Source organism: Stegastes partitus, unplaced genomic scaffold (assembly GCF_000690725.1).
Source record: "Stegastes partitus isolate 25-593 unplaced genomic scaffold, Stegastes_partitus-1.0.2 Scaffold64, whole genome shotgun sequence".
Lineage (NCBI taxonomy): Eukaryota > Metazoa > Chordata > Actinopteri > Pomacentridae > Stegastes > Stegastes partitus.
The window spans coordinates 909,122-1,053,300 of NW_007577795.1; the positions used below are offsets into that span (position 1 = coordinate 909,122).

Here is a 144,179-nt window from a genome sequence, read left to right on the forward strand (position 1 = left end):
AACCTTCAAAAAACCTGATTTTGTAAGTCATTAATATTAAACAATACATCTCAAGACTCTTAGCTTTGTGAGTTGCACTATGTAGAGGAACTATTCAGTGTTTACTTCCTTTTTTAGCAATATTTTTAGGTATATTTTACAATCTATTGTCAAGGTACATAAAAAAAGGCTGCCTGAGGACACTGACACCGACCTCCATCGTCGAACAGCCACCACACATCAATGGTGCCTTTAGGCTGTTTCTTCTTGAACTGAGTGCTGGCCTCCACCAAATTCTCATTCATCTTGGCAACCGCCGCGGGTGGAGGGCTACACACTGACACTGTGAGGGAGAAAAAGATATGAGAAATGAGGACACAACAGTAGAAGGGAATGTAATTCATTGACAGAGCGCGGAGAGTTAAGTTAGATGGGAAAAGTCACGCGAACCAACATTAGGAGCTGACTCCACATCAGCAGGAACAGCCATCTCTCAGGTCTAATGTTCCAATGAGTGGGACGCAGATTGTATACTAACGACCGGCGCTGCCTTGCCAAGATGCAGCTCAGTGCCGAGTGTGTGTTTGTGTGCGTGATACAGAGACAGAGACAGATAGAGTGAGGCTGTAAGCACCCTCTGCTGTCTGGGTTAAAGGAATGCTCTAAAGAGTTGCTCTTCAAACTGGAACGAAAGGGACCATATTATTGGATTACACCGTCAGAGACCTCTTTAGTGGGAGTGGTTGATTCAATTATATCTCAATGTGATTGTAGAGAAAATTCCTTAAAAAAAAAAAAGATGTGAGTCATTGCTTTCATTTGTTAAATGTGTGTTATTTTATCCTTTGACTCAGTGGAAATAAGAGTGCACGTGGAGGGGAGGGAGATAGATATGTACTTTTTCAGCATATTTAATATTCACACTCATCCATTAATGCAGCCTTGGCTTTGAACAGCTCAGTTGGAAGCATTTCTGTAATTTCAGAGAAAGACAAATCATTTCTAGATGGATACCTCTGGTTGCAAGCACTTGAGAGGATTTCCTGGACTTCCTAAACAGTCGTTTTCCTTTTCCTCCATTTGACATCATCTCTTTCTCCAGTTGTCTCTGCTCCTTCGCTGCCTTCAGCATCTCGTCTGTAAGACAGAAAGAGATTTCCACGCTGTCAATATGTCATACATGACTCAGAAGCACAGCAATAAACCGGTAGTTATTTTAGCACCTTATCTGTCAACTACCTGATACTCTGTAATCTACAGAACAAAGTACTCTGGCTTATCATTGCTATGTTTTTATAATCGGTTACTGTGTTTGTTTATGACAGCACTTTCAGACAAATGCTATTATTAATCTCTTGGTGGTTTAAAACTGTCAAACTGATTTGAAATCACTTCAGTTCAAATACAAACAGCTGTCTCTGTATTTTAACATTTCTGAGTCACATTTACTTTTTTTTCATTTATCGCCATGAATCTTTCTTTTTATATTAGGTCGTATTAATGTCTGCTGCTTGATTCATTTCACGTTGCAAGATACTTTTTTGCTTATAAGCATCACCGTTCCTGCAGATTAAATCACACAACCTGAAGAAACTTTCATACCGACCTTCTGCTTCAACAATGTGCGACACATCCAGTCCTTCGTCGATCCTCAGGATCATTGTTCCATACTCGTAGTCAAATGCATCGCTGTCAAACAGAGAGTCAGGACAGTTTGTTCAACACACAGATTTCCTATCCAGATTTAATTACTGAGTGTGCTATTACTACATGTATGTATGTGTGTGTGTTTATTTGTGACTTACTGCAGTATTCCCACATAGCTCTGCACTGCTTCTGTTCCTGCAGTCTTCCAGTGTTTCTTAAACCCTATCATTAAGGTGTTGGGCTTCATACGGCCAAGACCAGAAGCCTGTAACGAAATGCACAACACATATAGCATGAGGACATATCTTCAAATCAGCTGTTAACTGAAGCAACACAGGCCCCATGCTACCCTGAAGGAGTAAAACGTAGTGTCTTCATTAGCTGCAGAAGAAGGGAGAAAAAAACAACTCTCCAGAAAGTTTCAAAATGTCCCAGACAAGAAGGCTGTGAAGCTGTTTTACTGCCAGAAGTTATGACCAGATCACTCAGCAGATCTCATTTTGTGAGCAGAGGCTCATCCGATGCAGTGTTAATCAATTATAGCTTTTAATCTGTCTCCTTGTTTGAAGTAAGCAATCCTGACAATGAACACAGGCCTTATCTCGGGAGTGCGATAGTCAGAGCCATAATACTGTTTTCCTGCTCCTCATTAACTCTCTCCTCCTCTACCTCCTGTCCTGGCCAGATCCTTAACACAGGTCTAGGCCAGAGTCATAACACGGCAATAGATACTCAGTGCTGTGAGGAAGAAATGGGTCAATAAAAGCCGCTTCTTCAAATCTGCCGATCAAAACTTGCAGGTTACACATTAATTGAATGGCTTATTCTGGGTTAGTTGCTTTTTTTTGCCTCTTCTCAGAGAAATGAGCTGTAAATCACAACCATACTGACCTGCAGCAGACTATCAGTTCCTTCCCTGAAGTTGTTACAGGTCACAGCAGCATAAAATGCCTTGCGGTTGGCCTTCCTAAGATATAGCTGGTTCCTCTCCATTCCAGCGTTCATCTCTTCAAGACACTCTGCTCGTGGGCCCTAAAGAAATCAAAGCACACAGCACCATGTAAACATTTGTTTGAAGAGGAAAGAGCTCCGTCATGCACCTTTTTTATATTCAGAAGACACACCTGACCCTAAACTTTAGTCTCAGTTGTCCAGACACTTGGCATTTTCCCTCATCCCTGCTTGATATTCTATTAAATATCCAGTGCATGTGAAGTGTGCACTCTGCAAAATTAAATTTGCTCGATGTGCAAATCTTGATTTGAATACAAGGTTGATATTTAAATGAATTTAAAAAAAAAGAAAAGAAAAACACAAGAAAATGTGCCGAGTTTTGCATTAGTAGATAATGAGATTACAATACAACCTACCACAAACACTTCACAGGTGATGCAGAGTCCGTAGTTCTTAGTGAAGGAGTGAGCCAGGTCCAGGAGAGCGGGCCTGGTTCGTGGTGGACCCGTCAGCGCTAAGATCTGAGGCCTGAGGAAGAAACAAGAACGTGCTACAGTTATCACTTATTGTGTGTATTGTTATATGTATTTTGTTTGATTTCAATGTTTCAGATGTTTTACATATTCTTCTATCAATCAGTTTTCTTTTGCCCACAGTGATACAAGCAGACATTTACCTGAAGTTCTTCACGTGATCCTCGACACCAGACAGAGACAGAGTGTTGCTGACCGCACTCACAAACGTCACCGCCTGTGTGGACGAACCCCAGTTCACATCTGGAGATAAAACAAGAGTCGTAACAGGTTAGTTCTACCCTGCGGGCGAAAAGCGAAAAGCACTTCCCAGCAAGCAAACAAGCTCACCTGGTTTCTTCACTGTCACATAAATGTAGAGGAGGATTTCAATGCCATATGTGAGCAGAGCAGCCCACCAGTTGATGACAAACATAACAACGCAGCAGAGCACCGCTCCCAACAGGGATAGCCACATGTTGTAGAATTTGTATGCTGGTCTCCAGCCTGGGAAAAGAAAGACAGAAGAACAACCACATTAAGTAAATGCAGACTTCTTCAAAAGTGATGCGAAACAGAATGCACAGAAAACAAAATCCATGATATGCCCTGTTGAGTCCTAAAATCTAATAATCTCATCCAGCTCAGTTTGTCCTCAGAAATAAGGTGCTATTTGTGCTAGTACTTTGTTTTGATATATTTACACAGTCACATATTTTTTATATTTTGATGTATTTATTTAACCTTTGTTTAACCAGGATTAAAATCTCTTTTTCAAGTGAGACCTTGACAAGAAGGAATTTACAAATACTATGAAACCGAATCTGACGCAGATAAAAGCAAAAACTGTGATATCATTGGATGGAAACATGATACCTGAGAATGTTTACTTTATAAGCTAGTTGATAGAAACCTACCTGGAGAATTGGCATAAGATGCATGGAAGCAGGAGAAATTGATGAGAGCATAAGACGCCAGGAAGAAGTTGGAGATGATGGGAGCGATGGCGTTGAGATCACCTACGAAGACAAAAAAAAACCCCATCTCAGTCAAATTACATTATTTCACAATTCAGTCTGCTGTTTTTGAGGCTTCATGAACAACACTTGGCCGTTCGTGTGGATATGTGAGACGCAAATGAGATGATTTGACGAGAGCAGCTCAGAAGACCGATTTTTACCTGGGTCATTTTGCACAGACACCACTCATTTCAGTGAAACATTCATGACACTTTCAGTATTTTTTTGGTCAGTTAGGGCTCCTATAGGCTTGAGCTGCTGGAGGGACTTTTTCAGATTCTTTCTCTTACGCTCCTCTTTTGTAATCTCCATGCAAGTATGTGCTGCTGTTGCATTTCATTAACTTTGTGTCTTCTCTCCCTAATAAATGGTGTTTTTGCTTTTCTATCGTCTGGAGGTATCTCTGGTTCTGAAGCGGCATGTTTCTTATCTGCAACCTGCCCAGTTTTTATTCCATACAAACTGTTTTGCACAATTTTCTTTCTTTACTCTGCTTATGATACAGCTTAAACTCAGAGTTTATGCACGCCTACCCACCTGCAATATGAGCAAGTATCATCACTGGTGCAGTTGTCTGCCTCCTTGCTCTGCTTATCCTTACCACACTAACCTTATGAGCACACTGTGTACCAACTAAGCTGTTCTATAATTAATACTTTGAATGCTGGCTGTCTTCATTTTATCCACTCTCAGTCTTATATGCGCCATCTTTATGCATCATGTAATCTTGTTTGTTTCATGTATATCTGCTGCATGCAAGCTAATAAGCTTTATCCCTATGCGTGAATGAATTTATAGGCTTGCTTCTTATTCTGTCTTCTGTCCACCAGCCCCCTCTTTTTTCTATCTCTCTCTCTCTCTCTCTCTCGACACAGCCTCAAGCAGATGAGTCCTCCCTTATGAGATGGGCTCTGCTCAAGGCTTTTTCCTGCTTAAAGGGAGGTTTTTCTTTGCCACTGTCACCTTAGTGCTTGCTCTGGGGGATTCAGACTCGGGTTCTGTAAAGCATCTTGAGACAATTTTTTATTGCTATTGGCGCTATTTCAATAAAACTGAATTGAATTGATGTTCAGTACAGACTGTTCCTGTACAAAGAAAGATGGTCTGCTGATGTCTGGCACAGACCTAAATTAAGAACATATTGTCTGATGAAAAACACCTACAGTGTGCAAAACAGGATTTATCTAGAAGTCGCTAGTACAGTGCAGTTACGTTCAGGAAATAAAAGAAACTTGATTATTGATGGGATTTTAAGAAACCTGAGCTGTGCTTTAGAGAGGAAACCTTTTGTGTGGGTTATGATGTGCATAGTGCAGACAAAATGTTCTTTGGTTTGCAATGTATGCTTATGTGCATGGGACAATGCCTGTCTAACAGTAAACAGTATATTAGCCTGGTTGCTCATTTGAAGCTTAAAATACACTTTAAGATAAAGTGTGAGATGTTAAAACATGTTGAAAGGATGTTAAGATGACGATGAACTGACCGATGAGAATGAAGGCCACAGAAATAATGAATGTGAGGACGTAACCACGGATTGGCTCGTTGTTCCTGCCGTATCCTTTGGCAAAGAAGTGCAGTATCTTGTAGATATTGTCTTGGCACAGTGCCTGAGAATAGACAGAGCTTCAGTTAGAAATGATTTCCAAAAGTTAGTAAAGAACAAACGTGACTTCCTCTAAAACTGCATTCAGAAAAGAAGTAGTGAGACGCTGACCTGGAAGACTTTAGGTGCACTGACAAGGGAAGCCAGAGCTGATGAAAGTGTGGCTGAGAATGTTCCAGCAATGATGAGGGGACCGAACCCTGACACCATGGTCATCACCTGAATCAGAGGCGACGATAGGAGAGCATTAAGAAGGAGGGGAATAAAAGGCTTCTTCTTATATGCAAATTATTTCGAAAGGCTGTTTACCTGGAAGTTGTTCATCAAGCCAAAGTTGCATTTTTCTCTTTCACAAATGGAGAAATCATATCCAAGTTCACAGGCAACTGCTGTTGAACCATTGCAATGCACCATTCCAGGATTGAGGATGGCATCTGTTATATTTCCAGTGGCATCACGGACAACGGTAGCAGCTGACCAATGAAAGGGAAGAGCAAATGCATTGATTTGGATTTTTTTAAATGTATTGTTTGCATGTGTTATCAGGACAAATGTATCTTGTGGGACACAGAGTCTAAATTAGGTGTACTAACTGTAGCTGTAATTGTGTTTTTAGTTACTTACTCCTTGTTTAATCTGATTTAACCCCATTTAAATGCAATACTCATTGCATTTCATGAATTATTGTACTTACAGACACAAAGGGCCACTCCCAGGTAGGTGATACCTGTGATCAGGATGGCCAACAAGGTACCTTTAGGTATGGCCTTTTGGGCATCCTGTAAAATAACACAAATCTGTGTTAGACAATTTCATAACAGAGGCAATGAAGAAAAACGACAAAAAAAAAAAGACAATCAAAACTGCAAGTGAATACTTATATTAAAGCTTTTCTAATGCAATCCCAATGATTCACACACAGTAAAAAGAGCAAAGCTAATGATTCCTGTCACCTCTGTGTGGGGGAAAAAAAAATAAAAACAAAAAAGTTACCCGCAAGTCTCCAGAGATGTTTGCTCCAGCCAGGATCCCCGTTGCCGCAGGGAAAAAGATGGAAAACACGGAGAAAAATGTTTCTTTATCCCTAAAAGCTGGCTTAAAATTGTCTAAGAAGATTTTCGCTGTGGAAAAGAGAGACAGGAAGGGAATGCTTTGTGAGTGAATAAAATCTTTTTTATTTTTTTGTAATGAAGTTGTGCATTGGTTTGGAGAGGGTGACTTACAGTTATAATTGAAAAAGCCTTGGGATTTCTTGCTCGTGGTTGCAGGGATGAATGTTCCCACGATTACGTTCACAATGGCCACCAACAAGATAACCAGCAGAACAATCTGTGCCTGTGTGGACAGATAAATAAAATTGATTAAAGGTATGGTAGGACGCTTTACCACAGAGCGAACAATTACTGGGGAACAACCAGCATCTCTCACCTTTGCCTCCCATTCCATTCCAGCAACTGATATGCCCAAGAGCAACACAACTGTGATGACTCCAACGATTCTGATGTCATTTAGTACATCCACCATGAGCACATCATACTCCTGAGAGGAGAGAAAAAAGAGGAGAAAAAGAAGATGTACGGGTGAGTGTACAGTCACATGTTTTTGAATGAGACGTTTCACCAGTTCCTTCGACAACCACCTAACTATTACAACATCACACACCTTGAGCAAGTCCACCACTGTCTCAGCAAATCCCACCACATACATGGCCACAGCCACCGCATTGGCAAAGGCGAAAATCAGACCAATCGACCCTCCAAACTCTGGTCCCAAACTGCGAGATATCAAGTAGTAGGCCCCTCCTGAAATGGCGACATGAAGCAGACACATACATGCAGTAGTGGATGATTAATCACCACATCACCGGCTGATTGATTTAACGTCAGAGCAGTTTGAGCAGGCTGTAAAAATGAGAAAAGGCTTCAAGAGGTGACATTCAGGTGAAGCTTCGAGCCTCTTTATCTGCACACATTGTCCTCCTGCCTGTTTCGTTCTGAAAGATTTTGTGTCAAAATGAGCGTGCGTTATCTCAGGTAATATAAATTTATAAATAATGTTTTAACCGTCGCTGTTGGCTGCTGTGGGTGTTGTGAGTTATGAATGAAAGGCCTGCATGAAAGGTTAGTCAATAGCTGAATTCAATTATCTCGCCTCTCTACTTTTCTGACTATGAAGTCGTCTCGTGTGCATTGACTCACCTCCTCTGACCACACCATTAGTGCAGATGGCAGACATGGAGAGACCAGTGATGGTGGTGACCACACAGCTGAGAGCAATGACCACAATTCCCAGACCTGAAATGCACAAATGTAACCGGTTAAAACAAATATCTCAACTACAACTATTCCAGCATTATATCGAGGTGGTCAGTCACAAAACACTTGCTCTTCCTCCCCACAGTTTCCTTTAAACACACTGAGAGTTAAAGCTCAATAGGAACCTGGGGGCTAAAAGTTACAGTCATCTGCTGTACCTGCTCCGCCTGCTGCCGGCAGCTTTCTCTGCCTCTCAAAACCATTTAGTTACGCTGCCTGAACAAAAGCTGCCTCTGATCGATAGGTTCTTAGGCAATGAACACACTCATGAAGCCATTCACCATTTCCCCTCCCTCTCTCGTGCACACACAGAGTTCTGCTCATATAAGTTTGGCTCACAGAAAAGGCCTTCAGCAAGTGTAGATCATTACAGGAGCTCAGAGAGGCTAGTTAAATTGCATCTGCCCCAATTCAGTCATTCCCAGCTAATGAGTGGGGGACTATGTAATCCTTTAATTGTCTCTAGTCATTGCAATTACTGCTAACAGCACCCTAATTTGTCCCGAGAACTTGTGGGATCTGTCTTCAGTTGACGAAGACAACTTTGTTAACCTGAAAATAAACCTGCTTCGACCGGGCGGGAGAGTCATGTTTGGGCCTGACTCACTTAAGTTAAGTCAAGTTTATTTAAGTCACATACATCTAGTGAGCTTTACATTGGCAGCAGTTCCCAATCTACTCTGAGCTGTGTAATAGGAAAACTCCCACCGCAAACGTGAGCACGTGTAGATCAATAGAAGATAGGCATAGGTAGAAAATAGCAATTATGCAGCATACAGTAAGAAATGCTGAAGAAATGTGCGCTTAGGGACTTTGAATCAGTGTGTCCTTGTCTCACTCACCCCAGCCTGCCTGACCGAAAACCCAGGACAGACGGATGAACAACATGACACCCCAGATGTTCAGCATGCATCTCACCTGTGCAAGGGAAGAACAATTTAAGTTCAAAGTCAACACTGTGGGTCGTAATTTATTGTTCCGTCAAGTGGCACAGTAATGTTAATGAGCACACTTAAATATATGTAATAGACAACTTCGATTTCAGCACTAGATGACATATTGGGGTAATTTTAAAATAGCTCTTGAGAAAATGCAAATGTCCCCCCAGACTCTGGCCCTGCTGTGTTAATCGAGACACATGGAGCCTCTGACACACTGTCAGGTCACAGTTTTGTAGAGCGACCCGGCTTATATAAAGCAAAGGGAGGGGGGGGTGCTTGCCGTGACAGAACATAACTCACCAAGACGCCCCTTATCCAGCCAAACTTTACTGCTCCTTTGCTGCTGTCGGGGGGAAGTCCAGACTCCAGATCATCAGAGGGGGTCCCGTCACTCCCCTCGTCGTCCTGCACAGTGTCTGGCACTGAGATCGCTCCATTCTGTCAGAAGAATTTGGAGGCAAAAATAAGGAAAAGGAAACGTGTGAATTTGTTTTAATACATATCTTTGATTTTAGCACACTGGGTGTTAAGATACATTTTTCAGTTGGAAGAAATGTTTTTGAGAAGTCTCTCGCGCAAAGCTTTTTCTGGTCTCTGCAGATAGCCGTACATATTCACAATATATTTTGGAATATGTCTTAAACAGGAATCCCCCATAATTGGTTTCATTTTCTTTTTCAAGATCTGTCATTTTTTAAAAGCAGTTCAGAAATGCGAATCTAGTGCAGCCTTTAAACCGAAGTGACCTCTAATCCCGACTGGTTTGCAATACATCGCAATAAAAAGCAGTAAAAACTCTAAAGTGTGTCAAGTGTGTTGACTGCTGCTGAGGTAATTTTTTAGAGCCCTGTTTAGTTTCTTAAGTTTGTGAGGAAGTTTGAATGAAAGAACGATTTCTCATTTCACTTTGTTTTGAGTCTTTGATCTTAATGAGTGAAGTGTGCAATTACAGAGTCACTGACTTGAATTTGGGACTCAGGGAGTAAAGCAAGTGTAAGTTACTTTCTATAAAAGGTGAGACGAAAGCCAAACATACATATTGTAAGAGACAACTGAGGGCAGAACATGTATTATAAGAAAAGACAGATAGACAGCAAGAGAACATAAGCGACAGAGGTCTTTATCATTCATATTTACAATATAACTCACAGACATTCATGCACTCACCTTCTGAAAGACATCATGGAGCTCCTGCAGCGACGGTCGCACAGCTCGGTGACCGCTCACGCTGCCTGCATTGCGGTAGAAGTCAATGTTGGGCACTCGATCTAAAGTGTCATGACCAAAGGCACTGACCACCGAGGGCCGGACCGTCCTGTGATCCCCGTCAGAGAAGTTTGTCTCCTCGTAGAGAGGAGGTTCATCCAGGGTGCTATCATAACCGGGGTTAACGTGCTCCCCTCCGTTAGGCTTGTACCTCTCCATCAGGTATGCTGAAGGAGATTCTCAGATTTAAACAGTCAAGGATAAAGCAGCAGTGTAGGTCTTAAGTCTTCCGACATCCAATAGTTGTTTTTGAAAGAGCAGATCACTGCATCAACTGGCGTGGTTATCCTCGTTTATAGATGTATAAACTAGGCTAAAGATTAGACTTGAAGAGATCTCTACTTCTGCTGCCCTGAGCTTCTCTTGCATGAGCTTGGTTTGTCTTGACTGACCTACCTTTATACCCTGCATCCCAGGGTCATGCACTGGCTGCCAGCTATTGGTTAACTCCCTGGTTCAACCCTCAGAAAAAGTGAACGAGGGGTGTCAGATATGTCCTTGCTCCATCCTAGGGGACACAAAGGCATTGCTTAACGATTAACCAAGTCATAAAAGCCAAACGAGAGATAAAGGCGCTCATTGCCTGAGTTCTGAAGAATTGATTACTAATATTATTGTCTGAAGTGCAGGGCAACAGCACATGTTGTTCTGTGGTTGCAGTTTATGAGGCTGTGAATAGTATTTCCTCAGACCGATGGAGCCTTTGGATGAATCACCAAGAAACATCCACATGGAGGTTCCCACTAGAAGAAAGCCTGCATAATCAAATCGGAAAAGTTTCAAGGTTTCGTAGTCTTTATGACAGGTGTGACTATGAGAGAAAATGATAAGGGTAATATGGTTTGATAAAAACAATATTAGCTATACACACAGATAGGGTAGGAAAGGATATAACTAATATAAAAATAGTTTTATGAGTGAGTAAGCGCAATCTGACAGCAACTACTGTAAGATATTGGGCTTTAAAAAGTTATAACACTGATTAAATAAATGTTGTCTCTAATGATTCTCCACAAATTGTTAAGAGGGGAAAATTAGCGGGTTGGCTCGCGTGGAAGAAATGGCCATATTCATGAGGAAAATGAGAGTTAATATAAGACCATGAATTACGGGAACACGCCGGGGGCACTTGACTGGAGCCACATGACTTCTAAAGTGCCTTTAAAAGATCTCTTAACAGGTAAACTTCCTTATTACTGATACACCACAGTGATTTATGCGCACGGTGAAAGGCAGGCTAATGACTGGAAATCTGACCTTGGCTGTATTGCAAGCTGAGAAAAATACTCCAGCACGTGTTTTTATGGGCAGATTGAAAGCAGGCAATCAATTTCACAACGCTTATCAGATTGGAAACACAGTGGTCCTGTTGTGATTTTCTACATGAATGACACTGACTGAGTCATAGTGAAGAAACTGAATTTTTCCATGTGAAATGCAGTGCCTGCTGCAGTACAGCTTTCCTTTTCCCCTTCTTGCCTCACCTCTGTTTGTTAATCTGACTGTAACAGGTCATTTTTACATTTAAACTTCAATTTTGTGAGGCGTGGTTGTGGTCAGATGTAGAATGTATTTTGCTGTTTAGCAGACAGAGGTCTTGTTCTATGCAACGCTGCAGCTTTCGACAACACTTTATTTGAGGACAGCTTCATAATCATGGCGATCTCTTTAATGAATGTTGTCAATAATTTTTGGTGCCAAGTTGTTTGAGATGTCTTTAGTAGGAGGACTTGCCAGTAAACAATTCAACATAAATTGTCCATGTCTTTGTCATGACAACTTGACATTGATTGGGCGTTGAGGGTTAAGGGTTATATAACTAATGTTTAATGACTAGTCTAAATCGTACAGCTAGAGTTGAGGCCATGGAAAATATTCGCCATACAAATCTGATAGACTCATGACAGCCAGTTATGACCAAGTTCATGTGGCAGTTAAATGTGATGTAAGGTAAACACATAAAGCTAAATAATTTCTTTAAGTTTGAAAATTATGCTGTGCCATGTCTTACATTATGCAAGTTAGTGTCCTGTTATCACATCCAACAAACAGAGTTAACTTTGCATGAAAAATGACATAACTGACTAAATGACACTGAATGCACCAGTCAGAAACGTTTCGTAAAGACCAATCCTTCATGTTCATGACAGATGCCATGCCATAGTTATGACCGTGTTATGTCAGTCTTATTCACACCCCTTGGAGTAAAGCGTTACCCAGACTTCGTATTGCAGTTAGTGATTATCAGACCCTGCTGACTCTCCCGCAGTCTGGACTTGAAATTAAGGTGATTTTCTTTAATATCAAGGCTGCTTCATGTTATTCCGCTCTGCATTAGTAAGTTCACAGTGCTCCTCAGAGAACTGTAGAGCCTGCACGGTGATCCGGTGGCAGCAGGTGCACATGCACCAATTTGTAAAGAGACCAGGGGAATCTGCACTCCAGTTAACGTCCAAAGGGCTTAAAAGAAGCTGAAAAATCCCTTTGCAGCATTTATCAAGCCGAGCTCTGCCCACTGCAACGTGAAGAAGTCATTAAATGCAGGGGTGCAGATAGCAGCTGACAGGATTCTTGATACTACATCTTAAAAGGCTGCAATAAACAGAAGGGTGGGTAAACCCTATAGTTCAGTCAGCATAGACCTGCTAAGTATGTATGTCAATCAGGAGCAAAACAAAATACCTTCAGTCAAACACAGCCTATTCTGCATGCTTTGTTATCGCGAAGTGAAAGAGGTTAACATAAAACAAAAACAAAAACAAAAAAAAACAGACATCTAAGAAGGACCTTTGGGTGCAGCATTATATAGATCAAAACAAGTGAGCCTAAAATTAGAAAAAGAGGGAATAAGTGTAAAGCTGACAGATCCATGCTGTAGATATTTGTGTACAGATCCTCATGATCTGCTAACTGTCCCAAAGCCCAAAACTAAAGCAACCTTTCGACCCTCAGAGTCGCTGCTGTGGCCTGTCAGAGGCATCTCTCTGCAAATTCAGATATTGAGATAATTGAGATTTTTTTATTTTATTTTATTTTTTTAACTTTCTTCATTGCTTGCAGAATAAAATGTCTTATTATGGTGTGATTTGAATTGTTCAATTTTAATTAGAAGATTTTCTTTTAACTGAAAAACGTAATATTTCTTATTTTATCATAATTTTAAAGTAACATTTACCTGCAAATAAGCAAGAAACAGAATATCCTAGAAGTGAACATATTAGTTCATAGTTAAGTGCAGTTTTGAACAAATAAATAATAAAAGTAAATTATTAAACCTAATAGTTTTCTAATCATTGATAGCCGTTAAAACATTCATGTGTATCATGACAGGTAATCCATAAAGACCTCTACATGTGCTCAAAAGGGTTCATTCCAAGTCAGAAATCAAACAATGCTGTTGATCAGGTTTCAGATTTGACATAAAGGCTCTGATGTGAGATTTTAAGTTGGCTCCAGCTCCAAAATAATATTAATAATAACAAAACATACTGGCTATGATTTTCAACAGTTCACTAACGTGACTGCCTAAAACCCTTTCAGGAAAACTTCTGTACCAAGAGTGGAATCACTGTACCACAGCACGAGCTTCGGTAATAAAAATTGTACCTCTTGGTCTTATCACAACAAATCAAGGACATGGCTTGTGAAGTCCGAAGACCAGAAGTAATAAAACTAATGATTGATAATCAGTGAAACTAAGGTTCATGTCATCAACCCTGTACTATGTAACAAGGATTCTGCAAGCACTCCGGTTTCTATTTTATTATAAATATAGCAGCCAAACCACACTGTGTGCCCAGTCAGGTAAAGGAATATAGTTGTAATTATCCTGATTATTATTGATATATATTTGCTATATGTAAAAAAAACAAAAAAACAAATTAGATCAAAAATTCTTCCTTTTGCATAATGAAGGGAAAGAGATTTGTGGTATTTTAAAATAAACTTCAGACAGAATATGACCTGGCTGCACAGTGACATATAAAAATACAATGCAAAGCAGATGCATTTGTTAAAATTTGACGGGTAAGCCTTATTACTTGTCGGGTTTCTTCTAAGTGGGCTTGTAGGGTGAAGAGGAAGAAAAAAGGACTGTGTTTTTTTCCACTAAAAATAGATTTCAGATAAGGATGTCACACAGGTGACATAGATAATGGTGCAATAATGATTGCATTCCTGCTGAGGGAGGTCTGCATGGCGGTCCCCCGCTTGTGAACCGGCCACAGGAGGTATGGCTGGTAACCTCTGCAGCTCGAGAGCTGTCTTATCACCACAAGACTGTAGTGTATCACTTTCTGCTGCTGTATTCGCCCCCTGGCTCTCTCTCTCTCTCTAAACCATGCATATACATTGACTTGCATATCATAAAATGCTGTGAGAGAATCTGCTACTGCCAGTCTTATAAAAACAAATCAGACTGCCTATTTTTTCTCCAGTGTTTCTCTAATGCACTCTCTTGCTCTCTCCTCGTCTGTTGCCGCAGCGATGTCGGACGACTACGGCCAGAGTTTTTAGAAGCAAATACGACAAAAAGGCTTGAAATTCTCATCAAGGGGTTATTCTGAGCCATTTCCTTTAACATGCTAATATGCAAAATTGATTTCTGCTGCTCCATCAATTTCACATAAGAGAGCCAAAAAATGCAAAGACTTGATCAGCAATATTTTAAAGTGACGAAATTCTATTTATTTCACATCATTGAATCAAATGAAATCAAGGCGAAATCTCTACCACCGGCTGAGCAAGCAACAGGTCTGTCATCATGATATGACACGCACGCACACACATACGCACACACACACACACCCACACAAACAGGTGCTCTAATGTTTCTAGATGAAGGCACATAAACCCATTGAAGGTCACAGTAAGGCAGATTCACAGCACTAAGGAGAAACCGTAGACCGTTAAAAATTAGCAAAGGAACACTCCAGACTTTGAGCAGTCTGCCGTATTACAGAGTCTCTGTTAAGGACTGTCCTGTCTTCCTCTGTCTGGAAGGAAGAGAGCAGGTGAGAAAGGTTGAGGATGGCTGAGAATAGAGGAAAAAGATGTTCACGTGCAGTGCTGGCACACATCGCACCCCTGTTTTCCATGTGACCTTTTCCTTTGCAGACAGGTAGTGAGAGTTTCTCCTTGTCGTGAAGAAACTCGCAGCGCTGAGAGTGAGAGAGTCCTTCCTAGTTCTTAATCCTCATTCCCCACAAAAGTTCTTTGGCTTGATCTCATCAGCCAACCTTTAGACAGAAAGCTTGTCAGAGGGAACAGTTGACAATTCATAAAGCAACATTATCATATGCCTTTTCAGACATACTGTCAGAAGTAAACAGTTGTGTGTTTTTTTTTTCTCTTTCACTCAGACATGTAATTGTGGCAACATACAGTATACCGTCAATCAATAACAGCAGCAGTACAAACTCTGAGAGTTGATTTTGCATCATGTAGAAACAGTAACACCATAATGTAAATCACAGTTTGTTCAGTTGCCTTTCATCTCATGACCTCGGAAAACAAGACACCGCAGAAAGGACCAATCTGTGCACACAGCAGCAGCAGCAGCACCCCTTTGGATCACTAACGGATTGGATTTGATTAGTCCACAAAGCACTAGTTTGACATAATACCCTGTATCCACCCAAATACATTCTTGTGCAGAGCGGTTCTGCTTTGCAGAGGTGCAACCACTCTGTATCCCGTTCTAAGTTCACATAAGGATTCGTGTCCCTGAGTCTTCAAACTATATCTGAACAGTCCGACTGCACGCTAATTTCCCACCCTGTTCCACAAACGCTCACCTCTTACCACCTCTAAGCATCTACAGACATTCAACTTGTAGGCATGGGTTAAAGGGAGCTTCAGCCAAGTTCTGTGTAAATCGATGAGCTGAAATACACACCCCCTGGCAGAAGGGCAGAGAATATGACACAGCATCTGCCTCACACTCGGTCACACACACACACACACACGCACACACAGACACAACAAACATGTAGTCACAGACAGTAGAGAGACTCTGACTCTGAACTAACAATGCACACACATTGAACAGCATACACAGCTTCAGTGTCTTAGTCGGTGCGTCACAGAAAGATGTCTTATTGGTGTGTCAGGTGCAGTGGTTGTGCAGGGCTGTGGCTTCTGTGTGTGTGTGTGTGTGTGTGTGTGATTGTTTGCGAGTGCATTTGTGTCTGTGTGTATGTGTTTCTATAGACATTTCTGTTTGTGAGGACATCCGTGGATGTGTGTGTCCCTGTGTTAAGTCAGGGCGTACTCAAACGTCCCTTTCTCCAGTCCCTCAATGCCATCGGCCCAGTTGGAGGAGGGCATGCTGCTGTAGGGGTCCAGCAGGATCCTGAAACACCTCACTATTAGCAGCCCCAAGAACACCAGTAGCATCCCCACAAAAGCAAATGCTGTCTTCTGCTCCAGAGTCAGAGAGTGCGCCATCATGTCGTTTCCGCTCATGGCAGCAAGGGAGTGGTTGTAGTGGACGCTACTCATGGTAAACCAACATCTAGGTGCCTCATCTCTCCTCTGATAGGGTCAGGCGTTTAGAAGCCTGCATGTTACCTGGACAGAGGTTAAACGATGGCTTCAGATTAGTGCTGTCTGGTCTGTTGTGCAGAGAGAATCCATTTTTTTTATGAACCTGTTTAAGTATTATCACAATTAATGCATACACTGCGTAGGCTGAGAGGAAGAAGAGAGCAGATATGGTGGAAGAAATAAAGAAATTCCACATTTAAATGTTGAAGCTGAATAAAACATGAAAGGTTACAGGTATCTATATATAGCCTCTTTTTAATGTGGTATCAAACAGATGTCCGGAGACTTCGATCTCTCTCTCTCTCTCTCTCTCTCTCTCTCTCGTTCTCTCTCTCTCACTTTGCCCCTCTGGGAATTTTTGCAGGAAAATTTGCAAACATGAACAGAGGAGTGAGAAAGAATGCTGGAAAAGGGGTCCAGGTAATCGAGCCAATGCCATGGCTACATTCCTCTAAGTCAGGTTAGAATTACAGTGTGTCGCAGTGCATAGTCAGCTCTTAAACATAATCAAAGCGGTGAGGGCTCAATGAGAGCGTCACATCTCATGAAGATGGGATGTTACGTATGTTTGGCTTAGAAGAAAGGGATCTCTACCTGTTGCGTGTGAGCAGATGTCTGCCAGACAGTGTAATTCCGTTAGGCGGTAAGAAAGCGACGGTAATGGACCAAACATTATCGCAAAATTGATGGGTTTGGTCACACAAGTGGAAGTCTGCTTCTGTCATTCTTTTCCTCCCAAATCTTTCACATGAACACAATCAGCAGCAGGTGGCTCGAGTGAGGGGATGGGAGGGGAGGGAGGGGAGGATTTGGAGGAGAGAGGGAGGATGCATACAGGCAGGGACAGGGCAAATTAACACAGAGAATTGGGAAAGACAGGCGAGGAGAAAGGAAGTGGAATGATGAGGAGGACACTGCACAAGTATGCATGGTGAGGAGAGAGAGAGGGAGGGAGTGAGGTAGGGTGAACGAGAGAGACTGCATTGACAGATTCTCTAGTGAGGATGTCTAAGGAAGAAAAAGCAGGCGTCTCACCATCATTATCGTGCCATCCTTACAGACCTGTTGCTGCCGTTTCTCGCGAACAACTCCCCCTTCTCGGATCCTTCAGACATATATCCATTAATCCATCCATTGCTGGCACACTGGGTGTGCTAGGCTAACTGCCCATCTAAGCAAAAAAAAAAAAAAAAACAAGGAAAAAAACAGCTGGAGGTAAAGAGAGAAACAGAGAAGCAGGGCGAAAGGCTGGATCAGGCTGTTATATGTGTCTCTTCTGAGAGATACAGCTCCTGTCCTCATGCTCCTTTACTTGCTGCCTCCTGCTCATTATCATTCTGTTTCTCTATCTCCCCCTCCAGAAGCACGCACGCTTGCTCCTGCTGCATGGCAACCACTTGTTAGTCTCACTCAGCTGCTCTGATGCCTCAGTCATTCACAACATTCACCCCCCCTCCTCCTCCTCCTCCAGCAACACCAGGATGGATGCAGCAGCATAAACAAGCAAATCTGCGTCTTCTCTGTCTTCTCTCCTCACTCTTCCCCCCCTTATTTGGCTTTTCTCAAAATGACTCCCCCAAAATCTTACAGGAATATCACGGCTTAGCCAGCAGGAGAAATGCTGCCTCTTACTGTTCCCAGCCAGTAAATGCTGCTGCAAAGGTATTTTCGGTACAGCACAGCATTATCCTCCAAGCCGGGTCTGATGATGTGTCTTTAATTGGTGCTGTTTTGCTGTGGCAAAATTGAATTAGCCCCTCTGCTTAAAGGCTAACAAATGCGAGGCTGCCAGGACATGCTGAGAGGAGATAAGACTGGCATTTAAACAGGTTTTACAGTATTGAATGAAAAGCAGGACATGGAAACAATCAGCAGGTCATCTGATAGCCCACTGTAAGAGAATGCAGCAGTGAAGTGTCTGGCCATCTGTTTCGATGTTATGCAGTGCAAATTCATATCAGCAATGTAGTTTTTGTCACAGTGGTGCAGTGACTCGGATCTGAGGATAAGGCATGCCATGAGGGAGATGGTCATCACTGGTGTGCGATGTGCAATATTTCATGGTGCCATTTTTTTTTGGTTTGTATTCAGTTGTAAACAGCAGAATAATTCCCCGAGAGAATATTCACTTCCAAGTTTATGCCTCTGCAGTGTCTTCTGAGTGGTGCTTTTCTCGGGTCAGAAGCAGTTTCTAGTCCTGCTGTGTTGCTGATTCTTGAGGTAAACATGTGGCACTGCTTATGAATCATTTTTATTTCACACTTACTTTAGTCTCTCCATATGAGATACAGAGATGTCACTGTCATAACAATGAAGACTTTAGACATTTTGCCTCAGTGCTCTCATTAAATGAAAAGGTTAAAATGCAAGACTCTTGGCTCACATTGCAGCAGTACGTTGTCATTCGTGATGAAGTTACAGACAGTAACTGAATTGCATGTCGGATATTTTAATCCATGCTGTGAATTTGCTTGGAGATAATTTCATTCATGATAAAATAAAGGGAAGCTCAATGACATCAAAGGACATTTCCTTTATCATATCTGTCAATTTACCTGTCAAGATTCTTGGATGTGCTTTGGACTCTTATGGCTCTGGGCAGGAGAGAAACTGTTGAGACACCAACCTGTAAAGCATATTAGAATATTATCCAGTGTTCATAGGACATACTAAAAAAGACTGATTGACTTTTATCTCAGCTGGACTACAGATCAGACCCAAAGCTGATAGTGAGAACTATAAAACAATGATTCTATGAACTGCTCCAACAGGATCCCCCTGTAATGCCCATGAACTCCACACTGCACTCTTGTGTAATAATATAATCTTACAAGAAAGCACAAAGACAGATGCAGCGAAATTGCAAAGATTTTAAATACTTTACGAGGCCTCCCCATTAACCTAACTGCAGCAATTACTAATTCTCCTGAGGCCCACAACTTAATTAAATATACATGCTCCATTGAAAATTTAATTTTCATTAAGAAAGAATGGTCTCATGTTTTGATGTATAAACATAGTAACGTAGAATGTGGTTCTCAAAGACATATTTTCAAGGAAGCCAGTAGAATGATCACTTTATAAGTAACTACTGACTGAGAGAAATCAGATCCGAGAGCAGTTTCTACAAAAAAAAAATAAAAAATGTGGCAATAGTTTGCATTTTTTCACCATTACTTTAATCCAAGAGATGCATTCCAGGTTAATTTTACACTAGAAGCTTCAACATTAACCAAAATGATGCACACTAATTTAGGCTGACATTTTATGAAGTTGTTTTCTGTCTTTGTGTATATCGTGCAGCTTTCATTTGCAGGATGTATGCCGTGAGAACAGTTAGTCATCAAGGAAATGTACTATCAGTTTATTGACCTGATTTTTCATTTACAGAGTAATGCATGTACAGTACTGCATGTTAAAGGTTAACCTCTCTGCTCTGTCACAGGTCAACCTGATGTGTGACTGTAATCAAACGGTTTTGCAACCTGTCCCTCATCGTACCGCATTTGATTGCTCCTGAATAAGGAAGATTCTGATGCACATTAAAAAAAAAAAAAAAAAAACTGTATTAGCACTATGTAGTGTACATTTTTCTGGCTTGTCTGTTCATGATTTCCACAGACTACATGAAATACATGAACGATGGAATAGTGAAACAGACAACGTTTGATTGTGAGGTTGAGATTATCATTAATATCCTTTAAAGCCTCACATTTTGGAGTTGTTTATTTCCTGAGAAGGCTTGCTTTGAATTGTTGATCATGTGTAAATATTTAGTCATCCACACGCTGCTTTTCTATTGGTGTACAACAGTTTGTGGCATTAAAAAGTCAGATTTAAAAGTGTTTCTTTGGTGGTGGCACCTTCTCAGACTTGCCAAACAGATTCTCTGCAAATGTTACAGCAGATGGTGTAAAGAAATTGAAATTATTCCTCGAGTAGAGTAAAAGTGCATCAGTCAATAGTTGCAGGAATGATGAATTGGCTTGGCAGTGTAGTATAATCAATAAGACGGGACACTTATAGTCTGACACTGTGAGCGTGCTGCCTGGAATATTATAGGTTATAGGTATTACTGGTACTGCTGTATGAATTACACTGCCTGAAATTAGAAAACAAACAATGTAAGCTGTTGCACTATATCATTAGCATAGCACCATTTGCAGAGAATTTATGCACTGACTGATTCTAGTAGATAATAAAAATGTTCAGGCTTTGTCCTGTGCATGCATCAAACTGCACTGGTGGGTTGCACACATGTCTTGAGTTGGTTGTTCAGAAACATGCATTTATTAGAAGGTGTCACTCTTTGCATAATCAGTTTACTCAGTTTGTTGAAAATGTCCTCTAATTTCGGGGCCATCTTGTGCACAGTTTGTTTTTTGTTTGTTTGTTTTTTTCAAATATAGCATCGTATTTGTACTCATTAGTCATTCAATTCAATACCAATTCCCCTTCTATTCTGTTCTGTTCTACTCTGTTCTATTCTATTCCGTTCTAGCCACCCGGGCTGCCTAGCAACAAGCCCCCAAATCTCGCGGTGGAGGCGAAAATCTTCACGGCACATTTTGAACTGCGTAGGGACACAGAGGCATCTTGCGTTGTGAGTGTGTTTGTGGGGCACAACAAACGTCAACATGGCAGATGTTGTAACGCTTGACGAGGAGCCAAAGCAAGACGAATCTACCGCATCCGTCAAGTCCGAACCCGACGAGACTTCTGAAGAAACACCCAACGGCGTGAAAACGTGTGTAAAAGCCGCGCATTGTTCCAGAAGTCCCCGTCTGTGTAGCTGCTAGCTAGCATTAGCTAAAATGGAGTCTGGGATGCTAGGCTATTGTTAGCCGAGAAGCCGCTAACCTCTGTTGTCAAAAAAATAAACAAAACTTTAACGTTAACTAAGTGATTGATTTTACGATTGTGGTTGAAGTTACAGCAAAAGCATGCGAGATAATTTCCAAAATGCCGCAGCTTTGCCATGAATATGATGCAACGGGGCTAGCTTCACTGGATGCTAATCTCGGTTGTGTTTCGCACATCTGTTAGCTAAAGCAGCCGTTCGCTAGCGATAACAGAGGTCTGAATTTCAACGCCTCTCAAAAAATAAACTCCGTGCTTAAGTAGGTCTGTCGGGTAAATCATATAGCATGTACTTGATTTAAGGATTCAGTACAAATAGCTTTAGCATGCCTGTTTATATGAGTTGAGTTGTGTGCGCTAACAACGTGAAGTTTGCTGCTAACTGTGGCTCTGCTCTGGCACTAGTGTCAATGAATGGAGCACGTCTTTTACAGCAGCGTATATCATTTACTACAAATTTTAAAACCACTAGACTTTAAAATGGAGCGTTTTCCCTAAAAATTTGACTGTGTACTTATCATGCATAATTTACCAGGCTTCCTGCATAAACGTTTATTGCAGTTTTTGGAGTAATATTTGTTTTTAACCTGCAGAATTTGAAGTTGTTATAGGGTATAAACGAAATGACACGTTCATTTGAATGTGTTCAGTTACGACACTTGTTGTAAATGGTAAATTCTTTGTGAAAAATGCTCCACCTTTTCAGTCAAGGGGATCCAAATGTATCCTCGCACGTATCCAGCTCAGTTTTTATGTAAATGTAGTGTTTGGATCTGTGAATGTGGCTTTGAGATGGGCTGTTCCTTGACCTGTAGCTCTGTGCCCTTTGTAGGGATGCTGAAGAAAGTAAATCCCCCAAAGAAAAGCTTGATGCTAAAGAGAAGTCCTCTGGGAGCAGAAGAGGAAACCGCTACCATCCCTACAAAGACAAGCATGGTGGAGAAAAGAAGGGTGCTCACAGGAACCGGGTGTTCATCAGCAATATCCCGTATGACATGAAGTGGCAGGCAATTAAAGATCTAATGCGTGAGAAAGGTAATGTCCCCAGTGATGGGGATGGTCTCATCTTCTCTCTTTCTCTTCAGCCGATTAGAAGTTTTTGACCATTTTTTTTGTTTGTTACTAGATGGAACATCCTGCTTCTAGCTCTAGTCAGTTAGTTTGTAGCTTTCTCTGGATGTACTTAGTGCAGATACAAAGGAACCAACATAGTGTGATTTTAGGTTATTGGAGTTGTAAAATAAAATTTTTTGGATGGACACCAATTTTGTTTGGGACGATATGTATTTGAGAAAAAGGAAGATGAAACGTAGTTACATTGTCACTTGTTTTATGGCATTGTCAGCTCCAAAATGTAACCTCAAACTAGTAGTAGAATTGATTGTTGAATGTTTTTGTTGCATCTGCTTCAAGGTGAATCTTGATTGTATGAATGAAAATATTATAATGTTTTACCATCTGAATTATGGGGTTCTCAAGATGCCTTTTGAAAGGTCAAAGGACAGTGTAAAACTCTTAACTGCTATGAATGGAATCTGTTGACAAACTGATCATGTTGAAGTCTTTTGAATTTCCCAGGTTTAATGTAGCTGTGTTTCTCTCTGGCCTTGGCCTTTGGGTGTCTCAGTCACTGCCCAGAAAGGCATGGTGTTGTCTGGTGGGATGTTGGTCTGGGCTGACTGTTGATCATTAATGGGACATCTCCATCTGTAGCGGCATTGCCAAGGCCAACGGCGACTTGAAGACTTGGTGACTTAAATTCCTTTGTTCTTTTGGTATTTTTCCTTTGTATGTCTCATGTAGTTGGTGAGGTTACATACGTGGAGCTCTTTAAGGATGCAGAAGGAAAGTCAAGGGTAAGTGATGTGGCCAACTTGCTGCACGAGGTTTTAAATGCCCTCAGCAGGCTCTCAATAATCTAGCGCTCTTTTAGGCTCTGATCCTTTGGGTCTACTGAACTGGAGATACTGTAGGTTGTGTTTACAGCCTGATAGATGGCTAATGATTGATACTCATTCGAAAGGGAGATGTCCTGTTGATTTTGGAAAAGTAGTCTAATGCACTCATCCAAGAGTACACTTTTGCTTTTGTTGTTGTCATTTCAATTGGTTTAAAAGTTTGTTTGTTTGGCCATTTTCCAAAGGGAAATGTGGGTTGTGTGATTTGTCTTATTGATTGACCCTCATGTCTCAAAATCCTATTTTACAATTCTGTCATATGGCACAGCTTTCTCGTCAAGGGAACAAAACAGTCTTGAGAGATTTTGTAATGTTTTTTCGGTATGTCTTTATTCTAAATGGCAAAAATGCATACTACAGAGTTTAAGGTGAACCACACTATTTTTCTTAAGTAAAGCCAAAACAGGTTAAGATTTGTGATGCCATTTTTTCCCATTTTCTACCTTGGTATGTGGTCCAGTTCAAAACCTTAAAAATGTTTCAAGTAAATTGCAATGCATAGATATGTTAACATGAAATGTTTTTAACAGAATTTTATCAACACATTTATTATTGTTTATCATTAAAACATATTAATTGTAAACACTGCTTGTAGTGTAGATAATTTTAGCAGTGTGCTTTTATTAGCCTTTATTTATTTATTTCTGTATTTATTTTTATCTTGTTTGCAGTAGACTTAAATACAACTGAAACCCTACTGGCTCAAGCCAGTGGGCAAAATATGGCCAACATGCACTATAGAACACAGTAGAAGCATGTTGATGCATTAGATTTATAATGTCCCAATGGTTTGTCTGGATATTAACTGTACTTTGTTCACTCCTTGTGTGCGCTACCTGGACTCCTGTGATACCCCCTGGTTAGGGTTGTGGGTAAGAAACCAACTTAATTTCACAAACACGGAACTTTTTTTCAAATGTCGTGCTTGCATGGACTCATTTAGTGCCTCTCTTTGCCTCATTCAACAGTGTGGTGGAGTTCAAAGATGAGGAGTTTGTAAAGAAGGCAGTATTAACTATGAATAAGCATGACCTAAGTGGAAGACGACTCAACATCAAGGAGGTGAGGATTAACTATGGTTAAATGATTACAGCAAATGTAAACACATTTATGATCATGTTTTTTTTTTTAATGACACATTTGTTTTGATATCTAAAAAGTAGAATTAAATCATTTTTTGCACTTTCTCTCTCTTTTTTTGTTGTTGGTACTCTTTTCACTTATATAAACTTAAAAAGATTTGTAAGTGCTGCAACTTAGCAGTAATACACTGGAGTAATTTTTTCCATAGAACTGAAAATAATCTAGATAGTGAAGTGTCACCAGATAACACAAACAAGTGTAGAATTTAATCTGTTTTTAGTTGTACAATTCTTATGCAAATGATTATCTTGATTTAGTGTTTATTTTATTATGTAAAAACTGAATGAAGTTATTATGCGTTTCTTATTTAAGGACCCTGATGGAGAACATGCACGCCGTGTGCTTCAGCGCATCGGAGGAGGTCAACAGGGAGGCCGTGGTCAGGAAATGGGGCCTGGTGGGATGAACCTCCCACCCTCCATTGCCAACAACCCTAACATCCCACCTGAAGTCATCCATGCACTGCAGGCCGGACGACTGGGCAACACAGTGTTTGTGGCTAATGTAAGCACCTAGCAAATAAACAATTTCCAAATCTAGCCAGTGCTAATTATTTGTGTTGATTAAACTTGTCGTTCTGTTGTTCTACAGCTGGATTTCAAGGTTGGCTGGAAAAAGTTAAAGGAGGTGTTCTGCATGGCGGGTGTGGTGAAACGAGCAGATGTAAAGGAGGACAAAGATGGCAAGAGTCGCGGGATGGGAACGGTGACTTTTGAGCAGCCACTGGAGGCTGTGCAGGCCATATGTATCCTTCAGAACTTAACATTAAATAGAAAAAAAAGAAGGCACATAAAATAATGCTGTACACATTTACTGTGACCTTGTCCTTGACTCTAGACTCAGCCATGTTCAATGGACAGATGCTCTTTGACAGACAGATGCATGTTAAAATGGTATGTTATTATTAGTTAATATGTTACTTAAGTAGTGCAGATGACTTGAAAATGAGCAGAATTAACATTTGTTGTGTGGTCTTTCAGGATGAGAAGTCCCTTCCCCCAGAGGATTTCCGTCAAGTAGAAAAAGCACCTCAGTTACCGCGTAAGTACACAGATACCAAGCTTAGTAGTAAGTTTAGAAAATACAGTATAGCGGTAATTGAGCAGTAATATTGACAGTGTATGTAGTAGTTTAACACAGCACGTGTCAATAAAAGCCCACAGGTTCTGCTGATCAGTATGCAACTGTTCAGTGTTTTCATGCTCCCTCATATATACGGACATGATAAAGGAACTATACTGCAGTTAACTTTTTAAGATATAAGAAGCAGCTCTTCAGTCTTTATGTTAAGGTTTTCTATGGTATGAAATTGCATATTACCTATATTGTTATTTTGTAAATAATTTGGATTGTTTTTGTTGATATGCTGCTTACAAACATAATTTTTGAAAAAAAGCAAAACTATTTTAAGGTAGTAGATGTTTTCAAGTGAAAGCCCTTGACCTTCCAGTCTGTTTAAGTTGTAGCAGGTTTGTCGTGTCATTGTGTGGTGATGGTGGTTATTAATGAGGCAGACAGAGCTCCGATGTCTGCTCTAAAAGTGAAGACTTGCCACACCAAAATAGGCTGTCAAGTATTTTACAGATTTAACAAGATGACACATGGGCGACAAAACAACATCTGTTTACCTCATGGCAATGTCGATGTACCTTTGGTATGAAGTGTGCTTTAAGCAGTGCTTCTGTTCTTGAGGGTTGGTGCATTGCAGTTGCAGTTAAGAATCATGTCTTGGAACATTTCTTTTTGAGTACAAAATTCTCTCTGTCTGTCACAGTAAATGTCACCAGCATCACTGATTTTTGATTGAGCTATGCATTGATTTGTATATGTTATGTAATCTCCTCTGCTATTGTAAATTATATAGTTAAGTTTCCCTTATTTTCCCCCCCCCCCTGTGTGTTCTTTTTCGTGTAGGGGGTCTTGGTGGTGTTGGTTTGGGACTGGGACCTGGAGGACAGCCCTTAAATACCAACTGTATGAGCGGTGGAGTAAGCATGAGCTCCATGGGACCTGGAGGTCAGTCACCTATGAAATATTTCAATTAGTTTTAGACAGGAAATGCTCACAGATGCACATCTGTTGCCAAACAGTCTGTCTTCATAAGCAAATGCTTGTCATGAAGAATCAGATGCATTTTGATTGGCTCACAAACACAATAGCACCTCAAGTCAGTATTATTCTACAACTTTAGATGCTGGAAAACCAAGATACACAGTTTATGTACAAATGATCCTGCCATCAACTGCTAGCTGGCATTTGCAAGGCTCATGTTTTGACGTGGTGCCATTTTTTGTAGAAGAGATGAAACTTTAGAAAGACAGCACTGCTTGGCTTTCCATAGAAATTTATCCACTGAATGTCAATACAACATGCATTATGTGCTTTGACATATGGTGACTGACATATGTTTCTGTCATAGGTATGGATGTTTCAGGTTATGGTGGAATGAACAGACTTGGGGGAGGTAAGCTTTTTTTTTTTTTTGCTACTTATGAACAGTTAATCTTTTGTGGAAGCAAGAAGACAGTGGTGCTTAAACTTGCTTTTTTCAGGAATGAGTAGTGGAGGAGGTGGAGGCTTTGGTGGCATGGAGAGCATGGGCAATATGGGCAGCTTTGGGGGGAGAGACATGGCACCAGTTGGCAGAATGGGAGGTAAGCAAGTGTTTTCACTGACACTGGGCAGAGACAAGGTTCAGTTGTCAGATGTTATTCTGTTGACACCAAAATGCACCTTTTGAGTTATTGGTAACCTCAGTCTAAGGCAGTGTTTCTTGAAGTGTGTGGCACGCCCCCCTGGGGAGGCACAAGGGCATGACGGGGGCATGAGCGTCAGGGAGAAATAGGTCTGTCTACGCTGAGCTAGTGTGCTGAGCTATTGTTTTAACATCAGCCTGTTTTTCGCAACGCACAACAATAAACCAGCTGTGCTGTCAAAGTAACCGTCCCCAATGATTGGGTTATTTCTGCTCCACCCACGGTGATTACCTGTTGCACAGAATGGAGAAGTATTTGACTGGAGCGAGAAAAAAAAAGGGGAGAGAAGTAAAATAGGCAAACAGGAGACCAACAAGATAAAAACTCAAGAAAACACTTAAGAAAAATAAAAGTCAAGAAAGTATGACTAGGCTTTTATCGCTCTTGGCTTCACAGCAAATGTGGTGGGAGGTGAGGAGAAACCCCTGTGTGTTTTCTGTACAGATCCAAGCTCAACATTGCACATGACTTGAGAGTAGCCGGATCAGTCCTGCAACCCCGTTTTGAAAAAGTGTGTAGTGCAAAACAGGCTCAATGCTGCTACTAATGGTGTGACAAAAGTCACACATTGGCTTGTTCATCTTGTTCTTTGGCCAAATATTTGCGTTTTCCTCTTTTTTTTCATTTTTTTTTTTTTGCACTGATTGCAAAGTTATTGCACAATTTCACAAGATTTTTCTATACTGAATTACAGTGTGCATTGAACGGTATTGCTATGTATGTGTTATGTTCTATTCCTATGTGTTATGGTTCTGTTTTTGAGGGAGGACACAGATTTATGGATTGTTAGTTTTACTGATCACTGAGCATGTTGTTGAGTTGTTGCACAATTTGATTGCTCATGATATTTATTTAATTTCAATAAATTTAAACTTGGCATATTTCATGACTTTTTAAGGTGAGGGGGAAGGGCCCAAAAGTTTTTGTCTGCTGAAGTTGGGCCTGAGAAAAAAACATTTGAGAACCACTGGTCTAAGGTCTTGTTTTTTTTCTTCTTCTTATGTTGAGATATGTATCGGTCAGGAATGGGTGGAATGGATCGGGACTTTGGCCACGGTGACATGCCAAGGAATCGAGGATTTGGGGATTCTTTTGGAGGAATGGGTAAGTGATACTCTTGACTTGAGACAACCCTGAATTCCTTTCATACTTGAACACCAGATACAGCAGAGAAATGCAAGTTTCTCTGTGCAGTTTGGTTTTGAGCTATGATCGGGTTTGGGGATTACTTTATATGTGTGCTGTTGTGTTTTTAGGCTGACAGTGTTTACTTTGGTGACTTTGTCGCATTATGATGTGATCTAATCTGCACCAACTTGCATTCTGTCCTTTAGGCGGAGGTTTTGGAGGAGGAGGCATGGGCAGTGGTGGCATGGGGCACATGGGGACTGGATTAGGTACAGGAAAAACAATTAAATCCACAGTTTTTCAAAATATGTTTCATAGCAGTTCTTTAACTACACCCTGGCTTTGCAGGTACTCGTGAGCTACAGTAGGCTCTGCAACAGAGCCACGGGACTCCTAACTGTTGACATTTGAATGTTATTAGCTCATTAGACCACTTTATGGTCTTTTGACGGTTTATATAGCCAATCGTGTGAAAGTAGGAATGAGTGCACAAATGATGTAGAAAGGCATTAGCTGTCGTAACTTGCTGAACAGGTGATGGGTAATAAGGAGGCCCTGTAGATGGAGAGATTGTCCTTGAATGAGATCACGTCAGTTTAAGTATTATCACTGCTGCCGTGTTGTTGAACAAAGCCATGAGAGCCATAAGCACTGGTGTGTGAGAGACCTTGCAGTAAGATCAAAATAGGGACATCCAGTATGTGTATAACGTTGTACCCACTACTGCAGCCAAAAGACTCTTAACATTAACATTCAAGGTTTATCATAGGGATGTACCAATACATTTATTTAACCTTTATTTTGTACTCTATATGAGATATCTGCTGATACTTTTCCAATACTCAGATTAACAAAAACAAGAATTAAATGTATACACGACACATTAAAACTTTAGGTGGAGTCTTCCAAATTCTTCCTGCTTGTCGAACCATCTCTATCTTTCACACATTTCATTTTGCTGTCTCCACTGACTGTCTAAATAAAGACAAAATGCTCCAAAATTGTCTTTAAAAAAAAGCATCTTTGGCAGAATACAGACACAGGCTGTAGACAGCTCTGTAACCACAAAACAGCCAAGTTTAATTTTGGCCGACCATCAAGCTTTTCCAGAATTAACACTAATTAGTAGGAGTTAATATGACCCGCCGACTGCAGTGCTTTTTATTTTATACGGTGAAAGCGATGGTGAGAGAAGCTGCTACCTGAATAGTCAGTGCATTAATCTTAGCAAAGATAGCACCTACATCATAGAGCAGAATAATTCATCACATTCAGACTAGTCCTTACTTGCACTTACAGCGAAACGCTTAGAGGACAGAAAAAAAAAGGATCAGATGGATTCGATCAGTTTATTACCAAATGATCCATAAAAATATGCCATAGTTTTATTGTACAATAAACTGTAGACGAATGAAGATTTAGAATAAAAGCACAAAGAGTCATAACATTTTAACTTTGTGTGTAGGTAGCCACCAAGGCAGAAAGAATCTTATTTGCATGTTGTGTGGGCCAAGAATGAGGAAACCTGAAAAACCCTTTTAGCATTTGAACTGAGTGTGCGTTTGAATCATCAAGCACTTCACCGTTTTCATAATACATTTATGGTACAGAGCTTACATGTTTTGCTTTTAATGCTTTTTCGTGTAATTTTCAGAACGATTAGCATGCATTCTTTGTGATAAATGCCTCTTTAAATTGCTAGATTAGAAGCGTTGTCCTACTGCCTCTATGAAAGAAAACGGCTCCATTTCCTGAATTTTGTAATCCATCCTTCTTTTTTTTTTCCAGAAATAAGTCAACATTTATTTCATCCTTTGTTAGAGGTATTTCACTGGAAAGTGTTATACACAACAAAGGAAAATGAAAAAGAGAGCGCTAGAGAAACTTTATGTTTAGTATTCACAAGATTATTTACATAATATCTGTTGCCTTGTATTCCTCATGGAGTTTGTTTGGTGACTAAGAATACAAACTCCCGCAACGTCTGCGCCTCCTGTATAAACAGTGGTGTTGTGTGATAGCTGGTGTTTTGAAGTGGAATATCAGTCCAGTTCTACAGTGTTTATATGTACTTCAGTGAGATGTCATTGAGGTTACATACTAAAAAGAGAAGTGTAAAGTGGTGAAAGTTGTTGTTGTAATGTTTGCTGTATGTATTGGGTATCAAAAGCCCTTTTATGTACATCTGTGATCAGGCTTTGCAGGGCTACAGCAGTGCTGGAACCTGCATCCTGTTGAAACACTGCTGCACATGATGTTAAGTTGCGCTCTCGTGTCATGCGTGTGTCTTTGTGTGTGATAATTGTAGGTGGTGGAATGGGTAACATGTCGATGGACCGAATGGGCTCCGGCTTTGACCGTTTAGGCATGTCAGGAATGGACATGAACCGCGGCTTTGGTGGCTACGGAGGGGGGGGACCAAGCCACATGGGTGGAGGCATGTCTGACAGAGGCTCTGGGTCCAAAGCTGGCTGTCAGATATTTGTGCGGAATGTAAGTGAGGATTAGATGCATGAAAAGTTTGCTGGTCTGTTATAGGTCTGTTATCCCACTGATTTAATTCCCATGTCATTGATATCACCATTTTCCCTCTGAGTCAGACTGTGTTTGCATGTATACTATAGGCTTCATTGATGATAGTATCTTGTATTGTTTCATCAAACTTCAAATATGTTAATGCTGCCAACTGTATTGACTAACATGTTCCATATCTCTGTTGCAGCTGTCCTATGATCTGACATGGCAAAAGCTGAAAGAGAAGTTCAGTCACTGTGGTATGTTTTTTGCTTGCTGTTAATTTCTTGATATGAATTACATCTTTGTTGTTTAATTCACAAACCACTTGAAGACTTCTGGCTTTTCATCATTAATGTTTGTTGAACAAATAAACCTTTTATGTAAGATTACATACTCAGAAGAAGTCATTCTCCATTATTGTCCACTGCAGGTCAGGTAATGTTCGCAGAAATCAAGATGGAGAATGGAAAGTCAAAGGGATGTGGAACAGTGCGATTTGACTCTCCGGAGAGCGCCGAGAAGGCCTGCAGGATGATGAATGGAACCAAGATCAATGGCCGAGAGGTGGACGTCCGCATCGATCGCAACGCCTAGAGCTTTTGTAGAAGTTAAGCTAAAACACTCACACATTCAGCCCCCTTGCCAATGATCTTTTGTTTTGTTTTAAAAACATAAATACTTCATATCTTCATGTGTCCACAGTTTAATTTTTTTGTTTATATATACTACATAGCTATTTTATCTTTGTTTTGTAAACCCTTTTTAATTTGTCAGGCAGTTTATTTGGACAAATAAACTTTTTAATTTTTAAACTTGGTGGTTGTAAACTCTTTCCAGATCAAAGTCTCACATTTGTTCTTCAGTGTGTAAACTGACACTTTGTGTTTCTCAACACTGCTGTACATCGGCCTCCTTAAAAGTTGGAAAATTCCACATTCATAACAAAAGCAGGAGTTAATGGATGTTAGTATATTGGGCGTGGTCAACAATGAGAATGCAGGAAACTGCATAAATTTCCAGAGCTTCAAGATGGTTCATTGTTTATGTTTCTGTTGGACAAGATTGCCAACCTTGATTATATAGGCATTCTTACAATTGTAGGTCAGTGTCTGAAGTCCATGTAACCTTTGTAGGGTTAGTTGTAAACACAACTGGAAACCATAAGTGATTCTATTTTAGAGAAGATGAGTGGAACGAGTTTAACGACTGATGGCTGTTGACACCATTCCTTCCCGCTCGTAAAAGCTTATCAGGGATGTGAAGATGATGCCTTTGTTTTCTTGTCTTAACTCACCAACCCACTTAAAAAGAAGGACAAGGCCAAATGAGTTCAGTTGACATCTTTATTCCTTGACACGGGATTCATTTGAACTCGGCAGTTACTCCTGTGACAGCACGTTTTCCATTCGTGAGCCTTGAGACATCTCACTTTGTGATGGCGGGCCTTCATTGTGGTATAACCGTATAAAGAATGTCCTTTGGTGAAATCTATTACTAAATCCTCTTCCTGAGATATGACCAGCCACATCTTGCATATTATGCTTAAAAGTATGTGAGTGGGACCAAGCCTCCTAGTCTTGACATTTGTAGATTTAAAGGATTAACATTTTTGTTGTGGTTTTGGACTACTAACAGTCTCAGAAAACATGGCTTCAGTCCTGTAAAGGTCAGATCTCAGTCACTGCACAGTCTTACAGGATTATTCCCAATAATCCCCAGCTCATACAGGATGGACAGAGTGGCAAAAAGGATGTAGCAGATGAGAGAAACTATTCCCAACTTCCAGTCCAACTTCCATCCATTGATATGCACGGCGACAAAAAGGAAGACTATTGAGAGGAGAAGTGTGGAAGAAATAAAGACCAGTCCAGTGCTGTTGACCTCCACAGGGTTGTTTGTGTCCACAAAGGCAGTTTTGATGAACCAAGGCAGACCGAGGCACAGCATGTCAAAAACATTGGAGCCCACAATGTTGGACATTGCCATGTCAGCTTTCCCTGATGGACAGAAAACAAGTTTACACATTGGGATTAAGTCTATATTTGCACAGAAATCCACTACTTGAGTGAAGTTTGTTCCTTGATATAATTTGAAAAAAAAAAACATGGCTGATGGGGAAATGAGTAAAGTAATGAGTAATCAATAGTTATTGCTTAAATGTCTTTTAGCTTAGTGCCTGTGTACTGACAGAAAGCTAATGTTTTGGATAGCCACATTAAAAAAGTCATTCAGTGGTGCTGATTTTGAATATCTCAAATATTAATTAAAATATCTGTTGTCTGGCCTCTGCTGAAATCATGCCGGGTGATAAAATATGTAAGAATGTGATGCTACTGATACCTTCTCTGGCCACCATCACGCTGGCTACGGTGTCGGGTATACTGGTTCCAGCAGCAAGCAAAGTGAGCCCCATAACTGTATCAGGGATGCCAAGGGTCTCACCTGTGTAAACATAACCAACATGAAATCAGATTCCTCCACAAACAGCTTGAATGCTATGAAAACAGCTGGCCATTGTATCTGTGGCTATAGGGTTAATAGATTATCACTGGAAGCAGAGCTTTACCAAGGATTTTACAAATACTGAGGTACCACAACAAAATCCCCACCTACCCACCCAACATCTAGGAAATATTTCACAAGCAGCTCAACAAAACTGCTACATTTTCGTAGCATTAAAGACTTCAGACATATTTTAAGACATATTATGTTTTGAATGGTATTTTTTACCCCCACAAAAATGTTTAATTCTTTTTACCAGTCAAGAAATGTTAAAATTACATCTGCTCTTTCTCCTTGATTCAAAAAAAAAAAAAATCCTGATTCTATCAATAGACCTTGTGATTTGGGTGTAATTGTAAAATGTAAATTTCCTTTCATGTCATTATCCAGTGTTCTCGTTGGCTCTGATTGGAGGCAATTGTGTGAAAAATTTTCAGCAAGTCCCATATAACAACCCACTAATTGGAGGCAACGGATCAAATGAATTCCAATCATCCTGCCTGTGAAATGCAACCACTGATGAGTTTTCTGAACTGTGCAGTGTGATGTCTCTGAGTTGCTAATGTACATGGCAGAGCCACGTTTTGAACCACATACTCTACATCCCGTGCCTGCTCTTTCTTAAGACTAACCTCTCCTTCCATGTGAGCATCTGACGACTATGGGATAATAATCTCATTATACTTCAATAGACCCACCACTGTCACATGATAAATTTGCCCTTTTGGCCTGATCCTAGATCAGTTTTATACTTCTCCTCTCTGGCAGAAAGGGACTGAAGCTGTTCTTGGACCCATGTCAAGTTCTGTACGTACATTCATTCCTCACATGACCGTGTTTCCTCAGGGGTGAAGCTGACTGTAATCCTGCTGTGGCTGGCTAGGCACACAGCCGACTGGAGCTACAATAACCCCCCTCTTAGGACAATGGCATCCCAGGAATTAACCAGCAGACCAACATGTGATTCTACTCTGCAAATCAGACGTTTTTCTCACAAGTTTCAAATGCTTGTGATCTGCAAAGGCTCGCTGAGTGACGGGCTCATTTACACCTGCAGCTAAACCAACAAGGCCAAGGCAACGTACAGAATTTATACAAGCTCAATGGAAAATGACAATTTAAAGGTCCCATATTGTGCCCAGTTTCAACAAATTAATTTATCAATTAATCAATTTTTTAGCCTGAAATACTTCAAGTTGGTTCATTTCACCACGACTATATACTTAGTTTTAGCTCTGTTCTGTTTCAGTGTCAATAGTTTTAAATGTCCACGCCCTCCTTCAGGAAGAAGACTGTCTATCTTTGATTGACAGCTCAGAGCAGAACAGTTGACCATACAGGACCTGACAGATGTCAATAAGTGTATGAGACTTTCTATCACTTATAACTTTCTCTCTGAGCGATCATTTTACAGGTAAATATTGCCAAATTCACAGCCCAGCCTTCATTTTCAATTTATGTGTTTGGTGAATTTGCCAGACAGGACTGCACATTATAAAATCAGTCTTTTAGTGGCGATAGCTTGGAAATGGCTCGCGAAGTTAATAAGCTGTGCTTCAGTCATTATTTTATACTCATTCTGTTCTCTAACAACAAAATACGTTAATGAGAGCAGCTTTATTGAGAATCTGGCAGTATTGAAATACACTTTATGTGAGTGCAGAGAGCAGGAGAGAAGCAAATTGATGTAAACAATGGCTGAGCTTAGGTTTCTCTGAAGCACAGGCAACATGAAAACACAACCCATAGCCAGTCGTTTATTGGTTTCAAACTAGTCTTACAGTTTCCACTATTTCTAAAAATCCCTCAGCATTCAGTGTCTGCACATTTAAACCAAGATTTGATTTGCGGTCACACGATTGAAGCTAATGGTAACATTTGCCACAAAAGACATGCAACATGAAAAAAATAATAATTCACCTCTAAAATCAATCAATCTTACCGACAACAGTGACCATCCACACCAGCACGTATGTGAAAGCTGAGATCCAGACAGCTGACATGAGGAAGGTTATCATGAACCAGCTCTTCCAGAACCTTCTCCTGCAGTCAGGGATGGTCAGGAAAAGCAGAGTAATGACAGGCAGAGACAGGACCCAGAGGATCCGTTTCAGGTCGCTCTCCGGTACAGCAAACACACTTTTGTGCTCTGCAGGGATGCATACAGACGAATGTTATGGGGAAAAAAAGTCACATCGTCACAGCTCATAAAGGTCAAACAAGCCAGTGAACGACACCGAACGGACACATTGTGGTGAAAATGACAGGAAATGTGTCTGACCTTCAGGGATCTCATTGAGGCCGTGCAGGCTGAGGGACAGGTGGGAGTAGCCCGAGTCGTCCTGGAAGATGCCGCTGTCCGTCCTGGAGCGACTGTGGACTCGCAGGCTGGTGTCTTCGTTCCAGCCCATCAGAGGCTGTGTCTCAATCTTCTCGCCAGAGCCCGAACCCAGGCAGGTGCAGCAGGGGCTCAGCTTCCTCAGGACAAACTCACTGATGCGAAGGTCAAAGCACAGAACCACAATGTAGACGCCATAGACCAGCAGCAGAGCGGCAGCATCATACCTGTAAGAAAGTAGAGCATAAAGATTCAGCACTTCGCTTTGAGAACACATAAAACAATAGGTTATTCAAATCTGAATCATCTGTTTGTAATGAAATACTTATATGTCTTTAGCCATTCCTAGAAAAATAAGATGGTTATATATTTTCAGGGTAAAGGTCATTTGTGTGTTACATAAGTCATAAGTAGAGACCTCAGACCCTTATGAGGAATGGGAGTCCAGTTTGTAGGAGCTCTTTTGTCAGTTTATGGAATGCCAAGAATTAATCAAGCATTTTGTGGTTATATTTTTCATACCATTTAAAAGAAGTTTAAAGAGAGATTTGAATATAAACATAGTGTTACTCTTACACTTCTCTAAGAGGGGGACAGATACTGGACAAATTCTTCATCCCTCCCAGTTGCAACAGATTAAAACTCACCAACAAAGGGGGAAAAAAATGATAAATATTCTAAAATGCGAGGTGCATTTGCTAAATCCCTTCAACATACTTCAGTAATTGCAGAATCTTGGTCACGTGATAACAATTGAGCAAACTGTACTCACTGAAGCGTGCTGTGAAATATGGTGAAAAGGTGTGGCAACATCTAATCGAAGGGACTTTTACCTCAGGAAAAATGTAAAATCACCTCAAAAACAGTTTTATGTCAAAGCAGGTGCTTTTTGTTTGTTTTTGATTATCTTTGTCATTTTACAACATCTGTAGTTCCAACAGTACAGATAGCAGTGTACTCTCGGTGTAATAAATGTGGACGAGTCACGGTTCTGCGGTAAGCAGTTTTGTGGTTCGTCTTGTTTGTTGTTCTGAGAATCACAAGACACAATAAAACAGCTGTATTTTTATAACCTCCTCATATGTAGGTGTTTTAAGGTCTGCAGCTCACGTAACCTTACTGTGCAATGCTTAGTCAGTGCACCCAGGTTTCATATATAGACTCACCAGTACACTTTGTTATCAGAAATGATGGCAATAACAGCAGAAACACTGATGCCATATGCCAAGCAGTCCCTGAACAATGGCCAGCAGGTGAGGCGCCCTGCCTGATAAAGGAAACAAAAAATAAATGGTTTACAGCTTATACAAGGCCGTGAATCTTCTTGACCCAGAAAAAGGTGACACTCGTATATAAGCGGCTTAGGTAACCTGTGAATATTGCGAGTGTGTGATTGTGTCAGGATGTACCATGGAGGCCAAGAGTCCACAGGCCGCACAGATTCCTAGTAGGTTGTAGACAGCTGACCCCACGATGGTGCTGACCCCGATGTCCCCCTTTGTCACAAACACACCTAACACACGACACACACAGAGAGCACGTCTTAGCTTCGGCGACAGGAACAGCGTGGAAGGAAGGCTGAGAGGGAGGACGTCCTAATCAAAGGCCGCCTTCCCTTTCTGCGCCCATATGGTGGCGAAGTCTTGGTTTATCAGGATGAGAAAGGACACGGTGACAGTGACGGTGATGCTGGTGTCATCTTCAACATTGCTGGTTGCAATTATTGTTGTACTTATGCATGATTACCCAGGAAGGCTGTGACCAGTTCAGGTGCTGAACTCCCAGCTGCCATAAATGTGGCTCCTGCTACATCCTGAGACAGTCCCAGACCTGAGAGAGACCCAGTGACAAGAGAATCTGATCACACACAATCCAGTTCAACAGAACCACAAACTATAACCTTAAAACGTGACCCCAATGTGAATTGGAATGGTAATATAAATGTGGGGTCCAATATTTAGCCACCTTCTGTAGGTTTGAGAAGTTTACAGCTGAAGTAATCAATCGATTGACCTTTCTTCCCAGCAGAGATATTGGAATATCACAGTAAGGAGAGCACAAGTGAATTAAAAATGGCTCAGATCCATTAAGTGTCCCAGAAAGCCCTGACAGTAAACCAGAGAACACAATAGCAGGACCTCCTCTACCTGGAATGCAGCCATCATTAATGAGCTCCTCCTATATGTCTGATGGAAAAAGGGCCTACTTTCAGAAAAGCTAATCTGCCAATTTTGATAACAGATTGATGGTTTGCTTCATTTAATCAAGTAAAAATGCTGCATATTTGCTGGATCAAACTTCAATAATGTGAGGATGTGCCGTCTTTCTCAATCGTTGTCATTTTGAGCAGAATATATTTAGATTTTTTACAAAAAAGACATCACCTTGGGCTCTTTGCCTCCTGTTTATGTTTAACTATTTTCAATTATTAGGAAGATGTATAGACTGATTAAAGACAACATACTTTGGGTTTTTTTTTTTACAGTACACACATACAGAGATGAGGCTACTTCAGAGCCACTTTATTTAATCATGAATCTGTCATTAAAATAATGACACCGATCTGGTTACAATAACCATTCTCTGCACCTTACAGTCACTTTCCTGCTCACCTTACTGTGCACATGATTTATTTTGATAGTTTTTATGTATATATTGCGTATATATGGTGTACATAATCATTATCCTTATTCTTTTTTGCTTACATTCATAATTGTCTATTCCATCTTTGACAATTGCGTGTCCTTTTTTTTTTCTTAGCACCACTGTGGATGAGAAATTTCGTTGTACTATTGCACAAAAGTATGACTGTAAAATGACAATAAAGATTTTAAATATTTATCTTATTAGGGAAAAGCTGAATACTGGAACAGACAATCAGCCAGGCTGACAATCAGTTAACCTCTAATCTGTCGTCCTTTAAAACTAAATCATGTCTGTAGATGTTGTGGAACTGGTTTAAAACAATTTTATACCATAAAGGTGCCAGAAATAAGATTAGTGCATTTGGTTACCTTTCATTTAACATCACTCAGTCAAATTAACCACAAACTACTGGAACAATTGTGTTTCCATGTAAGACTAGGTAAATATTTGATATCTAAATAGACATCTATCATCTCTAGCTGTATTACAGGATGTGCACTGATGGCTCAACCTCTTCCATCTGCACATAAGAGTTGAGGTTATCTGATATTTCATGCAACTTACGTTCGCTGATGACTTCTAAGGACGGCAGAAAGTAATCATCACAGACTATCGCCACAGCCAGCAGCATGTAGAAAATAAGCATAAAATAAATGACCAGTCCTCCATCCTTCCTCTCCTGCACCGTGAAGAAACCTGCAGGGAACTCGGAGGACTGCGGTGAAATACACTCCGTCTCGTTCTCTGGAACAGGAGGACACACACAAACCGCTCACTAACAAAGTGTATCACCACAACTTGTTAGAGACTTCTCTGGCAGGATTGTTTGAACTCTTACGCGACATTTCACGGCAATAAGACACGAGGATTAGTGGAGCAAAAACACTGTCACAGCCGCAATTGATTCCTCACACTTTGTAAAACAAGAAAATGAGCCGTGACATTTCTAATTATGCATTAATCGGGGTCCGGGGGGGAGTAGGGTTTGGACATTTAAAAAAACACTACAAAAAAGTCACATTGATTTTCTTTTTTTACGCATGCAGCAGCAGCAGCTTACCAAGAGCCCGACGCACCCTGACAGAGTGACTTTCCTGAGTTGTGTTTGCCGTAAATGATACAAGATGAATGGTGCCATACAAAAATATTACAAATCCTAGAAAGTAAGGTATAAAATCTTTTCTCTTCTTTTTCTGCAGAGCTGCAACCTTACTCATGGTCATTTAAAAGTTAAAAAAAAAAAAAAAAAGTGGAATTAATTGCAGTATTTCCAGGCAATCATATGTCTCTTTATTCTAACAGAGGTTTCACGCGGAGCTGCTTGTAAGCGCTGCATCTAACACTACTAACGCTACGTCTACAAGCTGCGCACAGAAAGAGATTATTGGGGGGAGAAAGCATCTTTTAAGGTCCGCCGCTACCAAGAATGAGGGATCACGAGTTGCGAGTCATTCCAGTCGACTTGAACACACTCCAGCCTGAGGCGCATCAGGGGTGTAATTCAACACAAACTTACCTTAAAACGTTCTGCCACATCTTAAGAAGTAGGAAATTTGTTTTTTTTTTCCTTCTTTGAAAGAAGAAATGTAACACAGATTTACACGCTTGAGCCTCTTTGTAAATAGGTAGCCTGAGGGCCTGGAGCCGTGCAGGTTAGAAGCTGAGCTTTGAAGCTGCAATAATTCTTTGATGCTTGATTTTTTATCACCAACTGGAAAGATGATAATAATTTACTGGAGCCACTATCTATCTATCTATCTATCTATCTATCTATCTATCTATCTATCTATCTATCTATCTATCTATCTATCCCATGTGTTTATCCAGCCCTCAGTCAGAGAGCCTGGAGGTTTCTGTGCAGCATCTTAGCTGTAATTTTGCAGATACCTCAGTTGATGTACCCAGGATGCACCATCCACATCCATCCTTCAGCCCCCAACACATCTCCATCTTCTCATGCCCCTTCTTCCTTCCTCTGGCTGTTACATCATATATGTGTGTGCTTACAGTAACTCATGAAACTCTTAGTTTTCTATGATAGAATCATTGAAACAAATGTGTCCATAACAAAAAACAAAACAAACAAAAAAAAGAAAACATGTATTCATGCATTTCAGTTCTTTTGTAGATTTATTGTAGGTCTTCTAAAAAAAAAAAAAAAAAAAAATCAAAACTACTGGGTCACAAATATGTATACAGCAATGCTAATGTTTGATTAACCCTATTCAGGACTTTCATGTTGCCATATGTAGAAGGTCTTTCGGGGTCCATTGAACCCCAAGAAACAATATGTGCAAAAATATTTGTTGTTAAATAAATTTTCTGAGAAGTTGACGTATTTTTTTAAAAAAAATCTTCAAAAATAAAATAAAATAAAAAAAACTTTTCCTATCAAAAGATCCCAAAAGTCTTGAATAGGCCTAAACATCCCTTAGCCATTTTCACCTCAACTTGGTGCTCTTGGTACTTGGCTCTTGCTCATAGGCTTCTGGTTGTATCTTTGATGGCTCCTTTTGACAATTCAGTGTGTTTGCTTTCTGACACACACTTGTTTCTTGGGCACAGTCCACAGGTTCATGATGGGGTTTAAGGAATGAAAACNTCTATCTATCTATCTATCTATCTATCTATCTATCTATCTATCTATCTATCTATCTATCTATCTATCTATCTATCTATCTATCTATAGGATGTGTTTATCCAGTCCTCAATCAGAGAGCCTGGAGGTTTCTGTGCAGCATCTTAGCTGTAATTTTGCAGATACCTCAGTTGATGTACCCAGGATGCACCATCCACATCCGTCCTTCAGCCCCTGACACATCTCCATCTTCTCATGCTCCTTCTTCCTTCTTCTGGCTGTTACATCATCCATGTGTGTGCTTACAGTAACTTGTTATAATTAAGTAAGTTTCGAGCTATTATGTATTCTGAATCTGTATTTTGCACTGAGCCTATGATTCTGTTTCGTATTTTCCTATTGAGAACAGCATACATCCTTGAAGATAATGTGGCCAGTGAGAACCGGTTCACACACTTGGAGACAGCGGAAACTCCTCTATTCTATCAGATACGATTGTTACTTTAGCTACACGTCGTACCAACAACATCCACACATGTTGCTTACCAAATATCAAGGACGTGGACAGAGCGCAGAAGGATGCCTGTCCACGCCATTAGTAACTGGCCAATTGAACTCGGGAGTGTACAAATCTTATCTATGTTCGGGGCAGGCCCAGCCCAAGAAGATATCTGTAACCTGGAACGGAAAAACCTCAGTTCAGCTGGACATGCATGCATTTTGGTTCTTTTGTAGATTTATTATAGGTCTTCTAAAAAAAACAAAACACAAAACTACTGGGTCACAAATATGTATACAGCAATGCTAATGTTTGGTGAACCCTATTCAGGACTTTCATGTTGCCATATGTAGAAGGTGTTTCGGGGTCCATTTAACCCCAAGAAAGAATATGTGCAAAAATATTTGTTGTTAAATACATTTTCTGATAAGTTGACGTATTTAAAAAAAAATAAAAAATCTTCAAAAATTAAAAAAAAACAAAAAACTTTTCCTATCAAAAGATCCCAAAAGTCCTGAACAGGCTTAAACATTCCTTAGCCATTTTCACCTCAACTTGCTTTTCACCTCAGCTTTCACCTCAGCTTCACCTCAGCTTTCCATCCATAAGCTTCTGGTTGTATCTTTGATCGCTCCTTTTGACAATTCAGTGTGTTTGCTTTCTGACACACACTTGTTTCTTGGGCACAGTCCACAGGTTCATGATGGGGTTTAAGGAATGAAAACCTCTGTTAATTTTCTAGACCTCACATTTCATAAAGAAACAAACAATATCCCAAGTAGAAATATACTTCTTAAAACTGAGAGCAACCATCTCAAACAGCTTAATATTCCTATTAGCTGCCATCAAATGGCCCCACACACACACACACAGAGGAAATCCCTGCTAATTAAAAAAAGTACCGACTCATAAAACACATTCTGCACTGAGTTTCCTCCTCCAGCAGGTAGGGTGAAAAGTCTCATTCTAAAACATTAAAATGTCCTCCATTGTAGCTTTGTCACTGAATTACAGAAGTTATGTGCCTCCCATGATCTCATTTAAATGTTACCACGACCTGAGAGACAGACTGATTCATCCTGACACCAGGAAACCACCAAACACTGTCTCCTGACTGCAAAATCAACCTACAGGCTGTTTTTTTTTAACCCCCACTGTGGCCACTGAGCACAATGTTCCAACTCATCAGACATCAAATACTTTACACATCCGCATACTGGCAAAAAATTCCTCAATGAATCTTTTATCAACTGCAGTAGCACACATCTTGGTTATGTGTTGAAATGTCCCTGTAGCGTGATGTATGTTGGACAAACAAGAAAGCTTTAAAGATGTTTATATCTAACCACAAGACAGCACAAAACATGGATGACACTGTTGCCTGACACTATTTACAGGCTAATCACAGCTCTGCAGCATCTGGGCGATAAAAGAAAACCCGGCCTTCTCCCTAAATTTGGTAGCAAAAACTCATAGCTCCACTGAAAAACATCCTTACCTTTAACACCGTGGAGCCTTTTGGCATTAAGGATGAGCTGAATTTGTTGTTTCCTCTAAACTGTTTTAACTTGACAGATGCTTAGAGCAGCACTTCTGTGTCTTTTATCCTTATTGTTTTAAAAGAGGCTTGTTCTATTTCTTCTATGATGTTCTCTCTCTGATATAAAAGAACTGACAGATTTATCATGCTATTTCTAATCTGACACTTTTGTTTCAATGTAGCTTTTGTAATTTTAGGCTCCTGTGTCTCTGTCACTTTAATTGTGGTCTGTTTTCCTTTGTCCCTGACATGGTGTTGAGGGTGTGGCACCACCTGTTGTCCAATAGGTTTGAAATCCCTGTTCAACCAATTGTCCTTTGACAATTGTACACCTGGTTCAGGTTGACTACATCTGTTTGCCTCATGTTTTTGTCCATTTTGACTCTGACAAAGACACTGAAGTTGATGGTTAGCCCAGCTGTTCATTAAAAGGCTGTGAGTTAAGGATGTGTGCAGTAGAGGAGGCTGCCTTTTCTCCATCTTCATGACATTGGGTAACTCAGGGAGTAGCCTATATTGAAGCATGGGCTGCATTTCTGGCCAACATGAACAGCAGTCACAGTGCAAAGACTGAATGTGAATCAAGTTTTATTTGTAAAGCATTAACAACAATTTGAACATTTTCAGTTGGACAGAAAAGTCATCAATAGCTTCTCATGGAGGGGTTGTGTGTTGTCTCTTTCCTACATTTTCAATCTCCGTCTGAGCTCTAGAGACCACGAAGACCATAATGTACGATCCTGTCCTTACTTCACCTGATAAAATTGTAATTAGTCACACAATTTGCTCTACAAGCAACTCTAGACAACCATGTTGAACTGCAGGACAGAAAATAGTATTTGTGTTGAATAAAACTTTAAAACTACAAGTATGTGGACAGAAAGTTTAAAATGTGGGTTAAATAAACCTTTAAAATCACAAATTGTTTTATTTAAGAAATACTGTTTGAGTGGGATACATATTTAAAACTACAACTTGTGTGCTAGAAAATACTATTTTGGTGGAATAAACCGTTAAAACTATAAGTACTTGGATAGAAAGTGCTAATTCAGTAGGTGGTGTTGTCATGAAAGAAAAACAAGGTTCCTGGAAGTGGGGTCCTGAAACTGCAGCCTCCTGCGCTAAAGACACAATTCTGAAATAAAGCAGTGTGCTCAAGTTCCCCTTTTAGTACTTTGCTTTAAGAAGCCCAGAGAATCCAATTTGTAGTCAGCATCACAATATAGAGCAGGTGGCCCTTTAAGATTGACATGTGGACTGTAACATGCTACCAGAAAAGGGGGTGTTCGTGCGCCAGTGATGGGGTGTCGGACTTGTTGGGACATGCCTCAACTTTTACGCACAGAACGTCGCGCTCTCAGTGCGCACCGTAAACCACCTACTCGGGACACTTCACACTGATGGACAGTCTGTCTTCGTTGCAGACACAAACCTGCTGCACAACACGGTGAGTTACTTTCCTGATTTGTTTCTCAGTGGCCCTAAAACTGTGAGAATTACACGTGCAAGAATGCAAAAATGATGTCTTAAGATTGGCTAACGATTCATTTCCTAAATGCTCCACTTGGCGTGTTGTTTGCATCAATAAGTTCTGTACAGCCGCCAAATTAGTCTGCAAAAGCTTCTGTTGTTGTGATGGATGACATCGAGTCTAAAAGTGTTTGTGTGTGTGTGTGTATGTGTGTGAGTGTGTGTATGTGTGTGTGTGTGTGTGTGTGTTTTACGCGCTGTAAATGAACAAACATCAGTGAGTTAACAGCGCCGCTGTGTGGAATTAACTGGTTTTGTGGTTAGTTGGCCTACATGTAACTAAAATGTTTGAATTTCACTAAACCATATGGATAAATTCAGACATTTTCATAGTTTCATGACCAGTTACAGACCAGTTTATTTATGATTTTTTTAAGTATTTGTTATAGTCCATTTGAGGAGCATATATTTCATACTTGTATTTTTTTTTCATCTGCTTGATGTAATATAAAGACTATTTGTCTGTATTTATTTAGTGGATTATTTATTTAGTAATGTTTATTCACTTTGAGTCTACACTGAATAGGGCTCAAGTTTTGTTTTTTGGTGGCATAATATTGAGTAACTATTAAAAATGACACTTTCTGAAAGTTTGTTCTCCACATCAAACCTCAGCTCTCAACTTGATTTAATTCTAAACTAATGACTTCATCCTAAACACAATATGTCCTGAGAGATTAGCTCTTCGTTGTTCTTTCCGTTCCAGTGTGTGTGAGATGCATAACTGACAATCTTGGCTGACTGTGGAGGCTCAACTAAAGTCTAGTCTTTTGTTATTCATTCATACCATCATCCTGTAAAATACACCTCAGTTCTTTGGTGATGAACTAGTATATAGTGGCTTTTGCCATGGGTGTGTGACACGTTAGGTATGCACCGGTCTTCTGGTGGCACCGAGTCTGCGAACAAACTTTATGATGAGAACTGTTCTTTATAGAGGGGTCTCAGTCTGGAACATGCTCCCACCAGTATTAGATAATAGATTTTCCTTTAAGAAGTCACTAAAACTCAAATTGATGAATCACATGTAAATTATGTCATGGCAGTTCAGGAACTTTTTTTTTTGTGAATTTTATTTTCTTTGCTCGGTGCTGTGAGTGTGTGACAAGTTTTGACTTTTTGTTCTAAACCTTTCTTATCCTAATGGGTTGATACTGAATTATGTTGTCTCACTGATATTCTGGGATTCTAAATTGATGTATTTTTAAATGTTGTTTTGTGAATTGACCCCAGGAAGACTAGCAACTGCCTTGTGGAAGCTAATGGGGGTTCAAATACAGAATAAAGAGCAGCTATTTAGTACGTGCTGTTGGCAAAATGCGACACCTAATATTTTGATATGAAAGACATTACAGAAGATCAGCCATGTCAGCATTTCACTGTCTTCGAATAACCATAAGATGCAAAAATGGCAACAGAACGGAAATATTTATGTGAACCACTGGAAAGTATTTCGCAGTTCTGTTGCCCTTCTGTTTGTTTTTCCGTCATTTATCTTTATAGGCTTAAGGGTTTGTTGTCAGAACACTGTCACTTTAATTACGAAAGAAGTTCTGGGGTCAAATATCATTGTATGCATGTCACACCTACTTTTATGATATGTCAACGTGAACTTTATTCTGTTGTGAAATTCAGTTTCATCAATGCATAATCGTTGGCTTGAGGGTATGTCGTGTAATTTTTGAACAGATAGTGTCTCTCCATTTGCCATTTTTACATTATTCCCTCCTCTATTTTTTTAAATTTCTTTTTTATGTGGGTCGTATTTCATCACCAACTTGCAATGTGGAGCGCTGCTGAAATTACAAATATTTTTGGGATAAAATAACCATAGACACACATTTATATCTGGTATTATCATCAGCTATTATTCCTCACAGTGGTCACAGCGTTTGCCTGGATGTCTGAGCGACTCAGATAAACCCTCACACGGTGCAGCAGTTTGTTATTGCCTTCGACCGCAAGCAGCCAGTAGATGCCACTGTTGGAGCAGAAAGTCTGACGATATCTTGAAAGCGTGGAACCTAAATCTACCCCCAATATAGTAGAATGTATTTTTAATGGAGAAAAACAAAGCACGCATCCTCTTTAGTTAATATTGTGCTTCACTTTCTGCCGGGTGCAGGTGATTATTTCAGGAATTTAAGGGTCATAGCGGCACCATCGTTTCTCTTATCTAGAGCCGTGAGCTGCAGCTGTACTAAGAATAAATACCACACACTCGTTTATTTACAGATTTTTGTCCCGCTGAAATGCATTATTTAATAGCACGTTCTTCAGAGGCCTGCATTCTGCAGTTTTTTTCCATGTGTGTTGGAGTGCGAAGGTAAAATAGCAGCTTGGCAAGAAACTTCTCCATCTCATTTGTCACTCGAAGCCTCTCTGTCTCTCTCAGTGTTTGTGTGTTTTCACTTGTGTGTAAGGAGATACAATGGAAACTCAACAATGCCCCGTTCCATCTCGGTTGTCGGTGGCATTGCTGGCTGTGAGCCTCTTCAAGTGGCTCTAGTTATCCAAACAATGGCAAAAACCTTCATTGTTGAGTGCAAACCCTGTGTGACTTAAAGGACACATATTAATGTGTCCGCTTCTTTGTGTGTGTCTGTTAAAAATGTGTTGCAAAAGAAGACCGTGTTGGAGTGAATAACAACAAGGTAGAGAAGTAATACTTGTCAGTGAGCTTTACACAACAGTATGCTGGTCACAGAGAAAGGGGAAGGAAACGAGTCAAACTAGAAAAACTGGTTGAATTGCTTTGCTCATCGTTACGCAAGAAAAAGTCACCAGGTTTTTATTAGTGTCACACTGCTGTGTTGCTGATCTATGAAATCCTTCTTATCATTCGCTTATCACGTCTTATTTTTTTACATATGCTGCTCTGGAAACGGCGCAGGTCTGCGTGTTGCGTGTGCTTCCAACTTGTTGAATAGCGGCAGCCTGCCCTCTGCGAGCAGTGTTCAAGGTTCAGGAAGATAACGAGAGGTGAGTGGCTGACGCATAGCTCGTGTTATATTACCAAAGGCTCAGATCATATTACCTAAGACAGCAGGTTGGGTGAAACCATAGCTGTGTTCAGATCGCTGTGGCTCGCACAAACCAGGAACTGGGACTGACAAAGGAGTTTAAAAGAAGCTAAAGAAGCTAACAGAGGACTTTGTTGTTTTGAGAGGAGCGTTACCATGGGTAAGAAGACACAACACTGTCTCCTGCTTGTGCTGTGTTTGTCGGGGCTTGTTCAGCACTCGGCTGCCTTCGTGTTTTGGACAGCCATGGTGGAGGTAAGCTATGTTAACAGGAACAATGAGACCGTGGACAGATACTGCGAGTGTGGGGTGTACGGTCGTAACTCTCTCCTGGATAAAGCCTCCGGCATAGTGACACTTCCCAAGGGAGACCCCAAAGGCTGCGGCCCAGATGCCGTCTACAGTCGCAATTCCAGCTCGCCTCCCTGGATAGCCATGGTTAAGAGAGGCAACTGCACTTTTGCTGAAAAGATCAATGCTGCCAAACGCCAAGGAGCAGTTGCTGTGGTCGTGTATAACGTGGATGGCAGCGGCAACAGCACCACTCACATGGCCCACTCAGACGCAGATGATATTGTGGCTATCATGATTGGCAACACTCAGGGCACGGAGGTTGTCAATCTGGTGAAGAACGGGACAGACGTTCAGATGATTATTGATGTGGGCAGCGCTCATGGACCCTGGGTGGACACCTACTGGCTCTATTTTCTGTCCATTGCCTTCTTCATTGTGACGGCAGCCTCGATCGCCTACTTTGTGTTTATCTCAGCCAATCGCCTGTACAGTCTGAGCATGCACAGACGCTCGGAGAGGAGGCTGAAATCCGAGGCTAAGAGGGCAATTGGACGTCTGCAAGTACGCACGCTCAAAAGAGGGGACGAGGAAACTACTTCTGACTCCCACATGTGCGCCGTATGCATCGAGTCCTACAAGGCAGGCGACGTGGTGACGGTGCTAACATGTGACCACATCTTCCATAAAGCCTGCATCGAGCCCTGGCTGCTGGAGAGGAGAACCTGTCCCATGTGTAAGTGCGACATCCTGAAGGCCCTGGGGGTTGAGGAAGAGATGAAAGACGACATTCCTACCGAATCACCACCAGAGGTCACTGTGATCACAGTGACGGGAGGGGAGCCCCTGTATGAAGTCCCACTGACTGACCCAGCAAGCTCTGACCCAGAGAGACATCAGTATCGCTATGACAACAGGGCCTTCGAGGGAGACTCAGAAGCTGCGAGGGGATGAACAGCACCAATGGAAACAAAACAGCAACAAACCAGGACACAGTCAAGTTCCCTGTGTGAAACAGATATTTTCCTGGCATAAACTGAACTAGCAATAATGGAATCAAGCTATGGTGTTCCAAAAGGACAATGTTCATGTTGCAGTGATGAAATGCTAAAAATATATTTTTCCCCCATAAAATACAAGGATTTAAAATGATAATGAAGCTCATGTAATTAGCTTGGATGTCATTGAACTTTCGTTGTCTCTGTCTTGGTGCAAGTATGTACTTATTGGGTGTGTTCATTAGAATAGAAAAGCAAGTAGTCGGGCAGTGACACCGGTGTCAAGTTTCTGTTTTGCATAGTCAACACAGCAGCCTGATACGGGTTAGAGAGGTGGAGCAGGGAAACCATTTGAACGTCTGTTAAAAAATGGGGCCAAATCTTTTCCAACAAAAAGCTTTGTAGCTCAGAGTCTAACCAACCATTCATGGCCTTTTTAATTGAAATGAAATCATTTCTCCTAATCCAGTGTATTTGGATAATTTGACCTTCTTTTATTGTTTAGCTTTTCAAACTGGAGTATGTTTATTCTGTGTCCGTCATGTTTTGTCAGGTTGTCAGGCTGGATTTGCAAACACATACTAATGAACACACCCTTAACTGGAAATGCAGGATGACACACATTGCACTATGAGTAACTGAAGTCACCTGACAAGCCTGGGGATTTTTAGAAACATGCTGAAATATGAATTTTCCTGTTCTTCATAATTTGTTGCTCCGAGTCATAACTACTAGAAAGTCATGTGGCGATGTGGCAGTGAAGTGAATGTCGCAAGAAGTGTAGATGACGCGCTTCCAAAAATTTGCTCCTGACTGTTGGATAGAGGGAAAATTATTTTTATGTGTACTAGTCTTTGAATTTATTTTAAATAAGATTAGTTTCCCAATCATAAGGCTGTATCTGTTAATATAAAGAGAATGTATGTACAGTCTATTCCTTTTCTAAACAGCTGATTTCCATTAACAAGCTCAAACTGTTATTTGTTGAACATGTCTTCCAGGTTTTGCCTCTGAATTATTTGGAATGGAGTTTATTTAGCCCCTGTGGTCTACCTCTGAACTGTCACAGGGGTTAAATTTAGGAATGTGTTTAACCCTCCTATTACCTTCAAATTTCCTGATATCTTTTATCCTTGGGTTCAATTTGACCCCAGCGATGTCAACACCTAGAAAATTAAATTATTGAAATTGTTGCCCAACTTTATGTGTAAATGGCCCTTTAAGTAAAACTGAAAAAATATGTCAATGGCTTGTTTAGAGATGTTAAACATTGAATGGGGTCAAATTGACCCCAACAATAATAGGAGGGTTAAGATTTTTTGCAATTCCAAGATTACCCTCGGAAAATGATAAACCTAAAGAACTGTTTCATTCCTTTTGTTTGCTGGTGGGGGATGTCCTGATTGTGCTACTCAATATATTTTTTCTATATTGAATCGTTTTCACTACTTTTTTACAGATTCCAGGAGTCTTAAATTGCTCTGTAAAAATGAATTATTACTTTCTGTATTAAATCACATTGATGCTTATTAGAATGCAATAAATTCCTCAAAGTGAGGCTAACTTTAGATGCGTATGTGCTTGCAAGAATGGTGTTTCTGCATGTGTGTGTGGAGAATATATGCATGTGTGACGTGGGTTACTCTACATTAGATCGGGCCTGTATGGTTAAGTAGCGTCTCACTTTCAGAGTTATGGTCTTGTTCCCAATGACAACTGGAGAGGAGGGAAACTGTAATTACTTCTGCACAGGTGGGAGTCGATACGCGCACACCTTGAGCTTGAGCTGGATAATCATCGTACCACATAAGTAGAAGGGCCTGACCGAGCAGGCAGAGATATGCAGCTGTATGGTAATGGAATGGGAATGTTATTTTTTTATTATCCTTTCAGTGTGTTTTAAAAGCACATCCACAGTAAAGTCTGTAATGGAATTGAATTTCCTTTGAATTTCTGTAACACATTTTTCTGAGTTGGGCGGTCTTGTGTGATTATATGCAGCTGATTTTCTCAAAAATGAGCTTGTTCTCCAGAGCGGTGCTCCAAACCTTTTGGGCTTGTGACCTCTTAAATTGAAGGAAAGCCCGCATGTAACCCTTCACTGCTGACCGTGGCTTCAGTGTGGACATGAATTGAGTGAACAGATGACTCATTGAAGTGATTTTTCTCTTCAGATTGTTTCATTTTTAGTAGCACCAAGAGTTGAAAGCATCCAATGTTTGAAAAAAAAGCAAAATCAGACAAAGATAGCATTAGAAAAAAAGGTTATGTAGATACCTGTTGACCTCCTTAGGGGTAACTTTGAAGGTAACGTATTTGCCTAACATGTTTACTTACATTCAAATGATTTGAGTTTTTTTGAATATTCTGTGCCTCTGGACATTGTTTTGTTCTGATGCCTCTGTGATCAGAGGCTCTGAACCCAAATGGTCTGCTGCATAATCAAGCCATTCTCTGATGCCCCTTCAATGTTTTTATTTTTAAATTTTTTTTTAAATTTAATTGAAAATAGTAATTTTCATTTTAACATCTTGCTATGTTAACATAATGGCAGAAAACCTCAAAATCTCTAAAAGCAGCCCAAAGGCTGATCGATTTATCACAGCATAATGAGAGTACGTTTTTAAAGGTCAATGTACCTGGAGGTGATGTGGTGCATGGAGACAGGCCGAAAGGTGTTGAGGCCAAAGCAGGTGGGCTAACAGGGCAGGTGTTTTTTAGTGAAAGTGCAGAGCCCAGAGGGACGAACTGAGTCCTTCCTCTCATGGTATCTCCCTCTTTGGACTTTCAGGCCAGCGCTGTGAGCTCAGCATTCATAGGTCAGATGGTTATAGTGGTACAACAGCAAGACAGAGAATCAATACTGAACTAACTGGCCGGCCTGGGAACAACTGGCAAGCCCTGGGTAAGAGGCACGCTCCACTCAGCGGTGGCGCTTCGCTGATTTATTGCAGTTGTTAAGGAGAAAATTGAGTCAGAAGGTTTTCATTTAATGGCATACTAGTCGGTGGCTGTACTCTAATACCGCACTTGACCTTCAGTGCCAGATAGGAATCAAACAGTGGAATTAACTACTGTACTGACCTGAGAGCTTATCTGCTCCTGTATGGTCTAATCACAGTAAACATGTCATGTTTTCTATGAACAAACAAAAAAAAAAAACTTGGGTGGAAACTTGAACTTGAATAAAAAAACATAGGAAGCAGTACTGTGTTTATTAGCGATTAAAGACGAACGCATAAGTTTAGGCTTTAGGCCTGTGCGTCTCGGTGTGTCCCTCGTCAATGGTTATGATTGCCCTGCAACACCACCTGGTGGAGAAGATCTCTACTTGCAGCGAATATGAATTAAGGCGCAAGTAAAATTGCATGGTCACGAGCCAGTCCCACCCTTTCATTTTTTGCTCTTCAGGTACTTTCGGGGCAATTTCTTGCTTGAGTGGAATGTACAGAGTAATAAATCCTGCCATAATGAAATAGAGTACTTCACTGGCTGTATACTTTAATGGCCCAGTTGAGGAGTTCTACTGGTCGTCTTCATCTTCGGCCCCTTGTAAATCCTTATTGAAGTTTCAACACACACGCACATCTACACACACATCTATCCAGTCCGGTCTTCCTTCCGCGGTGCAGCTTCAGCAGAATGAAAGAAAGTCTTTCTAATTAAATTACACTAGTTGGTCTTGTCTCAGGCTCTCCTGTCCCAGACTGTCTGAGTAATTATCTTAATGAAGGAGAGAGATTTGATTATGAAAGTGCAGTAACAAACAAATGAATCCACTTAGTCAAGAAGTACAACATAAAACATTTCTCATTTTCCCTTAGACGGACTATTAGATCACAAGTAATATAAAATATATACACCTCCACTCTGGATCTTCTAGTGTTTCATTGACTTTGATAAAGTGCAAATATTGAGAATACTCGTCACAGCTCTTCTCTGCCGGATTTATACATTTTAGTTCATCAGTTTACACTCACATTATTAAGGAGTCTTTTGCTCCTCGATCTAAAAAAAGAATGTGTTGATATTTTACCGGTGGTTCACATCTGGTTTGGTAGTTTCAGTGCAGCAGTGTTATCTAATCAGGAAAAACTTCACACATATATTTGAACCACAGCAGGAGAGTTTCAGGTTTGACCAGGTGAGAGTCATAGCTTCTGCTTGGTGTTGTCAGCCCTTCCTTCCTCCCGTTGTCCCTCCGGCGGATCAGATAGTGCTGAGTGCACCGGACTAAACAAACCTCATCCTGTGTCATTGTTCCGACTTCCCCGTCCTGTCCTGTCCTTTGACATGTTGGCCTCCTCACTAGACGGTGCTCTCTCTTTTTTTTCCCTCTGCTGACAGCAAAAAGGGCAGGAATGTGAGACTAAAAGAAAAGAGAGGACGTCTGTGGAAGAAGCACCTCTTCCCCCTCTGACTCAGTGGAAGGAAGCAGTGTCACATGGTTATCTGACTGTAGTACTGGGGGGAAAAAACTGGACCATATGTCTGTTTTTTTTGTGTGTCACTGCTTCTAGTTTTAACTTACTCATTTTAGTTCGTGAATCTGGTGGGAGGCAGCTACTAAATGGGCTGCAAGCATTACAAGTGTGCCATCTACTGGAGAAATATGAAAGCAACATTATGTGTACGAGGCTGAGAAGTCGACGGAAATGGGATGTGTTGATTTTTGGGTATGTGCGTCTCTATGCACGTATTTTTGTGTGTGTGTGTTTTCATGGAGGGTGGATCTATAATGCGTATTAGAGCATAAAATATTCGTTGATTCATTGATTTGTTGGTTGAGATAAAATTGATGAGCAACTACTTTCATAATCAATTATTAAGTACTATTTCCAAGATAAAATACCAAACATTTGCAGGTTTCCGCTTCTTAGATGTGTTTATTTTTTATGACTACTGGGAAATTGCTGAAGCATTTTTCCATTTTTTTTTCCTTCTGAAAAACAATCTATAAGATAAGTGGTAGTCAACACAGTCAACAGTAATAATAGTTGTTGCCTCTGTTTTTTTTGCACATCTTGCTGTGTGGTGCGGCACATTTTGTATTCTCCTCTGCTGGTACAAATTCCAAACATTCCCAACATTTGTGCATGTTGTTACCTCAGTCGCACACATTTATTTACACAAACACACCAGAGAGAGAGAGAGAGAGGAAGAAAAGCAGAAAGTCAGGCATTCAGGCACGAGGCTCTATACAGCCTTGCTGGCTTTATTAATCTGTTAAAATAAATGCAGTCAGTCATTAAGACATTAGTCTGACTCATCAGATGTAGGTTGCCATTAGAACCACGTATTTCACGCTGCATTCTTTTCCCATGTTGCTATCTGCATGTTATCGCTTTCATAATCCCCTTTGCTATAGGAAACAATAATCAAAACCTCAGTACAAGGAATGTACATGTTAAAAAAAGGCAAGTTTTGACAAAGATTAGGATCATGCGATCAGCACACCTGCTTTTGTCTTTCAGTGAAGATTTGTAAAGATCTACAAGGAATATGTTCATAAATTTTGCCATCCAACAGGGTGCTTGTTTTCTAGTGTACAAAGGCTCCACCAAAAGAAGCCCCCGATCAACATTATCTCGCAGGGACACCATTGCTGCATCCTGGGCTTACTGCTGCCAAAGAGAATTGTGATTGGGTTAAAAAAAAAAATACAAACAAGCCCAAGTTTTGTTTTGTTTTTTCTTCCTTGTTTACATCCCTGTACCTGAATGATAATGCAGTCAGACAATTTTGTGTAATTTTGGCTAGCAAGACATCAGACATCCCCTTAACGGAGCGATGGTAAATGTGCTCTATATGCCATTTTGCACAATTTGGACAATGCACAGTATAAGACACAAGGTCACGTCTCCAACTATATGTAACAGCATCCTCAGTCAGTCCATTGTAATCTTGTTTATCCCTATTGGTTAATGTGAAAGAATGCATTTCAGACTTGTTTAAAGTATTTTGTAAATTCTACGAAGTCTGACTTGGTAAGACTGGCGTTGCAACTTTTACAGAAACGCAACAAGGCTGCTCACCCAGACATGAAGCCGGCAAATTTAGATGCCGTCAGATCAATGGAAAGGAGTGTATGTCTGAAAGGGGCAAGAGAAAGATGGATAAAAAGAGAAGCTCTACGTATCTCTGGAGAAACCCATCTTAAAAGCAGAAAAGGTCTGAGAAACATGTCTGCATTCACAATCAGCCTCTGTCTCCACGGCTAAAGTGATGTCTCAGCACAGAGCCTGCACCTGTCTAGATCCGGTCCTTATCATACCAATTTGCTGAGAATAAATCCAGCCTATATGAATCCTGTGTGGTTTTCCCGTCAATAGCCCTATTTGTATATACTTCATGAAAATGATTTGTCAGCAGTCTTTTAGTCTCAGCGACTGAGCTGTGTAGCATCACTCGCTGGAAAAATATCCTCGTCTCACTCTGAATGTTGATAGCCCGAGGCAAGGATTCAACCAAGGTTTCCTCTTAGAAGAAACTGCCACTCAGCACAGTTTGACAACACGAATCAATGATCAAGCTGCTTTTCATCAACTCCTGCCATTTTCTGTAATTTTATTCATGCGCATCTTACTGGAGGCTCACTTTTTTTTTTTTTTTTTAGAAATGTCAATAGTTAGTGAAAGTGGGCGTACGTTTGTGCGAGCATGTATGTGTGTTTGTGTGTCACGCTCTTTCCCAGCAGTCCATCCATCCAGCCTGATTAACTCCTCGTGTGTCCTGTTGCCTGCGGCGATTAATTAATGACCCATTTGCTTAATTGCAAAGAGCTAGCAGGACAAAGAGAAAAGCATTACGAGCTATTATGCGGGGATTGGAGGGGTAATGTTTGTGTTAGGATTTAGGCGTAAGGGAGAAAGCAGGTGACACCGAGTTGGGGAGAAGCTGGAATTAAAGTCAGCTGAAAGAAAATTATGTTCACAAGTCCTGGGGCATTAGAGGTAGATGGGATACCGTCTGCTGTGTCCCTTGACTTTTCCTGATAGTACTTTTGTTTGTCCCAATGTGCATGTGTGTGTCTCCATCCTTTGTGAGTGCGGGTTTATGTATGTTTCAACGTGGCACAGCAGAAGCTTCAGGTTCATCTCCGTGTCTCTGTGTCGTGCTGAATGTGCTTTCCGAACACAGCACACATTGTCAACAGTCACCCGTTCACTCTGACCATCTGTCGCAGGCCTGCCTGGGCTTCCCTACACAGTTTGTCCACAAGCTGTGGCTGCCATTTGGTTTACCAATAAAAGTCACTTGAAGGTTTGTCCTAATTTTTGTACACCAAGGGTCCATGTGAGGACATGGCTCAACTTCTGTTGCACTTTTGTAGAGATACTTGCTAAAATGAGAGTAAATCTGATTCCTTTTATTTATTTTAGCGGAGATTGCGAAGGATTAAGGTTATTTTTTTTAACTTTTTGCATTAAGTAATATTACCATTTGCAGACTATGCATTATACTAAGCAATAAAAAGAATAACTATATAAAATAAAGCGCCTTTTCTTGATGTGAAGATATTGGTCTTTTGTACTCTTTGGATAACGCAGTAAACAAATAAATAAATAAAAGACCTACTTAGCAAAAATGTGAAATTACTGCAACTAGACTATGGCCTCATTAATGATAAAGTAATGAGTACAATGTTCAGGGTGCAGCTTTGAGCTGTAAACTCAGCTTTTACCTAATCTTATTGCTATTTTGAGCCCTCACCTCATCTCTGCCTTATCTGATGACTGATACCCTACAAGAGGTCTGACGTTTTAAGCAGTTTGTACAAAAACAACAAGGCACTGGTGTTCTTCTCTCGGGTCTGTTTTCCAGCTCATCTGTACTCCTCCTGTGCTGTTTCCACCATGTGTTTCTTTCAGCAACACCAGGTTCTTCTGCATTTATATTCATGCCAAGTCCCCGTGCCAGTGTGGGTTATGTCCGCTGGCTTAAGTTTGTATATACAGCAGCTGCTTTCACATTGTGAACTAATATAAAAACTGGACGGGAGAGAGAAGGGAGAAGATGAGCTGATAATGGGGCAGGAACGGATGGAGTTCTTAGCACTGGTTGAATCTAGACAACCCAAGACTGAACAATAAGTATTAAAACTGAAGCACCACTCACAACTCCGATATTTTCTGGCGAGAGCTGTCTGCACTGTATAGCGTTAATGGCGTATAGAGGGTAATCATACAAAACTCCATGGTTGATGGGGATGTATGTCACTTCAGGCACTACATTTCAGTGAGTTGCAGATACAGATGAGTGACAAATGGAAGGAAAATCCAACATAAAGTGTCTCTGTAAAGGTGTTGGGTGACCCAGGGGCGTCTCCAGAAGTTTTTCATCTGTGTGGCAGGATGGGGCCACAGAAAGCCTTGGGGTGGCACACAACAACGAAGTGAATTACAGGAATTTTATTCTGCCCCTTTTTTATCGAGTCTCTTTGAATACTATGTCAATATGACAGTTAAGAAATCTAATACTGATACGTTGTGTTCTTTACTTTAGAGTGAAGTTCAACAGTTTTCAAATATACATAGACTAATACAGGAACTGTTCACATTTAGGGTATTGGAGTGACCACCAGTCAGAGCAGTCCAGGAGATAAGAGGAGAGCATTTGAGGGGAAAATGTTTAGCCTTTGGCAAGACATCTAGAAAACTCTGTCCAAGTGTGATCACAGTGCATGTAACTTTAGACAATTATGGAACAATAAAATGTGTTTTTATTGCCTCTTGTCCCTGTATTTTGATGGTTACTTTATTGGCTAGAGAGGTCACATTGCACCACGCATCCACAATAATGTCATGGCTGCACATGTCCTGCTCTTAAACCGAAAAGTCTTCCCAATAAAAATAAACTTGATATGATGGAATTTTTTATTTTTTTTAACTGCATCACATGAGTCAGACTTATCATCCAGCTGTGACGGAGCTCAGGACTCTGAAACAAGTGATTCAGCTACAGACTATAAACCGTGACTCACCTGGTTGACGTGAAGGAAAGTACATAGTGTTATTTACTGTTAGGCCCTCATCGATCCTGTTTCCATGTCGGAATAATATATATATAAGTAATTAATGAAGTTACTGCTGTTGTGCGTAAATGCACACAGCTCTCTTTCTGTGGAGACACTGATATTGATCTTTCTGCTGTCTGATGCTGCAGGTATTTGCTAAACTCAAAGGAAAGAGTCCAACAAAAAGGTGAAGGCAGTCAGCTAGGCTTCAGCTCAACAAGCGACTGAAAATGAAGACATTGCGGAAATGCGAGTAACTGCAGTTCTTTCAGTGGCCACTTGAAGCTAACCTAGAAAGCCTGTCAATCCCCACTGACTCCCATGTTAAAATGTCCAACTGTACAGCTACAATAAACATGTTTAGAGGCTGGTGCAGAACTTATTTTGGATCTTTATAGCTGATTTCCCATTTATGACATCTGTATGTGGGGTATGTGTGCAGAATTAGACTTATATAATTACGGGCATGGCTGTTTTGAGTGACAGGTGGATGCCATCACCGGACAGTCCATCCTCCAAAGATGTCTGCAAGGCCTGCCTAAGCTGCAGTCCTTTTCTACCTCTACGCTCATTTTGGGTCTAGCCGGAAGCTAGGAGGATTGAGCAATGCCAAGAAAGTGACTGGAAGAACGACCACACTTAGCTTCAAAACCGCTGTTCAGGAAACCTATGCAAGTCAATACAGAGAGTTCATCTTTGTTTGTGGTCACTACCTGCTGTGGTGCGCCTTAGCATTGATTCTCCAAGTTTGTGGAACTCTGCTGGAAGGATAGAACACCATGGGGTTGTAGGTGTTGTAGATTTTCAGATTTTATTGATCACATTTTATAGGTAACAGAAATGCTGAGCTCATATATACCTTTAACCTGCCAGTGGGGCCCTTCAGTAAAAAGTCATTTTTATAGACTTGCTGTAATGATTTGATGTCTTCTCTTTCACTCTCCTTTGCTCTGTGTTACAGCATTTTTGGTGCTTTTATAGCTTTATTTGTAAGAATTGGTGTATGTTCCATTAATTTCTATATATTGAAATTCTGTGTTTTGCATTTTGTGTCTTTTACCTTGTTTAATTCTGCTCCACTTTTTCTTCTCTGGTCATTTTTCTTCATTTGGCCTGACTGGCTTTTTGAGCATCCGTTTTTCTTTGCCTTGCGAAAATCTATTTTTAAAAGGTGCTAAATATATGTTCCAGGTGTATTTTACTAACTGTATTGACAGAATGGAGCTACCTTTCTCTACCATCGCATCTATATTTTCATTTTCATTTAGATTTTCCTGCCCGAATTGTTTTATTTTCACTTTAGGTAGACCAGGGTATGTTTAATTTTTATGAACCAGGTGGTGGGTATAAAAAAACAACAGACAAAAATCGACAAATTCATACCTTTAAATCCCAGTTTTATTTCAATAATGCACACAGCTGTCATCCCTTTTTATTAGCTTCAGCTCCAGGTTGTTTAGTGTAGGTGTTCACTTCTAAATTGCATCTTTCCGTGTTTCGCCCCAAGTCCTTATCTTGTTTATGGAAACAACTTTATCATCATACTGCCTCCCTGTGACCTTATGTAGTGCAGTACCATTTTACACACATTAGCACTCACATGGCAATCAGATAAGTGGCAGGCAGGAAAACCTGAGATAAGATCCTCATTGCGCAATTGTAGCCTTTTTCTATTTTACACAGTTAACAGTGCAAATCAGCTGACAAACGATGAGTATATCTACTGAATTGCACGAACTGAGCCCGAATGTTGTCGAGGTATTTACACCACCAGAAACTACCGAAGGTTATTTTCTTCAAATAACCGACGCTTAGTTTTGGTGTCACTTTGTTGATGTGTTTTGCTGGCTAATGCTCAGAGTGTATTTCCTTTTGTAAGAGAAGACAAAAGTTGTTGTTGTTGCGAGAGGAGAATAGAAGGCTTTGTCATGACTTTCTATACTTGTGCAGGCATGGGTTACATTGCAGTGAAGCCTCCTTTGTCCAGGCAATGGGATAGCTGGTCTGTGGCAAAGCTGAGGCCTGAGCAAGGGGGGTGGAGGGACGACAAGCTGCGAAACAGATATGAGTCCTTAGCTTCAGGTAGGGTCATGGAGAATACCATGTGATGTTACATAAACAAAGAGGATCTTGGCCTCGGGCTGGAAAAGGATTGTTACGCCACTGAGAGAGAAAGAGGGAGTCGCTCGGCGAAGTTTGTTTGTGTTCACCTTCTCCAAACCGCAGCCACGGCTCTTTGTGAGTTTCCTATGTGGTCTAGACTGAGCCGGGATTTGTGGTTTAGGTGATGTGAGGATACAACCAGGGGAGCATCATGAAATGCAATCTTTTTAAATAAGGAAATGTAGCAATATTTGATAAATGGCTTTCAAGTTTTCACTAATGCATTTAAAAATGATTAATGGTCCTAAAATTGTCGTCATCAGACAATTAATGAAAACATTAGGATTTGGCTCGATCAGATGATACTTGTTTGTGTCTTGTTGTGCTCTGGTGCATCACAAAGACTGATTACTCGTGTTTCTCTAAAATGCATCAGGACCACAATCCATTTATAAACAATGATTTAACATTTACAACAGCAGACTTGATGAATTGTGGTCAAAAACCATTTACGCATGACTTATTAACATATATAACCGCAGACATGGTGGCGTTGTAGAGAATGAGAAACCAGAGAATAGTCCATCACATGTACAGTTGTAAATATCAGTAGGTTGTTAATAAATGGATATGGAGTTTTCCGGAAGGTAACTGAAACCAACAGCGGGTCAGAGGACTCTGTCTGATGAATTAAAGGAACTGTTTGCCATTTAATGTTTATTTGCTTTCTGATGAAGAATTAGATGAGAAAAGCAATAGCACTCATGTCTGTCCACTAAATATCAGACTACATCCAGAAGCTGCTCAGCCTGGTTCTGTTCAGTGGTTGGAAAATTATAAACAGTTGGTCGGCAACCAGCAGGCAATCAGCTGAGACTCCATGAAGTTTCTTCTCCCTGCCAAGAAAGAGTTGGGTACATAACCCCGACACAATCTTTTACATTTTGGTCTTTATACAGACTAAACAAACAAGATATAATGTGTTGATTAACCCACTGAACCTCAAGCCCTTTGGGGAAATTTGTGTGTCTTTTAGATTTTTATTCAGTGTGAAGCTCTGTGTAGTGGCTCCGGCTGACTTGGGACTGCCCAATTCTGCCCAACTCCCAGATTTACAAAAATGATCAACGAGGTTGAGCGTGAGTGGAGCTCAAATGGGCCATGCAAACCATTCAAAAAGGCCACGCCTCTAATTATGCATAATTTTGAGCCCTAATACAGTTTAAACGAGTAAACATTCACCCCCTGCACAGTTTTCATGAACAGTAGAATTAGCAATAGAGACTAAAACTGTTTTTTTTTTTTTACATGTTTATTTCTTCTGTAAAGTTTGGTATTTTAACACGGGTCCATGGGGATTTACTCGCTTTTGTAATCAGCCTCAAGTGGCCATTTGTTGAACTGCAGACTTTGGTGTTGGCTTTATTTTCCAGCCCCAAAGGTTCCTACCTGGTCTAAACCAGACTACCAATTCAATGCTGTTTCCACTCTTTTTTAAAAAAATTTTTTATGCCAAGCTAACCGGCTGATTGGCTCCTGCTACCTATTAATCCTATAGACATGAGTGTGGTATCAGTCCTCTCGTCTAACTCTCCACCAGTGAGTGAATAATTTCCCACTTGGTTTGGACAACATGAACAGTGATAAAACACCCCCACACACATTTTTTTCCCTCCCTCTCTTGATCCTCCTTGTAAACAAATGTAATTTACAGCCGCTGAGAAGAACAGTCCCTCGGAGTTCAGGCGCGCTTGACTAAATCAACTTCGAACACGACAACTCTAACAACGGGCCAGTCGTCGAGGAACTGTTTGGAATACAGGATCAATGAGAGGAGAGAAGAGAGGAAGAGGGATGGCTTAACACTGGGGGAGGGATACACTTCCTTCAGTTACATGCATGAAGGCACACACACACACACACACACACACACACACACACACACACACACACTCTCTGACTCTTATCTGCAGCCTGAGGGAGTCAGTCAGAGTCAGCGAAGGTCCCCTGCTCAGAAATAGTCGCCACGGCTCTCCACGCCTCTTGATTACCTCTTTAGATCTCAGCAGGTGAAGGACAATATTGTTCAGGCATTGTATGGGAAAACCCAGCTCCAACCCCACAGCTGTACCTCACATTTGCATTTGTTTCTCTCCTCCTGAGTTCATATACCCTCTCTATCTCACTGCACGGAAATCCCCCTCGGAGAATATGGTGCTGCTTCATTATTCATATTTTGGTATTGAAAACTTCCCCCCGGGGTTTTATATAGCCACCTTGATCAGCTTTAATTATGTGTTTTTCTGCGAGTGTGGGCGCCTCACATTAAATGAACCAGTGTCTGTGACTGGCCATGTGAAGTGGTGTGTGACACTGGTAACTGCAGGCTATGATGGTTCATTTTCCTTGTGAGTGACTGGGCCGACTCGTCGTTCTCTCAGGCTTTCTTGCCCTTTGAATCAGATAGTCTGTTTGTGTGCGTGTGTGTGTGTGTGTGTGTGTGTGGTGTATTATGTGTTTGTATGACTTTCTTTGTGTGTGTGGAGAGGGTTAAGAAATGGGCCTGTCAGAAGTGAATGATCAGACTAATCAGGTGGAACATCGGAGACAGCAGGATTAAGCCTCACTGGGGAGAGAAAGCCCAAATATAGCCAAGGATCAGGACACGCCTCATGTTATGTGTGTGTTTTGGTGTGATTGAAATGCAGACCGAGTAGTCCGATGATGCCCCATGATAAGTCTACCCCTTCCCCCCCTCCATTTAATTGCTTTGTGGTGTTATGAGACGGGAGCTTTTAAAAAAAAAAATCTGTCATCATCATCCCCTTTACTTGGTGAAGAGTCTTGTCGGGTGAGGTTTGAACGGCGCATTCACGCCGACATCCGGTAATATCTGCCTTTTCACCCCTTTTGATCGCTCTGCCAAACAAGCTGATATTTCAAAGACGAACCATTTCACCAGCGGTCCTTAATGGCATTAACCGCTAAGCACAATGGCTTGTTCTGTAATAAAGCCTGACATGTTGTTTACCTCCCATAACAATCAACCCATTTAACATAAATGAACCTTACAAGCCTAAACGGATAGATCATCAGCCGAGTAGATAACAGCCTGTGTTTATCTCCTCCATCTATCCATTTAGTTATTCAATCGCTGATAAATGTACATTCTCGCACTCATTTGCCCTGACAAATATTGATGCTGCTTTGGTTTGTAATGCGTCGGGATAAAAACAATCATCAATATTAATGGCCACTCTATTTGGAGATAATGCTCACATTCATTATCATCCATTAATGTTTGTTTACCTAATTTGATTGGACTATAACCTCCGCAAAGGCATATCATGCACGATGTTGTTTATGTGAGGAATCCTGAAAGAGTGGAAGCTAATTGAACTGAAAGTCGAATGCACTCTGTGAAAGTTAGTTGTATTTTCAATCAGCGGCGCGCGACAGAGATTCTCAGGATACCACCAGGGCTTACCTTTATCATATTTCACATCATGTTGTTATCATTCACCTCATTACACTTTCAATCAGACTTGCACAGCATTACCAAACAGTGTGAATCCAATTTTCCTTTCTCTTTCCCCTCCTCTCTCGCCCTATTATTATGACTTTTTTTCTTTTTTTTTTCATTTGACTCTTTCTTATACTCACTGCTCGTGTTTCTCCCTTTTCCTCCTTCTCGGCTGCCTCTCTCGAGCTGCTCTAATTAAACATGGGGTCGGTGGTGGTACAGAGTCTTCCAGCCGAGCAGAGGAGAAAGGCTCTAATTCCAGCTCTCAGGATGGAACTATGACACACAATGGCCCTGCCATCCTCTCTGCCCCCCATAGATTCCCAACTGAAAGCCCTCTCCTCAGGCAGCTTTTTAATAGGCCTTCCCTCCCTCAGTACGCACACATGGCACACGTACAAACACACACGCAAACACACGTGCACCTATGCAGCAGCACACATATACAAAGCACACATAGACACACACGCACACAAGCCATTGACCCCCTGTGTGTCTGTCACTTGTGCTGCAGCTCACACTGCTCCGGGCCTTTTGAAGTGCTCCTAAGGCCAGACGACAGCCTTTTTACTTTCCACATCATGCAGAGGTGCAACTGCTAAGCTAAAGCTACTCCTCCGACTGGCCGGCTTTATAAGAGCGGCTCTCAGGGGCAGTCTGATGGGGGACTAAAGGTTCTTGGCCATTTTCCCCACATGATGTAGATTTTAAAAGCACTTGACGCATGAAGATTTAGCCTTAAAAGGTATTATGGAAGCAGGTAGTTCCAATTTTTTTTCTCTGCCGAAATTGGAGTTACGTCTGTTTTCTAAAGCTGGATTTCTACATTGCCCCCATTTGATCTCATTAATTCAGATTTGGCTGGTGTAAGTTTGGATATCTTAGTGTGTTGTTTTAGCTTTGTTTTTTAGTCCAGAAATATTTTTCAAAAATACAATTTGTAAATTACATTCAGACATTCGGACTCTGTGGTTATTGAGGCAAAATCAGTAATAGCTTTGGCTTTGTTATTCAGAAGAAACATCTGGCAATGCTCTATTTTTTATTGTTAACAAATCCTATAAAAACAACAAACTCACCAATGAATTGATGGTACTAATAAGTATCGCTAGTGGAGCCAAAGGCGGATACTGCTTATTCCTCTGTTCTGTAGAAGTTTTTGTTGTCCACAAACTATAAAAAACACACAGTTAGCAACACAATCTCACTGTCTGACATGTTTTTTCATTCTCATAAACATGGAAATTGTATGCTATAAATATACACCTTACATGTATTGATCCTCACCTATAAGTAGTCTATAACAGAACTATTTACTCATTTAAATTTGAGGAACATTTTGCGTAAAAAGAAAATGGAATTGTATATTTGTAGCATTGACATCTTCAGCAGGAACAAATTATTACCCCAGACTAGACAAGGAAGCCGAAAAGAGCAACTTCTTATCCTCAACTTAAATAGGTACGTTATGAAATATAATTTTTCCTCGCTATATTTAGAGACATGGAAATGACTGAAAGCTTCTTTTAGGTTATGTGTGGGCATGTGCTGCTGGGGGCGGGGGTGGCTCTAAGCTGTATCCTGGGTATTGGATCTTTGTTGATGTGTTTTTGCCCTGAATGATAATTCCGCCTGTTGGAAAGACTAGGGGTTGTTGTGCAACATCTTGGCGCTCGGCTCTTCCCTCCTTTTCGTGCCATCTTCTCCCCTCCGTCACTCTCTGTCCTCGCTCCTCGTTTTCCTTCCAGCTACCCTCCTCCAGCCCTTTTGCGCTCTCCGAGACTGTAGATGTGTCTCGGCAACACAAAGAGACAGTGTTCAGTCAGGGTGGGAAGAGTGAGAGAAAAGGCTCATCTGCTCGTCTCCATTATGTATTGATCTGGGCTCCGTTTAGTGCAGCGAGGGCAGGTTTATCTCTACCTATATAGATGAAAGTGGGAAACAACAGGAGAAAGTTGGCTCTGCGTTGTCCTCGGTGTGTTGATCTGATTTCTTCTCAATGATAAACAAGGTTGGTCGGGAGGGATGGCTGTGGAGTAGAGGCAGAAAATTAGGCAGCTGATACAGCAGCCTGCTTGTGAAATCGCTCTGTGCTAATGTGTATAGACTATAAGCCCATTGATCTGTAGGGAGAATTAATTTGCTCTGGCACTAATGCAGGAGAGAGCTAACTTCATGTTTTTAGCCAGCGTCAGATCCAAGCTATGTTCAATTAAGCTTGGTAACAAAGGTAGAGTGATGCACTGACGATGGCCATGCATAATCTAAACCATGGGACATAGTTATGATACACATTTTTTAAAGAAGATTACTGGCCTGTCTTCATGCAAGCGTGTTCTGATTTGCAACATATGTCTAATTTTAAAATTTGAGCAAAACAGCAGTTAAAAGAGCTCTTTGTTATGTGAATAAATACTGCTGCGTATGGTGCAAGTTGTTTATCATTATTACAGCATCCTGCACATTCAGCCACAGAATTTGCCTGAGGGTGGCTTTACATTCAGGCTGTTTATGTGTGTTTGTACGCGTTTGAACATGGGGGGGCTTTCCCAGGCTCAGGGTTCCTCAGGTGATGAGGGTCCCGCAGGTTGCCATCTGTATGTTCTCGCAAACCCCCTCGAGGATAGGGCGTGTGTGTCGGGGTGTGTCTGAGGGTGGCGTGTCTGGGAAGATGTGATTTCCCAATGACAAAGCGCTGTAATAGTAGGTTAGGCTTTAGTCATAAAGCAATTGAAATAATCCACTGGTTTACCAGCAAAGCTCCCAGAACACCCACAATGTGAAGGGCCGGAGTCAGGCTTCAAAAGGGCACAGACAAAGAGAGTTGAAAGAAATTTAAAAAAAAGGAGAGAGAGAGAAGAATAATAGAAATAAAGTTGTTTACTTCCACCTAAACAAAACAGGTGGAGGGTTATGTAACTATCAGATGGACACTTTGTTGTGATAATCCCTAAACCTGAATACATGATACCCTCGCTACAAAAGTTAGACAGTCAGGTGTTTAGAGTCTCAGTAAATGAATGCACGCTTGATAGGCTTGCTGCAACTTGCTCTTCTCACCCACCTCGTCTCAAAAACATTATCTTTACTTGCAGATGCACACACACACACACACACACACACACACAGAGCCTGGTGAGCAGATTAAATCTGACAGATAAGCACCTTTACTTGCAGGTGCTCGAGCAGGGTCTGTGCATCTTAAAGAACCACATTGGACAGATATTCATCTCACTCTCTCCTCCTGCTCTTAGCACCGTTCTCTATCTGCGTCTCCTGACTCTTTCTCTCAGACCGGCCTGTATCACCGGGTTGATGCTATGCATGGTAATACCAAAGGGCGTAAGTCTCGATTCTATACCGCGTCACTAATTTACAGACTTCATAACAAGTTAAAGCTATGCAGGAAACCCTTCTGTGATTTTCGCACTATGTACAGCACTCATTTATCAAATTTTGGGAAAAGGCTTTTATTTAAGGAAAAACAGCTCAAATGTTTCTTGTCCAGCATATTTTCTAGCAGTGGGTGGTATCTTCAGAGGTGATGTCACAGATTTGTGTTGGCCGCAAAGGATGGTAAAATGCTGCTTTGGCAAAATGTAATTTAGCTTAACCGTTTGAACCCAAAGCAGTTTTGTGGGTGTTCTTTGCTCCTGTCACATTTTTCACTGAAATATAAAGTCCTGCACCTCTACGGAAACAGCACAACCATGACTAGAAGAAGAGAGACATTTACAAATGGGTTTTGTGCAGCATAACAAAGCTGTTATATCATAAATCATATATAAAATGAAAGTTACATTTCTCTATTTCATTTACAATAATTGAAAAATAACTGGAATCAACATTGAAAACATTTTTCCAAGAGCGAGTGTTACCAATGCTGGGGAAAAAAAACTGACTTAACATTCTAGAGATGTTTTACTATTTACATTTTTTAAATTTGTTTTTTTGCCCCCTGTCTGGTCAGTGTAAACACATCCTGCATTTTACCTAAAAAGTCCACATATTTTTACCACGTAACTGTTGATTCAGCTGAGTCACTAATGGTTTGTTTTTTTAGAGACTCTGATTCTGCAAATGGTGAATTTTGGGCAATTTTTAAATGAGGCATGTAAAGCTTTTTCAACTAAACATCATGATGTTAAGCTTATGTTTGGTTATGTTGTCGACTGAATAGCACATCATGTCTGATTATTCTGATGACCTGACTCTGACACATGATGTAATTTTGGTAATTTTTGCTTTTCCAACCTACTGAAATGATTTAAGGTTCAGAGGGTTTTGTGCTTCGTTTCTAGTAATTTTTAATAGTTACAAACTTGTTGGATTCTTACAGTAGGAATTAAATAACTGTTGATTAGATGCTGTTGGGTTTATTCACTCATATCACCTGGAATGGGCTGTGAACTTTTGAAATGTATTGTTTTGGTGATTTGCACCTTGGTAGTGTGAGTGAAGGCATTAGACTTGTGTAACACAAGACTCTGATGCAGCTTCGCTTCTTAAATCTTACTTTATTGTCACTTCAGTATCATGACCAGTTTAACCTTCTTACTAACATTCACTGATTTACCCCAGAATGTTGTGTCATCCGAATATCTTCAGAAACAGGTACACTCTCCTCAGTATGTCTCTGGGTGGACGCATTTTGTTTTCAGGTTGTCCGTCTGTCCCAATTTCATGAATGCAGTATTTCTTGAATGCCTTGAGGGAAATTCTTCAACTTGGACTGAAGGATGAACCACTTACATTTTAGTGAGGAAAGGTCAAATGTCAGGGTCATTGCAACCTTGTGTGTTCATTCCATTCTTGTCAATGCATTATATCAGGAATAGCTGGAGGAAATTTCTTCAAATTTGGCGCAGTGATGAATCAACTAGATTGTGGTTCTGCTGGAACACTTTCTGGCCACTATTCAACACCTTAACTCAGGAACAGAAGGAGAGATTGGTGTAAACTGCAACTTGACTGATTGGCAGAGACATGCAACCGTGATACAGTAGTTCTAGTTTTCTGTTATAAAATTGATTCAAATCCAGTCTCTTCTTACCCTCATTCGATCCTTGCCCTGTTTTGTTGATGTGTTCAAGTACTAGTGAGAATCTGAGAAAAAGAAGGTTCATTATTCTAGTTTTGCCCAATTTGTGGTATCAGAGCTTTGGTGTTTAAACTGCAAGGAAACAGAGAGAAAAACCGATGTTCTATTTTTTCTTTAAGTCATTTCTGGATTTCATTGCGTAAGATCCTGCATTGTCTTTGTGAACTCTGCATAATTATTTTATTGTGTTCTTCATTTAATATTCCTCCTTAATAATTATCCCTGGCGATAAAACACAGGTGGGAGTGCAGATGTAGGCAAACAACAGGGTTGTCACGTCGTATTCTGGAGGTTATCTGGGAGCACAACAGCCGCTCGCTGCGAGAAAATCTAAGAAACCATTATATAATATACCAATGAAGAGAAATCTCTGGCCGAGTTCCTTCCCTCCTGCCATCTCTCTCACTGTCTTTCTCTGTGGTGTCAGTGCAATTGATTGCAGAGGTTGGCTGAAACTCAGTAGGGGGGAAACTGGGAAAAGTCATGCTTTTTTCTCTCATTAAGCTGTTTTGTTTGCAGTTCATCCACGATCCAAATGCATTTACTCATAAAGGCAAAGGAAACACAAGTCCCTTCCTATCCGCACTTCCTCCTATTTCAACAATCCCTCTCTCTTCCTTGCTTTTGCCTGCCTGCCTGCCTTTTAAGTCACTTTTCAAAGCAATGTGTGCCATTAACCAACTGTCAATGTAAGGGCACTTGGCACATGGATTAGATTTTGATGGCTTTCCCCCGACTGTGGAGGCTGTACTGAAAAAAAGTGTCAAAACTTTTTTTTTTTTTCAATCCAACTGAGAGAAATTTCTGCTTCCTCCCTGTCATTTAGTTCCACTTTCAAATGAAGCATTTCCTGGACACTCTGTCAGATTTTAATGCATCAGAGAGAGCACATGTACTTGCTGAAGCCCACAAAGACACCCTCTAAGCACCTTTCCATGACTGAGGCTTGTAAATGTAATTGCCGGTTTCACCTCCAGGCTTTTAAGAAAAGAGGACAGGAAGGAGTACAGATGGATGATTTTCGGTCTAATCACCATCCTTAAATTTCTAAAGAGACGCTGCATAAACAGCCAGAAAGCAGAGAAATGAACCAGATCACTCTTTGTGTTAGTGTGTGCGGTTTGTCTATGTATGCATGTTTGTGTGAATTTTCTCCTTACAAGTGTTCCTGTTTTAAAAGCACATTTTAATCTGTACTTTCAACTTAAGCAATGTACTTTCATCTGCCTGCATCTAGATGAGTGACCTTCCTGTGTTCCACTTACACTTAAGTAAGAGATGTTTTTTTTTTTTTTAAGCATCTGCTTCCTCTGTCCCTTGAGAAATGGAATAAACACACACACATGCGCACGGACACGCCTGTATGACAACAAACGCATGCTTTTTGTCTGGGAACAGTCGGTGCTAGTAATGAGACTAAGTGTGGCCAGGCGGAGGGACAAATGAATGAAACGGCTACAGAATCATTGGCTGTGTTTGATTTGCCTCCACTAATTCAAAGAGACCATCTGATAAATTGAGAGGATGGGATGTACATCAGAATAGCAAGAGGCGCCTCTTTGTTGTTCCCCATTCCCAACCAAATCACACCCCAACCCCCGCTAGAACACCCAGAGGGGAGAATGTTTCCCTTGTGTGTGTGTTCGTGTGTGTGTGCGTGTGTCTGTGTGTGTGTGTGTGTATGTGGGTGTGTGTGTGTGTGAGAGAGAAAGAGAGCGGGGTTGCTAGGAGGTGTGAGTTTTCGGGAGGTCCTGCTGAAAGCAAATGAAAGAGTACTTGTGTCAACATTCTGACGGCAGTGATGAGCCACAAAGCCTCCTGGCCAAACATCCAAAGGGCTGCATCACCTCCCTGCAAAAAAACAAAAAAGCCAAGTGTAGCCCTCCTACACTTCTTCTTTATGTGCAGATCAGTGAGATGAGGACGCTTCCTCTTTCACTCTTTCAGTCTTGATATGTAACTCTTAAATGTTTGCACAGTCATTGACTCAAGCACCTAAGAAAAAAGTCCTTATTTTTGATGTACAAAAGTGACATTTTGGACATTTCTACTCTATTTGATAGCAAACAGTGAAGCGGTAGCACGAGGAAGAGAGTGGTGCTCATGACGTGCAATAATGTTTCCTGGCTACACTCAAATCGGGGACATCGTGCGATAAGCTACCATGACATCCAGCAGTTGATAGGTTCATCTCATTTACCACTAAATCCGGTTACAACTGTGTATTTTCTGTACGTTTCTGTGAACTTGGCACGAATCTGAGGTTTTGCACTTCAGCACATGATGCACATGTGATTATACCATGTTTTTCTTGTTTTGAGAGGAGAATTAGTGGACATTCCTCAACGGACAATTTCATTATTCTCCATTCGGCAAATTGGATACATGAAAAGTCCCTTATCTAGCCATCGCTCCTTTATTCTTTGTTGACAGCTAATCTTATCACTGCCCCGATCTGTGCATGCCATCATGCGCTGCATGTTTATGCTGCGCCCATCCATATGTACGCTAATGCTTGTGTGTGTGTGTGTGTGTGCGTATGTGTACGTGTGCACGTTTCTCCACAGCTCATTGGTGGCTCAGATCTTGTGCCCCAAGCAGCAGTTAGTCCAGATGTTTGGTGTCCACAGGAACATACTACTTTGGAAACTTTCCCACATGCTATCTGGTGTGGTTGATTCTCTGCTGGCCCCAAACATCAAAACAACCCAGTTCTAAAAATAGTCGTCATCATGCTGAGACTCTTAATGTCTCTGATAGTCGGCTCACAAAGCCCAGCGAAGACACATAGAATTTTCCTCCAGCCCCAGCTGTAACTGCAGAACACATCTCGTGGCTCTTAGGCTGGACTCACAAAGTCCTAACTGTCAGATTTAATGCTTCTTAATGCTCTCCCACACAGAAACATGAAATAACATATAAATTTATAAAACCCAATGAGGCCAAGCTAAAACCACAAAACAACTCTTTCTGTGCAGTAATGTTTTATTTCAACTATACATGCCGTGTTAAAAAAATCAACAAAAAATATCATGAAACAAAGACCATCATTATTATTTACACATTCACAGTACAACTTTACAACATATCTACACGCTCAAATACTCTGGAGATCATATATACAGCTGGCCTCACGTTGCCATGTTGCACAGTATTTAAAATCAAAATTACATGACAAAATCTGGTTTCATCTGCACATACACCAAAGCTCAGACTGAAATATAAAGGCTTCAATTTAGATTGCAACAGAAAGACCCAGTTCATATTGCAATGTACAAGGCAGTTGAGCGAGTGTATGTTTGAGTGTATGTCATGTGATGTCAGTGTGCATGTGTTGAGTAGAAAAAGAGAGCCCAAACACTGGTTAGATGACAGGCAGAAAGTCTTTACATACAATCATCACTTGTAAACAAAATGTGGCTTTGGGCTAAACAGGCAACTGACACTCGAAAAAGGATTGCAGAACTCACCCAAATAATGCACCCCACCACTTGCTACGAGAAATGATCCCTCGGTCGTCCCTACTGGCCAATAGAAAACAATTCCTGTCACTGCAATCTTGGGGAATTGCAGATTCTGCATGACCGCCAGGCCTTGCCAACAGGCGGCTCTCATGTGAACACTGTGTTAATACATTGGCTGTGGGCAGGATGTGCTGTGTTGAGCCGACTGCTCCACAGTGCAAGGTCTCACCACCCTACATCCCACGGTCAAGAAAATACATTCACCGCATGGCACCTCTATGTGGTGGATTAACACCATTCTTTTCAACACCGGCAGTAAAAGAGAAAAATTGATTCATATCCCAATAAGTTGTTGTTCATTTTGTATGACTTGCACTCGCACGCGGAATGTTTGTCAATTTGTCTTCCACATCGCTTCAGTTTGGATTAGGTAGTGATTTTCCAGCACATGTCTTGCTGAATTCCAAATTGCTGATGCAAAAATTGTTTATATAGCATATGACAATAACATACAGAGGACCAATTGACATTGCCAATATTATATACTGTACGCGATCATTTTGTGAATAAGGCACACAATGCACAGATTCAGGTTCACTCGCCTAAAAATATTTATACTCCTTATTTATAGCATTTAAGTATATACAGGATCTTGTCATTCCCAGCATGACTCATTTGGACACATCAGTAAATGTTGTCTTGATTGTACACTGGCCACTCGCAGGGGAAACTGCACGGGGAACACGGGCTGCAGAAGCAGCACGACAGATGACAAAGATGTTACATCCATGTATTGTTCTAGGGTCAGTTGAATATACCTTTAATAGGATTAATGTAGGAGAGAAACTCTAATGTTCTGCTATTAGGGGACACACAAGTTTAACAGGATAGCAGTGCCCTGAATGTTGGATTCATACACTTGGGCTAAACCATTGGTGTTGCTTTAGTTTCATATGGTAAATTCTTTAAATAAAACTGTAAAACATTATAAAAGCAAATCATTCTGTTTAAAATTCATTTATAGAATGAGATGAGAAATGCATTTTTTTTCTTAATACCATTGCTACATAAAGACAGATGACTCTTGAACCACCAGTATAATTCTTACAAAGGGGGCAGTGGAGGTTAGGGGAAGTTTCAGTCCAGGAGAGACACGTTTCATCCCATGTATCAGCTTTAACAGTGCATTTGGTTGCTTAAAACTGTACTTCTTGGCCCCTGTCTGCAATATAACACACACTCTCACTCACACAAGCAGATGTGCACACTCATATCAGAGGCTATCCAAGCCTGGTTCAGAAAAAAATGCATCAAAGACAAACACCAATGTCTAAAACCAATAGCAGCAAATGTACAAAGTAAAAATTCCCAGTGAGTTTCAGTATACACCCAGCAAGACCAACTTCACCGCAACCGAGCCTAATTACCAGAAACGTTACAGAGTGACACAAAAATACTGTTCAGGCTCGGTTCAGAGGGATTCCAACAAGCCTAAAGAAGAGATAATATTGTTGAAATGAAGGACAGTGTCTTAGGTCTTAAACAGGTTTTAAGGTGCATCCTCTGGCAAGTGGCACCAACCTCGATTACCAAGCGTGAATGCCTAATATGTGTGCTGGCTTTGCACAAATCTGCTTTCCAGTCAACCAACACACACGCACACATTCATTTGCACTCTTTTTCTGTTCGCTTGCTGCTTAATTCAGCTATTCGCGGTCATTTGTTTCTTAAGCAACACACACACGCTATGATTATTGATTTTCCTCTCCTCTGCCCTCTGCCATCTTACTACCAAAGGCATGGCCTACCTCTCCTCTTTGTTTAGTTCACATTAGTGGGACGACAGTGCTCAAGGGCAGTGACAAATGAGACCCATTCTTCAAGTATTCCACTGTTTTTGACCTGGTACCACATGCACATACGCCGCAGCGGCCCCTGCTGGTGTCCTGAACCTCGTACCTAGTATAGGAACGATTGACACCCAAGCCCAGATACAATGGGGAGCAGCAGACTGACCACTGTCCACTGTTTATATCCTGTGGCTACTGTGACAAGGGAGGGAGATGGGGTTGTAGGGAGCCAAGAAGCCCCAATGAGTATCTTTGGCCGTACATGTGATTTTCCCTTTTTAGTGTGAGTGAATGTGCATATCGTTTAAAGGGGGAACACACCTCAAGTTGATACACAAACACACACTAGGCCTTACCCCATCATACCCCACCCCAAGCCCTCAGGGCTCAAAGCTCTACGGTCAAGGCTGAGCGCTCACTCAGAAGTGTCCATTGTCTCTTAATAACTGTACTTGTTGACCACTCGCATCTGTGGAGTCTGTGGTGAAAACCCATTGGGTTTAGGGGGCACATCTGGCTTTATCGATGGGGTCCGTTTGAGCCCTGTGCGAGGGAGTGAGCCGTGCCCACTGTAGTTGCTCTGTCGGGATACAGAGGACGGGTGGGGTGAGTGCATTCCTGATGCCATCACTCCGCCATGGGAGTCAAGTCTGGAGGGGGGTGTTGGGGGCATGTAACCCCCTCTGTTCATACTGTGTTGGCGAGACACAGACACCCCCATAGTTACCCCATTTGGTGAGGTGGATAAGGAATGCCTGTGAGAGGCACTCCGGTGGAGTTGGTACCCCCCTCTTTGCCTCTCTAGGGTGCCCCCCATGCTCAGGCTTCCCGTTGGTGTCGTGGGAGTGGTGGGCATGGGCACATCAACCCTCTTGGTGGGGCTGTGCCTTGGTAGGGAGGAGGAGGGAGAATACAAGGAGGCCTCACGACTGGGCACCTTCGGGGGTAATTCAGTCAGTTCCTCCATGGGCTCCAGTGTGAGATGCTGCCTCGGGCGGGGGCCCGATCCCTCCTGAAGAATGGCCTTGGGGTTGGCCACAGAGTCATTGAGGTGTTTTAAAAGGTCATTTAGGGTATTTCTGGCATCCACAGACCTCTTCTGCTCTTTTCTACTTCCCTTAGAATCTGGAGTCTTAAGTTTCTTTTCAGATGAATGTGGCAGTGTGTCATCTCCATTTTCAAGGTTAGGGTGGTCGTGTGTGGCGTTGGGCAAGACAACCGCACTGGGGATGTGGGAGTGTCCCAGGGCAAGGTGAGGGTGGTGGGGGTTGGAGTTCACAGGAGCAGGAGAAGAAGGAAGGAACTGAGGACTCTTGGCTGATGAGTTGGACTCCTTGCGGGGTCCACTGGCCTTCCCGTGGGCCCTCTCCCACTGGTTTTTGATGGGCTGCAGGCCTTTCTGCTGAAGCACAGGGGTGGACTCCGGTGTGGGCAGAGCAGCTAGCTCAGGGGGCTGACAGCCGTCCCGCAGGATCATCGTCTTGGTGTCACCGTTGGGTGTATTCAGGTCTTTGCCATTGCTCAGCAGATTGGTGTACAGCTTGGGAGAATCAATGTTGGTCTGGTACTCCTGAGAACATGACAATAAAATCAAAAGAACAAGATTAGATACAGTTTTACATCTTCCTAGACCAATCCTCTCCACTAAAACTGTAGCATTAGAGGTGTTTTTATATCTGTACCTTTACAGGGCTGTCAAAGAGGCCATTGAGCTTGACAAAGCTTCCAGTGGAGTCGGAGCAGGATGGTGCCGACTCTGCATCCTTGTGAACATGTCTTGGTTTACGAAGGAATGAGTCGCGGTAGCAGAAAACAATCAGACCAGCCAGGAGGGCACCCATGAGGAAAGCGGCAAACACACAGGTGATGAGGATGTTCATGTGGACCATCTGGTTGGTCTCACCTGCTTGGATATCCCACACACCTATAAAACAGTGAGCCGTTGGTTAACCCCCTGGTGAAAAGATTGTAAGTGCTCAGTGATGCGTAACTCTCTATTCCCCCCACAGCAGAAATGTGCATGTTTGTGTGTGAACACAATCATGTGCAAGTTTCTGCTACTACACCTCCCATTATACCAGGTAACCAGTCACACATTGTATAAATACTGTCACAATGCTATTCATCTAAACCCAGATGAAGAAGAAATATGGTGAAAATCAACAGATGCTGTTATGTACCCACATCCATTTCACCATGTATATAAAGCCGCATTATGTTAGTTCAGCAAGGATGACGTGAGGTTGTTGCCTTGACCCACGTTCCATTAGAGGGTTTTTGTCATGCGTCCCGTACCAAAGTGTTAGCAGTGCACTCTTATCTGAGATAGAGAGCCAAATCAATGTTTTCGCAGAAGAGATCAACCAGCAGGAAATCAGTCATAGGAAAGAGAGGCAGTGTTTGATTCCAGGTGTTCAGATAGCTGCTGCTCTATGGGAGGTTTGTTAGTAACCACAGACATTGAAAGAGTTAGTCATCCACCGTGCGGCCACGATAGCGATGTGGCAAGGGAGGCCCAGTCAATGATCTACCAGCCAGGGTAAACTGTTACTAAAGCTATGGTTAAAAAAATCTATACTTGCAGAGACAGAGGCTAAAACCAAACAAAAGTTTTTTTTTTTAAAAAGAAACTGTGAGAAATGTGAGTTTATTAAATAGGAAAACTAGGAAAAAAAACATTAAGAAGGAAAGAAAGAAAGAAGACAAGGAAACTACTGTTAAAACTAGTGCAAGAAAACACAATATCTATAGCAATATAAATTATGTATGAAATTAAAGAGACTAAATTAAAATCTGCCATGTTATCTAATAGAAAACCTTAATAGCTGCCACTGTGTTTGCATATGTGTGCCTCTGTGTGGTTTCACAGTTGTGTGGCTTAGTGAGAGTTGCTGGCAGCTATCGGATCGGGCTCAATGCAGCATGCTGGCTGCCTCCCTGTGGGCCTTACCCTCTTGGCCCCCTGGGATTGAGTCTAAAGAATGGGAGGTGGCTGGGTCATCCTGCAGCACAAAGCCTGAGCCGTAGAGCTCTGGACCAGGCCCAGAGCTGGGGTTCTGAGTGGGTATGAGTACTGGGGGGTGTATGGGCCCACTGGGCTGGACAGTGACTGGCGCTGATGAAAACTCCATGTCTGTGGTGACAAACAAACTGTTAACAAACTGTGCAGATGAGTGTAAAGCATACTGTTACCATCCCAGTTAGTAGGCATGGGCAGAGTGTATGACAAAATAATGGATAAAAAACATATCACAGTCAAAATAGTGTTTTTTCACATTCACAGACCAATCAAGTACATTTTTTGTTTTCCGTTGAGACAATTTGAAAAGGGGGAGGGGGAAAGGGAAGATACTCTAGTTCAAAGTGGAGTCGGTACACAACAGTAAGGATGCTGAGGGATAGTGGGTGGGCATGCAAGAGGGAGGATGGACCAGAGCAGGAGGTGATGAGTGAAAAAGGTGGGAGTGAATCTGTGCTGAGACGGAGCACTGATATCGCCTGGTGGTTCTGTTGTTTGTGATGATAGAAATGAAGTGACATTGGCATTCGGGAGGCGAACAGATGAAAGGTAGCAGTGGGGGGGAAAAGAAGGATGTTGGAGATGCTGAACTCAAGGAAAGAAACCATTTGAGTAAAAGATCAAACTAACCAGAGGTAGGGTCGCCAAATGATTTGTAATCTGGCGCTGAAGTAGTGCCCAAAAACGCTAAAAGAATTAAAAGGACAAGAAATCATTATAAGGGAATTCAGAAGTTAAAAAAAAAAAAAAAAAAGAAAAACCCCTAAGAGACACTAAGAGTGCAGTTTAGTTGCTTTAACAACAGAGATAATAAAGCACTCGCTAGCAGTGTCATTTTCTCACTGGAGGCCCTCTGGTTCTGATCAATACTGAGGTTCAGCCTGGGTCATGTTTAGCTGATACACATGAAGGGACAGATGCATTTAAGTGAAATCAGTAAAGGCGCATTTTCTGGCCGTGAGATATCATGAGGCCTCTATCATCTGCACCAGCTGAACATGACCCCGTAATTGTACATGTCCATGTTTCTGCCTCACAGGCGGCATTAGTTACAGGTGGCCATGTACTGTATGTAGATGTGTGTGTTAATACTGCACATAGACTAATGTAGGGGCAAGTTACTGGAGTGGTTACTGGTGTGAGTGTGCAGGCTCATGGTGTATGTGGAGATGAGTTTGTGTTTTATTTGCGTACAATGTGTGCATGTATCTGTGTGTGCGCTCGTATATGTGTCAGGGTAGATGGCATGGAGATGAGCTTTGTACCTTGGCAGTCTCCGAGGTGGGCAGTGTTTCCAAATTCAACATCCTGCTCGTATCCAGCCCTGGAAACAGACAGAAAAAAAAAAAGGAGATAGACACAGATATGAATAAAAATGTTGCCAAAGAATTCTTGTCAACTCCTTTTCTCATCTATAATATTTGTGTTTCATATTGCAGCTGGGGTTTGAACTCACAAAACACCAGGCTGTATCCTCTCACAGGCTGCGTGAGGCTTCCAGCCACAATAAGGATCCCTTGATGCAATGCAGGACCTGGCACCACACAAGAACACACAAGCACAGCAGGTTTAATCTTTCTGGAAAGTCTACTATAATCATTTGTGACTTGACTGAACATTAACCAGAAGGCATAGCTGTTATCATTCCCTTTATTACATTTACCAGAAAAACAAAACAATAAAGTCACAAACCTATGACTGACCGGACGAAGCACAGTCAAACCTCCTACATGTGCAGTAACGCGTCACTTACTTGTGGCAGGAAGAATATCTTTCGCAGCGACTCAGGGGAACACGGATGACACAGCTTGAAAAGGCGACATAAAGGCTGTGTGTGTCTTTGTCCACGTGCAGGGACAGGACACGCTTGTCATCCTCGCGGTTAGACAGGCACCTGGAGAGAGAAGAGAGAAACCTAATCAGAGGCCTGTCAGATAAGTCTGTCTAATGTTTCAGTCTCAGTAGATTTAATCACTCGTTAGGCGGAGGAGTCACATAAAGCTTTTTTCCCTCACAGTTTAACAGGATTTTAACCTCTGACACATGGCAGTGTGCATGTTTGCTTCCACAAATAATCACAAAAAAAACAACGCACCCATACTGTGCATGCAGAGAAAGCAAGCAGACACTGCCATCTGTGCAAGGAAGTTTCACCTTAAGAGTTGCTGACTCCTCAGCTAGCAGACAGACGGGGAAGAGAAACAGAGAAGAGGTGCAGACAGTGAGTGGGTGAGGAGTGCACGTATCCCTACTTGGCCCTGTTGAAGATGTCTATCTCCTCCAGAAGCAGGCTGTCATTCAGGGACACAGAGGAGGTCTTGGCTAAAACCTTGAGGACAATCCCCGACTCAGCCCCGATGAACACCACTGTGTAGTTCTTGTGGGGTCCTGCTTCGTTGTCCACAGCCAGCGCTGTCAGCCTGTACCTTTAAACACAGCAGAGAGGCAGGCGTTACTCACTGGAGGGATCATCTCAGTCACAACAGGAACGGCCATTTGAACACATAAAGATGTTTGGCTCTGTGAAACCTTTTTGAAAATCTCATCCTATTTTCTTTATTATTTTCATTAACATGCGTACTATTTACCTACCTGCCAAAGTAACCTTGTAAACTCCAAGCATTTTCTGGGCATTGTTTGCTTCTGTCACATGTCTACTCACTCTGGGCTTAATTTTCACTGCAATATAAAGTCCTGTACCCAAAGCCATGGATAATAATAAAGAGAACTCCAAAATGTTTTTTTGTGCAGTATGCCAATGTTATAATGGCATAAATGATGAAAATTTAAAAAAAAAAGTACAGTTAATTTTTTTTAGATTATTACTTTTTATAATCAATTAAATAATCCTAGAATTTAAATTACATATTTTCCAAGTTCCTGCATGTTGCCAATACTGAAATAAAAACAGTTGATTCTACATCCTACAGATATTTTACTATTTATTTTTTAAATGTGACTGTATTCTTCTGCCATGTTGCAGTTCACCCCAGTTCACACCAAAGTTTCTGAATTTTTGTCATGTGTCGGTTAGTCGCACCTGAGTCACTACTGGCTTGATGGTTGCACCAAAGAGCACAATTTCTTTGTATTTGAAAGGTTTATGCAAACAGTTCATGTCTCAGCATGAAAAATCAAGTGATTTTGATGAAATATTGTGATTTTAGGCTTCGATTTGGATTATGATCCCAATAGAATGGAAATCCACAGATGAGTAGCTCAGGACTTGCTGGAAGCGATCTTTTAAGGACAACAAGTCTTTTAAATCTGCCAGCAGATTTGGGGATTTAGATGGTTAACGTTTCTATACTCATTTCTTTGTTTGAGTCAGCAAATCTTCATATACTGTATACACACTATGAATAACTACGAGGCTGTCATGTAGGATGTTGAAATTTGGATCTTTAAAAAACTTGAATGTGTCTATTGCATTGAATATGGAAAGTCTGCATCAAAAGTTTGGCCAGATTGTTTGATTGGACAGTCTTGTTTTATTCTTCTTCTTCAGATGATGACTTCTATGTTATTCTATTTCTTGTAGTTGTTTGTTATTGAGGAGTAATGTGACAGGAGAAGTTGGAATATTTCGATAAGACATCAAAGAGGGCTTTGTAAAAAAAGTTTATATTCCTCAAACTAAGGTATTCACAAAATCCTCCAATTCCAAAACTCAGGTGTTGCCCAAGCACCGATCCGTGCGTCACGTATTCACCTGACTCGTGTCTTGGTGAACCAAGGCTCGTCCCCGATAGAAGGCACAGCTGTGTCCATGAGGGGGTGCGACTTGATGAACTGCAGGGTGTCGTCCGGAAACTCGACGGAGCTCTTAAAGGACGCAGCTGGACCGTGACCTGCACAGCACCCGGGTCTGGGATGGAGAGCGCACATGCACAGAGGGCAAAAGGTCAAAGATCAGCTTATACGATCACACACCAGGGAGCAATAACAACGTGAAGTGAAATGGATGGAAAAGAGCAATGAAAGGGTGAAGGAGAGTAGCAGGTGCTTATTAGGATCACAAAAAGGCCTCAGCTGGAAAACATAAAATATACATATGCACGGTTATCCCCTATTAATGATTCACTGAGGTAATTAGGTGCTCCGTGGACTTTGTGTTTTGGACCGAGGGCAGGGCTACAAATATAGGTGCTGATTGTAAAACGGGTTAAATATGCAATGCGTCTAATTATGCCAAATTAATTATTTAATCATCAGCAGATGGTGAATGTGTGTGCTGGGTCAAAACTAATAACCTGGTCCCTTACTAGTAAAAAGGGTTTGATTTCATTGGGTTTAACCTGGACAAAGAAGGGTTAAGAAAGGGAGTAAAATGACAGGTGGTAAACAGCTGCTGAGTCAGGAACCACCTGCTCAGAAGAAGAATATGTTTGAAATTCAAAATTACTTCTTTCAAACTTGCTGTTTTGTTTTGCTCTTTTGGCTCTGCGCTATTTGAACTTTGAAGTATTTTGAGGAAGAGAGAAGATCAATCATTACCGAGGTTTGGGCAGCTTCTCCTCTGGAAACGGAGTCCACACCGAGTCAGGAGTCTTCTGCTCTTTGAACCGACCCCAGAATACTTTCTCAATGTCGGCCATGGAGAAGGCACACACTGCTGACCCCGGGATGCTGTGGAGAAAGAAATGCATCAACATCCATGCTTGACTTCTAAAACTCTGCATCCTCTCCTCAGCAGCTGCGCCTCACCTGTTCATCTGCGTGGTGAACACGCCCACCACCGAGGGAACTCCGTTGATGTCGATGATGTCGGTGATGGACTGAAGCACGTCGAAGTAGAAGAAGGACTCCCCTGGCACAGAGCAGTTCAGCCTCGCCTTCACGAAAGACGTCCAGTGCTTCTCCAGCACACGCTGTGACCCGCCGACGTCATTTTTACAGATTCGGGCCACGCGAGAATACACAACCTACATGGAGCAGAGGTTTAAGAGAGACTTGAGGCGCGTGGAAGCGAGGAGGGGCGTCTCGGAGAAAGTCACTAAAAACACTTCAGCGTGCTGAATAATGCATTTCTCCATCCTGTAGCAACTCGGCACAGATGACTTAACAAACACTCTCATATTTAACGTAGTGTGTGGAGATTGTTTGCTGACTGGAGCAAACATTTAAAGCAAGAACACATCCAATCGCTTCGACTGACTTAATGCAGCACAATGTGATAGTGTGTTTTATTGCACATATTACCCAGGCTTAGAGTATAAATGAGGGGACGTGAAGCAGTTGGCTAAGACAGTTTTTAATAATTTACCAGTGCAAACCTCCATCAGAGGCCAGGTGTCACCCCAGCATTAGTAGGGTTGAAATATTTATTAGCTGGTGGCTGATGGAAGATGCTGGCTTCCTGTGGCTTGGCCAGACCAGCTCAGGATGAGGCACGGTCAAATCTGAACATAGAACATCCTAATTCCCTCCGCATGAGTGTGTGTGTCAGAGGGAGAGGCAGACACAAAGCGTGCAATCTCTGGGAGACAAATCCTCTCACTGTGTAATGGTTTTACATTAGCAGAACATTCCCAGGAAACACTGGTGGTTGAAATTTCTCGTGCATTCTAATGTGATGTAGTGTCATCGCTTGAATGGGCCCCATTACCACTTGGCCCATTTTGTGGCAGGAACACATGCACTGAGGGAGGTGTAAGCCCTCCTTTTTTTTTTTGGGTGGGGATGGGGATAAAGGCCTGCATACTCTGTGTAGAATATGTAAAGCATTATGAACGGCAGGTGCACTGTCTTACCTTCCCCAGATTGCTGTGCTCCACTGCAATCTCTCGGTAGAAAAAGTACACATAATTCCCGTACTCTGCTGCGTGCAGGAAATGAGGTTCTGAGGGAGAGACAGAGGCCGAGAGTTGAAGTGTATTTCTGCACCGTCACCACCACTGTGCATGTTGAATATTTCAGGGATTTGTACAAGGCTGTATATGACTGGGGGTGACCTAGATTGCCTGGGAGAGAACAGGCCATATCCCCACGGAGCTTGGCGAGGCAGGAGAGCGCTCTATCACTCCAAAAACAGCTCTGACAGCCACGTACATACATGCGCCATGCAAAGGCACCATGGGCTTTTAGTCAGCTGGCAGGTAGACACATGTTACCTCCAGGAAAGGCAAAGGGAAACAGAAATAAAGATTCAGAGCGATAAAGAGGCGCTCGCTTACCTTTCAGCCATTTGGAGTCATATTTGATGGTTCTCAAGGCTGATCCATCACCCATACTGCGATAGATGACAGAATCACTGGCCTGGAAGTCAGCTACGGTTGCAGAGTACAGCTTCCCTTCTAAAAAAACAAGAAGGAACACAGTCACAAAAAAAAATAAAATGAAGATGCACTGCTTTTCAATGCTTTGTTTCTCTTCTTTTATAAAGCTTAATTGGCTGAGTTGTTATCGCTGCAGGCACAGTTTTACTGTGGCAAAGACACAGAGGTGATAATGAGAGCATAAGTAGGAACACATTAGTTCTTCTTCAGCAAGACTAACTATGTGCGTGGGCGGCTGTGTGTTTGACCCTTACCAGCGAAAAGGGCAACGTTGGTTTGCTTGGAGTCAAATGGGCACCGTGCCAGTCCATTGATCTCTTCCCCATCAAACTCCAGGTTATCCAGCTGAAGGGAACACAACAATCACCCACACATAAAAGGTTTGCCAGTGAAAACAAATACGCATAGAGGCACCAGCATGAATATGAATCACGAATGACTCTAATCAAATGCATTTAAAGAAGAAATTGAAATATAGGGTGTGCTACCCAAATTGCTATTTACACAATCCTAGTTCAGATTTGCGCGTAGTGGGATACTGACCCTGTAGTATCTGCACATGGGGTTAAAGCCATTGGTGCCACAGATGAACACCAGGTCGTCGTTTCTGGGAACCAGCACTTTGATAAAGTTGTGGCACTCGTCCTGGAAACAAACGCACAACATGGGATTTTATTTATTTATTTATTTTTGAGAGGCTGCCAGCTCACAGTTCAAGCTTCCGTCCATGTGATATAAAACAAAAAAAGGTGTGCGGTTAATGATTTTTTATACGTACTCTGTGTTTTCCCTTGACGGCACACATCTCTCTGTCAGCTTGGCCCGATCGCCATGTTAGCTTCTGTAAAAACCGACACGGCGCATTAGCCACATGCATTGGAACATGAAACACACAATACTCACTCATGCACGCGCACACACACACAGTCCTCCCTTTTCCACTCTCTCATTTTACAACCTGTCCGGTTTGTGATGAATTGCTCAGTATTTTTCTACGGAGGCCCTTTTAGTGTTTGTGGATTGAGAGAGCAGCTTGTGGGGAGAATCTTACCCGGTAAGGAATGATCTCATTCCTGTAGGATTCTCTCAGACTGACAAGGTACACCTGATCTCTGTGGACAGACAAAAAAACACAACATATACAGCTCAGGGAGACGGCGTGAGCAGGAATACACATACATGATACATATTCAGGGCTTTTCCAGCTTGTCTTAAGCTGCTGTCATTATCATTTTTTTTCTATTCTTAGAGGAATTGCCATGCATAATAAGCAGCTTATTTGCATTATTTTCCAATATTTTTTCTTTATTTGCCATCATGAGGTTTCTTCTCTGCTGTATTTGTCATCAGAGGGGCCTCATTTACTGTCAACCAAATGTATGTCTGTTGTCAGTGCCATATGTCAGTGTTAAAAACACAGAAATACATTTTTAAACGTTATGACGGAACAACAGTTCATGTCACTTATATTAGGAAAACAACAACAAATAAACACGCAACTGCTGCAAGAGCAGGATCCACCTGACAACAGAGATACATGTGCTGGTGATTACAGAGGCTCCAGAGGTGGGAGTTTTATACTGTAGATGTCGAGGTGATTTCCTGCTACAATATTAGTGCTAGCGGTCAGATTAATCCTGCTGCCCATAAATACCAAAAAGACATGTAAAGATGCCAAGAAATCCCTGACAACACATCAGGCCGGGATGATAGACGCCCTTAGCGGATCAATACAGACCATATACATCAGATGCAGGCCTAGAAGCCACAGATCCAATAACACTAAGAGCTTTTCCCCTCCCTTATGCCTTATGTTTACCTGCCAAGGAGTGACAGAGTATGTTGGCGTGTGTGTGTGTGTGTGTGTGGGGTGGATGTGTGAAAGAGAGAGACGAGCGATAGGCATGGTGTGTGCTGAGTTTACCTGCCAGCGATGAACAGAGTGTCCTGTATCTTGGTCATCAGCTGAAAGTCAAGGCGATGCTGTGACTCGTTGCCAGAGGGCCTGCCTCTGAACACTGGGTACCTGCGCGCAACTGCAAACACACACGGACACACTATTAACGGGAAACTAATGGTACAGGCTGCCTCTTTTGCACGGATAAGCCACACTCACCTCCTGCTACATTTAACTCCGCTGCACTGATTAGACATAAATATGCTGTGCATGTGTTTTATACAAATCCCTCTGCAATTAAGGTAATGGTGCAGGATAAATAAATAGAAGATCTGTGTGTCATTGTGATGGGCTTGTGCGTTTAATCGCGGCTGCCTTTGTCAGCACATCTCTGTTGTTCCAGTACATCACAGAGATGAAAATGAAATTCACTTAATGCTATGACTGGCCGTACAGCAGACTGGTTTTATTAGTATGGATGTGGCATGCTAGTGTCTGAACTGCTGACACGATGAGAGGGAGGAGGCTGCAGGTATTCGTCTTAAATCTGTAACAATACGGCGACTGGAGGGTGCAAAAAGTGGGTTTTTAAGGATTGTTGCAGATCTTTCCAGTGACGTCAGAGTATCTGCAATTTAAACCCCCGTTTTTGCTGAGCTCATTTGCGTGTGTACTCACAGTGTGCGTCAACGACATCGAGGGGTATGATGTCCTCGGGGAAGCTGACTGCAAGGAGAGTGCGTGAGGCTGTCAGCAGCAGCAGCAGCAGCTCACTGAGCAGAAGCGCAGCTCTCTGGCCCATGGCTGCTCACAGACGACACTTCCTGTTTCACACTGGTGGAGATGTTACCTGTTAACACACACAAAAAGCATGCTTCTGTTGCTTCACGTGTAACAAATGTCATGTCAGATTTGCTATACTGCTGAGCACGCTGTTCTTAGGAGCCGAATCCAAACCATTTGTTAACCTCAGGACAGCAAAAATAAGAACAGCTTCCACTGTGAAGTTTTTCCTTTCTTGCTGATACCCACTATGTTGGAAAAACACAGACATAATGCACACATAATGTCCTCTCTGGTTTATTGATGACTGAGCTCTCAGTGGCAGTGCTTGGCGTTTCCCCTCTACCTTTCCCTGCATCTGCTGTCTAAGGGAAGGTCAGCCAACTGACCGGTGGGGTGTCTCGGTATGTGTTGGATGCAGCGGAAGTCCACTCTGTTAGAAACGTGGCAGGCCTGCTGTCTCAGTACATCTGTGCTCTGATTGGCTTGTACAGGGCCATCGCTAATCAGCACATTGCAACTTCATCACCATCAGTAGTGTAGCCTCTGCTCTGACCTTAGCAGACTTCTATCAGCACTCTGCTGGCTGTTATTGCTCCAGCCTTTCCTCAGGGCCTCTGTGCTTTATTGCAGAACAGTGATTCACTCCTATTTGTATTGAGTTCCTACACGTGCACGGTTGTTTTGACATAGTAGTAATTTTTGTGGATAAAGTTTGCGCAGCATCTGATTGTAGACATGATACACCAACAGCTACTTTGGTAATAATTTATTGTGGGAGTGGCAGGGGTTTAGTGTGTATGTTAGTGTGTGGAGGAGTACTTTAGAGACAGACTGTGTCTGTGCATATTAATGATCAGTGTACATTCAAATATTTATAAGGCAAACAAATTATTCATGCAGGCAAAGCCTGAACGGATATAAACAATTTACTGGGAGACGTCACACAGGCAGAGGGATGGATTAGCTTGGAGCACACCGGGATAGACACACACACACACGGTTGCACATACATAATCACTCTTTCAAATGGTGCAATGCAAAGACTGGTGCGTGTGCGCACACGGACACACACACGGTATTGACTCATTTTTCAATTAGCCCCAAAGCACACCTGCTCCAGTGCTGTCTGTGAGCCCTGCCTGCCAAGCCATTAGTGCTTTGATTGATCCACACAGGAAACATGGCAGATCAGCAGCCAGAAAAGGCAATCTATGGACATACCACTGTAACCATGTGAGTAGTTTGTAACTCTAAATCTGGTCACTTTTGTCATGGAAAAGATTGGACATCAGTTGGGCTTCTGTAATATTTCCAAACCCTTAAATTAACTGACACACATGGTTGTCACGTGAATTAATTACAACACACATGGTTGTCAAGTGGAAAATTAGACGTTGTGAGGCGCGTACCTGACAGCAACAATATATATCAGCCTTTTTGTTTGTATGTGCATTACATAACATGTAATTTGGCGGCGCTACCTTTATTCCAACATGTTGACAGAAAACACGCGGCGTGTTTTCCAGGCGCTAATAATCCCATTTTTGTCTCAACAGTTACTGTATGAGGATGTGTCACTAAAAAGAATGGAAGCGGTGGTGAGATGGAATCAGAGCAGTGCCAATGTGTTTTAGTCATCAACAGTGTGTAATCATGGCTATTCAGTACTCCGTGGGATACTGAGGCCTTTGAAGGAGCAATGTCATTATGACTGAGTAATGCACGGCCTGGATGAGACGATGCTTCATCTCAATCAGTCCACTTAGTGGTTAAATTACTGGTTTGATGTTTAGACAAAATAGGAAGATATTACGAGGGCCAAAGGGTTGTTTTCTCTCCGTATAACTACAAACATCGATGCTGCTGAAGCAATCGCTATTTCTAATCTAGATACAAATGAATCTCTGGACACAAACGATCCGCCAGATCTATACAGACGAAGAACTGTCAGGAACTTAATCTAAACGAGAAATGATGACACCGCTCTGAAAAGAGAGGCGGCGGTGTTCCTTAAAAGCATCGCAGCAATTTTTTTTTTACAACCTGGTTCAGATGCTCTCGCACCAAGAAATGTGCTGTGTTAAAACCCAGGCAATAAATTGCTGAGTTTCTAGGAGAAGCCTGGGACAGGAATAGATACCAAAGGCTCAACAACAGAAAAATAGACGAACTATGAAAGGTAAATAAACCCAGCTCTACATTTCAATTCTATAGTGCTATCGTACCGGCTGCAGGCTGTGCTCGTAGCCCAAATTCAGGTTGTGTTCGGAGGCAAATCATTTCCTTACTTGTCAGAATTTACAGTCCTGCTCTATATCCCCCCCTCTTCAAAAGCACCCACATTCACACCACTTTCTCCTGCCATTCTCCCTCGCTTAACAATTCCAACAGAAAAAAATAAGCACTCCAAGCACAGGCAATAGCTCGGTACCGATCTCCCATGATTCCTTGCATGGTAATAGCCGTGCTGCAGAGGCAGAGGCTTTCCTCAGAAACTTTAATGCAAAACAGAAACAGAAGACATCCAGAGGTCAGTGATCTAAAATTACTTCTCAATCTCTAGTGAGCCCAGCATGTTTTCTATTGACTATTCCTTAGCGCTCTCTGGTTCCTGCCCTCCAGTATATGTAAGTGTGTATGTGTGTGACTGTGTGTGTGTGTGCGCGCACATATAGGCCTCAACAAGCCTGGAGACGCTGGGCTTGTCACGCAACTCAGTGCCATTCAGGCCTGCCTCGCTCTACCTCTGTTATTACAGGCTTTTCAATGTCCTACAACCACACACTTTCCCTGCTGATGTTGTTGGCTCGGGCCCATGGTGTTAAACATGGGAAGGGGTGGTGGTGGGGGGTGGGGGTCTGGTGGATTGCTATTTCTGCTGATGGTGGGTGTAGGGGTCTGTTAGCTCAGTTCTGGTAGTTACAGCTGAAGCTTTAGTGTTCCCAGCTTAAAATGACAGATTGACACATATTCTCCTCTTAGCTGTGCTCCCACCAGCACATGTAAGCCATAACCTCTCCTACACTGCAGTCCTGCATGGATGTGTTTTGTTTTTTTGTTATGGAGGTCCTATTGGGAGGAATTGGGGATAATAAACGGACAGTAAACAACAGTGATGCGTGAGGCTCCGTAAATTGTGTGCGAATGCAATGGGTTGATGTAATCCCTGCAGAACAATGGCTGCTGCTTGAGGCTGCTTGACTTGTCATTTTGCACCATACTGAGCTGTAAACCTAAAAGCAGAGGAAATCAGATAACCCAGGAGTTTGGTTTCAGGCATTTTATTCCTCACACTTATTGTGTGTGTGCCTAGATGCATAAGTAGACATGCGTGACTGTCTGTCCAAAGCTGGATATGCGCTATAACACGGTTGTCACAACTCTCAACTGTAGCTCTGAGAAAGTGATCAAGATGCAGCCACACAGGAGAGCGAGCCAGCCAGATGATTAGAGCAGCTACCACACAGGCCCAGAAATGATTACTACCCCTTTTCCCACTTCAGTAATAACCAGTACCCCTAATCGCATGCTATTTACCCAAGGATCACTTCGGAGGGGCTTGGTTGGACTTGTTGCTTCAGAGATTTGGCAGAAGGAGACGGCTCCACAACCCTAAACCGAGCTTCCCTCCCTTTCTTCTCTACCTTTGCGAGGGGAGGAGTGAAACAGGAGAAAGGCTGTTCTCAGCAGTAGTTCCATAGTGGAGCACAAAAGGGCTTGAGCTGCAGGTGTGACCAAGAAACAAAAGGGGCTTTGGGCAACTCCACACAATAGAGCCCCACCCCCCGGTCAGTGGACCTCTACGGTCAGAGGAAGCTCCTAAAAAAGGGAGTTCAGAGGGAACAAAGCAGACTGTATAAACATGCTGACTCCAAATGTTGCACACGGGGGTCAAACTTTTATCACTCTACCAATTAAATACTGAGCAATCTGATTTGCGAGCAGCTGTTTGGAGAAACCATACGGGCTGTAAAGGGTTAATGCTGATCACTGTATGGTTTAATGGTGGTTGTTCCGGGGTTACAGGCGACTGTAGTGGAGGTTAACGGTGGTCGTTCTGGTCACTGAGTTCTGACCCTGCAGCCAGTGAGGCGGAGTGAGACACACCAACCAGCTGTGCTGTCAACAGATCCAGGGCTGGTTCTGATGTTTGACCTGGTCGTACTGTGATGCTCCTGCCAATATTATCTAGTTTGTACTTCCAGTAGATGAATGAAACTCTCCAATCTCTGTGGCACACCTTCAGATCGTCAGGGAAAGGTGCACATCTTTATCTTTATTTCTGTAAAGAGGCTGAGTTTGAAAGTGCTAAAATTTTTTTACCTTAAACATGAGTGTAAAGTTTTGTCATTTTAAAAGATCAATAAGCACTTCATAGTCTACAGTAGCAACTTAAGAATACGCCTTTCTCTTATTTGGCACATCTCCTTCTGCTCCATTACTTCGTTTCTCCACATTTTCTCAGATATTAAGACACAGCTCCTCCAACTACTCTAACAGCCACACTTGCATGCCTCTTTATGAAACAAATGAGCCATCATGATGCTCTCTCTTCCCTCATTCTTCTTCTTTTTTTTTCTTCATTCCCTGGTAATTTTTTAAGTTTTGCGTGGGGATCTTCCGCTCCTGCTTTGCGCACACAATTCACGCAGCAGCCCGGGCTCTAATGCTCGCATTGTGCCGCATGGAACATAAAGGCATTCAAGTTTTGTCCGTGGTAAATCTTTTCAGAACCCTTTAGTCCACATGTAGGACTCACACAAAAGACAACAAAGACGCGGGGGACAGCGGTGGAGTGACAACAACAGGGATGGGGCTGCGTTTAACTGCCTCCACAGCACTTAATGCATGCACAGGGCTGGGCTGTTCCGTGCTGCTCTGCCTTCCACAGAGGTTACGAGCGCTTCTGCGATTTATTATCCAATATAAGAATAGCAATGATGAAATTGGGAATACATTAAATAGATTAAGAGGCATCGGGAAGCGAGCGGACGACTACGTTGTTGTTTAACTGTGCGTCACGCTCGTCTTTTATTGTTTGAAAGCCATCTGTGCCTGCAGGTTCAATCGTGTGCAGGTTACCTTTTATTCCAAGTTGATTTTGGTGAAGTGGAAAATTCCCGTTTTGATCTGTGTAACACTACTTGCAACAATGGAAGACACTGGGGAAACAAAAATAAGAGCACTTTGCTGCGTAAAAGCTTGGTTTAAGTGTTCCACCGGCGTGGCTCAAATATCCCGGTCCACCATCATCAGGGAGATTTGTTTTACTTATTAAATGTGCTTTGATTCTGTTCACAAAGTAGCTCTCCGGATGAACTAGTGAGTCATATATCCTTTAATAAATCCAAGCTTCGCCTTGATAATAATAATAAGCTCCAACACAGGGAATGTGTCCAAAAACAAGAAGCAGGAAAGACACACTTCTATCAATAATTAAACTGAGGACACCTACCTTAAGTATCCGAATTCACGCATGAACGGGGCAGTCCGACTGAATGTCATATTCCTTTGGTAATCCATTTGCGAGAAAACACCCAGCGTGTCATATTCCTGTTATTTCAAGCTTCATCCGGACCCCACTTTGCTCTCTCTTTTTTTTTGTGTTTTGTTTTATCCAGCTGCGCACAGATTTCAGCTCCGCTCGCCACATACGAGCATTTTTCGCCTTCTCTTTGCCTCTGACTCTTGTGTCCGTCCCCGGGCCCCTGCGCTCTGATGAGTGATCTTCAAACGCTCTCTGCCACGACCACACAGCCGCCCCCCCACTCTCCCTCCCTCTCCATACACCGAATACACCAGCCCCCTTTCCACTACGATTAACTTTGGAAAGCAGAGGGAAAAGACATAAACATTAACGATGCACTATCCTCTTACTACGCCGCTCTCCTGACTCCACGCAGGCAACAATCACTGATTTTTAAAAATAACAAGAAGCTGTGCGGAGAGCGCGTATCCACCAGACAGAATGATCGGATTGAGGCAAAACTCTCATCTGTGCGTAATTTGCGCTGAAAAGACCATGATCGCACAACTTTGCTCAGTCTCGTAAAGATTTGTGGCATCTTAAACTGTCTCATAAATAAAGAGGTAATTCACATTTGGTTTGTCTCCTCTCTCACGCCGCTTTATGAACGGTGGAAAAGACGCTTCGGAGCTGGACAGATTAGATTTTTTGCCACTCCTATGAGCAATGAATGAACATTACACTGGATTGATGCGTAAAAATAGTCCGGAGCTCAACTATTTCTGTCCTACAACCTTCAGTTTTTTTGCATAGCGACGTGGTCAGAAGAAATATTTTGTTTCCCAAGCAAAGACTTCTCTCTAGTTTTTCTTCCCCCCCCTACTCAACCTTCGACTTTCACTGGCATTAATACGTCGCAACAAAGTAGAAAAATCCACGTAGCTGCAAAAGAACTCACCTCATTTGAATTGATTGTTTTGTATCCTTTTTCCTCTTTTTTTGGCGTTGCTGTAATCCAGAAAAAGAAGCCAATATTTTGCGCGTCGTAGTGAATCAACTTCTCCTGGCTGGGAGAAAAACAAACTAATGCACGGCAAATGGTGTAATTCGACCCGTGCTAAGTCAATCCATCCAGTGAGAGAACCGCAGCCTACCAATAAGCAGCGCTCTCGCTCCGGTCCCTCCCCCATCATCCATCTCTCCTCAGTTTGGTTTGGGCTTCTCTGCCTCGCTCTGGCTTCCTTCCTTTCTTCCCCTAAAGCCCGGAGAGAATGAAAAAAAAAAAGCGACCCCCTCCTCCTCCTCCTCCTCCTCCTCCTCTCCTCTCTCCTCCCTCTCAGTTCTCCTCCTGTGTGACCCCATATTGCCCCCCTCCTCCTCTTCCTCCTCCTCCTCCTCATCCCCATCCCCCAACCAGCAAGTCAGCAAGAGAGCCTAGTTAAAATCATTTCAGCTGAGTTGTGGCAAGTCGGGGGCTGCTTAGTAAAAACACAGCTTTGGACATGTTTGGATTTAAGGATGAGATTTAGCACAAATCTGCTTCTGCACAGCATCATGCAACTGGACTTTTCTGTTACAACGCGTGTAATTATTAATGACAGCAGTAAAAAGTCAGGAAGAGAAGTGCAGGGAAAAAAGTTTTACCCTTGTACTGAAAAACTGAATCCTTTTTTTTGGACACACAAACTGACATATTTGTGTTATTTAAAATGGAGAAATTCATGCCACAAATGTATTTAGGGTGAAATAAACTCCATCCCACTGTAGGAATGTCAGATCAATCTACATTTCTTTAAACTCTATAGGTATGCATACTACATTTACATGTCATGCAAGGCCAGAGAAATGGAAGACCATTTGCACAAATCTGCTTCTACGTCAGCACAGCATCATGCAAGTGGATTTTTCTACTAAAAGCAAAGTAATTATTAATGACAGCAGTAAAAAAAAAAAAAAAAAAGAGAGAGTGTAGGGATAAAGTTTTATACTCGTGCCAAATAACTCTGCATACACACAAACTGTTTTACTGTAACATGATTTTAAATAGAGGAATTCATGCTACAAAGGTGTTGTTTGGGGGAATAAACCACATTTCTCTATAGGAATGTCCCATTTTTTTTGTTTGAGCTCTAAACATAGTTGTTCTACATTTACATACAAACCTCATTGTGAGCATCCTTCTGTTTGCATTTGAAACTGAAGTCGTCATATAACGTGACAAGTCGTTCCAGCCGGGTCTGCCAGGCCGGACAAAGGAAGACCCATTTGCACAAATCTCTTTCTGTTTCATTACAGCATCACGCAGGAGGATTTTTCAATTAAAACCCGAGCAATTATTAATGACAGCAGTAAAAAAAAAATAAAAGAAGTGCTGGTAAAAAGTTTTACTGTTGTGTGAAATAACTGCATAAATACTGACTGTTTGACTTTAACGTCATTTTAAACAGAGAAATTTGTGTTACAATCAGATATTTGGGTGGAAGAGACCCCTTTCCTCCTGCGTCATTCACATGTAAACACCAGTGTGAGCATCCTTCTGTATGCATGCGAAGCTGAAGTCGTCATCAGACGTGACAAGTCATTCCAGCCGGGTCTGCATGGCAGGACAAAGGAGGCCCATTTGCACCCCATTAGAGAAGCAGGTTAGCAGATGTGTGAGACTCTGTCCCACATGAACATCCTCACGCACCAGCACACTCGCTCCTGACAGCCTCCTTTATGAGCCGCAAAAGTGGGATCTGCATCTCAATACGTGTAAAGGAAACTCTAGTTTGCACTGCTGATCCGCCCGATCCACCTCTTGCATGTCTTTGTCCACGCTTTTCCCACCCTCTTCCTCTTTTTTTTAAGTTGTTACCTCTCAATATCCTTTCTCTTCATTTGACAGAACCTTTTTCTTTTTCCTCCAACTCCCTATAGGCTCTCTCCATTCTTGGCCAATCTCACCGAGGTTATCTCAGCCGATAGACTTAAGGTTTGTTGGTTATGTGACTTTCATTCCCCTTTGTCTTTTTTTTTCCTCATGCTTCCGCCTCGCCGCTCAGCGTATCTGTCGGTCCTGGGTATCTTCTGCGTGCTGTCCCTGCATCCTGTGGGGACTGAATCAGCACGACATCCTCCGTGGGAGAGGTGAAAGATGGATGAATCAATGTGTCTAAGGTTTGCCAGATGCAGGTCTCGAGTGTCAGGGTGGATGAATAGATATATGGATCTGTGGGCGCTGGTGATTGGTGGGTCTATTGATTGACTTTTTTTTTTTTTCCCAGTGAATTGACAATTTTATTGGTAGTGTAATGGCAATGTGACACCATTTCAGGAGCTTTTGATAGCTTTGGTGCGTGACTGCTGCCTTTAACAATCTGCTTGTGTCTTATTTTCTCTCAATTTTCCTGCAACTTCAAATGAATTTTCACCAACCCAGTGGGATTATTAAAACAGTAATTCACACTCTCTTTGTAATTTTCCAGCCTTTCTCTAGTCTGATTATTTAAATAGGATATTGAAAATGAAGAAAATCTACACAGAGGTGCTTCAGTATTTTGATCAGTCTGTAAAATATCAGGTTTTGTTTTATTCATCTAAAAACCGCGCAAGAGCATGATTTTTCCCGACACGTCTTTGAGTCATGGGAGAATCGATGATTAGACGGACACACAATTGCAAACATAATAAGAGTGAAGCAGATGGGTGACTGACAAAGGTCTTTGAGTCTGAGCAAACGTTTGGGCTGATAGTGGGAATGGACAGATGAATGTATGGATGGTGGGTGATGGAGAGACGGATGGTGGGAGAGTGTAGTGATATGCGTGGAGAGTGGGGGGTGGACAGAAGACAGAAGGCCTGTGCTACTCCTAAAGCCTGATATGCTCCCTGGGGGACCCTGCAGTGTGTAGGTCAACCCCAGGGGGTGTGCACGGGTGGGCCCCGGGGTGCAGGACAGAATGCATGGGCTTGGCCTTAGGTTGGGCCTACAAGAGAGGTGCTCTACCCTCTATTCCCTTATTTACTGCCTGAAGTCCTGCTACAGATGGCCATGTGTCAAAGATGGGGGGGCTGCAGGCTGGAGGTTGGTGCTGAGGCCAGAGAGAGGCTTACGGCAACATGACCGTTTCCCATCGAGTAATCAGAGGCTTTAAGGATATGAAAAACTCAACAGAGCAAGTTAAGAGAAGAATTTTAAAATGAAAAATAAAAAAAACAAAAAAAACAATTAAAAGTTGTCAAATTGATGTCTCAGTTGACTTAGTGTTGCTGTCATAACGAACAAGCAAAAGAAAGACGTCTCCGCTGTGAGTTGTCCCGTTTTTTTTTTTTTTTATAGAAGTGATGAGATGACAGTAAGCAGCAGCACTAGTGCTCTAAACTAGGAGAAAAGGGTTGTGTCCTTCTTGTCTTGGCATTAAGTGCTCCATCAGATGGCTGCCTCTCAGGGTGGAGGCAGTCTGGAGAGAGGCTACATGTTGACCTCTGATTGATTAAGAGGACCATTTCTGGCACTCGGCTGGCCTGGGGCACCATTTGTCACCTGACTGTGCAGTCCTGTTGAGAAGCTCGGAGCCCTCCAATCTACATGCAGACCTTTTCTCTAAATCCCCAACTCAGCCAGATCCACAAGGGCCCACCCATGTCAAAAATCTGTTCACTCACTCTGGTGCTCAACCTTTTGGATTAGAGTAAACACCAAATGGCACATTAGAACCAAAAGAAATATAGCAGACATGAAACAGTTTCTGTGCAAATTATATATTACTGCATTTGTTTTCAGGTGACAGAATTTTTAAAAGCCATTTACGGATAAATCGAGGGTATGTTTTTGTGAAGAAATGAGTAAATAGATAATACTCATGTTTTGAGTCATGTGTTTATGTGGTCAAAACTGTGAGTTTGGTTGAGGTTTGTCATTTGCCATCACCAACTGAATTCATGAAATAAAGACAGAGCATTTTTTCATAATTATATAGAATGATTGTGATGCTAAACGTGCATAAGATGCCTGTTGAACAGATGCAAGATGGACCGTAAAAGACATGGACCGTGTATCTGAGAAAATTCAAAATACCAGTCAGAGCACATTGTAGCTGCAGCAGATCACCAAGTAATTCATATTGTTTGACCAGTCAAAGTGTTCAGCTACTTGATATTCTTTACAGAGTATATGACATTTCACAGAATAATTAAATGTTATGTGTCCAGATAATTGTATAATTACAAATCAGACCTAACTTCCCCCTCCCCAAACAAATAAAGTAATTTTTACCATGATAAATGCATGCCCTATCAAGAAAATGTTTCAGCCTCCACTTTGTCCTAAGTTAAGGTAAATAGTCAGCGATTGTCGAAAACAAAACAATTTTCAGTCATCAGAGGTTTAACAGAACTTTGACGTGCACCACGGAGGTCGACTGTACATTACTTGTAGCGTTGGCCGTCAAGGGTCATTCACTGTCATGCAAAATGCTAACAAATGCCACAAATACATTCAAAATGTCAGAAAAAAACCCCAGAAAACTATCCAGAACTGCACTGTTTTTAAAATTCTTAGTATTTTCTAAACATGAAATGTGAGCAAGGTGACTTTAAGTACGCAACAGTTTGGAACCAACAGTGTCAAAGTTAATCTTATTACTGTTCCTTAGATGAGCTGTATGCGGCAGAATGTACAATTGATGATGATGCCATTGGATTTACTTCATCACCTGCTTTTATAGAATATTCATCTTTACCAAAGGTCAGAGAAAGGTGGTGAGCTTTATAGCCAACAGTTTAATGCAGCGACTGAAGGTAGAATTGAAACATATATCTGTAATTTGCAGTGAAACGACCTGAGCTCTGTTTGCACATATTGCTCCTTCAGCTATTTTATGAGGTTCCATCCAGGGGAGGGAGGCGAGCAAATCTGTTTTGTCATAACTTGTTTTCTGCTCTAAATTTAAGGAAATTACAATATCTAGTTTACTTTGATGCAATCCCAATGACTGCCACATTTGCTCAAGGAAATGCACAGAAAGGTATGAAATAAATTCCGATATAATGTGATTGTGTTTATTAGAGTTTTCTTGGGGAAAATGAGAATGCTAATCATATTCATAGCCAATACTGTGGGTAATTTGCAGCTTCTGATAAGCTGCCATATAACGTGAAATGCGGATGATTGAGTGACACACGTGACATTTTTTGACTCATTATTTATTGATCCCATTTCGGTTCACATCTAAATGTTTAAATCTGCGTGTCCGTTGCAGCAGGGGAGCTATAGGAAAAGTGCTCCTGGGCTCGAGGTGACGGTGACACACTTGCCCTTTGTCTTATGTATAAAATGAATGATGATGTGCTTATATTGCAGTGCCACCTTGACACCATTAAGGCGACGTTTCCACAAATTAAGGTGGCCCAAGACCAACACTGACATCCGTTCGACGTGGGAGGGAGCCCATTGTTAGGGGGCAAAAGTTTTATTACTTCTGATAACGATAATAAATGCTTCCTCCCACACACTACGCCCTTCATTACAGCATTGATCCCCTAACATCTCAGTTAAAATCCATCACTGTAGCTCCGTTAATGAATGCTCCAAACGTATCAGTGAACCATGCGGATGATCCAAGACCTTCTCACGTTCTCGGTAATGAAGTTAATGAGCTATCGGAGAAGTTAACATTTTCAGGAAGGAAGGATGTGACTTAGCGCCAGGCGGGAGAGGATAGAGGCGGGGATTTAGCAGGCTGGGATTGAAGTGCAGCAGCAGAAAAGGAAGAGCCACAGAGGTTGTGCCATTCACACGCTCCGAAGCATTCGGCCTATTCTCATACATACACAGACACACACATGCATGCAAGACAGGTGCTGTGTGTTGTACTGACTGCATGGCCAACAGCTGTGTGTGTGGGAGCTTGTACTGGTCGTGCTGGGAGGTAGCTGTTGCATTCTCTGACCTTACCACCGGACGCAGCATTTGACACAGACAGACGCACATTCAGGGCAGCTGCAAAGTGCCATTCAAGGGGCCTCATAGCCAACTGCACCCACCCACACAGACGTTTCTGCCCCCAGTGCAGTGTTCTACCTTTCTACATCTCCTGTGCATCCAAAAAACAAGAAGTACCCCGCAGCTGCGTACCTGTTACTGCTCCGACTCCAGCCAACCAGCCAACCCGCCACAACTTGCCAAAGGGAGCACTTAAACTACAACCGCTGGCCCAAATATTTACCTACCCCCTATGCAACCCCGGCACCAGCCATAAGCCCCGGCATCAAAACCCCTGTCCCACCTCCCATCCTGGCTGTCATTCGCCGGCTAAGTCCTCCTTGGAGCTCAGAGGCTATCTGGGATTTAAGGGAAAAGCCTTTTATCCAGGACTTTCTCTACAGGCTGGGGTGAGCAAATGTCTCATGTCAGCAAAACACCATAAATGCTGCAAATGGCATCTTTGCTGCGTCTCAGAGGTGGCAAACAAACTTTTTCTAAGAGGGCTAATGCATGGTGTGTAGTTTCTAAGTGAAACGGACCGTTGGATGGACTGTGGATCTGGTGGTTGCTATTCTGTTTGTAGAAGTTTTTGCATTTACTTTTTAGATTCATGCTGGAGTTTCTTCTCGTGTGTGAGAGTACATGAACGTTGCACACGCTGCGGTGTGATGTGATGCTACGTGCTGATTAACCCATAGGTGGATTGTATTGGCTAATCTGGTGACTTAAGCTTTCAGTTCTCAGGAATTCCCTCAGCCTCTAGATCCAGACCAGGTGTCCACACTCACAGCCTGCTGGGGGGCAGTGCACTTGTGAGTGTGTTTTGTGTATGTGTGTAAGTGTATTTAGAGTGTATTAGAGAGGAAATGACAAGAATGGCCTCGCCTGCATGACAATAGCAAATGGTGGGTTTTACAAGGAGGGACCAGTATGTTGGAATTCATTGGACCGTCCACGGCTCTTATCACATTTACATCAACTGTTCTGCAGATGACTTTCAACTGCACAGCAAATGTTTATGCTCACACCCACATCGTACTACGCTCTCTCATGCCAACCACACAATCTCATGCCATGGACTCTGCCCAGCTCCATTTATTGTTTTATCAATTCCACTGTTCCCCATTCCCTGATCCAGCGTGTGCAGACAGATACTAGTAAATTTGTGAAATGTAGGTCAGGGGACATGCATGGTTACTATTTGCATGAAAGGTGCGTCAAAACTGAGTTTTCCGTCATTGCCGCCTCTCTGCTCTCTGTCCAGTTGGTTACGACACACCTTTACTACCGAATGGCCCAGTTGTGTTAAGTGAGAGATCGTCCGGTGTCACCTGTCCCTTTAATAAAGGTGGCATTAGGAAAGGCAGCGGGGAGGAGAGCAGCTGGAGGAGGTAATCCCGTCTCTCCAGGTCAGCCATCAGACAAGCTGTAGCAAGCCCCACTAACTCGAGCCTAATTAACACACACCAACAGGGAAATCTTTCCTTCTCAGACCCATATCGCAGCAGCACACACCCACTCCTCCAGCCAGCCGTTTCAGGGTTAATACTTTCCAGCACTTCCACACTCAGGGGTTTTACCAGCTCCAACATGCATCGGCTCCAGCTTCCTGGCTTCTATGTCACACCTCCTCGGGGGATCAAGAGATAGATGAGTTGATGGAATTAGATGGGATGCTAAATCACGCAACACTGAGTTTTTCGGTGAAATTTTCTCTTGGATATGTGTCACCACTTTACGCCAGTCTAGTTCTGTCGGCGCCAAAACCGAAATCTTTCAACGTACCCTGCATAGTCTGCCACACGGATTAAACAACACACATGAACGGGCTCCTGTTTCTGCTGTTAAATCTTTTAAATGCAATTTCTACAATGCTATTTGACATTTAAGACCCCGTTGTGAACATACTGTGAACTCCTCAAACAGCTATTATTCTGGAACCAATTGTAATTATCCCAATATCTGCACATAGGTACCAGAAGAGAGTAAATATGATATTTTTGTCTTTTTAAGCCTTTCTTTTAGAGGCAAGTGAGGAGGGACATGAGAGGGTTGGAATCTGAAACCCAGGTCGCTACTGTAGGGACTTTAGCCCAAGTACTTGAGCCGCTTGCTCAACCAGGTAATTCATCAAATTCTAATTAACCTCAACCAACTTCCCTTTAGATAGTATTTTCTGCTCATTTCATCATTAATTTCTCTCTAAACACACTCACTGCACTATTTTTATACTTAATATAATATTTTAGATATTCTCTTTGCATTGTAAAAGGTTAACTGTCCAATTAAGTTGGATTCGGACAATAAAGACAATCACACATTTTAATGGTGATTATTATTTACATAGTTTTTAATTGCAGCTGTAGTCTTGTTTTTTTAAATATATTTTTATGCATTCACCAAAGTAATTGGTGAAATCCGATAACCCTGTCATAATAAAGTACAGTTCAGACATGAAAACACTTTCAGTCAGGAGTTTAGTCCATAAGCTGTGCTGGATGCCAAACGACAGGCAGCCTCTGTGATGTCTTTCCATGTCTCTTCGTAAGACTAATTCGTGAAATCTGTTACTGACAGCTCCACATCGACGCTCCTGCAGCACCACCAACGCTTTCACTCTGACTGTCACATGCCAGGTGGGACGTAAAACACACCAGCGTGGACACATGGAGACAGTCGTGTGTGGCGGCGGGACGGAGATGTTGCAACTCTGGCGTCTGACCCCCTCACGCACTCCACCACAACAGCCATTTCTCTGCCCCCCCTCCTCCCACGCATGCCCTTCTTCAAGTGTGTCTCTATATCTGAATGGCGGTCAGGGAGTGTGGGGGGGGAGCATCGGGGGCGTGATGGTATCAGGTGTCATTTAAAAAAGCAGTTGTCAGGGCTGGCTGAAAATGGAGCATGACTTTATTCAGTCTAAATTGTAGCCTGGTGAAAACAGCATGGCCTCTCAGTGCCCTCCCTGCAGTGGAGTGGCCATTTCGGTGCAGCTCTAAGAGTCAGTTTAATGGAACTCTATTAAGTGCTCTGTTTTTATGGGATTGATTTCTCTTTCCTGTTGCGACAAATGAATATTTCGATAGATTTCTCCGCTCCTGCTGGATGCCAACTGCCTTTGAATAAAAATAACCTCTTACGTCTCCCACAGGTAGATTATATTTAAATGAAGTAACTCTTTTTTTTTTTTTTCTCCCCCTCTCTCTGGTAAGTCATCTGGCTTTAACACCGTCACAAAACACTACACACTCACACAATCCGCACTGACTTCAGCTATTTTTTCTCTCTATTAGCCTCGCACACAGAGGTACATATACGCACACACACACACATACACAGCTGGTGGGGATTAGAGGAGAGGAAGCAGAGTGAACACACTGGGTTTCAGAGTCAAAACAACAGAGCTGGACTTGACCTTTGGCCTGCGTGGCCATTCATCTGTTGATAACATCAGTCGGCTCCATAAGACAACTCCAGAGTGTGTACAGGCCATTAAGTGCACCCCAGACGGACAGACAGATTCTTTGCAGACAAGAAAACCCCCTATCTTTGACAATACACACTCCCTTCTATAGTGATGACTGGAAAGTAGAAGGGTATATGATAATTAATGGCTTCCATTAGTGGGAAAACCCTTCCTCTGCACTTTTCCTGCTGGATGGAGTGCTGAAGCAGCTTAGCTCTGTGTTTCTGTCCTACCTGGGGCTATAGACAAGTGATATCCTGCATGTTAAATAAAGTCTTTCTCCCCCTCCTCCGTGGTCCCAATTCCTCAAGTTAAATCAAGTCATTCCCTGATCTTCACATCTCTGCCTCCTCCCTCTTTCCCCCGTGCAGACATTTCATTTCTTAAACGATAATATCCCCGTATTCCCCGCATCATATCACGTTTTCGAACAGAAAGGGAGCAGTAAATATTCCTCCGCTGAAGACTGCGTGATGAATATTGCCTCTGTATACTGTATGTAATGTGTGTGAGGCGCTAAAAGAGGCCATGTGTGTGTCAGCGCGCTGTTGGTGTGGGATGTTAATTTTATCTCCCATCGGGCTAGTGGCTGTGTCGTGGACTAAGTAGAGTCATTTACCAAAGGTTACAGCTGCAGTCATGGATACCAGCAGATGATAAGTCATACCAATGAGCCCTATCCGAGGCAATCATGCTTAATATTCAGTACTTCTCTCCATTTCACTGTTTCCCTTTGTGACGTCCTTCTTTTTTGTCTGTCTGCATTTTTTTACCTCTTTACTTTTCAGTCTCTTCCCGTTTTCTTTTATCTCTGAAATCCTCCTAATTCGCTCATCCGTTGCTTGATAGAGGAGAGCTAAGCAGCATGTAGCTGTCAGAAGGTTATTATATAGTCTGCCATTTTCACTGGATCATAGTATCAACACTACTATATCATATCCACTGCTATGCAGATATGGAAATGAGACAGCAGCTCTCAACAGGGGCTCTCAAAACAATTATCTATACTTCATAGGCAGGGATGCTGCTGGGCCACTGGCCAGTGCCCTGGGCTTTCTCATTTCTCTAAGAGGTAAATGTTGCTGACTTGCTGCTTTCTCTCAGCACCAGCCTTGCCCTTGTTAGGACCGAGCTGAATAGAAGCCTTTTTTTCCCCCCACTATAGCTTGTCCTTGTGTTTGGAGCCAAACAGCAGAAACAACAGGTATTGTGTGACAGTCAGGTTAGGGGAGTTAGAGTTGATTTAGCAGAGCGGCACAGCGGAGGGCTCGGATGAAAGCGGAATGGAAGACTGTGGATGAGGAAAGGAGTTACAAAGCTTTAAAAAACATGTGAATTCCTGCCTGGTTTAGCAAGTTAATTACAACTTATGAACATCAGTCAGACTCTTTTTTTTTTTTTCTTTCTTTGAGTTGGAATGCATGTAACAAACTTCCCTAACCGTATCTCCTATATGATCCCAAAACATAATTTGAAGATTTAATATCTTAAAGAGCATTCAGCAGATAAAACTAATCGTTTTGTCAAAGCAGCACTACAATCCCCCTATTAATTTTAACAATACGTCTGGGAAAACGCCATGAGAGTTCCTATTTTTACACATGTACATAATGTTTCCTTAGATAAATTCAGCCTCACTTTGTCAAACAACCTCAAATTGGCACTGTTTTTTATAATTCTAAATGTGAAAAGCTATATTTAAAGACTTTATGTGGGCTCATGCCAGCTTTATTACAACAGGCTCTTTGATCTCAGCGCCAGAGTTTCAAGACAATTTCAGATACCTATTTTATTTCTGTGTGGGGGACCAACGGCCTCTTTGACACCCTCCTGAGCTCTCGGCTGTATCCCTGAAAGACCCGTGGGGGGTTCCGATAAGTCACTGCGCGGTATTGCTCAGCCCATGTGAACATGCCGTCAGCAGTAATTCCGTAATGAGCAGTTTGTCTGTTTTTGAGTTTGTTTCTCTGTTTGTCGGTCTGCCTGAGCCTGTGTGTACATGCCGGGGCAGTGACTGATCCAGCGGCCAATCCCTAGACGTGGGTAAGATATATGTGGGTGAAAAGTGAACTCGGTAATGAGCACTCTGAGCATGTGTACAAGAAAGATTCTGACTGTACGCTTGCGAATCGGTGTCTTGCCTAAGGGGGTCTGCGCTGTGGTTTCAAGCGTTTGAACAGAAGGAGTGATTAGGCAGAAGAGGCAGACTGAGCTGTGTGTCAGTAGCATGACTAGCCGTGTGTGACTATAGGATGAATGTTTTCTGTGGTGGCTGGAGTTCCCCTGGATCAAGCGTATGCAGCTTTTAGATGGCTGTTTTTAGCAACAGCTGTCAGCCTGTGCTCTGGACATGAAAGGCAAAGATGGGGAACGAGATCTGAAGAACAAGGATTCAAAAAACAAAAAACCTTTACTTCAAGTAATTCCAGCCGTTCTGTTTAGCTTTGACACTTTTGATTATGTGGGTAGAGATGACATTGCTGCCTCAGCATGCCACCGCTTTAGGCTGCAACACACTGACACACCTGCCTGAGTCAGCTGAGTCAGGGCATGTGTGACTAGTGAAATGTGGGTGTGTACATCTTTATTTATGAGAGTTTGGGGTGAACACGGGATCAAAAGGTTTTTTTTTCTTCTCTTCTTTGCTCTCATGCTCTTTCTTTATCTTTCTCCCCCTTCTAGATTGTTGTTGTGCGCTCCCTCCTCCTGGGCTTGTAATATGCTTCTGAAGGCTCTGTGGGAGGAGATCGGCCCTCCTGTCCTCTCCGTTTGTGCCCTAACAGCCCCATCCTGCTGCACACAACTCGCTGGCCACGGGCAGTCGAAGGAGCGCAGCACTAATTGCGCAGGTCAGCGAGGTTATGCAGCCTCTCTGAGTCGTTCTACTGAGTCTTTTTTTTTCCTTCTTTTTTTGTGCCTCCGCCTCCCTCTTTTTTGATGTGGTTTACTCTCTGCTCTCCGCTCAGTTACTGTATAATAACGCGTGACATCACAGTTTACATGACAAATAAATACGCCGCTGTGATGCTCGAAACTGGAACTTTAAAATGCAACGCTGCTGTGGAAGTTTCCTTTCTTGTACGCTCGAGAGGTTAATCATGTCTGGAATCCTTGAAAGCATCCACATTTCTCGCCGCAACCTCTGCTCATCTAAAATCATTTAGAGCTTGTTTTGTTTCCTCGCTTTTTTCCCCCACTGTGTGTGATGTAGGAAATGTAGGAGATGTTTGTCTTTTCAGGCGGGTTCCGTTGTCTTTTGTGTGTCTTGTCTGAAACAGCATGTCAGCCAGGCGGGGCGGCTCTGGGAGGATGTGTGTGTGAGGAAAAAAAGCGAGTGTGTGTGCCGAATGAAATGTAAAAAGCAGTATGCCTGCCTGCACACACACACAACAGCCTTTGGCCTAATGGGAGCTGACACTCTGACAGGCTCTCTGAGCTCTTTATCTGGGCCTCTCGCCTCAGAATTTGTGGGTCTGCGTGCATGTTTGTGCCTTGTGTGTTGTGTGTTTCTGCCTGTGCGTGAGAGTGTGTGTGTATGCATGTGCATGTGTGACCCCAGCGGTGGTAGTCGCCAGGCCCCTAGAGAGTTCTTTAACCCCCTAACAGAGTCAGACTCATTTACATTGAAATGGGAGAGTGGCAGGGCCTCTTTATGGACTGTTTGCTTTTGCTCTATAGAAAAGCCTCAACTCAACCTCTCTCTCTCACACATAAGTGCGTGCATGCGTGTACACACATGCACACAGTCACACAGCGTCCCACTAGATAAATGGGAATTTGCTCTGCTGCAGCTCACACAGTTGTTTTTTCAAACTGTTGGACTGTTATGCCCTCTTTAAGGATCTGAATTGTGTGTATGTGGACGCATGAGTTATGAGGGGTCAGAAAGGGCTGCTGGGACCATGTGGTTGTTAGCTGAGTGTTTTTCCACCTCTCACAATACAGTTCTTCTACCGTCCTAATGACTGCTGAACAGAGCTGATCTGGAGTTCACCAGGTTCCCATCAGCTAGCCTGTTCCACACTCGTACTCTGGAGGGGAAGTTCTAAATCCGATCCCCAGACTAGTGTCGGTGGCGACTCAAGGCGGAGGGTTCCCAAAGTTGGTGGTGGCTGCCAGAGAGAGCACAGGTCTAATTATAGCCAGCAGGAAGCGAATTTGAAGGAACCCCTTTGATGATACATACAATTATAATTCTGTCAGAAAAGTACTGCGCTGATGAGGGGAGCATCTCGCCTCCTCCCCTTTCTCAAGTCTATTTCACTGCCTCTTGCATATAGCAAGGACTCTGCCCTCTTTGCAAGCTTAATTCAGTGTTCCCTCCACTATCTGCCTTCTTATCTTCCTGTAAGGGTTTTCTATAAAAAACAGAGAGCAGAGTGCACTGTTTGAAGTCAAGTGGCTGGGTAAAGAGCAAACAGAGTCGATGTTTTCCACCTGTCTTGGTCTGTGTTCTCTAATTTCTTCCTGATAAATGTTCACTTATACGAGCTGGCCCTCTCTGTGGCTGCAGCCCCCACCTCCTGAGCAGGTACCTTTTGTTTCTGTTAAAGATCACAGAGGAATGCTCAGTGGAATCTATATTTAGCCGCTATGTGTATGCATTCTGCATGCATATGTACATGCAAGTACGCACGCTGTGTCGATGACGCATCAAAATGCTATGGCCTTGTAAATTTGAGACAAAAATGCGTGTAATTTTTATTAGACAAAGTCATTTTTCACCATACAGTCTTTAATTTGTTTGTTTATATGCGTTGTGTTGAGCCAATGTCTGGCGGGTGGTCTATAAATAACCACGTTGCTACAGAGCCACTGGAGCTCATGGTGGCGCATATTGTTGGTTATAGGGATAAAATTTGCACCAGGAAAAAGTGAAAGTGTGTTTTTGAGTTGCTAAATCTTTGCCAGAATTGACACATATTAGAAAAATCTTTAATGAGGATTAATGTAGGAGCAAATTCGCCAGAGGGATGACGGGAGAAAGACTACAGTGAGAGACTGATTTTAGCGATCTTGCTTCAGCCCTACAGCTAGCACCTAATTTTCAAGTTAATTTTAATTACAATGAACAGTGTATAAATGTTTAAATACAGAATACATATCAGGTAGTAAAAGATGAACTCTAATTTCCTTAATAAAAGTATGAATGAAGCACTCGTGTGCCAGTTGCGTATTATACGATGGCAGCCGTGCTGTATATCAATGAGGCCGTGCCCTGCAGAGGAATGTCCCGGCACGTTTTGCTTGACTTTTATGCTGTGATTTTAGGGTACAACAACAATTAATTTTAGGTACAGTTATACATGTTTTAGCTGCACGCCACTTCCCTTTCCTGCCGAGGATGAGTCATCCTGCGTGTATGTGTGCGTGGTGAGTTCAGTCACCGCAGCAAGAGCGAGCCTCTCTCTGCCTGCCTGTGATGAGATCCAGATGGAAATTTTCAGCGGATTGCCCACTCTGCTAACCATTATAGTTCCTAAAATGTTCCCAAAATGTTTTCCTCTCTCTCCTCAAATCTCTTGTGCCTTAAGATGGTTTTAAACTGAGATGACTAGTTTTAGACTGACTCATTTTTGCAGTTCATGCACTCTCTTTCCACTGCGAGTAAGTTCAATCTGCTACATCAAAGCTTTATTTCACTTTACTGAAGTCTTCTAGCGTGCTCTAACTGTGCCTGAATTATCAAGACCACGGCAAACATTACCTGCATTCACTCACATCAAGAGAAGAAGAGAAGCGTTTCTGTTTCTTTCCAGACTCTCCCCTGGATGTCTCATTTGCACTGCCACAAACCAGATCAAAAGAACCTCTCTATATCCACAGTCTTTGGTTGTAAGAAACCCATGCCAGGATCTTAGCATGCACTCAAACACTCATCCACATAGGGACACACACACTCATCCAAACAGAATCAAACAGTGTTTTGAACTGTGACAAACAGACCCACCAGGGTCCAGGCAAGAGGGCTTTCAAGTTTGGCCAAGTGGTCTACCACTCATCCCATCCATCAGCTCCCCTCTGGGTATGGGACACAGATCCAGGGTCAACTTGTTATTCAGAAAAACACAAAACCATACACAACACGAGCTCATGATGCTGTCCCAACAACATGGTGACAGGTTTCCTTGTATTTCGTGTCATGCCGGTTGGGATTTGGTGTTTTTGACCCGAAGGTACAGTGACACCAGCTGAGAAAGACGAAATCAGGTTGTACATCTGGTCATATTTGTTTATTGGTACTTGCACGAGACCCAGAATGTGAGAGATGACAAGATTATACATTGTTGTGTATTGTTGTTGTTAGTGACTAACTCATTTCTATGTCTTTTTCCAGTGTGTGCCATTAACTTAACAATATATATCCATAGTTGCGTCTTATAACTGTGTGCTGTTTGGCTTATGCTTTAGGTTTATGATACTACCATTTACTTAACTTTTACCTGAAGTTTGGAAGATTTCATCAATATCAGCGCTGTAAAGCTAAATACAGTGAAATAAAACAAAAAGTCCACTAGAAATGATGGAATACTGTAACACTAATAAAGGGGGGAAATAATGGCAAACATCTGAAAAATAATTATATTCTTATTGCATTTTAATACATGAAAATAGCAATGATATACTTACACATTGTAAAAGACCAAATTACTATACATTTCTGATGTGGACATGATTTACAATTTTTACCTTATATATATGTATATATATAATTTTAGGGTCAAACATTGTAAAAGAACATATTTTGTAAAAATATAGCTTTTTGGTGTGGACATTATTTAAAGTTTTGTCAGTTTGTTTTTGTTACAGTTAACATGTAAATGAATACATTTTTTTTTTCTGTGATTTTACTGGATAGTATCTGTTTTTTTACCAAAACAAGAAAAACCTATAAAATAGCAGTACATTAGTCCGAAAACTGCACTTAAAATATATTAAAAATATTCACATTTTACAGTGTCGGTGTTGTGTATCACTGCAATGTTTTTTTAATTTTTTTTTTAATGTATTTATTTATTTTTACAAATTTTTCACTCCTTCCTGTTACTTTGCATAGCCTGTCATTTTTAACCATCACTAAAATGATATCTGGACATATTGCCGAAGGAAATATTAGCCAGCTGGCTAAGACTGACACTGACACTGTTTAAGTCTTCACACGATCAGATAAATATGTAATGATTCATTTCCAGTGTGCCTGTATGTGTTTTTGAGCCAACAGTATTGTGTGGTGTGGTGGCCTCTGGGCAGAACTTCATGTTTGCATAAAAGAAAGCTCACGCTGAGAAAATGCCAACAGCTGATGAATTCTTTCCCAGTGCAGCAAGGTCAAGCACTTACTCTGAGAACACACATCTCCCTCTCCTGTTGCTCATTTCTTAGAAGACAAAAATGAATTTTAAAAAATGGAACACTTCATTGTTCCAGACAACAAAGGGGGTCACAGAGTGGGTTAAAACAGGTCTTTGTAACAGCAGAATCGCAGACAGCCACCAATAGATGCATTTACAGAGAGCAAAGGGAACGAAACAGAAAAACAGAACATGAATCTGTCTTTTATCTCTTTTCCACAGCCAGACTTTCTGCTTATCTTCAGCTCTGTTTCACCTCTCTCTGCCTTTTACTGCCTACTAAAAACTACAGCTCCAAACTTTGCTCAAACCACTTTACGGTGGCGACCTCAAATCTCAGCAGGCAGGCGGGCAGGCAGGGTATTTGAGTTGAGTTGTTGCGTAAATTTGTGTATTTTTTTTGTCAGACTTCACTTTTATTGAATAATTCACTGGCAGACCTATATATAGGGGTAAGACCGCTGGGTTCGTTATTTTTAGCCAGCTCCAGGCTTTATATAAGGCTTTTTATGTAATCACAAGGTTTAATGGTACATTTTACTGTTAGAGCTCAGTCATGATGAGCAGATAGAGGGTCAGACGACTCATTATCCATCACTTCTGGCATGCACATATAGCTCGGTCGCTCTTATCGCTGTACTGTATGTTGTCAGATGTGCGCGAGGACAACATAATGAGGACAGTCTTTTGCATAGCTGCATAATTTTGTGCCAAATTTATCTCCCTTAAACGTGTCAGAAAATCCTCCCATCGCTACCTTTTATTACCAGCTACACACACCGCTGTAATATCACACCTCTGCCTGTCCTGTGCTGATGAGAATGAGTCACCAACCAGCAGGCGCTGAGCAGCCTGAATGGAGGCTGTGAAAGAGTTATTAGTAAACACATTTATCTTCCTGATGTGCCCTCTGCGAAAAGGGTCTTAAGTCTGCATGTAACGGCATCCAGCAGCTTCTTATCTGGAGCTAAATGGAAGTCGCGGTGACAGCCACAATTAGGCAGGACAGCGCAGGATGGGAGAGGGTCATACACATAGTAATTACTTAGTCACCGCGGCGAGGCCAGTGACACTATAATACTGGCTGCAGCTCATGGAGACGCACCACCGAGACAAATATACACATCATTAAGACAAAGACAAAATGCACGGTTTCAGAAGTCGGGGGCAGTTTGAGCCTAGTCGCCAGCAGCATTTTAAATCTGCACATTTTTCCTATTAAAGCTGCAGAGGGGAGTTTTACTGATTGACTTCAGAAATAAATCAGGATTTTAATTAAAATGGGGCTCCGAACCCCTCGACTTCCAAAGGAGCAAGCGAAAGGTTTCCCCGCGCCCTGCGATACCTTACACTTAGCGCTCTCATTTGTTTGCTGTTTCGACGGCGGAGGTGAAAATATTGAAAGTTATCTCAAGAGTGAGTTATTATTGCAGCGTGGGTCCTAGGCAGGTCCTCGGAGCCAAAACAACAGTGTTGGCTGGAACGTCCTTTGAAAACAAACCTGAACTCTCTCTGGCACAGGACGTTTATTTATCCCGCAGATACGGGCTCTATTGCTCTGGGCTGCCTGACACAGCCATGCACCATATTTCATATATTCACTATGGATAAACAACGCTGACTCTTGACAGCCCCACTCATACTGAAGTATGTCAAGATGTGTCTGTTTGTGTGTGTGTGAGCAGTGAGTGTGTACTGTATGTGTGTGATAAATCTGTGGTAGAGCGGCTCAGCCTGCAGCAGTCCTTGAGAAGCTGCTACTTTGTTCAATGATTGAACTTTTTTTTCCCCCCTATGTCTCCCCCTCTTCTTCACCCAGTGTTGGTCTCGCCATCTTTTTTTTTCTGCAATCTTTTTTTCCTTTGTTGCCCTCCCCTCTTTTTTTTTTTTTATTTGAAACCCTCATGGCGCTCAGATTGTAAATAAGAAGCGCGCCATACCTCCTCAGACATATTGATCACACACACACGCATCAGTCAGAACGCAGAAATAGATTGTAATTAATGGCGACTAAAGGACTGGATGCGTTTGACAGAGTTTGTGAGTCTGCTGTGTGTGTGTGTGTGTGTGTGTTTGCGATGTGCGCATGTTTCCCACTGGGTCCAATACGTTCTCTGGGATATTTACACCCGGAGTTGACTGATAACATAATTAAGGTCGTGTAGTGATCTGTGGCGGCTGTGTTCCCGCTACGCACCAAACCCGGTCAGTAAATAAAGCCCTGGCCCAGGAGGCGATCCTGTGACACAACATATATTCAGCACACAAACCCACACACACAGACACACAAAGAAATAGACTCTACAGTCATGTCACAGAGCAGAATGTAGCTTTTAGCATGGCGCCATGTTATTGGGGCGACACTGCTTTGGTGCAACTATGTGACAAGACGCAGCTGATGTGGACTGTTTATTCGACTGCGAGTATCCTTTTCATTGGAGGACGACGGGTTTTCTCGGGAGGCCAAAGACACCACCAGAATTCATTGTTTTATGACAGATGATAAATTATTCCACCGTGCACATTTCAGCCACATTAGCATCACAGCGGCCCGCTTTTCACTGAGTATTACCACGCTCTCCATTAAAAGATTCACTCTGACCAAATGGAAAGTACTGTTATTGATCAAAACTGGCTCAGATGAATAAAGTGTCCTTTACACCAAATTCAGACCAGTCAGTCAAGGGGGTAAGCAAACTTTACCAGAAAATAATCATGTTTAATGTGATGCCTGCCCCCTTGCACATACAGTTGCACCAACATATTCCCCTTTGCACACACAAGTCCAGCCACAATTGCCTAACTACGATACTGACCAAACCAGATGACACCCCAGACCTGGTTCCTGTTTTTCGTAAAGCGAACAGGTACACATATGTCTTGTTTTCTTCAGTTTCGAAAGCCGCGCTGATCTATGCTTGAGTGTGACTCTGCATCTGCTCTCAAGCTTTTATTAAATACGTAAAGACAAATCTTCGTCCATTTCTTTTCCTTCTCACCAAGTTTACCTAACACATTTAATAATGTCTGATGTGTTGTTCTGTAGTTCCCATATTGCTTTGGGAGATGCAAACCGGTAGTTTAATGTTGCTATGAATTTAAGTTATAGACAACAATTTGAGCCCATTTAAAAAACAACAACAACAAAAAATATATAGGCACAATAAAAAAATATGCTGAATTAGCTGTTTTTGTTTGCAATGTGTCCTATAGATGTACAGAAAGCTGTGACTGTAGTGCCTTCATGCTAGAGAAAAACGTGGTGATACATGAAATATGAATTCGAAGCAGATTTCTGGATTTTTATCAGATGTTATGATATCCTTGGGGAGTGTAGGTCACAATGAATCTCTTGTGTTCAGTTTTGACAGACTAAAAACTCCCAGAAAAAGTAAGACTTTGACACAAATCATGGTTGTGAAGTGTCAAATGATGCACAATACCTTATCTGATATGATTTCAAATTAAAATTTATCTCATCTTCTGCAATTGGTTACCATTCATGACAATGTCTGTGGAATTAAAGGTTCACAGTATCTAAGCAAAAGTTAGGACACTCGGCCACTTCTACATCAGACTACTATCTGAAATCGGGTTATATTTGATAATTGCATTTTTTTGGAAACTGATTTGTTGTTTTCAATAGAGTAGTACCTTAAAAAGTTGAAAATTCAACTTCTCTATATAGTTTTGGAATGAAAGCCTTTATGTCTCTGAGCTTGACCTGGCTGTAATCTCTGAGTTGCTTAAGTTACACGAAAGGCAGTGGAAAAAAAGTGTCCTTTAAAAAGATTTCATTGACATAAATAACATGCTTTCCATCCTGTGACCTGTTGAGCATAATCTGCCGGATTTAGCTAATTCATACAGGCTGGAATGATCCTTTCTTTTAACTGCAAAATTTAAGAAAGATTAGGCTTTAACTTGTGTCAGCATCACTCAAATTTACATCGTGCTGATGAGATGGTGTTCTATAATTGAGAGTGTTTTTTTGCGTTGGAGCTTTGTCTTGTTTCTTTTTGTTATGTGTTCCCTCTCTAGCTTATCTTGAGACTTAAGACTTCTGCTTGTTATAGGCTGACAGTTCGCTTCATTGGAATATTAATGGAACAGGCTACTGCAACTAATACCCCTGTCAGAGCATGTGTGTGCTAGAATGTATGAATAAGTGAAGATATCTAAACTTGGTTAACTGATGTAGTCTTTAATCATTCAACTTAAATAAGGTCCTGAACTATGAAAGAACATCCGCACGCACTGAAGCAGCCGAGAACGTCTTCTTCATCTGCATCAAAAGTTCACAAGATCATTTTTATCATGCTAATTGTGTAGTTTATCTTCTATAGTGAAGCATGTCCTTCCTCCAGAGCAGTCTCTTTATGTAAATGCCACCGTCTTTATGGGACTCCTGCCATAAATCCACATCTATATCTTCAAAGAGAAAGACCCTTTATCACATGATCAACACTGACCAGCCAACTTCTTTCAGACTTGTGAGAGGATTAAAGGCACTTTCAAACTAAACACAAAACCTCCACATCTCAGCTAGACAGACAAGTAGGATGGGAGCGTGGGCAGAGCTCTGTGAACTTTTGGCTGGGAAAGTAAAGGGAAACTAGGCCACAGAGGCCAGAGGGGCTGCGGGGTCCACTCTCCTTTGTTACTCAAAGAGATGATTTTTCTTATGTGGCCATTGATGGGTGGAGAATGAGATTTGTGAGCTGCCACAAAGGTGTGGATGCATAATGCCACATGGTGCTGTGAGTGATTTACTTGTACACGCTGACAGATGAGCTCTGGCTTACGTAAGCCTTCAAAGGCAAATGGATGCCAACTACATCCGCAGACAGGTGGGTAAATCTAAAAACACGGCTTATGTGTGAAAGTGACACACGAGGCATTTCAGGTAATTTTCAGAAAGATCTCGATCGACTATAAACGGCCAGAAAAACAACTACATCTCTTCTTCTTTATTCTCTTTTGAGTGGCAAACAACAAACTTGCATATTAAAGTCATCAACTGGTAGATAGTAGACTTGCACAACTAGTTCTGGTGAGTCTTGCAGGTTTAATACATTAGTTTCCTGCTCTTCCACTTCCATTGTGTTTCTTGTTTTTCTTGCACATGGTGGTTACCGACTAATTAATACTTGCTGCAGTGAGTCACTGACGATTTGAAGGTGGCAGGAGGGTTTCTTCTTGCTATTACTACCACATCATAACACACTAAAATGCAACACAGATGCTCTCAGTTGTGTCTTAAAATAGCATTGTTGAAAAGTTGGGAAATGATTTGGGTTGGACCTGGTCCTAAATGCACACCATCACAGTGTTTCCTCATTCTGGTTCAGTCAGGGGCTCTCAAAACGCTTCAGGCCATGGACTCTCTGACTTATGTTGTCTTTACATTGTACATGTTTTTCACCTGGGCTGCAAGGTGGCTCAGTGGTTAGCACCGTCGCCTCGCATCTAGAAGGTCACTGGTTCTCATCCTGGTGAGGACACCGGGGATCTTTCTTCTTTCATTTGCATGTTCTCCCCGTGCAGCGTGGGTTCTCTCTGGGTTCCTCAGCTTCCTCCCACACAGTCCAAAAACATTTTGAGGTTTATTGGTGATTCTAAATTGTCCGTAGGTGTGAATGTGAGTGTGCTTGGTTGTCTGTTTCTAAGTGAAGCCCTGTGATAGACTGGCAACCTGTCCAGGGTGTCTCCTGCCTTCACCCTGAGTCAGCTGGGATAGACTCCAGCCCCCCCGCGACCCTAGTGAGGATTAAGTGGTGTATAGATAATGGATGGATGGATGCTATTCACCTGTTAAAAGTTGCTGCATTGAGTCATTGAAGATTTAAAGGTGGCATGAGGGTTTGCTCTTGCTATTACTGTAGATGTTTCATTCATTGACTCTGAACTGTGACACAGATGCTCTCAGTTTTGGGTGTAAAAATATTGGTTTGGCTTGGACACGGTCCTAGATGCACACCATCTCAGTATTTCCTCATTCTGGTTCAGTCAGGGGTTCTCAAAATGCTTCAGGCCAAGGATAAGCTGGTGCATTACAGCTCGTTTCAGTTCGTGAGTAACAGGTAGGAGGACAGCTTCATCAGTGCAACTTGGTTTGCTCTAATGGTCATAATTGTTGAACAGCATGCAGACAGCAAACTTAGGCAGTCATTGCTTGTCAGAAGAGGTTTCAGACACATCCTCCCCTCCCTGTACTTTTCCGACAACGAATAACGGGTGACTACTGTCAGTTTCTGACAGCTTTCTGAAACCGGCAATCTGACATTCACACCCACTTGACATGATGATTGGCCAGCTGTGCAGAGGTGAGAAAGAAGCTACGGCAAATCTCTCTCAGCTCTGTTTTATCATTACTGACTATCACTATTTCTGTCACTTTGTATGCAAACCTTAACACTATAAATGTCTTTCTGAAAATTTACACTGCAATCCCTATATTTAAGTGAAATCATCCCTCCTCCTTCACTATGACAGCTGGTGTTTCACTCTACCTTCCATTTGTAAAAACTATAAACACGTTTGATTGGGTGCAATGTCATACAAACTAGTTCTCTTCAAACATTTCAAACATCACTTAAAGGCTTAATTGCTAACAGCTTTAGGTACAAAGAGTTATATGTACCCATTAGAACACAAGGACACTTTAAACCATGCCATACCGTATAGTGGTACCTCAGTCTTGTCCAGCATGATTTCAGTAAACCTCAAGGGAAAGAACGGAAGTTAATCTACAAACTAAATCTCACTGGAATAATGATGCACAATTTCAGACAGTCTCTCCAGGGAGGCCATGATAGCATCGCGCTCGGTTGTATGCATGAAAAGTGGCACAAATAGAACCTCTGCACAACCTGGCAAGCCAATCACAGTGTGAAGTAGGTGTGAATGTCGGACTGTCGGGTTTAGAAAGTTACAGTGACGCAGACAATCACTATCGCATCGAAAAGCGTCGGAGGAGGGGTTCTTCAGCGGCATCCAACCATCCGAATAGACCATAAATCTTACTTAAGCCTACAAAAACAGCAGCAGCAGCAGCATTTGACATCAAGAATAGAGAGATATTAGCCCGGTGACTTACCCCCCTGTAGCAAAAGATGCTCGCAGATGACCTGCCAAGAAACAAGAAAAACACTAAATCAGCTATTTTTTTTACAGTGACATGTTCAAAACTCACCCCTGCAAATTGTTTAAACTTTGATTAGAGCTGTTGGTTCATCACAATGTGCCTTTGTTGGAATCTTTCCCTTGAAACTTCAAATCTGAATCGGTTACATCAGTTTAACTACAAGCTACAGCATGAAAGAGCTGAATTTGTAATCTCGTTACAGCTCCAAACCTCCCAAATGAAGTCTTCAAATGAGCCACAACAATAGCATGCGTCCACTGCATTGTTTCCTATCAGAAGTCAAACGTTGGCTTTCTAAAGAAAGACAATGGGCCTGCCAATTGAAAGCAGTCATTCTTCAGTTTTGAAGGAGGCCCTGTGTTAGCACATCTAGTTTTGTGAGACCTGTCTAGAGCTCAATTCACAGAGTCTGAGGGTCTTTCATCTCCCTGGGCCTATCAGTCTAAGCTGGGAAACAGGAGCTAAGGGACCCTCAACTCACAGAACCCCAGCCTGGCTTCCCGGCCCTCAAACCCCCTCCTACTCTTGCCTGCTGTACTGGCCCTCTCAAAGGAGCCTTTCAGTATTGTGTTGAGGCCTGGTTCCAGGTCAGTGGGAGCCCAGAGATTTAGAGTTGCAGTCTGAGTGGGAACAAATGGTTTGTTTGGTGAGTGGTCTGAAGTAGCTTTAGAACTTCCATCAAACCGAAGGTATTGCTGACTTAAGTATTTGCAGTCCAACTGATATGACTGTGATGACAGGGGCTTTAAATCCTATCATTTGGTTGCAGGCTGAGGTTGGAGGTCCTTGAACAAAAGCGCATGTAAACTTTTATTTTATTTATTTTTTTGATATTGCAAAACTTACACAACATATCTCACCAAAATGCCACAAAATGTCCAAGATAAATTAAAGCCAGTGAAACCTGCTGTGGCATTTTCAGAAACACAATTACACTGACCTGCAAGGGACTGACATTTAAAAGAAACACATTTGCACCCATCAGAAGAATTACTGCAGCAAATCCAGTTTAATAGACATGTGAATATATCTGGCGCTGCGTAAGGAAACCAATCTAATTGCCGCAAACACCTTCAGTAAGGCTGAATCAGTTTGCGTCCATCAATCTCATCTTGTTTTGATCCGTGCCGCTGGAGGAATCGCTTCTGCATGTGCAAGGTCACATCCTTGTGCGGGGTGGCATTTTGTCTTGTCCCCCCCCATCTACCCTGAGTGGCAGCTCGGCTTCATTTGGGAGACATCACCTCTGTACTCTATCTCTAGCCGTCTCTGCTTGGGCCTTTGTGTGAGTCCCAGCCGCTGATTGGGGCTGTATAATGTGACTGATGTCCTCTGGGCAATCTGCTGTTGGGACAAGGACGTGCTCAGGTGATCCAGAGGCTGATTGGCGCCCGGCTAATGGAGAGGACACCGTGACCTCTGAGGCTGTCAGGTGCCAAACCAGCCTGTTAATTATGCATCCGGACGCTCATCTGCTGCTGGAACCAGCCTGCCACCGCCTGCGTGGCGTCTAGACATGCAAACCCTTCTAAAAATTCACTAGCATCGCAAGCTTTACCAGTCGCTGGGTGTGTGTGTGTGTGTGTGTGCGGTGCTGGCATGTGTGTGACAATTTTGAACCATCTGGTCGCAGACTGAGCTGTCTCTCTGCGCTTTGTGTGAACATCAGAGAAGGGGATACTTCACTACTGCTCATAGGTGTGTGAAATGCCCATATTTCCCCAAGTTAGGATTTCATGGTTGAACAATGTGGGCTGGCTTACCCCAACATTTGTTTTTTTCTTTGGCACTTCCCCGCTGTCTTTCTTTCTTCAATCCCTCACCGTCTCTCCTGCCATTCTCTTATATCCATGCTGACCCGTATGCCTTTCACCCCGTCACCCTTGCATGGTGGAGTAAGCAAATATTGATGTTTTACTGCTTTATCTGCTCCTCCTCCTCATCACTCACCTTCTCCTCATAATCCTCCCTCATCTCTCTTTTAATTGCTCTTCTGTGTGCCTTATCTGCCCCTCCCCCTTTGTCTCCGTCCTACATCCACCTTATTTTTCTTGAGCTTCAGATGGTCTGGTAGATAGGCTAATTTCTTGCTACTTTATCACCTACTATAATCAGACAGGCGTAAAGGAGCTGTGTTCTGCTGTATTACTCGTAGTACAGTATTTGTGTGTGTGGCCTATTTGGTTACTGCATTGTTAGAGGCACTGCCTGCCAACACTATTTCTTTTAAGCAGACAAAAGCCTTGTTTTGGATGAGCAGTGTTTATTGTTCATGCTGACACTGCTTTTATGACAGAATGACTAATGAGTACACTTGTGTGTGTGTGTGAAAGGTGTGTGCGTGTGTGTGTTTGTGTGTGTGTGTGTGTGTGTGTGAAAGGTGTGCGTGTGTGGCATAAACACTATCAAAAACAAACGGCAATTGGCAACGTACTAAAATTAGACCAAAGTGAAATTTATGATTTGAAATGTGTGCGGTATGGCCGTGAATGAAGGTTAACGGCATCCCAACACCTTGTCTGAAAAGGGTTCTCTATTTCCCACAAAGTAAGTATTTATTTTAAGCTTATAGAATGATGTGTTGATGACACAAATCCTAATAGCAGCATGATCAAACACTGGCTGATGGCATGCCACTCCTCGTGCCAGAGCCACTTGATATTGGTTGGCTACCCTTGGCAGAAGTTCAAACTGTCATATCAGTACCACCTACTGCATAATATGTACATTTGATGCCAGTGACAAAAATGCACTTGAAATGAACAAACAGGAAATTATTCAGATCTTTTCTGTTGCAGTAAAATGCAGCAGGTGCTGATGTTTGAACAAGGCTTAGCAATAGTGTCCCTGTAATAGAGAAACGGCACGTACTAGTTTGGAATAGCAGTGGTACTGTATATACTGCAGGATCTAGAGTGGTTCAAGCCTTGTGAAAAGTGACAATGTTGCTGCTCCATAAATCCAAATACACTTGCAACACTTTGAGTGCTACTGAGTTAGATGGGTCTACCCTGTTTCGTTTCTTGATTGATAAGCGGTTTCTAGGAGTATTTGGCAAGTTTTTCACTGCAATATAGAGCCCTGTAACTGTAAGAAAGAAAGAAAGAAAGAAAGAAAGAAAGAAAGAAAGAAAGAAAGAAAGAAAGAACCCTACCCTTTTTTCAAGTGTTACCAATATTGGAAAAATATGGTGATTCTGCATGTTCTCGTTTTATTTACTACTTACATTTTTATCATGCTTCCATATGTGTCGTCCTATCTGCTCTGTGCCTGCAGTTCAGCCAAACAGTTTTTGTCATGTGTCTGTTAGTCACAGCTGAATCGCAAATGGCTTGTTGTTACTGCAGAGTTTTTTTGTTGTTGTTTTTTTTTTTTTTTTACAGACTCTGGTTAGTGCAAACGCTATTTTGTGGCAACTTTTTAAATGTGATATGTAAAAAAAAAAGTGATTCTAGTTCATTTAGCCAACACAACAACATGTAACACATGATTAGTCAGACTGCTGGAAAGTTGCAAGATTTTTTCTGTTTTTATAGTTTCTGGTTGGCAGATGGTGCTGTTTTGGCATTTTCTTTTAAAGATGATATGCCTCTTTGCCTTTGAGTTTTAGGGTTCACAGAGTTACATAGTCGGACTGGGTGACTTAGTTAACTATAGCTACATTAGCTAAAACACTAACTCAAATATAAGCACCTGCTGCATCAACAAGCGTACATGAATTTGCTTTACATCAAATGTTTCAAAAGCCTGTAACTAAACAACACTAAGGACCAGAATAGTTTCATGTGTATTTTTTTCAAGCACCTTTTCCTGCACCACATTATCAATAACGATAGAAATAAAACTATAGATTCACGGCAGTACATGTCATAAAGTTGAAGGTCCCATATCTTAAAAATCTATTTTTATTACATTTTGTGGTTGGTATAAACTCAGAGGTGCAAAATAAAAGCTGTTTACTTCTGCCATTCCTCCATTCATTACCCAGCTAGTTAGCCTCCCAGCTTTACAAGTGAGTAGAATTCAAACCACCCATCCATCCATTATCTATACACTGCTTAATCATCACTAGGGTCGCAGGGGGGCTAGACTAGGGGCTATCCCAGCTGACTTAGGGCGAAGGCAGGGGACACCCTGGACAGGTCACCAGTCTATCACAGGGCCACACTTAGAGACAGACAACCAAGCACACTCACATTCACACCTACGGACAATTTAGAATCACCAATTAACCTCAACATGTGTTTGGACCGTGTGGCAGGAAGCCGGAGAACCCGGAGAGAACCCACGCTGCACAGGGAGAACATGTAAACTCCACGCAGAAAGATCCCGTGTTTCCTCACAGGGACACGAACCGGTGACCTTCTTGCTGCGAGGCAATGGTGTTAACCACTGTCATAGCTGTCAATCACAGATGCAAAATATGTGTTTTTCTTGAAGGAACAGCCCTAAAACCAGGGGTTATACAGTCATAGTGAAATGAATCATCTCTGCAGTAAGTTGAACTGAAAATTTTGAAAGACACACTGTGGACACATGTGACACTTTGATTAATGTGCTGAAATGGGGCACAATATTGGATTTTTAAGGCACTAGCATCAAAATTACATATCATATCAGGCAGCACTGATGTGACAGTATGATCACCTGCCAAGAGTAGCCAACCGATGTCAAGCTGCTCCTGCACCACTGGTAGCAAACTGATCTTTGTCATTTTGGCATCTATCTGAAAAACTGAATGGAACAACTTTTCATCAAACAAAACCCAACCACTCACCCATAAAGGTTAAAGTCCTAACTGTCTGTACATTGCTTGACTCAAGAATGTTGACATTTATGCCCTATCAACAGAAAAGCATTCAATATTATGGACAATACATAGCAACACATACACAGGCAACAGCACTGAAGCAATATTAGATTAAAAAAAACAAAACAAAGAAAATGTGTTGCTACAACTGCACTTTAAATTGTGTATACAGCACGGAATGAGGTAAGATGGATTGAAAACCAGATTCTGCAGTGAATTGAGAGATAAGCACATGGAGCTCTATTTACAAACATGCCATTCATTTTATTGAGCTCATACAGTTTAAATGAATATTTATGGATACGTTTTTTTAAAGGGTTTCACCGGAGGGGAGATAAGGAGTATGTTGTAATGTCTGAATACATCTGAAGGTCCATTACGTACCTCAGTCCCGACGGGGTGATGTCATGGAGGGGGAGGGTTAATAAGGCCTGGCATCAGACATGAACCGAAACATGCAACAGACGGCAGCTTTATATCGCACACTTAATCTGCTGAGTTTGTTAAACGAAGGAATATATAAAGGGAATGTTTAAGTCGAGTCTTGGTAGATCTGGTTCAGTCTAATCTCCCTACATCACTTCCCGGGTCCAACTCTTTTTTTTACCACTAACCTAAAATCAGGGTTTTCTGAGAAAAGTCAGTCGAGAAGATCCCAGTGAGTCGTAAGCTAATAAAAGGTTTTACCTGCTCATAAGTTATGCCCATAAAAAGAACCAAAAACAGCATCTAATACAAAGTAGTTGTGTACAACCGCTGCATTTTTTGCAAATTCACTCTGCGCTGGAAGTACACAAAGATTAGAAGGTAACCGCAACCCTGGGAAAGCAGAAATAGCAACTTTTAAAATGCAGAGAGGTAAAACAACAATGATGGCGAAGGTGAAGGAGCAGCAAATACCTGTGAGGGATTCGAAAGCAGTGTAATCATTCTACAGGTGCACACATATTTTAACAAGCTTAGTCGAGTGAAAAGACTTATCAGATGGAGACATGAAGCTATTTCAGTCGGGGAACTTGTTCACATAGCAAAGTTTGACACTAATGTAAAAGTTTGTCTTGGTATTGCTTGTCTTGTTGAATTTTAATTTACAACTTGTACGCGGCGGTCTTTAGGCTTTGAAGGTACACATGCTGCTTGCTCTTTACTTGCACTAAATCTACGAAGGTCAGATGAATCAATCCCTCCCATCGCGCCACTCCTCACACACTGTCCATTCTCTCTTAATGCATTTTCTTTTCATTCACTGACAGCAGGATTTAAGCGAACAGAGACCTTGCGTTAGAGAGCAACATGTGAAAGTAAAGGGTTAGTTTCATCGGCGATTCAGGAGAAGTGTGGAGTGACAAGATGGTAAATTGAAAGACATAAAGTGAGAGGCTGAGAATTTATATAACTAATGTGCATCACTGACCTGCCTGCTGCTTTATGTGCTTCTATGAAATGGTAGTTTCCATGCTGCAATAACATAGGAATAATTACTGAAAAACATTTGCATTTAATGTAAAAAAACACCAATGCAAAGTCAACACTGGCAAGATGCTTTTAGGGTTTATCCACTTGCAGAATATATCAATTAATTACTGTATATAAACTATATAAAACTCTAATTTAGTAAGTTAGATAATCCAATTAGTCCACAAGCCACTGTACATTTAATTTTTTTGCTCTAGAGTTTAAACCCCTTTACAGTTTTTTTTCTAGTTCAATTCATGGACACACAGGACTCAACAATGACATGTTCTGTCCATCTGTTATTGATGTGGAGTTCTTGTTTAGGCCTGACCTTTCTACTGGAAATGGGCTCTCCATCCGCTGAGACCAACACAAAAAAAAATAGAGATAAGCAAACTCCCACACATTGTGAAAAGCGCAGTATGTCTCGTACGACTTATGTAGTGGGAATGGCAGATGCATTTTGTGACTTGTGCATTCAAAAAGATAAAGCACTGAAAGTCAAATTGAGCCAGCATTATCTGCATTACTCTCATGTCCACTTCTCTCCCGGTTTCCTGGGGTTCTGTCCTCCAGCTTGCCGGTTCATATTTCATCCAAATGCCCGTGAAAGGAAGCCCATGTGAGGAAAAAGACACTGTGATAAATATGAGATGTTCGCACAGTCTAGTGTAGATTAGTTCATTCAAGCAACTATTTCACTGTCTGCCACTTTTTTTTTGGATGTCTTGCCCAGACTCAGTTATCAGTTAGTGGCCTTTTTGCTACTGTTGCTTAAGTGCTTCAGACTTTGGGTCACAAAGGCGATGTTTAAATGCATTGCACGCCAAAGCAAATTTAACAGCAGTTTAGAATCTTCAAGGCAAGTTTGTAAAGAGCACTGACATAGGTTAAGTTAAACCCCTGTGACTGGAAGTATTTATATTTGGGTTGTGCCTTTAGATCAGGCTGCGAGTACACTTTCTATTGTGCTTTCCCATCTGTGTTTCCATCTAAGTGCTCCCACTGTCTCAATATTGACAGACTCCTAAGGGGAAATGGTCCGCCAGGCCTCTTTAAATTTCAAATGAGGCTGGATTAATGATATCATCAGAAGATTGGATCCTGGATGGCCAGACAGTTTCGGGGACATTCTCTGTTTGGAATCACGAAAGGCAAATGTAAAGCATTTTAAAAACATTTTTTTTAAAAGGCAACTGAGACGTATTACTAGAAGCTACATGTCAAACATTTGCTCTATTTATTTCTCTTTTGGGTCATGGTGGGATGACTCTAATTCCAGCATGCAATAGGTGAAATGGAGGTGAATTAAATTTCTGCGAGAAACGCTCACAGCATTAAAAGTAGTATTTAAAAATTCAACAGCGGCATCTCTTTCCAGAAACAGTGGCCCAGTTATTTCTGGATAATCCACAGAAGACACTGTAAGCAGTTTTCATGGGGACTATTTCATCATCGAAAGTAGTTTAAAATTTTAGCAGCAGACAACACGTTCTACACGTTTTTATATGTACATCTTTTCAGTAATTAAAAAAAAAAAAACATATGTCTGTCTGTGGATTTATACACAAGGAACAGCTGTTAGTTCCTTCACATGTAAATGCTAAAGAAGCATTTTACTGATCAGTCACTGTCTAAATAAGGTAGGTAAGAATAATAATAATAAGGCCTAGCTGAAAGTATCGCTTCATTACAGCACACATACAGTAGGCAGTTTTTACAAGCTCATAAAACTGTGCTTCAGCACAGGCATATTGTGATGATGATGTGGTTCACTCGGAACTACAGCATGCATTGTTTAACCATGCATTATAAATTGCTTTAGCACCCCATCACTCCTGGCATTTCAAAATACACCACTCCGGATGAAATGCAGTTCCCGCGTGCGACTGAGTTTACTTTGATGCTGAAAGCCAACGTCACTGGTAGAGACAGAAATAACGCACATAATCTGATTCAAATATTTATCCTCAGGGAACACAGGAGGAAGTGCTGCACTGCTCTCTGACGCCACTGGAGTCCTGATAATAGCTCTTCACCATTTCTCTCAACAAGTCAGCCACCTAATGCCTCCTTGTCCCCTCCAGATCCAACAAGTATATTTGAAAATGTGCCGTAATGGGGATTTCCTGCCACAGTTTTAATTTAAATCCAATCTTATCTAGAAATTAGGATTTGAAGTTTAATGAGATGCTAAGTAAAATTGTTCAGTCAATGAAAACCAACAAGGTTGCATTCAAGGACAAGTCAGCATCAGGGATGTTGCACATATTTGCCAGATGTGTCTCCCTCTTTTCTTTCTCACACATCTCTCACTCTCCGACACAGACACAATCACACACTCTGCACCTCTTCTCCAAAACCAGGCCAATCTCCTCTTGTCTGTTGAGATTGAGCTGCTCATCAGAGCCCGTTAATTACATCGTTCTCTAAAGGGATGACAAGTTAAGCCACTCTTTTTTCCTGGTTAGGTCTGAAGCGTGGAGGCGGGTCTAAAAAACTAATCTCGATAATCCATTGGGTGGAGGGAAATGTCACCGCTGTCATCAGTCATCAATGATTCCAGCTATTGGTCAGCAAAAAATAACGGTCTCCATTTGCTGCCAGCTACTACAGGAATATTGTAACGGTGTCCCTAAAGGCACTTCACCTCTGTGGACTTTCCACATCTCCCCCAACCTTAGTGACCCTCCCCCACTGTCCCCTATGCCCTGCTCTATTACAGCATGAACATAATTGCAATTTAACACAGTTACACACACACAAGAAGTATGAGTGTCTTGTGGTACTGTGCGACTTGTTGAGGCAGCATCCCCCAATGAGTACAACACAACCTACATGGCAGCACTGATTCCAGCATAACTGGACTTTAACAATATTTTTATAGCTTATGTTTCGTCAATATTTGTTCTGCATAATGGTACATGCAGTGCCTATAAAAAGTATTCACTCCCCTTGGAAGTTTTAGCCTTTTATTGCTTTTCAACAATGAATCATGGTCAATTTAATTTGACTTTTTGACCAAGAATTTATTCTTTCATGTCAAAGTTTAAACAGATTTCTTCAAAGTAATGTCAACTAATTAAAACTATAAAACCTCAAATAAGTGATTTCATAAGTATTCAGCCCCTTTAATCTGACTCATCTAATTTAACACAGGTGTTGCTAATTGAATGGAGATCATTTCACTGTGGTAAATGTATCTGATTGAAGTGATTGTAGTATAAAGACACCTGCATCTGGTAGTTCCAGTCCCTGGTGAATCAGTTCTCCTAGCTATAACAACACCATTAAGACAGAAGAACACTCCAAGCAACTCAGTGAAAAGTTTATTGAAAAGCATAAATGTGGGGATGCATATAATAAAATGTCCAAGTCACTGACTTTCCCTTGGACTACAATTAAATTCATCATTAAGAACTCAAAGCAATATGACATATGTAAATCTGCCTACAGCATGCTGTCGTCAAAAACGGAATGACTCTGTCAGAAAGACATAGTGAGAGAGGCCACCAAGACTCTTATGACTCCTCTGAGGGAGTTGCATGTGTCAGAGATGGGAGAGCTTGTGCACACACCAATTATTCAATCATCAAAGCTTTTTGTGAGTGTGACAAAGAGAAAGCTACTGTTAAAAATATCGTGAATCGAGTTCACCAGAAGGCATATGGGAGCCTGTAAGTCACCTGGACGAAGGTTCTTTGGTCTGGTGGAACCAAAATGTAGGTTTTCTGTGTAGCAGACACTAAACTCTGCACATCATCACACACTGTCCCCACAATGAAGCATGGTGGTGGCAGCATCATGATGCGAGGCTGTTTCTCTGGAAGGCGTGTAAAGGTAGAGGGTAAAATTAATGCAAAAAGGAAATCCTGGAGGACGACCTGATGCAGTCTGCAACAGAACTGTGACTTGGGAGAAGATTTGTTTTCCAGCAAGAAAATGACCCAAAGTGTACAGCCAAAGCTACACAGAAATGGTTTAAAGACAAAAAGGTCGATTCTCTGGAGTGGTGGAGTCAGAGCTCAGACCTCAGTCCAGTTGTGACTTTGTGGCTGGACTTGAAAAGGGCTGTTAACCCACAGTCAGCAGATATGCATCAGACCTATCCACATGGACTTAATGCTGTAATTGTGGCAAAAGGTACAACACTGACTTGAAGGTGGTAAAAATGTATGTAGTTGCTTATTTTATGCATTGTTTTCATTTATTTAACATTACTTTATAGAAATCAGTTTTTACTTTGACATGAAGGAATCTTTTTCTTTGTGAATTCTTGTCAAAAAGCCAAGTTATATTGACAATGATTCAGTGTTGAAAAAGAGCAACAAAAGGTGAAAACTTTTAAGGGTGGTTAAAAGTTTTAGCTAGTTTTGATAGGCATTGTGTTTCATAATATATGTAATACTTCCTTTTTAGGTACGCGGTGTGTCATCAGCAGTGCCCCACCTCATCCATGTTGCCATCAGAGCGTGTTAATTTTGCTGTCTGTTTACTCACACTCAGTTTTTGTTATTATGTTGTGATGATGTTCGATAAAGGTCAGATGATACATCTGCTTACCGTAACCTTTCACCAACAGCTTTTAATTAGTGCCTTCATCACTCAGCATATGGCTTAGTTTGTGTGAATGCGTGTGTCTGCATGTGCATGCACAGAATGGAAGAATCAACGTGAGCCACAATAAACTGTAAGACCAGTTTAAATGGTACTTGGCATTGATTCTAAAGGAATGAAGCACCATTCTTATAAGGTAATTCCCTCGTTTTGTGTTTTGATAATGGTGATAGTGAGAATCTTTTGCTTCCCTCCTCAATTTCCAGAAATCTGCCAGGTGTTCAAATAGGTTGAGATCTGAAAAGTATAAAGGTTAGGCCTATAAAATTATGATTAATGCCCATCATATCATTCATGAAATCAACCTCCTCATGAAATCTCTCAGAAATTGTTTAAATATAAATAATTTGCACAGCATTTTTAAAAAAAAATCAACATAACTTTTACATCTAAGTCTTCTAAATGCAAATGAGTCAATTTGTTTTCCTGATCATGACCATTCTTGCGATATAACATCTTCTCATTCTGCTTTTTCCTTTAACTTGCCACCCATCTTTTTGGGATTGTTGATCAAACTGTAGCAGAAGTTTGGGACGAAAATATGGCCAGCATACGTGTTCATCCATGTGTGCATGTGTTTACGTGTGGATGCTCATGAGTCAACCCAACAGTTTGCTTTATCGTGTGCTATCTGAGCGAGCTGATAGCGCTGTAGCATGTTTACCATTGGTTGGATATTAATTGGTCTGATAAGAACAGCAAAGACTAACTCCCTGAGAAAACAGCCCAACCCCAATCACTTATTTCTTCAAACATACTCAGACACCTACACAATCTGGAACTGAGATTGCAGTTTTGTCCTATTTTTTTGTGTGTGGTTTGACCAAATAAATCTGCAAATTTACTGTTTAGAAATTCCCTTTTTTCTCTTTCTTCATTCCAGCTTTCGATCCCATTCCCCCTCAAACATTACCCTACGAGATGAAGTCTGTCCACTTCAGCCATTTTCTCTATAGCCCAGTGAATATCAATAGCATCTGCGTGATATTTACTGGTGTGGGGAAGATGAATGCCCTGCTCTAAATGCTTCAACCTCATTGCCTCTCAGAGTATTAGTCATGTAAACAACGTCTGCTTATTAATGGTAAAAGCTTTCCCTAATGATCCACACCTCACATGAGTCTGAAATATCAAGTCAGGGCATAAAGAGCAGTCATAGATCATCATAATGAATGATGGGAGGCTGGCGGAAGGCTGGGGGAGGAGACCTGTCCCGATGCTAATTCACTCTCTATTTCCCTGCCTGATTCATATGCTATTTGGTCATAATACATCAAGGCTGTATGATTCTTCCATTAAAGCAGAAAGCTTTGCCTTTACTTCACTGGAGGTTATTTGTCAGCATCATAGGACGCTTATATATTTGGAAGAGATGCCAGATTTCCTAAAAGTCAACAGTAGGGAGATACACAAGTCACTGTAAATTTATGCAAAGATGAAATCACAATCTGACTTCCATTTGCATGTCAAGTTGCTCTGTATCCTGAAGGCAACTCCACTAGGAATGCAAGTAATTTACAAACCTAATCAAATGTGTTCAAAAGAAGCGGTATGTGTCTTTTAACGAGTGTTCTGTTATCTGGCTGACATGATCAGTCCCCTGAGGGAATCCATCAAAGCCCTGTTGTCTTTATCACGCTGGATGGTTTCGAAGAAAATTGGCATGACTGTAAATTTGTTCTTGTCAAATGTTGAGTAATCAAAAGCCAGCCAGCCGTAAATAAACAAATTCACTTCACTATGCCGTGGCATACTAACTAGCTTCTCCACAATATTGCTCATAATGGCATGATTATTTTTATGGCGCCGCTGAATGGTCAATGACAATTATAATTCCGTAATGGCTCGAAAAGAGTACCAGAAAATTTGCTCTAACTGCCTCGATCATTTATTCAGCACATCCATGAGCAGGTTGGCTTTAATATGTCCAATCTGTGTAAAAACACCAACTCGTTCATATCACATCAGTGGGATAATGAAAGTACCTCAGGGAACAATGGTTAGGGGTCAGGAGAAGGAAGTGGTGCATTAACGCTGCCGTAAGAGGGTAACACTACCCGTGATGCAGGTGGATGTGTCTTTCAAGCCTCTTAAATCTGATGATTTGATTCACTAATTAGCTCTGAAGGTTTAGATGGAGAGGCTAATGGATGGGTGACTTAAGTGGTGTTGAAACCATCTGTTGTCAGTTCTTTTTCTGTTAAGCCAATGCTGCGGACAAACAACCCCTCATGACATGGTGATTTAAATGTAGTGGACACAAGAAACGATTTATTTTGTTGTTCCAGTGAGAAGCTTTAGTGTTGCTTAAATGTTGTATAACATCTGCACGTGAGCGTGTGGGTGGCTTTTTTAGTGTCTCCTCTTTGTTCATTGCCTTCACGTTGGGAAACCAAGCAATTTCAGAGTTTACACAGTGTTTTGAAAGACTGCAAAGCATTGCATGACTAACCTTTTAAAAGGAGGGCGTGGACGTTTTGTTGTAAGACGCTGCTGGGTGGAGCACTGGTGGGATAAATTGAGACATTATCTGCAGTGGCACAAGGACCGAGAAGTGACGCCAGTTTTTTCAGTGTAAGGTAGCTAATTCTTGCAAAAAGTTGCACATTATTGTCATCACATTAAACAGAAAGCCTATGTTACAAACTAGGAACATTTGAGTAATTTCTAGGCAGGTTTAGTATCATGAAAGGAAAAGTTGGAGTGCTTTTTTGGTGGTTGATCCATACCAGTGACTAAAACTCACCATAACTTAGTCTCCACTGGTACAATTTTGACTGTTCTTCTGAATATTCTGTCTCTCGCAAGTCCCCCAACTTCATGAACATGCAATATATTCTTGGAAGTATTTTAGTTACATGTGTGTTATGTCGTCTTAACAGTGTATGTGTGTAAGGAAGTTTAGTCATGATGGTGTGTTGGAAGGGTGGTATGGAGTAGACAAACTGTAGCTTGTTAGTGATTGGTTATTGGTTACGGTGGCATGGACACGGCTTCATGTTTATGATACACTGCTGTTTGGTCCACTGAGCATGGATCTTTCAACTTGCATAATCATCATCAGTTCTCTTGGTTGGAGAGCCATAGTGAGCAGAGAAAATTTGCTGATGTTTGCTCAGAAAATTATTATTTATCAATCAATCCATCACAATTTATTTATATAGTGCTTTTTGTACACACCGATCATAGAAATAAAAATGTCAAAAAACAGTACGAACAACACTCACCCCTACCGCATTCCCACCCCACCCCCCAACCCAACAGTCAAGTGATCAATGAAGGACTATAAACCACTGAGTCAATTTTCAAATAATGCTGATCTGATCAGTCACCAATTTCATAAACTGGAAATAATGCCAGCTAGAGACCATGTTGTTGTGCATGAAATCTAGTGCATGGAAACAGAGAGATTTTGGCAAAATGGTTTTCAGTGTGAGCTGTATAGTTACCAGCAACATGTGCAGCTTGCCATTCAATTCAGTTTTCAGTTTAGGTCAGTTTTTATCAGTCAGTTGAACCTGAATGCATTCTGAAGTATTTAATTCAAGCAGCAACTGAATACAAGCTATTCAGTCAAAGCTAGGATTCCCACAAGATCTGACATCTATCTGGCATGACTGGGTTGTTTCTGCTTATGAAGACATCATTCACTGGTCAACTGCCCTGCGAGTACTTTGACTCCTGATGACCTGAATGTCATTCATCATTTCAGCTTCTACAAAACCCAGAATCCTGTCCAAGAAGGACAATCACTCCCAAGAGCCCAGATCAAATCGCCTAGACTCACACATAGTGCATTACTTATGACCAGAGAGCCACTTGACACAGGAGTGGTCAAGATTATTGCTTTATTGGTGGCAAGAGGGTGTCATTTGAGATGCAGCACGAGTAGCCAAGCTTTAAAAGCACAGTGGCTCTCAGATTCCCACTTGTAAAAGTGCTATCAGACCTGTCCAGTCAGCTTCGGCGCCTGTGCCGGCCTTGGCACTGGCACTAGGCTGGAACTGGGCCGTGCCTGGGGCCAACTGCACATAAAATCGCAGGAACCATATCCTGTAAAGAAACTCAATACCCAAACCCCATCCCCCACTGTCTGCTTCACCAGCCGGGGCCTGGATCTTCTCTGGTGAAAAGTGCGATTGAATATAAGTGCTGGTGTGTATGTTTATGCTATACAAGGGCAGTGGGTTTTAGGGGTCACTGGGCAAGTGTTGTTGAAATAGGAGATATCTTGATAAACATGGACCTCTTCTCTTGTTTGTATGCGTTTTCTGGGTGTATCACTTGTCACAGGGGGGTTTGTGGAGCCCTTAATGTGTCTTTGCTCAGGCCTCACAGTATGCTGATATATAGAAAAACAAAGCTGAAAGTGATGACACAGGATCACTTTGTTTCACCCTGGAGCCCCAGCCTGACCCAGGGCTGTGTCATAATAATAGCGCTGTGTGACAACCATACTGCTTCACTCAGAGCAAATGCTAGCTGACAGTTGTTCCTGCGTGAGCGCTGGTGGACTCTAGCTGCTGCTGCTGCTGGTGGCCTCTCTCCAGCTCTATTGTACTGTAGGTAACAATACCACAGAATGGTGCCGGGCCAGGGATGATGATGCTACAACCGGGGGCAGTTGTTGTACATCGTGTACCAGGGGGAAAGGACGAACCAGAGGCTGGTGTATTAAAAGTTGACTTGCATCAGTGACTATGTATCATAAAGCATTGGAATAGCAAGATCCATAAAGTAATATCTGTGCAGTTTATGGCTCACGCTCACTTTATCAAGGAGATACGAGTCTAATCAGATGACATGCTGAGCCAGGTGTGTGGCTGCACGACTAATCCCATACACCCCCTTCAGGATAAGGGGAATCCCCAAGCTTCAAACGAGCGATCTGGTTCGCTACTGGCTGGCCAGGTCTGTTGGCTTTGACAGGGGCTTTGTTTGTAATGGCCATTTTGTGGTTGCAGGGGACATGGGAGGGTCGAGTATCAGGCCGCCTGGCCAAACAGTCACCCTACTGTTCTCCAGCAGAGAACACACAGAGCAGCCTCAATTAGTTTCTCCAGTAATCTCCCTCCCCTGTCACATGATCCGGGCTGTTTGTAATAACACACAGGGGGCCTGGGCCGGCCCGGTCAGGAAATGAGATGATCCATGGCTGACAGCTTAGACACACAGCAGCCACTTATCTGTTATTACTATGCTGCAAAAACAATCTCACTCTCCCCGTGTGGGAGTATGTTGTGTGTGTGTGTGTGTGCACATGATCGCAAGGATACAAACAAAATGAGGTGTGATATCAGAGCAGATATCAGAGATCAGAAGATTAGCACTAAAGGCTAATCAGATTTATACGTGTGTGTGTGTGTCTACATACTGCCTGTGCACACGAGAGTGAAACGTAATTACAACTTGGCGTCGCAATCACAACTTGTTGACTGTGATTTGGGCATGTATGCACGCTTTATAAGGATGCTGTGTTAAACCTTAAACAATTGTTTCCATGTAGTAGACCTCCATGTACCCACCAGAGGCCAAACATCTCCAATAATCAGCATCAACATCACCTGTGTCATGTTCTCTGTCAGTGATGTGGATATTCTGCTCCGCCTCGTACTGTATCCATCCCCTCACTGTCCTGCTGAATATGTAGGCTCTATCGGCCGTGGAGCAGGATTCCAAATGATGTCTCTGTAGCGCGTACACACAGATCTCAATAAGAGAGGGAGAGAGAGAGAGATACCTCATCTGAAAAGCTCCAGTTCAAAGGCTGAGATTTGCTTCTCTTTGGCTCTTGGCAGAGTCAGAGATCAAAGCTAAACGCTGAGCAACAAATGTGTGTTTCTGTCACTGGCGATTTGTCTGTGTGTTTGATCAGCAGCCTCCCTTATCTCCCTGCCTCACTCTGCTGCTAATATGCAGTAATGGACTGCCTTTCATGAGACAAGAGACGGGGGGTTGACGTGAAGGATGTGACTGAGGTGAATGGAGTAGATGGGAAGACACTTTGCAGACAAATCACACAGATTCCTGAAAACTTGAGAGTGCACACACTGGCTGAGTCTGTGCATGAAGATTAGGAAATATTCATGTGCATCTGTACTCCTTCTAACATTAGCGAGGATGTCATGTAGTATGTATTTTTTGAAATTCAATATTGAATAATTCTTTATTGAAATGGAGATATGTACACCTCCTCCTTTCTGATCCCCGATCACAATCTTCGGCACTGATACCCTCCTTCATCCCCTGTTTCTCTCACTCCTCCCCTGTCTTATTTAGGACTTTGCATATATTAAGACAGCAGGCAAATAAACCCCCTTCTCTTAGTTATTTGGATAAAAGAAAATCCTGGCTTTGACCTTTTTATGTTAAAATCCATGTGGTGGTTGGTAAAAGGAAAACAATTCCCACAGGATGGGCTGAAAGGCCTGTTTATTCTGTCCTGGCTGCCTTTGGTCTGGCAAAGGAGGAAATAGCTTGGCTTTTCCAGTCACTGTGTAAATACTAGAAGAAGCGTGCCACTATGCTCGAGCAGAAAACTGTTTTTTTGCAGTTCATACTTAACTTCACAAGCCTATACAGCTAATCCAAACGGCTTTTGCCCTAACAAAGAATTAAACACTTTTTGCTGGCTATAAGTTTGAACATTTCACTGTTTTTGGATGCTATTTTTTGCTACCTCTGGGCATAGGAGCTTTTAGAAGTGTCTTCTGGCCAAACCTAATGGCTTCCTGCCCCGTGTCTGCCTGAAAGTGAAAATGTGACACCATCAGGCTCTCCTCTGGATTACTGTCCTCTCTGACCCCTAACACCAGCGATGATGGGGCTAATTAGACAGGTTGGATGTGGCTATAAATAGACATTATGCTTCCGTCTCCCTGTGTAAATGTGCAGTTTTCTGCTTTAGGAGAACAGTTATCGTAGCAATTTGCCCACTGAGTGTTTGTGAAAGCACCCCGCTGATAAAATGACTACAGTAAAGAACTGTGTTTGGGACACTAAACCCACGGCCCCTACTGAGAAATCACCTTCGTGGTCCAAGTCAGGAAAGCTCCAATGACACCAGCTGGCTGGCCAGAGTGCAGACCACAGGGTATTGGGACTGTCCACCTCCTTCTTCTCCTGCCAGCTCCGCCTCACACTGTGCACAGCTGGACAGGAACTAGATTAATGCTGTTTGTGCGGGCCAGCGTTAAATGAGAGTTCAGTGACGCTGTAAAGGAGGATGAGTTTGTTGTTGTTGAAACAAAGAAGCAATGAAAGGCCACATCTGAATGTGACTGTTGATTTGTGTCAAAGTCACTGCTCGTTAATTAGAACTCGAAGAGGATTATTTTGTGTTTCCTTCCTGACAACTGTTGAAGTTGTCAACACGTTACAATTTATTACCGTTGTCATCACATCAGTGTGCATAAACAAACAGCATTTTACTGGTTTGTGCTGCATATGCTGCCTGTCTGACTGTAATATCCGTGAATGTAGTTAGTAGTAACACTTACACACATTTTATTCTGCAAATATTTTCATATTTTTGTTACCTACAAAGTTCTGAGCTATGTTAGGTGGCCTGAAATTTTTAAAATCTTGTTTTTACTTGGAGCAGTAGATTATTTAATCTAATTTACATGTTTTCTTTTGTTTTATCCTTTAACAGGTATCATTCTCAGGTTTGTTTTTCTGGGGTCCTTTGAATTGCTTTTCAGCGCACTTAGAGAAGCCTGTGCTACATTATATGTAAGAAAAAAGCCTCATAAACACGTATTATTATAGGAGTTCCTGTGTAAGGTTTCCTTTCCCAAGTGAAATCACATCTTCCTCTCTTTGTTGCACTGTTGTTTTAGAGGAATGGATGCTCTGAGTCATTTTCTCGTAAAGTGTGAAAGAAGCAGCAAGAAAAATAAAAGGTGGGCGCTAAGCACCGGGATAACCATTGCAGAGTAGATTGCAAATAATGACAGCAACCTTAATCTGGCAGGAGCTAAAAGCAGCGGTAAAAGCGAGCCGGTGTATTCTTCCGCTCTCTCATGAAGACTTAAATATGTCTTGTTGCGAGAGAAAACAAGCATTTCCCTCCTCTGTGAATAGTGACCTGTGCTCTGAGTAGGTCTTGGAATGAGAAAGAGAATTAGCTATTTATCTTTAGGTGGCTTTGTATGGATATGATCTGTTGTGAACCCCTGCCACAGAAAAAGGCTGTTATCACACAGCCCAGTTTGCTCTCCTCTGTGCCTGACGTCTTTGATGGCTGAATCTCACTGTGCAGGGTCTTTGTCAGATTTTCTAGTAAACCGAGTGTCTGGTTCCAGGAGGCAGTGGGACCAGAGCTAGCGAGAGTCTCAGGGGGGATAGGGTAACAGGTGGGCTGAGTGCCATTCACGAGGGTCAGACAGCACAATGCTAGCATCTCCCTTTGATGCTGATACTATCTTCTGTGTGTCTGCTCAGCCCTGCTCCCTATTTCACTGCTCAGCGACTTTACATCCAGTTGCCTCCGACTGTGTCTGCAGAACTGCCCCCGGATCCAATAACACCGCACCACTGTAAGACAATTACCCGCTTTAATAACGGGCGTCATTACACACCCAGTGGATAGAATATGAAAGACGAATTCTGAATACAAGTGTGTGTTTGTGGGAGTGTGAGCGGCATCAAATCCCATCTGCACCCTTGCTGATCATTACGGAAGTCTTTATGAGTTTAGTTTCATTAGAGGCTTTAAACTTGTCCTTAATGACAATGTTTAGGTGAGAATAATTATCGTTTTGTGACTGATGACTAGTTTGTCGTAGCCCGAATCTCATGTTTTATTATGTGCGCAGAAAACACATTAGCCGACTATCTTAAATGTGGCTTTACATAAAATCCAGGTGTCGTGACCATAGCCGCTCTAGCAAAAGCATTACCACGAGCAACAAAACAAACCATTCATTACTAAGTTGGAGTTTTATAGCTGCAGAACAAGTCATGCATTTTCATTGGCTTACTGGACCAGTGCCGACCATCCATAGTGTGCACGGGGCCATAACATAGAGAAAAGGAACTGAGAGATGGAGAAGGAGCTGATAAGTCATTTATGAGACATAAATTATTAATAAGCATCATGATGGCAGAACAGAGACCGAAAACACACAACGCCATCTGGACTATGAGGACGGTTTGTCAAAACAAAATGGATAAATGAAATTTTGATTAAGTTTATTAGTAGATCGAGATCTAATTTACACAGTCATTTGTTGCGCTCTTTTCCAGAGAGTGCTCGGGTTCAAGACAATGATTAGCGTGCTGCAAGTACGGCACAGATAGAGGCACGCCAAGATTGTGAGCAACTATGTTCAAAGTGTGGTCATTACACTATTATGATAATGTGCTTCACTTTTATTATATAGTAAAGATTTAATGGAGCTGAATCAGTTTTACGAGAACAATGAACGAGTGAGTACCATCTTTGCTAATCTTCTTATTTGGGGCAATGACAATAACGCTGGCCAGTGAGTTGGCCCGTGGTCTATCCCCGTAATACCCGGCCAAAGGGTATATATGTGTACTGATTAGGGTTAGTAAAGATTACAAGTGTGATTAGGAGGAAGATGAACTCCCAGTATTACGCTTTAACACTAGATAACATCTATAACAGGCTGACGGAAGTTCATACACATGCCAACACAATTTAAAGCAATAACACTAAGTGCACAATATAAATACTGAGCAAGCGAGAAGGGCAGTAAAATAGCAAGCTAAAACAATGCATTGGTTCACCCTTTTTGTTTACCCTGTCTAGAAATGATTGTGTCATCTCCAATCAATTTGTAGTGAAAGTCTCAGACAGCAACTACATTTGTTTAAATGTTTTTTTTAGCAGTTGTACAGCTGAAGTCAACAGGTTAATGGATAGTAAGATGTGTATCATTTGCACTTTAATATAAATAAAATGGAAGAAATTGTGTCAGATCCCAGCCAAGGTCATAACTCTGTTTTATTGGTCGAATCAAACATTTGGGAAACTTGATTGTAGTTGTTTTTCTGTTGGACAGAAGGTACCAATTGTATCATAGATGGTATAAATTATACTGTACAAGCACAGGTAAAGTAACACATCTGCTGCAACAGATGAAAAAAACACGAAAACACACCCAATTGTGTATGGAGATATTTAGTGTTGGAGTTGGTTGGCAAGAAACAAGTTATAGACGTCCTGAAGCCAGAATTCAACAATGTCACGGAGCGTTTGGCACAAATGGAGGAAACACCAGAAACTTATCAAAGTAACTTTTTGTTGTTTGTGAACTGTGGCAGCTACATCTGTTGTCGTAATGTTCTGCAGTGTTCACGAATGCCTGCTTGTTTAGGGCAAGTGTAGCCATGGCTCATAACTTCTTTTTTTTCCAGTGTTTTATGGTGGTTGCACTACCACCATCTTCTGAATTAGAGCGTGGATCAGAATCGGTCGTATGACATGCTTCTGTTATGAGCTGCCTTTTACAAAAATGTAAATATAACCCTATATCCCACATGCCCTGAGTTCAGTTGTTGAAATGCTTTTAGTTTTTGCTCATAATTTGAAGTGTGTGCTGTGCATGTAATGCATTTTCAAATGCGTTCATGTGATTGATTGATTTATTTGGTAATAAACTGGATGTTGAGAGTTATAGAAATTCAGTGACATTGGTTGCTAATGCTACATTTCTGGTTTTGTGACAGAATTGGGTCCCACACAAATAGGTTGCTTTGCTTTGCTAGAGATTTTGAGATAGTGTTAGTTTGCTTGGTTGTTTTTTTTCCTGTTTTTTTTGTTCATATGTCCTTATTTTACTTTTTTAAAGAATGTTTTATTCTTACACAGTAATTCCTTTAATCTGAAGTCAATCAGTTTTCCTCAGTGTAAGACAATAAAGGTAGTCTCTATTCTCTAGTCTCTATACTATGATACAATGCTGTGTAGAATGCTCTGAATGCCCCTCATCAACATTTGGCTGTAGGAGAAAAACATGCTTTGCCTCATTTGTATTTTTCTAAACCAATCACATTCATCCTGGGCGATGCTAAGCAACAGAGTCCTCTCAAAATAGTTAAGGAGAATTGACATTTGCATGCCGGGAAGTGACTATTACATATGAAATGGATAATTCACCTAAAAAAATCTAAAATACAAAAACAACAGGGCTGCCATACTGCACGATTAAAAGTTCCATCAAAACTGGAAGTTTTCAGTGTCTATGTTGCTGGAGGTTGTTGTGTCTTTCTTTTTTTTTGTTTGTTTGTTTTTTGTTTTCTTAACCACAGTGAAGAGGAATTTAAAAAGGTAACATGTTATATAAGTCAAGAGGAAGAGAAAGTCCATGTGAAACATTTGGTCAACAGCAGGCTTTTACCTGAAGTCTACATCTGGTGAATCAGACTACAAGAAAAGTAACTCTGACCTTGAAATTCACTTTAACATTATTCGAAATGGACGCATTTATAACAGGGTTGAATATTAATGACAAAAATGCACTTCATCAACGGAAAAGTTCAGGAACCGCTGCTGCAGCCTCACCTATGTAACCGGTTTCTGGTGTTCATTATTTTTTTATTAATTCTGTTCTTTTGGTATGTATTCCAGCAAAGGCAATGGGCCTGAAGTAATACATGCAGGCCCGGCTCTGTCTCTGCAGCCCATTGGTCTGTCAGAAGGTATCCTTACCTCTACAGTAGCAGCTAGGGGCTCATATCACGTCTCGTTGCTTGAGCAGGTGTTTCACTGCTGTAGGAGAGTTGGCATCCACCCAGAGATCTGGAGAGAAAAAGAAAGAGGGAGAGAAGAAAATGAGAGATTCTGTCATGCACTGGGTCAGAGGAATGTCTAACTATAATCATCTGTGATGGTATAATCATAGCTCAGTCAAATTCTACTCCAGGCTCCTATATCCCTCACTCTCTTACAACTGCGAAGTGCTCTCCGTCTCTCTCTCTGATATGAGTGAAACTGGCAATCTGACTTTAGAGAGTCAAGTCTCAACTTCGTCAGAAGAGTCTTTATCATTCCGAGAGTTTCTTTTTTCCAGGCTAATCTACGAGCGCTTCTCCCATTTTAATCTGCGTCTGTGTATGAAGAGTGTCCCATTGGGACTGCCATACACTAGAAGATTAATGAACCCAATTTGCAAAAGTGACCTTTTGGCTGCTAAAGCAGTGCCGCCGCTAAGCCTCTTAATGCCTGCCTTTAAAAAAATGTTGTTATAGAGAACAACTCTTCAGATAAGAGCATGGAAAATAACCATATCAGAAGTTGGAGGAGGAGTCTGGATTAAAGTCAAGCTGATGTGGCCACTGTACCAGCCCCCAGAGCACAAGTTTCAGTGAAGAAATGTAGAATGATCAGAGCATTAAATAACCAAATCAGAAGTTAGGACGATACTGACAAGCGCTGTTAGCATGTCAGAAAGTGACGCTTAACCCAAGGAAATGCAAACAAGCACTATGAGTTGACATGTGATTACAAACGTGATATGAACACATGCTTACAATGAAAACAACAAACACATTATTAGTGTTCATATTCATAAAATGTTCATTTGATTAAGAATTAAATATTTTTCTAAATGGACTGTCAAATGATAAACAGCTTACATTTGAAGACATTTTATGTCACTCAATGTGATGAATACTTGAGCTCCATCATTAGCCCATTAGGGATGTGTGTTCATCACCAGCCTTTGGATTTCTTGACATTTCTTCCTCAAAGAAAATATCACAAATGATGTAGTTAGTTCAAATATTTATTCAACATCTAATTTGTTTTGATCTAGTATGACTTCCAGACTAATGTAGCACAAAAAGCAAGTGGATGGTGTCAGTCATGTTAAATGAACCAAACGACTTACTGTTAACTGTTTATTCAGACTCAGACACAGATGCTAAAACACTGATTAAGATTATGTTACCAGCTTTATAGAGGAAGGAATATGGATAAAGGCCATTCTCTGTGATTTCTTTCCCTGTTATTTCTATTTTTTTGTACATTTGCTGGATATCTGAGTTTGATGTCTGGATTTTCAAGAGCCAGTTGTCAAAAAATAGGCATGGCACATGGTGGAGGGATGAGTATGGAGAATAACGGCAAGTAGATAAAACATCAGTAATGGGAAAGTATATGTGTTAGATTCATCCTAAGTGAAGACTTGAGCACAGCTATTTGTCATTTCACTCATAAAAATTGGTGAAAGTTCAACATGTGGACCGGACCTATCTTGAAATTTGCACACCACACTTTGAGCCGAGTTAAGCCATTAGAATTAAAGATTACTGGCCCAGAGCCCAGGCAATTTGTAGTTGACGAAATAAACAAATGGACCGGACAGCAGACACACTGCAATAAGTATTCTGTGAATGTTTTTATGTGTTACGTTCCTGCTCATCAAATTAAAAGCTCTTTAGTCTTCCTGTCCTGAACTAGAAAAATGTGCAGGATTTCATTTCACTCGGAAATGTTGTCCATTCAGTGTTCGGAACCTAAAACGCATTTACTGCCGTCACTTTTTGAAGGTACATTTAACTTCAGAATATGGATATTGCATTTCTCAGACGCAGACTTCTGAGCATTTGGCACAGGAAAAAGTGATGGTGGAGGCACTTTGAAGAAGCATTTTAGCGTGAGCAGCTGGTATTTCAGGTTGGTTTAAAGGTTTGTAGCGAGCAGTCTCAAGCTGTTCTTTTTACCCCATAGTCCCGTGAGCCATCACTCTCGCTGTGAGGACATATCACCCAGGCTTTTAGAGCTATTGTAAGTGCACTAAAATATGATTTAGCTGTGGAGCACAGCTCTAATTCTTGAGCCATTTCTCGTATTCCCTGCCATATTTATTCCGTTAAGATGAATTAAATGCATTTAAAGGGAGTAAAGTGGACAGCAGGGTGCCTTGCCATGCTCCAAATTACAAGGTAGAGTGGTTATTTAGCAGTCCCTTTCTCTGGTAGTAAATAAGAGAGTTTAAAAGAGGCAGTGGATGGGTTTGTCATTGGCTCTGACATTGGCAGGGAGATTGATTATAACGTCATTCATTTGACGCAAATGTATGTTTTAAAGCAAATGGGTGAAACATCAGGTCTGTCAGGAATATAGATGAGAGAGCTTTCGCAGAGACAGCCTGCAAATATATACCACAACCAGTGGGGGGTATTTTTATTCTCCTCAACGAGAGCTAGTTGTTTTTACTTCTTGGAGTTTCTTTCCACAGCAGTCTGTCTGCAGCATGTGTTCAGTGCTGCCATGCGTGTGTGTGTGTGTGTGTGTGTGTGTGTGTGTGTGTGTAACCAATCCTTGTCATTGAGGAAAGGCTTTCTGGCAGTACAGTGTTATGTCATACAACTGAAGCCTAGTCCACAGACTGCACACTGTCCAAAATATTGTGAATCTGTCCTCTTCTCTGTTTCTTGGCTTCTCTGTTTGTGCTTCAGTCTAAAAGAAATATAGGCATCATGTAAAATCTTGTGTCCTCTTAAAATACATGAAAATTCAGTTAATTTTCCTAACTCTGGAAATGGTTTGCAGTTCGAGGTGATATTATCGGCTGGTAATGGCCTATCGAACATATTGCAATATGAAAGCATTTGTAGCAGAACATAATATTGAGTAGGATGCCCTTTGTTCATTTAGATGTGGTGTCATCACATAGTTTGTCCAGCAAAGCAGCTCCTAATCCAGCTCCACTGTTTGCATTACACTGTAAAAAAAAAAAAAAAAATCTTTTTTTCTTTATCTATGTACTGCTGTTTTACAGATTTCCCTGTTTAGTTAGATGCTAGATAATATCCAGTAGGTTCACAAAAAAAATTAATAATTTACTTTCAAAATACAGATAAAAAGCCTTCACCCTGAGTTGGCTGGGATAGGCTCCAGCCTCCCCGTGACCCTAGTGAGGATTAAGCGGTGTATAGATAGTGGATGGATGGGATGGATACAGATAAAAAATGTACATAATATCCACATCAAAAATCTGTTTCTTTAAATAGTTGTTTATTCTTCTAAAATGTGCAAACGTACAATGGCACTCCTTTACTGTATTTAGATCCACAAAAAAATATATATATTTTTTTGAAGATTTCTTTTTGGATTATTTTATGTTTGTTGGTTTATTTTTGCAGTTTCACATTCAAAAAAATTTTTTTAGCAAGTTTTTTTTTTTTTTTTTTTTTTTTTTTACAATACTCTTACTGTCTGCTGCACATTTAACAGAGAGTCATATCTGAGTGGAATCAAGTGATGTCTTTACAGAAAGTCAATTTTAAAGCATATATATATATATACACGTGTGTGTGTGTAAATATATATGTATACGGTCTATTTGCAATACAGTCACATGGCTTATGCTCTGGCATATAATAATGGAAAAGTAACATTCATTGATTCATTAACGTTCGTTTAAATGATATAAAGTGCCACAGTATCTTCAGTATCTTCAGTATCTTCAGTCTTTCACTTTGGAATACATCAGACAGCACATGTTGAGCATTAGCACTTTTCAGCTTGCCCACCACAGTGTGTTTGATTACATTGAGGAAGTAGCATAATGTTTTTTTCTTGTTTTTTTTTTAACTGGACAAGAGCAGTCTGTTGAAAGTGTGGTCATTGGGTGAGGACATTAGTTACCCCCTCCTCATTCACACAGCGTGCTCACAGGAGCTGAAGCCATCACCTAGCAACCGGCAGAATGTTTAGAGAAATTCCTGTGTGTGGTCATGCTCACTCACAGCAGAAGACGATTCAAACTGTCAAACTGGTGCAACAGATTCACACCTTTGCAACACTCATGCCAGATAAAGTTTGATACAGCAGAAAGATGTGGTGCACTGAGACAGGTGTCTTTTTTCTTCTTCTGCCACCACTGGGCCCCTGCTCGTAAGGCAATATTCTACTTTGGGAGATAAACACAGTCAACGCTCTGCATGTTATTTAAGTATTTAGCATCTGTCTCTCGATAAGAAAAGCTCAAAACTAATTAATACCATCTGAGAACAGCGTGCAAAAATGCTCCCGTGTCCTCACAGTGTGGGACTTGTTCACAGTGGGGAGGGGGACAGACAGACAGAAAATTAATTTGAGACAGGAGCGCAGTGAAAAAGGGAGGAGGAGCAAAGACACAGAGAGAAAAAGAGGTAGAGAAAGAGTCCAGGGAAGCAGGCAGTCTGGCCCAGGCGGGGTCCCTGGGTTCCCCCCTCAGTCCTCTGTTTACACACAGAGAAATTTCGGACAATTTCACAGCTCCCCTTTCAGTGGCCATTGAAAGGGGACAGATTCCTTCCTGGTTACTCACCCTCTATCCAGTGAGAGTGGTTGCTATCATGGGAAAATCCAAACCTTTGGCATCCTCAGTGGGTTACCTCTCTGCATCGCGCTATAGCCTCAGTGCAAACAGCGGCCCCGAGTAATGCCTGTGAAATCTGTGTGTGCGTGAGGTTCAGGGCGCATTGCTGGGATTAAATCAAACAGGACCCCTCATTCAGGGGGTCCACTCTGCAGTGCTGGGGTCTGTTTGCATTCATGTGGTTCTTTCAGTAAGGTCCAGTAGGAGCGTCTCTCTCTGTTTGCTCAGTGCTAGAGAATGTATACAGCATTGTCTCTCATATGCGGGCTGACCCTGCCAGATGCCATGGCCACAAAAACCTCTTCTCCTTAATCAGACAAGGGTGCCCAGAGGGCAAAGTGGCACGCCGCCATCCATACCCAGTGGAAGGGGAGAAGTGCAGGAAGATAGTGAAAAGAAGAGATAGTTATGCATGGATGTGGCGGAACG

At 41.8% G+C, this 144,179-nt stretch overlaps 6 protein-coding genes across 11 annotated transcripts in view; 2 read left to right on the plus strand and 4 right to left on the minus strand.

The window, feature by feature from the left end:
• Positions 1-10,398, minus strand: part of slc12a1 (solute carrier family 12 member 1) — an 11,714-nt gene extending 1,316 nt beyond the window's left edge. The window contains exons 1-21 of the mRNA XM_008276084.1: positions 10,141-10,398; positions 9,274-9,411; positions 8,875-8,950; positions 7,916-8,011; positions 7,380-7,519; positions 7,146-7,256; positions 6,941-7,052; positions 6,711-6,838; positions 6,412-6,496; positions 6,027-6,190; positions 5,829-5,936; positions 5,598-5,721; positions 4,010-4,111; positions 3,444-3,599; positions 3,257-3,356; positions 2,997-3,108; positions 2,518-2,658; positions 1,785-1,891; positions 1,586-1,668; positions 994-1,116; positions 194-322 (exon numbers count right to left, since the gene is read on the minus strand). Coding sequence (XP_008274306.1) covers positions 194-322; positions 994-1,116; positions 1,586-1,668; positions 1,785-1,891; positions 2,518-2,658; positions 2,997-3,108; positions 3,257-3,356; positions 3,444-3,599; positions 4,010-4,111; positions 5,598-5,721; positions 5,829-5,936; positions 6,027-6,190; positions 6,412-6,496; positions 6,711-6,838; positions 6,941-7,052; positions 7,146-7,256; positions 7,380-7,519; positions 7,916-8,011; positions 8,875-8,950; positions 9,274-9,411; positions 10,141-10,398 — 2,593 coding nt within the window. The remainder of the gene's footprint in view (positions 1-193; positions 323-993; positions 1,117-1,585; positions 1,669-1,784; positions 1,892-2,517; positions 2,659-2,996; positions 3,109-3,256; positions 3,357-3,443; positions 3,600-4,009; positions 4,112-5,597; positions 5,722-5,828; positions 5,937-6,026; positions 6,191-6,411; positions 6,497-6,710; positions 6,839-6,940; positions 7,053-7,145; positions 7,257-7,379; positions 7,520-7,915; positions 8,012-8,874; positions 8,951-9,273; positions 9,412-10,140) is intronic.
• A 6,096-nt stretch (positions 10,399-16,494) lies between these two features.
• Positions 16,495-16,740, minus strand: ctxn2 (cortexin 2). Its single transcript, XM_008276085.1, has one exon. It carries the CDS (start codon positions 16,738-16,740, stop codon positions 16,495-16,497), a length of 246 nt encoding a protein of 81 aa, XP_008274307.1.
• Positions 16,741-21,331: 4,591 nt separating this feature from the next.
• Positions 21,332-31,959, plus strand: myef2 (myelin expression factor 2). Of its 2 annotated transcripts, XM_008276087.1 has the most exons (17): positions 21,334-21,532; positions 22,478-22,680; positions 23,449-23,501; positions 24,468-24,475; positions 24,572-24,665; positions 25,059-25,250; positions 25,338-25,491; positions 25,590-25,639; positions 25,727-25,787; positions 26,661-26,762; positions 27,166-27,210; positions 27,299-27,400; positions 28,511-28,606; positions 28,837-28,899; positions 30,939-31,123; positions 31,353-31,404; positions 31,578-31,959. In XM_008276087.1, the coding sequence occupies exons 1-17, from the start codon at positions 21,423-21,425 to the stop codon at positions 31,739-31,741; spliced, it is 1,734 nt and encodes a 577-aa protein (XP_008274309.1). In that variant the 5' UTR covers positions 21,334-21,422; the 3' UTR covers positions 31,742-31,959. The 2 variants fall into 2 exon arrangements, with proteins under 2 accessions (XP_008274310.1, XP_008274309.1); XM_008276088.1 differs by lacking the exon at positions 28,837-28,899 and having other exon boundaries at positions 21,332-21,532.
• Positions 31,960-32,472: 513 nt separating this feature from the next.
• Positions 32,473-40,008, minus strand: slc24a5 (solute carrier family 24 member 5). Its single transcript, XM_008276086.1, has 9 exons — positions 39,694-40,008; positions 39,198-39,377; positions 37,734-37,817; positions 37,397-37,500; positions 37,154-37,254; positions 35,931-36,214; positions 35,592-35,798; positions 33,488-33,589; positions 32,473-33,144 (listed from the first exon to the last, which is right to left on the minus strand). Exons 1-9 carry the CDS (start codon positions 39,854-39,856, stop codon positions 32,822-32,824), a joined length of 1,548 nt encoding a protein of 515 aa, XP_008274308.1. The 5' UTR covers positions 39,857-40,008; the 3' UTR covers positions 32,473-32,821.
• Positions 40,009-47,529: 7,521 nt separating this feature from the next.
• On the plus strand, positions 47,530-50,660 carry rnf128a (ring finger protein 128a). The gene has a single exon (XM_008276089.1). The coding sequence runs from the start codon at positions 47,960-47,962 to the stop codon at positions 49,046-49,048; it is 1,089 nt and encodes a 362-aa protein (XP_008274311.1). The 5' UTR covers positions 47,530-47,959; the 3' UTR covers positions 49,049-50,660.
• Positions 50,661-71,865: 21,205 nt separating this feature from the next.
• Positions 71,866-92,752, minus strand: sema6d (semaphorin 6D). Of its 5 annotated transcripts, none has more exons than XM_008276090.1 (20): positions 92,555-92,752; positions 86,022-86,193; positions 85,371-85,482; positions 84,498-84,558; positions 84,225-84,287; positions 83,990-84,091; positions 83,701-83,791; positions 83,345-83,464; positions 82,922-83,010; positions 81,876-82,093; positions 81,666-81,797; positions 80,881-81,036; positions 79,421-79,594; positions 78,922-79,062; positions 78,625-78,702; positions 78,434-78,492; positions 77,799-77,855; positions 77,100-77,282; positions 75,832-76,073; positions 71,866-75,719 (listed from the first exon to the last, which is right to left on the minus strand). In XM_008276090.1, exons 2-20 carry the CDS (start codon positions 86,143-86,145, stop codon positions 74,589-74,591), a joined length of 3,333 nt encoding a protein of 1,110 aa, XP_008274312.1. In that variant the 5' UTR covers positions 86,146-86,193; positions 92,555-92,752; the 3' UTR covers positions 71,866-74,588. The 5 variants fall into 5 exon arrangements, with proteins under 5 accessions (XP_008274312.1, XP_008274313.1, XP_008274314.1 ...); XM_008276091.1 differs by lacking the exon at positions 92,555-92,752 and adding an exon at positions 91,585-91,879; XM_008276092.1 differs by lacking the exon at positions 77,799-77,855.
• Between the last annotated feature and the right edge of the window lie 51,427 nt (positions 92,753-144,179).

Coding starts and splice junctions, on each gene's coding strand:
- sema6d (XM_008276090.1), bottom strand. CDS start 86,145: ATGGGCCAGAGAGCTGCGCTTCTGCTCAGTGAGCTGCTGCTGCTGCTG. Junction 84,559..85,370: donor ACTCTGTTCATCGCTGGCAG/GTAAACTCAGCA, acceptor GTCTGTCCACAG/AGATCAGGTGTACCTTGTCA. Junction 79,063..79,420: donor GACATCTTCAACAGGGCCAA/GTAGGGATACGT, acceptor TTCTCTCTCCAG/GTGCCTGTCTAACCGCGAGG.
- myef2 (XM_008276087.1), top strand. CDS start 21,423: ATGGCAGATGTTGTAACGCTTGACGAGGAGCCAAAGCAAGACGAATCT. Junction 21,533..22,477: donor ACACCCAACGGCGTGAAAAC/GTGTGTAAAAGC, acceptor TGCCCTTTGTAG/GGATGCTGAAGAAAGTAAAT. Junction 25,640..25,726: donor GACAGATGCATGTTAAAATG/GTATGTTATTAT, acceptor GTGGTCTTTCAG/GATGAGAAGTCCCTTCCCCC.
- ctxn2 (XM_008276085.1), bottom strand. CDS start 16,740: ATGAGTAGCGTCCACTACAACCACTCCCTTGCTGCCATGAGCGGAAAC.
- slc24a5 (XM_008276086.1), bottom strand. CDS start 39,856: ATGACCATGAGTAAGGTTGCAGCTCTGCAGAAAAAGAAGAGAAAAGAT. Junction 39,378..39,693: donor CAGGGTGCGTCGGGCTCTTG/GTAAGCTGCTGC, acceptor CTCCTGTTCCAG/AGAACGAGACGGAGTGTATT. Junction 37,818..39,197: donor CTTAGAAGTCATCAGCGAAC/GTAAGTTGCATG, acceptor GGTCTCTCTCAG/GTCTGGGACTGTCTCAGGAT.
- rnf128a (XM_008276089.1), top strand. CDS start 47,960: ATGGGTAAGAAGACACAACACTGTCTCCTGCTTGTGCTGTGTTTGTCG.